Raw genomic sequence first — 144,179 nt, forward strand, 5'->3', positions numbered from 1 at the left:
AAAATGAAAGTACAACATGCACAAACTTATTGGACACCATGAAAGCAGTGCTAAGAGGTAAATTCATAGCTTTAAATGCCCACATAAAGAAGTTGGAGAAATCTCACACTAGTGACTTAACAGTACACCTGAAAGATCTAGAACAAGATGAAGTAAACTCACCCAGGAGAAACAGACACCAGGATGTAATCAAATTGAGGGCTGAAATAAAAAAAATAGAAGCAAAGAGAACAATACAAAGAATCAATGAAACAAAGAGTTGGTTCTTTGAGAAAATCAACAAGATAGAAAAGCCCTTATCCAAATTAACCAAAAAGCAGAGAGACAGCATCCAAATTAACAAAATCAGAAATGAAAAGGAAGACACAACAACAGACAATGAGGAAATCCAGAGAATCATCAGGTCATACTTCAAAAACCTGTACTCCACAAGATTGAAAAATCTGAAAGAAATGGACAATTTTCTGGATAGGTACCCCATACCAAAGTTAAATCAATACCAGATTAAAAAATGTAAATAGACCAATAACCCCTAAGGAAATAGAAACAGTCATTAAAAGTCTCCCAAACAAAAAAGGCACAGGACCAGATGGTTTCAGCACAGAATTCTACCAGAATTTCAAAGAAGAGCTAATACCAATACTCTTCAAATTGTTCCACACTATAGAAATGGAAGGAATATTACCAAATTCTTTTTATAAGGCTACAATTACCCTGATACCCAAATCACACAAAGATGCAACAAAGAAAGAGAATTACAGACCAATCTCCCTCATGAACATTGATGCAAAAATACTCAATAAAATACTGGCTAACCGAATGCAGGAACACATCAAAAAAATTATCCACCATGACCAAGTAGGCTTCATCACAGGGATGCAAGGATGATTCCACATATAAAAATCTGTCGATGTAATACACCATATAAACAAACTGAAAGAAAAAAAACACATGATCATCTTACTGGATGCTGAAAAAGCCTTTGACAAAATCCAGCCCCTTCATGATAAGGGTTCTAGAGAGATCAGGATACAAAGAACATACCTAAACATAATAAAGGCAATTTACAGCAAGCAGACAGCCAACATCAAATTAAATGAAGAGAAACTGAAATTGATTCCACCAAAATCAGGAGTAAGACAAGGCTGTTCACTCTCCCCATATTTATTCAACATAGTACTTGAAGTTCTAACTAGAGCAATAAGACAACAAAAGAGATCAAGGGGATACAAATTGGAAAGGAAGAAATCAAACTTTCATTATTTGCAGATGATATGATAGTGTACATAAGTGATGTCAAAAATTCTACGAGGGAGCTTCTACAGCTGATAAATTCATTCAGTAAGGTAGCAGGATACAAGATTAACTCAAAAAATCAGTAGCCCTCCTATATACAAATGATAAAAAGGCTGAGAAAAAATCAGAGAAACAACACTCTTTACAATAGCCACAAATAATATAAAATACCTTGGGGTAGCTCTAACTAAGCCAGTGAAAGACATGTATAATAAGAACTTTAAGTCTCTGAAGAAAGAAATTGAAAAAGATGTCAGAAAATGGAAAGATCTCCCATGCTCATGGATAGGTAGAATCAACATAGTAAAAATGGCAATCTTACCAAAAGCAATCTACAGATTCAATACAATCCCCATCAAAAGCCCAACACAATTCTTTACAGACCTGGAAAGAACAATACTTAACTCTATGTGGAAAAACAAAAATCCTAGGATAGCTAAAAGAATCCTGTATAATAAAGCAACCTCCGGAGGCATAATGATCCATGACTTCAAGCTCTACTATAGAGCTATAGTAATAAAAACAGCTTGATACTGGTATAAAAACCATCATGTGGACCAATGGAATCAGATTAAAGACCCTTACATTAAACCACACACCTATGGACATAAGATTTTTGACAAAGAAGTCAAAACTGTACAATGGAAAAAAGAAAGCATCTTGAACAAATGGTACTGGCATAACTGGATGTCAACATGCAGAAGACTGCAAATAGATCCATATCTGTCACCATGCACAAAACTTAAATCCAAGTGGATGAAAGACATCAACATAAATCCACTTACTCTGAACCTGATAGAAGAGAAAGTAGGAAGTAGTCTTGAATGCATTGACACTGGTGATCACTTACTAAATATAATACTACTAGCATAGACACTGAGAGTGGCATTTAATCAATGGGACCTATTCAAACTGAGACGATTTTGTAGGGCAAAGGACATGGTCAACAAGACAAAGCAACAGCCTATACAGAATGGGAAAAGATCTTCACCAACCACACATCTGACAAAGGACTGATCTCCAAAATATATAAAGAACTCAAAAAGCTAGACTTCAAAATACTGAACAATCCAGTTAAAAAATGGGCTACAGAGCTTAACAGAGAATTATCAACAGAAGAATCTCAAATGGCTGAAAGACATTTAAGGAATTGCTCAAATTCCTTAGTCATCAGGGAAATGCAAATCAAAACAACTCTGAGATACCATCTTACACCAGTCAGAATGGCTAAGATCAAAAACACTGAAGACAACTTATGTTGGAAAGGATGTGGGGCAAGGGGAACACTCTTCCACTGTTGGTGGGAATGCAAACTTGCACAGCCACTCTGGAAATCAGTATGGCAGTTTCTCAGAAAATTGGGAATAAGTCTTCCTCAAGACTCAGCTATACCGCTTTTGGGCATATACCCAAGGAATGTTCAATCTTACCACAAGAACACATGCCAGCATTATTCGTAATAGCAGGAACCTGGAAACAACCTAGATGCCCTTCAACTGAAGAATAGATAAAGAAAATGTGTTACATATACACAGTGGAGTACTACTCAGCAGTAAAAGCAATGATATCATGAAATTTGCAGGCAAATGGATGGAACTAGAAAATATCATGCTGAATGAGGTAACCCAGAGTCAGAAGGACAAACATACTATGTACTCACTCATAAGTGGATACTAGATGTGAGGGAAGTGATGGCCAGACTGCAATCCACAGCTCCAGAGAGGCTAGCTAACAGAGAAAGACCCTAGGAGGGACACATGGATGACCCGGTGAAGGAGAAGTGGATGAGTTCTACATGAGAGGACTGGGTGTGGGGCAGTGGCAGAGGGCTAGGAGTGGGGTATGAGAACATAAGGAAATGGAAGGGTCAAGCTAGAATAGGGACAGAATGGGAGGGCAGGGAGGAAGATACCATGATAGATGAGGACTTCATGGGAATAGGAAGAGGCAGGGTGCCAGGGAGGCTCTCAGGAATCCACAAGGATGGCTCCACCTTGGTCTGCTGACAGTGGTCCAGAGGGTGCCTGGACTGGTCTACTCTGGTGACCGGTCTAATGAATAACCTAGCCATCATCATACAGCCTTTATCCAGGAACTGATGGAGGCAGATGCAGAGATCCATGGCCAGGCACCAGGCTGAGCTCCAGGAATCCAATTGATGAAAGGAGGAATTCTGCAGGCGAGTGATGTTGAGATCATGATGGGAGGACTTGCGAAGATGACTAGCCACATTACTAGAAGCCCATGAACTGCAGATTGGTGACTGTGGAGCCCACATGGGACTAGACTAGGCCCTCTGGATACAGAAGACAGTTGTTTGGCTCAAACTGTTTGGAGGACACCCAGGCAGGGGGATCGGGATCTGTCCATGGTGCATGGGCAGTCTTCTGGGAATCTGATGCCTGTGGTGTGATGCCTTGCACACCCTTGGTGCAGTGGGAAGGGGCTTGGACCTGCCTAGGCTCAGTGTGCCAGATTCTTCTGACTCCCCATGGGAGACCTTGATTTGGGGGATGTGGGGATGTGGGATGGCTTGGGAGAGAGGGATGAGGGCTGGGAGGAGGGAGGAGAGGGGAATCTGTGAGTGGTATGTGGAGTGAGTAGAAAATTTCTTAATAAAGAAAATGTGGTACGTATACACAGTGGAGTACTACTCAGCAGAGAAAAACAATGACATGATGAAATTTGCAGGCAAATGGATGGAACTAGAAAATATCATCTCCTGAGTGAGGTAACCCAGACTCAGAAGGACAAGCATGGTGTATACTCACTCATTAGTGGATACTAGATATAAAGCAAAGGATAACCAGACTGCAACTCACAGCTTCAGGGAGGCTAGCTAGTAAGGAGGACCCTAGGAAGGATGCATGGATTGCCCAGTGATGGAGAAATGGATGAAATCTACATGAGAAAACTAGGGGTTAAGGGGAGTAATGAAGGGCAAGGGACAGGGGATGAGAACTTAGGGCAGCAAGAGGTTCAAGCTAGAATGGGAACAGAGTGAGAGAGCAAGGAAAGAGATACCATGATAAATGAAGACACCATGAGAATAAGGAAAACAGAGTGCTGGGGGCTTCCCAGGATCTACAAGGATGACCCTACCATAGACTACTGGCAATGGTTGAGAGGGTGGCTGAGCTGGCATACTCTGGTGATTGGATGGCTGAATACCCTGACTGTCATCACGTAGCCCTCATCCAGGGACTGATGGAGACAGATGCAAAGATCCATGACTGGGTCCCAGTCAGAGCTCCGGAGTCCAGCTGATGGGGGAGAGGAGGAATTCTGTGAGCAAGGGTTATTGGGACCATGACTGGAAAAAGTACAGAGACAACTAGCCAAACTAATGGAAACGCATGAACTGAGGAGGTCCCATGGTACTGGACTGGGCCCTCTGGATAGGTGAGACAGTTGTTTGACTTGAACTGTATAGGGGCTCCCCAGGCAGTGGGATCGGAACCTGTCCATAGTGCCTGAGCTGGCTTTTTAGAACCTAGTGCCTATGGTGGGACACTTTGCACAGCCTTGGTGCAGAAAGGAGGGGCTTGGACCTGCCTCATCTGAATGTGCCAGGCTCTGCTGACCCCCCAATGGAGACCTTGCCTTGGAGGAGGTGGGAATGTGGGGTGGTTGGGGCAAAAGGCTGGGGGCGGGAGGAGGGAGGACAGGGAAATTTGTGGTTGGTATGTAAAATGAATAAAAAAATCTCTTAATAAAAACAATTTTTTTCAATTAAAATTAATAAAAATATTTTATTGAATTTCAGGAACTTGGTACTTTTTAAAAATTCCAAATCTTTGCACACAGATCACCACTCTGCTTACTCTAGTAACAGCAGATGCCTGGACTTCACGATTGTCACTTCTCTCCTTGTGTCACATAGTGTAGAAAACCCAAGTCCTGACACTCCCCAACCCCTTCTGAACTACTCCAGCTACTCTGTGACCAGCCCCTCACCCCCCAGCCGAGGACAAGGAAGTAAGGTGGGCTATTATGGAGACCTGCTGCTGTCTGTGAACATGTTCTGCGGTGTGGAGAATCCATCTATACAAAGTATGCCACACACTTTCTGGAATGCACTGTACCCAGGACACAGGTAAGATTCCCTTTGTGTTCTGTGTGGTTCAAGCCAAAGCTACTGAAGTTATCTAGTCCCTGAGGGAGCTCAGACGTTTGGTAAAGGTCAAAGAGAGACTACTTAAGCATTCAACACTGAGGTGCCACAGTGGACCTGGGAACTGTGGCAAGCTACTTGTGGTATCAGGGTCTTATGTCCCCACATCAATCATCTGTTGGGGGGTAAAGCACATGAGCCCAGCCCTGGTGTGTGGAGGGGCTTCTGGGAACTCAGATGAACATAAACTAAAGCAGTGCCTTCAACACTGGAAAGAAAACCTGGGTTCAGTACTCTGTTAATCTACAGCTTAGCTTCTGCCATCTCCTTGACAGCTTTACATTCCTATATACCAAAGCAGCAGCACGGCCGATACAGCAGCAAGGGTTAAAGATGAGTGCGTGCCTGCGGCTGCATAGGAACACTTCACTCACTTGAGACTGAGAATGTGGCCTTAAAGAAAGAAAAAAATCCTCCTTCCATCTTCAAAATTTTTCTATGATCCCCCAAAAGAAACCCCTGCAGACTCCTAAGGTCTGTTTGGAGCTCAGAGGTAATGAGTCTGCAGACTTCACTCACATAGGGAACATCTACCCAAGTCCTGGTCAAGCATGCTACACACAGATGTCTCCAGACACACAGTATGTTCAGTTGGTGATGCCTGAGCCCACCTCACTAGGGTGGCCTCCTGCTAGAGCACCACATTAACTGAGGCCCATTGTCTGGACCCACATGCTGGGCACAAAACAACCCGAAGTACTTTGCAAACTGCAAACCTTTAAGAAATACGCATTCCAAGGTTACCTGTGAAATGGTAGAGGAGGCAGACTGCCGCTTGGAGGGGCTCCAGTCCCCCAGGCTGCAGTCCAAAGGCAGACTGCTGTGGGAACACACATGTTCTCACTCACATGCCCACTCACATGATGACTCACCTTTATTGTTTAAGTGGCTGAGTTATATAAATCCAGCTTGTTAACTCCATTAACGTCAACACTCATCATCTGCAGTAACATTGTGACGGCTCCATACTGTGGGTGAAGCAATACTTAGAACAGACTAATCATATTTGGTCTTTATGTAAATAATGTTTTAAATTGCCTAAATATACCATTCTGAGACATTTCATTCTACCAGAAAAATACAGGGTTTCCCCCCTCTTAAAAAAATTAAATACCAAAATAACTACATTTAAATAAATAAAGTTATGATGATATTTTAAAAAAAAACTCACAATGAGACTAACACCCTCTGCCTGCTGCTCAGCTCTAAGTCCAGAATGCTCTGGAAAGATGAGCGGTGATCCTGAGTGTGGGCTAGGCTGCTGGCCTCCCACCTTTCCTCACCCTTCCCTCTTAAATTTTACTTATATGACGTAAGTCAGACTTAGTGTGGTACTTCATTCTGAAAAGCCAGAGAAACCTCTTAAGAATCAGAAAATGACCTGGAAGCTTGATACTTGGCCACTGGGTCTTACTTCTAAGACCCTCAAATTAACTGGCAACATCTCTCCAACAGCTCTTACCATGAGTGTGCCATGCAGATAACCAGTCAGATGCCAGAAGCCAGAGCTGACCCCTAAGACTCCCCAGGTTCTGGGAGAGATCTATGACCTGGGTCTAAAAAGGTGTGAAAAAAGCCTGGATCTGTTTCCCAAGAGAGGGAGGGAGGGGTCTGTTGTTTTAAGCATACACAATATGTAGGAGACTCATTGTACTAGAGTGGGAAATTACGCCACAGACAAAGTCAACATCAAGAAACAGACAACAAAACCCGCAAGAGTTACGTGCAGCCTGAAGGCTAGAAGGCTCCCGGGGTCCCTTGCCCCATGCCCCCTGGCCTCATGGGTCCATGCAGCCTCAGTCCACCCACCCTCTACAATGGCACAGGGTAGGTCAATTCATCAGGTAACTGCTCTGAACGGAAACGGGCAAGTAGGTATCCTAAGGGAGTGCCACCCAAACACAGGCAGGACAGACTAGAGCAAACCATCCCATGGGCTGAAAACAAACCACAGAAACAAACAGAATGACATTCTTTCCCCCAAATGAATCACAAATTTCCAGAGTAGAAATGGAGTGATATGAAATGTCAAAGACCCCATTATTTAGTAAAGAAAGGACATCTCCAAGTATTCTAATTCCACATGTAGACAACAAAATACTGTCTTGTCTCTCAGCCGCAGCCATCAGGTCCTATGAGGGCAGCCGATGGCTGTGGCTCTGCCCCCTAAAGGAAAGTCAGAGAGATCCACAGGCAGCATGTGCTGCATCCGCACAAGAGACTCAGTCCTTCATGACCTGGAGTTCTTGCTTGTAGTAAAAGCTGAGCCCACAGATGACAGCCCAGCGAGTGCTCTGTAGGAGACACCACCTCTGGAACCGGGGTTGCTGTTGTGGGTCTGTTCAAGTGTAACTTATCTTTAAATTAAGGAGTTTTAAGGCCACCTGGGTTCATGTTTTCAGTGCTAAGAGGTGAAGTCCAACCGCAGGGCCCTTTACCCACTGAGGATGCGCTCCCTGCTTCAGAAGAGGCAGCATCTCCTTTTGGCACCACAAAGTTGATGTCTGAAGAAAAGGTCTCCCAGCAGCTAGTTCTGGATCCCCTTTTCTCTCATAGCTGCTGGTGGCACATCCACATTCAGGGCAATGACAATGCTCTTGCCATCTTCTGCTTTAATTCGCTTGAGCTCTGGCTGTTCTGCCTGGTCACCATTCTGGCGCTTTGTGGGCAGGGATGCCGATGCTGATGCATGGGTTGCCAACATATGGAGAGGACTCGCCACTGCGTTGTTCACCTGGCTGTGCACTGCTGTAGGCATTGGTACCACATGAGTTCCATTCTGCATTACAGTTTTTATTGGAAGCTGGTGCTGACCTAAAGGCACCTGTTGTACTATGGACACTGTCTGCACAGGGGTACCCTGGAATGTCTGGATGATTGGCTAGCAGCGCCTAGTGTGGCTGGGCTAATTGCAGGGACAGGCTCTACTTTCACTTTGACTTCTCTGTGGTCGCCATTCCCTTGTGGTTCTGCCTTAGGAGGAGTCAGCACCGCAGCCTGAGTGACCACAGCTTGTCCGGCAACTATGTGTTTGCTGGGGCCAGTCCAGCCACACTGGTCACTGACACTGCTGGTATCTGGTGGACTTGATGGCCGGGGGGGGGGGGGGGGGGGGGGGGGGGGGGGGGGGGGGGGGTTGCTGCTCCTGGACGGTGATTAGGACAGGCTGACTGGAGAGAGGTGACCCTGGTGCACTCTTGGCAAACAGCACCTCCTGGATGGCGGCAAGTTTGGGCTGTGAGGCGCCAGGCTCAGGCTCCAAGAGGGCAGGGGAGCCCTCCCTCGACAGGCTCTCAGGGGTCTGGGCGCCACTGGAGTGAGCAGACAACACTCCCGCATGGTTGGGAGAAGCTGGGGCACTCCTAGAGGAGAGCAGTCCCAGGGGGGTTCTAAAGCAAGGCACGCCCCTAGACTGTCACTTCCTAAAAGCCTGCTCTACCAGCTTGCTCTCGGAGGCTGGATCTATCCTCCAGAAGGAGCCTTGGCCTGGTTCTGCCTGGGAACGTGGCACTTTAATGAAATAACGATTCAGAGAGAGATTGTGGCGAATTGAATTCTGCCAGCCCTTGTCTGCAGTCCTGTAGTATGGATAGTTTTTAGTGATGTGTGTATAAATTCCATTGAGGGTGAGCTGCTTCAACTGTGCATAGGAGTAAGGTGGCTTTGAGTCATCCTTTGGGCTGTCTCCACCTGAAGCTTTCTTTTCATTTTCTGGCTGTGAATTGTCAGCCATTAAATTGAGGTCAGATGGTATCACACGGCCCATTTTGTACCCTGAAGATCCTGCTCCCCGGGGATTGGATGGGCAGGAGTTTGCAACACTGATGGTTCCCGTGGGAGAGGGAAGGGGGCTGATGAGGTGGGCCATAGTGTCTGGAATGTTGATGGTCAGGGGTGAGATGTGGGGCTGCACAGGCTTCACGGGCGACTCTGGGGCTTCTTGCTTCTCTCTCTTCTCTCTGGACAGGGCTGTAAATGTGATCTTGATATTTGTGCTCGGGAACCTGAAAGTGCACCTGCAATCCCAGCACATCAGACATGGAGGCAAGAGGACCAGTCAAAGTCAGCCTTAGCCACACGAGCCACGCGCGGCAGCCGCAGCGGCGGCGCCCCGCGCCGCTGGAACACCCCGTCCACGAACACGCCGTTCTTGCCGAGACCGCGCAGGTAGAAATCGCCGCCCGCGTCCGGCTGGGGCTGCGCGGGTTCCGGGGCGGCAGCGCTATGGCCGCCGCCCGGGGGCGTGAAGATCTCCAGGTGGCGCCGCGAGATGAAACTCGAATGACCCATGCTCACATCTACCGAGCCCTGCGACGAGGTGCGCTTCTTCATGAGGTACTCGAACTCGCGGCCTTCGAGCCGCGCCACGGCCCAGCCGCCCAACGGGGATCCGCCGCCCCCGGCCCCGCCCCCCGCGGGAGGGACGCCCGCGCCCGAGAGCGCCGCCGCGGCCACCATCGCCTGTCGATCCGCGCGGGCGCCCTGGCGGGCCGAGGCCCGGGCGCGGTCGTGGGCCGTGCGAGCCGAGCACGGTCGCCGAGACCGCCGGCCGGCGAGGAGAGGTGCGAGGGCGGGAGCTCGCATGGCCGCGCGCCGGCACAAAATTTAAAAAAAAAAAAAAAAAGATCGAGAAAGAAGTTGTGCAAAAGAGATTCCTCCATCGATTGAGTATGAGTGGAAATTGGAGGGACCTGAGAAGGTAGAAAGAGATGTTATGAGAATCTGAGAGTAGCAATGGGACCATAGATATGGTACAGGGTTCCAGACTTACTTACAAGGATCTAAGAAATCTAGAGTGGAAAGCATATGGCAGACCAAAGTATAAATTTGATACCCAGTACTTTTTGTCAATTTGCCAGCAGGGAATTCTCAAGTAAACTTGAGCTGGGAATTTGAGGAATGTGGATTAGAGAAGATTGAAAGAAGGGGTTTGTGTTCCCAGAAGTGCAGTGAGCTGTGTTTTTAATGTATCTAGGAGAGTGGCGTGAGGATGTTTGGGAACCTAAGTGAGTTGGTATTTGGAGAGTACTAGGGCATGAGAGGCTAAGAGAAGATGGGGTATAGATGTATCAGGTGGGATTGAGCTCTACACTGCGTTTTGATTGGTCATGACTTTCTGTATTGGTCTGTATTTGTTGCAAAGAGAAGTTTCCTTGATGATGTGTGATGATTAGACTTCTCTGTGAGTATAAGCAAAAAAACTTGGAATGTTTAGGGACTATACTGATTCAGTAAAGCCATGGTTTTTGTAGATTCTCCTCCAAGTTTCAAGACTTCATTAGCCCTGGATATTTGACTAGGTTTCCAGTATTTGGCATGACTTCCCTTTTGCTGATCTGGTCTTAAATACTATGATAGAGCTAATAACACCATTTTTGAAAGCTCAAAGGCTGAGGTATAGAGATATAAATAGTGACAGTTACTAGGACAAAAGATATACACTAGTGAGCGTCTTACAATTTAATAAAAATTTGTTCTCACATAACCATGAAAAACTGAAAGAACTTGGTTTTTCTTAATAGATCCTCTATATTTTATAAAATGGTGATAAATTATCCATAAATGTATATGTATAGTATAAAATTGAAGGTTTTAATTAATGTATGATTTTAATTGGAAGAATATATATCAATCTAAAAAATGGAGAATTGATAGAAGTGACTAGAGAAAAATGTGTAACTGTATATATTAAATTTAAAATGTGTCTAGTCAGCTAGACTTCAAAGAGCCAGATGTGGCACACTATATTACATTTGAATAGGGACTACATGTAGCTAACTCTAAGATGGTTGTTCTGATTGACTGACATTTGACATTAGCTGTTAAAATATAGTCCTAAAAGTGCCTATGTACTAATAGCATGCAACACTATTGTGTAGAAGAATTTCTAAATGGTCTTATTAAATAAAAAACATGGAGCCAAATATAGGGGTGAAAGCCTTAGAGATCAGGGAAATAGGAATAGCCACCAGCCAACCTTACCTCACCAGCTGTAGCAGCTTCCAAATGCAAGCTACTTTCTTTCTACCCATGCCTTGCTTTTCTGCCTTCTCATTGGCTCTTAGCCAAGCTACCTCACTTCTTTGTCACTGCCTGTCTCTACAGACCTCCAGATCTCTATGATTGGTACTGGGATTAAAGGCATGTGTCACCATGCTTGGCTCTGTTCCCTAGTATGGTCTTGAACACACAGAGACGCAGCCTGCTAAGTGATAGGATTAAGGGCATGTGCTACCACTGCCTGACTTTTGTGTTTACTTAAAATGGCTTACTATTTCCTCTGATCTCCAGGCAAACTTTATTAATATACAAATAAAATATCACCATATTTTAGCACAAATAAAATATCACCACAACATTGTGCAATAGATTGGTACACTATTAACTTTTAAAAACATCATAAATTTTTCCTTTCATTTTTTTTAATTCTATATATTTTTTTCTTCACTCATATATTACATCCCAACCACTGTTTCTCCTCCCTCCTCTCTTCCCAATCATTCTGCCCCACCTCCCCTCTCCCCCAGATTTAATCCTCGTCCATTTACCTTCAGAAAAGAGCAGGCCTCCAAGGCATGTCAACCAAACAAGGTATAACAAGTTACAATAAGACTAGGTACATACACTGGATGAGGTATGAAGGCTTGATGAGGTATCCCAGTAGGAGGAAAGGGTCCCAAAAGCAGACAAAAGAGTCAGAGACGACCTCCATTCCACTGTTAGGAGTCCCACAAAAACACCATGCTACACCACCATAACATGTATGCTGAGGATCTAGGTTAGACTCATTAATTTTTATAATCTGGTTTTCTTCAATATAAATGCAGAAACCAAATGAAAACATTATGTACTGAAATATCTTAAGGGTTTCTGAAAAACATTCATATATAGATATATATTGTGTATTGAAAAGTAATAAAATTAAAATCTACATACAGATTTTTGAACTTTTATCACAAGTGATGAAAGCACATGTGACATTTTACTAAGATCCACTTTGTAAGTTGAAAAAAAATAGAAAGCAAGTGAAAGTGAGAATACATGTAGAGGCAAAAACAAATTAAATAAATAGCATGAAAATTAACAGCTGCCAGGCAGTGGTAGCACACGCCTTTAATCCCAGCACTCGGGAGGCAGAGCCAGGCAGATCTCTGTGAATTTGAGGCCAGCCTGGGCTACAAAGTGAGTTCTAGGAAAGGCGCAAAGCTACACAGAGAAACCCTGTCTCAAAAAACCAAAAAAAGAAAAAAGAAAAGAAAAGAAAATTGTAGTATGAATCTTAAAAGTTCTTATTAATAAAATCAAACCTCATGCCAGTCATTGGGGTGAATGCTGAAAGACCAGACGAGCAGAACAAGCCACAGCTACCTCACCTTGCCAGTTCCTCAGCTGATCCTGTGTCCTCAGACTGGAAGTCTCTGAGTCCTCATCCAGAATGGGTCTCAGCTGAACTGCTGCTCCAAAGCCTGAAAGCTTAACCAGCTAAAAAGCTAAAAGCTCTAGTTTCGGGCCCTCAAGCCTTATATATCTTTCTGCTTTCTGCCATCACTCCCTGGGATTAAAGGCTCACTTTCTGGAATTAAAGGCATGAGTTACCATGCCTGGTTGTTTCCAATGTGGCCTTGTACTCACAGAGATCCAGAGGGATTTTTGCCTCTGGAATGCTAGGATTAAAGGTGTGTGCTACCACTGCCTATCCCTTATGTTTAATATTGTGGCTGTTCTCTTCTCTGACCCCAGATTAAGTATATTAGTGTGCACAACATTTTGGGGAACACAATACCACCACAGAAAATTAACAGCCAATATTGTAGGAGCATACAAAACTGCAACATATATTGCACCTGGTACAACACACTGTTATTTGCAAAACCTTGATGCATAGAAATTATTTTGTTTATGCAATTATTTTATGGAATCCTGCTGATCAGCCAGGCTACATACTTAGATATTTACACACACAAACAGGCACACACACAAACACACACACACACACACACACACACACACACACACACACACACACACACACACATACACATGCATACCATGGATTTCAAATATGAAAAAAACACTGATAGTTTATGTAAAAAAAACTGTATTATGATTAGATGAAGAAATAGTAACCTAGGGAGTCAAACCCATATTGTAGTTGTGTATAAAAGATAGCCTCCTACTTTTCATACAGAGCAAATAATACAGCTAATTCTCTTGGTACTCTTGGTTTCTCATTGAGGTCCAGAATAACTCAGGATAAGAGGAACTTTGAAACCATATTCACATGAGTAGGCTTCCCTTATCTGTTTCGGGAAGAGACTACAGGATATGTTGATATAAAACTAAATTTAATACATTTATTCAACTTATTAACATAAAAAATGTGGTTTAATTTGAACTAATGATTAAGATGCTTATTTCTTCCAGAATGTTTTTTGTGCTTGATGAGATTAAGAGAGTTTCTATCTGGCCTTAACAAAATAATGTAGCACTTGGGGGCAAAGATCAAGCCAAGGAGAGCTGCACTGGAAGCCAAGATAGAGAAAACTTCCATTGCCACCATGTTCTTCCCCTTGGTGCTGTGGTAGACAGGTAGAAAGGTGACCCAGACACAGAAGAACACCTGCATGCTGAATGACAGGAACTTGGCTTCATTGAATGTGTCAGGCAGATTCCTGGACAAGAAGGCCATGGTGTAGCTCCCAAGTGCCAAGGAGCAGAGGTATGCAAGGACACAGTGGAAGGCAACTGCTGAACCCTTGTTGCATAAAATGATGATGTGTCCATGTTCAGCATAAGCATCTTGGTCAATGAAGGGAGGAGAGGTTGCCATCCATATTCCACAAAGAACCAGCTGAATCAGGGTACAGATGGGAATGATTAAATTTGGAGCTCTTGATATCATTAGCCACCTCACCATTCTCCCTGGAAAGGTGATCTTGAAGGCAATAACCACTGTAATCGCTTTAGCTAACACAGTGGAGAGAGCTACAGTGAATGCAACTCCAAATATGGTCTGCTGAAGGATGCAGGTGGTTGTATTTGGACGGCCAATGAAGAGCAAGGCACAGAGGAAACAGATGGTGAGTGTGATGAGCAAGGTGTAACTGAGAGCTCTGTTATTGGCTTTGACAATGGGAGTGTCTCTGTTCTTCACAAATACCCCAAGAACCATAGCTGTGAGTGCAGACAAACACAGTGCTGTGGTGGTGAGAGCCATTCCCAAGGGGTCTTCATAGGCTAGAAAACTCACAGATTTCTCTATGCAGTGTTTCTTCTCTGTGTTTGCATATTGACTTTCTGGACACTTCACACATTGATCTACATCTGGTCAGAGATGAAGATAATTGTGAGGCATTGCTGCTTAATTTCTTTTTTTACAAAGCCATGTCTCAGTGCCTGCTCATTGGGTTGCTAGCTAATTCATCTTCATCTGTATTCTTATAGTCAAAGAAATAAACACTCTATAGTGATTTCATTTAATGCCAAGGAGGAATTGTGACCACTTGTTGATGTTTAAACAGGTGACTATGAACTTCCTGAGCTATCTTTATTTATTCAATTTCAATGGCTTGCTTGAACAGTTTTACAAACTGTTTTTACTCCATAAGTTCCTAAAAGTTAACAATAATTACTGATTTTTCCCTGTCTGTTTTCCCTTCTGTCTCTCTATTCACCTATGTATACCCATGATATTTTGGATCTATATCTTCATGATCAGAAGTATAAGCAGTTTTGCAAACTACAAAGGAACTTTTCTAACTAGGCACATCTACAGGTAGAACAGTGTTCCAAGTGGGCAATAATGGGTTTCTGTGATTCTGCTACATTCCCTGTCCCTTGAATATCCCCATTAACTCTTGATACCATCTATTTGATAGCATTATTTTAAACCTCTTATGGTTAAAATAATTCCATAGAGAACAGCAATGCAAATATGTAATATTAAACTTCATGACATTGTGACTCATTAGGGCAGCAGTGTGGCTAGCATAGTGAAAACAAGAAGAGCACATAGCACACACAGTCCTTGAGTCATGCCCAGAATTATGCAGTGCACTGTATGTAAGTCCTTACCAAGTGGGTCACTGTCTCCAGAGGCCTTGCCCTAAGGAGAGCCACTCATGCTATCCTCAGTTGCTCCCCAATGCAGTCTCATGGCTCCCGCCTTTCTCCAATTTTGTTCAACTCTTTGTTGGAACTAGAGTGAATGAGCATTATCATATCCTTGAAACTTGAAAATCCTCTCTAGTGAAATTGTTTTCAGAACATTGGTGGATAGCACCTATTTTCATGTGGATGCAGAAATACTATGACATTTTCACAAAACTGTTTTCAAGCTCTGTAATGAAAGTTTTTATTTAATCTTGAAATTAAAATATATACATACTGAGGATGTCTTTCTCTATGCTGTGAATGTGTTGCTCTGATTGATAAATAAAACACTGATTGGCCAGTAGCCAGGCAGGAAGTATAGTATAGGTAGGATAAGCAGAGGGGAGAATGCTGAAAAGTGGAAGGCTAAGTCAGGAGATGCTGCCAGCCGTCACTGCCATGAGAAGTAAGATGTAAAGTACTGGTAAGCCACAAGCCACATGGCAACTTATAGTTTAATAGAAATGGTTTAATTTAAGATATAAGAACTAGAGAATAAGAAGCCTATCATAGCCATACAGTTTATAAGTAATATAAGTCTGTGTGTTTACTTGGGTCTAAGTGGCCGTGGGCCCTGGCAGGACTGGAGAAATCTCCAGTTACATATATACATTGATTTATTTATGCCACAATTCCATTATGTTTAAATTATTGGTATTTTTGAAAAGCTGAACTCATTCTCAGACTTTCTCTGTTTTATTGTGTATATGTTTTTAAGACATCAAATCTGACTTTAGTAGAATTTTATTTATTTTAGTACATCTCACTTTCTTGTTTCCTTAAGCTCTATTAAAACACTTTAATCATCATGCTCTTAAGACATTCTTTCACGATAACCTCTTACTCTCGGGCTATTTCATCTCTTCTATTTTGAGGTATTTCTTTTTCTGTTGGTTTTCTATACTATGTTAAATGCTTCCGATGTAGAACTCCATTTCCTTCTTATTAAATGCACATGGTACAGAATCTATAAAAGTACTTTATATAGTATTATAACTTGTCTTATAATATAGCACTAAATTTTTTAGAGAATTCAATCAGTAAAATTTTTAATTCTAAAGTGTTTAACCAACCCTTATGTGTGTGTCTGTTCTATTACCTACACATTCTTGTTGCATAGTAATCATGCAAGATTTGCAGTGTGTGTTGAAGTGCTCCTAATATGTACAAATGGCGTTTTTTAATTAACCTACCATATGCCAAAGGTTCAAAAAAAAACACAAGTACTAAAGGGAGATCCAACAAAAGGAATTATAAACACACACAAATGTTCTTGGTGGAGAAGATCATAAGAAGGACCTAGGGAGTAAGCTTAATCCTGTTATTTAAATTAACATAAAATTGAACCAGCCTCTAAATATTTTGGTTTATACCCAAAAGCAGTTATGACTCTCAGCCTTAACCAGAGACATTACTGAACCAACTTGTCTGCTCCTTAAGATCAGTAGCCATTTTGTAACAAGGTCAAAATAAGTTTATTTCTGTTTATTGTAAACTTGAGTTTAACTATGCCTTGACACATTTTTTGAATTATACATGTTCCATATCCTATAGCCTGATCTCCTCCCTCATAAGATAAGATGTTCTGCCAAATAATATTGAGATGTTCTGCCAAGTTTCTATGTAGCCAAAATTCCCCCTGGAAACCCCCAAATGTTTGGAAACCACTAGCCTTTAAGTTTGGGGACTATAAAAATCTGACTTCTCCTATATTTGGGGATGACAATTAAGTCTCACATTCAGAAAGAGGAAGTTGCTAGATGGGCTATACCATGTGCATATAATAAATCTTCTTTAATTCAACCCAAAATAGGTGGTGCTAATATCATTTAGGGAGATTAACAAAACCTCTTATCATGGTGAGCTACAGCGTAGGCAGAGATTTATGGCTATCAAATATTTAATAAGTGATGGGTGAGTGTCATCCATAAACAAGACATTTGTACCAGCTTCTCAAAGCATCATTGATCACTGAAGAAGAGGGGGGCACATTGTAAGAGTGGAAAGATGGAGATAAGCGATTCAAACTTTCCTTTACTATGAAATATATAGCCATTGCAATTAGGAACTCTCAAGAGTTGTGAATGAGTGCACTGTGTCTTCACACATATAAACTGATCAACATCCAGGAAAGGATTGAGGAACTCAGGGCATTCTATCCTTCAGTGCTAAAATTTTCTATTAATACATTCAGGGAAAGGGAGAGTCAATGTCTTCAATTCTATTCCCATTTGGTAAACCCAGCAATCCAATCTCCAGAGGATAGTCTCAACCTAAGGTTCATACAAATGGCTGTGATTAAACCAGGTGGGTCACAGAAAGAGAGAGAGAGGTAGGGGTAGAAGGTCGAGATAGAAAGACAGAGAGTCATGAATCAGTAAAAGAACAGGTAAGGAGAAGAGGCATTCATATGTGTTGAAGCTAGATAAGAAAGAATGGATAAAAGAGCAAGTAGGGTGCATTCTGTCCATTAAAAAAGCATTGCAGAACTTACTTAACCAAAAAATAAAAGTTTAGTGTTGGTATTACTAAATGACAAACGCTTCTTAAGCATCACATTATTTCAGACTTCTCTTGAATATGAAAATATGTACAGTAAAATTTTAATTGTTGAAACTTATATAGAATCATCATGTCTATAAACATTCCTTTAACATAAATAAATAAAATAAATTCCCTTTCCTAAAGTAATTTTATTCAAAATATTAGTGTTGTCAAGGTGATAAGTTTTAACACAAAATATGCAATGAGTAATTATATAATTTAGTCACAGATGCCAGTTATTGAGAATTCTTTAATTTCCTACCCAGTACCATGTGTTAATGTTCATTCTCATATTCTCTGGTTTAAGTTACCTTATGCCTAATTTATGTTCCTGAAATGTATTTTGACCAAGATTTTCAATATTTTGCTAATCCCTGAAAGGAGTCTAGGTTTTCTCCACTTTATAATCTTGAGTTTTTCACAGCTCATATTCATATAGATATGCTTGCCTTGTTAGTTCTGTCATTCAAAAAAGTCATAATGATTTCCCTCTTTCAATTACATATTACAAGGTGTTATTCCATACTTCATCTGTTTTATATGTAGTCCTTATTTTAGTAATAATATTCATAAGCTATAATCATATGGATACATGTTAATGAGTACTTTAATATTTGTTCAGTATTTGCAAAACTTTGCCTATGTTGCTGAGGTTTGTGGTAACAATAAACAAAGGGATAATTTATTCACTTTGGTAGGAGTGTAAAATGATAATGACATAATGGAAATTAGTGTTAATGTTTTGCAAAAAGCTGGAAATGGGTTTATCCTATGATTCAGTTATGCCACTCTTGAGCACATAGTTGAGGGAATCTACATTCCACTACAGAGACATTTGCTCACTCACATTCACTGATGTTCTATTCAAAACAACCAGGAAATTGAAACAGCCTAGATGTCCATCAACCAGGTGAACAGATAATAAAAAGAGTGACATTTATATAATGGATGTTATTCAGATTTTAAGAAAAAAAACTAATTATGCAGTTCTCACCAGAATTTGATTTTTAGAGAAGTAACCCAGATCCAGAAAGAAAAATATTGCATGTTTGTTCACATTTGTGCATTTTAGCATGAATCTTTACATATTTGTATTTTATTTGTATATTCATAGAGTTTAAGAAATTAGACTAAAGGAGCCATAGGGGATAATGAGTCTATAAGTGAAGTATGATGGAATACAATGGTTTACAGGGAGATAGGAGAATAATAGAAAATGAAAGAAAAAGAGGTATAAGGAATGGGAGGGCAGTATGGAGGAGAAAGTATAAAGAGGAACAAACTTCCCTAATAAAAGAGGCTCACTGATGAAATAATAGTACCAATGTTATGGAAATAATTAATTACTCTAGTAAAGCCCACCACAATGGATGGAACTTGTACCTGAACACATATTGGGACCAAGAACCTATAACTAAATTGACCATAGCTTCCAAGGAAAACCTACTATTATTATTCTATTAAACAAATATAGTATTAAAATGTCACTGAATTACTTATGGGGAAAATACAGTGAGAGATAAATGCTACCAATGGCTTTTGGAAAAAGCTGTGTGGAGACCTACTACTGTAGAATCATCCTAAGACATACAAATATACATTAAAAAGATTTTAAGTGTAGTTAACTTATAAGGGGAGAAAATACTTCAAATAGACCCTACTTAGTACTAGAAAATGAAATACCAATACCAAGAATGGGATACCTCTATTTAAGTCAATGTCCAGAGGGGTCCCATAGAATGAAAACATTACAAGCTATTGCCCTTATTCTTGGTTGTTCTCTAGAACTTAACAGAAAACCACTATTGTTGAAGAAAGGACATATTTGTATCACAAAACTCAATCATCTATTCACCCAGAATGTGCATTCCTACTGGCTAGCTTTCATAGTGCTGGGAAATGCACAGCATATTACTGGATGTGAAAAGTATTTATGAAACTAATATAGTTATAGGAGCTACAGTAATGACTGTCCTGGGAAGATAGGTTCATTGATTAAATAGTGGCACCAATGTTATGGAAGTTATTAATGACTCTGTGATTAAATTTAAGGCCAACTACACCTAGGCTGATACTGGGACCAGATAGCTATGACTAGATAGATTTTAACCCCATAGGAAAAACTACTACTATTATACTGATAAACATATATATATAGTGTTAAAAGTATCACTGAGTGATTTATTGATATACACACGGTTGGAATAGTAAAAAGGGGATGAGGAGCTGAGGAAACAGGGTGAAAATGATCAATATACCATGTTTTTAATTCTCAAAGAACTAATACATGTGTTATTTTCAAGATTTTTCAGAACTGATACAACTATAGATTCAATGTAATTGACACCTATTCAAATAGTGACCAGCAATTTTTCTTTACAATAGAAGACAACATGAATATGTGTATGATTTATTCTTCTTAATAGAGATTCTGTAATCTAATCTACCCTTAGGTCTTTGCACATCCTTGTACTACAGGATGTTCACATTGTCTGAAGATCATTCACTAATATAATGTTTCTTTTGTGCTCTTGGAGCAGGGAGGTAGGAAAAAAATTCAACTCACTATGCATAAGGTAACATTTAGTTATTCAGGACAGCAAAAATATATAAACTGGGGAAATCAAGCAAAGCTTTCCCGTAACCTACCCTGTAGTAAATACTGTATTGAGGAGAATCATTATGAATATAAAAGAAATTCAAACATGGAGTGAGAACTAAATGTGATTTTAATGAGGTTTGAACAGCAAAGAGCTAGAAGTTAAATAACTTGTGTTAAGTTACATGGTGAAAGGACACCTGAAATCTCTGTTATAGGAAGAAGTTTGTGACAACAATGTTTGCAAGATATATGGGAGGTAATAGAGGGAGCTAAAATTGAGGGTCTTTTTGAGGAGTATCATGTTATAATACAATAGAAACTTTCTACAATACATACATATATGAAGGTGATCTAAACCAAGTTGCTCAATAATGAAGAAGACAGAGTGCAAACTGGCCATCTCTTGTCACCAAATGAAGCTTCCAGTACCAGGTGTAAGTTAAAGCTAATTGAGTTGTTGGATACTGGGACACCATAGGTATCCCCAGGCGCATCAGGCTACTGCCAAGACAAATTGACAGCAAGGTCCCATTGAAGAAGACAACACCCATACAACTCATTGAACATGGAGATGCTGGCTGGTGCATATAGAGCCTTCACCGCTATGCTCCAGCATCTTTGGTACAGTAAGGTACTCTGCATGTTATCAATAGAAAAACTCAAAACCAAGCCAGCCACAAACCATTTATCTTGAATGATGTAGTGCCTGCAAAATATGTTAGAGCAATGGTGGCACAAAGTTTGTGGGAATAATCGCCCAATGACTGATTAGAAATAAGGCCCACTCCAGAAGGTAGAACCAAAACCCACAACTGTTTGGGTGACCAAGGACCTGAGACTAGATAGCCCAGGGTCCTAGGATAAAACCAAATAATAGTCATATAAGACATGAAAAAAATGTGGTGATAAAATAACACAAAAAAATCCACAAAAAAGAATGCATAAAATGCACAAGAACCAGAGGGGACAGAGAACACCAAGAAAAGGAGCCCTTCCAAATCAACATGATTAATGCTCAGATGAGCTCACAGGGACTAAAGGAGCATGCACGGGGCCTGTATGTATCGGTACTACATCCTCTGTGTATATATTGTGGCTTCCAGTTTAGTGTCTTTAAGGGATTCTTCAGTGTGCAAAGAGCAGGTCTCAGATTCTTTTTTTTTTCCCTTCGTTTTTTTGAGACAGGGTTTCTCTGTGTAGCTTTGCGCCTTTCCTGGAACTCACTTGGCAGCCCAGGCTGGCCTCGAACTCACAGAGATCCACCTGGCTCTGCCTTCCGAGTGCTGGGATTAAAGGCCTGCACCATCACCACCCAGCCAGGTCTCTGATTCTTTTGCCGTCTCTTCATCTCTTTTCCCTCTGTTGGTTTGTCTTGTCCAACTTTGTTGTAACAATTTTTGTTTTTGTTCTTGTTATATCTTATTTTGTTATATTAAAAATGGATAAAATAATGAATTAATACCAACTTAGACACTAGGGTGAAGGTTAATGACTGAATTGTCATGTACACCTGCTGAGAGAAGTAAAATCACTTTTTTCCTATACAGTGACACTGGTATATCAACCACTCCAGGGCAGATCTCATGTTTAGAAGTAATGGATCAACACATAATGGACTCCACAGTTTTTGGTGTGCTATGCTGTTATTTGGTTACTACTTGGTGGGTTTGGGGATGTGTCTTGTTTATTTTGTTTTCTTGGTTTGGGGGTATTATTGTGTTGGGTTTTTGTTTTCCTTTGAGAAAGAACTTAATGTTGGGTGGGGAGAGAGATGAGAGAATCAGAGAAAATTTGGGGAGGGGGAGAATATGATCAAAATATATTTAAATTTAAAATTATTTTAAATAATAAAAACAATGTGAAGAAGAACAATTTAAGAGAATACATTTTAGAAAATAGAAAATAAAAAGTTATTTGGCTTGTAGACTGATTATTCTGCTTCAGTTAATGAACTCAAGCTCCGACCACAGCTAAGCATACAGACGAACACAAGTAGGCCAGGGCAAGAATATAAAAACAGTGATAGAATATGCCTCTGTGTAACGTATTTGAATCATTACTTTTAAAGCTATACTTCTAAAGTCAGCACCTCATACAAAGTTTGTAATCTTTGATTTGCATTAGGTAAGAGTTTTTTCCTAGATTCATTAGGTTTTTCCCTAATTATTTTGGTCAATTTACATTCCTCTTCAGCTGCTGCATTCCCCTTTGATTCTGGGGCTTGTACTCAGAGCTTTACAGTTGCTAGACAAGTGTTCCACCATTAAGCTGTACCCCACTCTGACTTTTCATTCCTCTCTGAGGCTTTAAAATTCATTGTTGAAATCTGTAGTTCATTATAAAGACTTATTGAAGGGAAAAATTAGAATATTTGTGAATATCAAGGGTTAGAGTGTATTGCTCCAAGACAAAATGGAAGTGTAGCATTCAAATTCCTAAATAAAGGAAAGAAATATTTTCTCTCTGAATCTCTCCAGAGCATCTCAATTGCTTTGTTATTACAGAATCTTGTATGAGCTCGGCAAGTTGTTTGTAAGACTTACACGTTTACCTGTCTCATTAGAAATTTCATTGTCTGGACAAGGAATGCAATCATAACAGCAGACAACCCTGTTTTCCAGGACAACTTTTCTGAACCCAGGCCCACAGCTCTTATGGCACACAGAATGAGGAATCTAAAAAAAATGAAAGCTGTTATCAAATGTGCACAGTTTTATGGAAAGCCAAAATGGAATTTTTAATGTTAAACAATTAGTTTTCAAATACAGTGCCTACAAAAGCAGAAAATGATTTAGATAGACCTTAAACTTCACTGGCCCATGCATTCCAGGCTTATTCTAGACTATAAGAGTGCTGCAGAGTTTGGAAATGCTTTTTGAAACTTGAAGAGATTAGGACAAGTATGAGAAAGTAGGTTACTGGGGACCTATCCCAGAAAATCTAGTGTTCCTTCCAGATTCATCCTGTCTTGCTACTAGGTGATTACTGGCTTAGTAGCTTTTACTTCCAGCAGAATTGTGAATTTTGATTACTGTGTAGAAAAAATTTAGACTTATCAGGGAAACAATTCTTTAGACGTTTCTGTGGGAGTGTTATACAGGAATTTACTGGAGGTTGAAAGGGCTACTCTAAAGGTAGCTATCAGAATTTCATTGGCTGTTGTCTCAGAGAGAGGGAAAAAGAGAAAGGAGGTGAGCAGCTGCATTCATTGCTCTCTGATACCTGCCTGGGGATGGGATGTCATCACTACTTCTTGTCCTCAGAATCAAGCTTCTCCCACCATTAATCACTGCTGGCTCACACTATCAGCCAAAAGAAACATTTCTTCCCTTCTTTTTCTTTTTTTTTGTATGTTTAGTTGTGGTAGAAGACAATTCACACATACACACATACATACACACACACACACACACACACACAAACATGATCATACTATTCTCCCTAGTTATAATCTGATAGCAAAATGCTAACTGATCAAGGACAATGATACAAATCTTGCTAAAATAGAAATATTGCTTGAATGAAAAATGTCCTCCATAGATTTGGATACCTGAATACTTAGGGCTGAGTGTGAGACACTCTTTGGTGGTACTATGAAAGTTTTAGAATATGGCATTTTGGAGTGAGAATGATATCATTAGGGTTGTGGTGAGAGTGTTTATAAGCATAATTCACATTGTGTTTACTCTCTCTGATTCTCATGTGTGGATAGACATGTGATCTCTCAGGTTCCTGCTCCTACCACCAAACCTACAAGTTTCTGCCATGTTTCTCAAGAGTGATAAATTGTTATCCTCCTGGAACAATTAGAACAAAAATAAAATGAAACAAATCTTTTCTAAAAGTCATTTTTACTTATAATATTTTATCAAAGTCAGCATCTGATACCTCTGACTGTGTTTATTAGAAGAATCTCAACTGAGGAACTGTCTCAACCAGGTTGGTCTGTGTGTCATTTCTGGGATTGAGATTCCCCGTTTCCAGGTGTCTCTAGCTTGTGTCAAGTTGACAAAAACTTAGCACAAGAGTGAACATTTGGAAGCATATTGAAACGTTAATGGTAAATCTCTGGATATTTCCAGGCTACTCTGACAAAGAAAGCAGTCTTGAAATGGCAGCTCTTGACGTCTCCCACCTGTCTTCTAAATACAGTCCCCTCAGTTCTGGAGCAGACCATCTGCTGTGGCCTACTCTCCCTTGGATCCACTTCAAATGTATCATACAGACCTTCCCCTTCAATTTTATTCCCTCAGTGTCATTTCTATAGTCTAATCCCCAACTCCAGCAGGCATTCCCTGGAAAATTTCCCTCCAGCCAGGAAAGCAATAGTCTAACTGTGGGTTTTCACCTCTCCCTTCTATCCTTTAAATAAAATCTTCCAGTCACACTCCAAAATCTTCAGCAGAAACCTTCTGGGGCCTACACCTCCTCTTTTCCCCCATGTCCACTGCAGAATACACATTAGCTGCTCCAACATTCTTTTCCACCTATCCTGACACGCCAGCCCCCTACTTAAAGAGGCACTTCCTGGAAATCCACAAGACAAGCCTTTCTGAGAAGTAAGTAGGACACAGAACCAATTAGACAAGCTTCACATCTTCTCTCTCCCTCCTCTGCTTTTAGCATAACATCCCCACACTGTGTCTTCTCCAGCTTTATAGCAGTCTGGTGTAGCCGCTCCATACTCTGCCCTGATTCCGCAGGAATAAGCAGATCCTTATGGAAAAGCCTGCTATCCTCCAACTGTGTACCTTCTTTCCCATCCTCATCCTAAACATCAGCTACCAATACCAAGGAACACATTTTACCTGGAAGCCTCAGTACGCACATCTAGCAGGATTCCAAAGCAAATATTTAGCAGGAAATGCAAAGCTGCCATCACACCCTGCTAAGAACCAGAGAAGGCAATAAAAATCAAGGAATCACCTAGCCAATAAAGACAAGATAAGATATCAGCACCTAGAATTACAAGCATCCCAAACACAGATGCCCATTTTTCAGTGTAAAAATACACTCAATAATAGTCAAGACAATATGTCTCTACTAGAGCCATGCACCTTTATCACAATAGGCCCTGAGAATTTCAACATGGGTGAGGCACAAGACAAAGACCTTATATATTCTTTATTGATATGATAGAGATCTTTAAAGAAAAAATAATAAATTCCATAAAGAAATAAAGACACAAAAATTAAAAGAGATTGGAAGATAATGAAGAAAACATTTCAAGACCTCAAAGTGGAAATAGAATCAATAAAGAAAACCCACACAAAGGCAAATCTGAAAAGAAAAACTAGGAACCCAAACAGAAACATCAAAGGCAAGCCTCAACAATAGAATTCAAGATATGGAAGAAAGACTCTCTGGGATTAAGGACATAATAGGAAAAAAAATGGATACATTGAAGAAAATGTTAAATCTAAAAATCTCCCAGTACAAAATGTCCAGAAAATCTTGGACACTATGGAAAGACCAAATTTAAGAATATTATAGATAGAGGAATAAGTAAAAGCCCAGGCAAATGACAGAGAAATTATTTTCAACAAAACCATAGAAAAAAGTCCCTAATCTAATGAAAGAGATCAATGAAGATACAAGGAGCATAGAGAAAATCAAATAGACTGGACCAGAAAAGAAAGTTCACTTGGTATAAAATAATCAAAACATTTAACATATAGAATGTAGAAAGAATACTAAATACTGCAAGAGTAAAAGACTAAGTAACATAAAATGTCAGGCCTACTAGAATTTCACCTGACTCCTCAATGGAAAAACTAAAAACCAGAAAGTCCTGGAAAGGTGTTCTACAAAGACATCATATATGCCAATCCAGAATATATATCCAGCAAGTATTTCAATCACAATAGATTCAAAAATTGTAACATTCCATGATAAAAAACCAAAGTTAAGAAATATTTACTTCTAAATCCAAACCTAGAGAAGGTACTAGAAGCAGAACTACAACCTAAAGAATTTAGCCCCAAGAAAACACAAATATAAATAATCTTAGAGCAGAAAATCAAAACAGAGAAACATGCACACACACACAAAAACACAAACACACATGCGCGCACACGCGCACACGCGCGCACACACACACACACACACACACACACACACACACACACACACGCACGCACACACATGCACACGCACACATAGGCACATCCCAAAACTAAGCAAAACTAACAGGAATCACCAAACACTGTTCATTGATAACTCTTAGCATCAATGGTCCCAATTCCCTAATAATGAGACACAGATTAAAAGAATGGTTGCAAAAATAGGATCCATCCCTCAGCTGCACCTAAGAAACACAACTTAACATCAAGGATAGACATCACCTCAGGGAAAAAATGATGAGAAAAGGTATTCTAAGATAATGGAACTAAAAAGTAACCTGGTATGTCCCTTTTAATATATGACAAAATAGACTTCAAACCAAAACAGGTCAAACAAGATATAGAAGGACACGGATTACTCATGAAAGGGAGAACCACCGAGAGTACACTACAATTCTTAACATCTATGTCCCAGATACAAGGGCACTCAAATTTATAAAAGAAACATGTCATAAGCTTAAATCACATACTTACCTTCACACACTGAGAGTGGGAGACTTCAATAACCCTCTTTTACCAATAGACAAATGACCTAGGCAAAACCTGACAGAGAAATTCTGGAGCTCTCTTCTATGACGAACTAAATGTAACTAGCAGATATTTTCAGAACATTTCACTCAAACAAAAAAGAATATAACTTCTCAGCACCTCATGGAAGTTTTTCCAAATATGAACAATCATTCCAACACAAAGCAAGTATCAACAGACACAAGAAAACTGAAATAAAACTCTGCATCATTTTTGACCAACACAGATTAAAGTGAAGTGTGAACAACATTATAACAATAAAAAATAACAGAAAGTGGCCTCTTCTCTCACCCCCTCACCAAAAAAAAAAAATCACTTGCATCACCAATGAACACCAGTTATAAACCCAACCTACACCAATTAGGAACAGTGAACACTGGAGCCATAAGCCTACCCTGCACCAATTGAGAACAAGTAAAACCCCATCTCCAGACTTGGCAGACTGAGTCCCTAGCCCCTAGGACCTGGGGATACATTTTGTGCCACTCCCCACAGCCATTAGAGCTCCAGGGATCAGGCAGTTGCCTCTTCTCCCACTCCCCTCACCAAGAAAACAACCTCCTGTGATACCAGTGACCACCAGAGTCATAAACCCACCCTGCACTGACTGGGAACAGATATGGCCCCATCTCCAGACTGAACAGATCAGTTCCCTAGCCCCTAAGCCACACTGGAACATTTCATAGCCCTCACCCAAGCCATTGGAGCCCCAGGGACAGGACAGCTGTCTCTTCCCCCACCCCCTCACCAGAAAACCATATCTGTGACACCAGTGACCACTGGAGTCATAACCCTACCCTACACCGATTGGGAACAGTGATCACCAGAGTCATAAGCCCACTGTGCACTGATTGGGAATAGCTGCTCCCTGAAACAGAGACCAATAGTGTCCATTGAACTAAGAGCTGCTCCCTGAGACACAAAATCCATCAGCACTGATTGGAGCAAGAGCCCGGATTAGACCAAGAGCTCCCATTAGACCAAGAGTATCAATTGGAGTAAGTGAAGCTCCCTCAGACAGACACAACTTGAACTGAGTAGAAGAAGAGATGGCTAGACACCAGTGCAAAAATACACACAACAACATAAAGACCAATACAGCATCACCAGAACCTAGTGGTTCTACATCAGAAAGACATGAACATCCTAATGCAGAGAAGCAGAAGAAATTGACCTTAAAAATGAGCTTAAGAAGATGATAGAGGCCTTTAAAGAGGAAATGAAAAATTCCCTTAAAGAAATCAAAGAAAAGAAAAACAAAAAAATTGAAAGATATCAATAAATTCCTTAAAGAAAGCCAAGTAAAATCAATTAAGCACATGAAAGAAATAGTCCAAGATTTGAAAACTGAAATAGAGGCAATAAAGAAGACACAAGCTGAGGGAATGCTAGAAATGGAAAATCTAAGTAAACAAACAGGAACTACAGATGCAAGCAAAATCAACAGATTGCAAGAGATGGAAGAAAGAATATCTGCCTTTGAAGATATAATACAGAAAATAGATTTGTCAGTCAAAGAAAACACTAAAGCCAATAAAATCATGACCCAAAATGTCCAGGAAATTTGGGACACCATGAAAAGACCAAACCTAAGAATAATAGGGATAGAAGAAGGAGGAGAACTCCAGCTCAATGGCACAGAAAATATAGTCAACAAAACCACAGGAAAAAAACTTTATAAACCTAAAGAAGGAAATGCCTATGAAGACAAAAGAAGCTTACAGAACACCAAGTAGACTGGATCCAAAAAAAGTCCCCTCGCCATATAATAATCAAACCACTAAACATACAGAATAAAGAGAAGATATTAAGAGATGCGAAGGAAAAAGGCCAAGTAACATATAAAGGCAGAACCAACAGAATAACACCTGACTTCTCAATGAAGACTCTGAAAGCCAGAAGGTCCAGGACAGATGTTAGGCAGACACTAAGAGACTATGGATGCCAAGCCCGAGTATTATGTGCAACAAAGATTTCAATCACCATAGATAGAATAAACAAAATATTCCATGATAAAACAGGTTTAAACAATACTGATCCATAAATCCAGCCTTACAAAAAGCACTAGAAGAAAAAATCCAACCTAAGGAAATTAGACACACCCATGAAAACACAGGAAATAGATAATCTCACACCAACAAATACCAAAGAAGAGAAACACACAACACTACCAACAAAAAATAACAGGAATTAACAATCATCCATCATTAATATCAGTGGTCTCAATTCGTCTATAAAAAGGCACAGGCTAACAGAATGGATACTGTAGATGTAACCAACCATCTTGTTAAATAAGAAACACAGAACCAATGCAAAGAAGAAAGCCAAGAGGTCAGAGCTAAGAGCTAAAACCTTACCCTTCCTTCTGCAGTGGTCCCACCTCTCTGAAAGAGAGCTACTTCCTGTGTTAAAGTCTTTATATAGACTTTCTGTTCTACTTTCTCATTGGTTGTAAACCCAACCACATGACCACCTCATCACTGCCTGTCTGTATAGACCTCCAGGTCTTCTATGGTTGGTATTGAGATTAAAGGTGTGTGTATTCAATGCTGGCTGTATCCCTGAACACACAGAGACTTACCTAGCTCTGCCTACCAAATGCTGGGATTACAAGCATACGCCACCACCGTCCGGCTTTCCTATGGCTTGCTAATAGCTCAGACCCCTGGGCAACTTTATTTATTAACATACAAATAACATTTTAATACAAATAAAGTATCACCATATTTTAAACAGGATTTTAAAACAGGATCCATCCTTCTGCTACATACAAGAAACACATCTCAACTTCAAAGATAGACACTATCTCAGAGTAAAAGGCTGGTAAAAGACTTTCCTATCAAATGGATGTAAGAAGCAAACTGGTGTAGCTATCCTAATATCTAATAAAATAGACTTTAAACTAAAATCAATAGAAAGAGATTGGGAAGGACACTACATATTTATCACAGGGAAAATCCAACAAGATAAAGTCTCAATTCTGAACATTTATGCCCCAAATTCAAGGGCACCCACATTTGTAAAAAAAAAACATTACTAAAGTTTAAATTGCACATCAAACTCCACACACTAATAGAGGGAGATTTCAACAACCCACTGTCACCACTGGATAAATCTGTCAGAATGAAACTTAACAGAGAAATAAGGAACCTAACAGACGTTATGACTCAAATGAACCTAATAGATATCTACAGAACATTCCACTCTAACACAAAAGAATATACCTTCTTCTCAGCATCCCACGGAACCCCCTCTAAAATTGACCACATGCTCAGTCACAAAGCAAATCTCAACAGATACAAAAAATTGGAATAAACTGCTGTATTTTATCTGACCACCATGGCTTAAAGTCAGATTTCAACAACAACACAAATTACAGAAAGCCTACAAACTCATTGAAACTGAATAATGCCCAAATGAATCACCATGGGTCAGGGAAGAAATAAAGAAAGAAATTAAATATTTCTTAGAATTCAATGAAAAGGAGAGTACAACATACCCAAACTTATGGGACACTATGAAAGCAGTGCTAAGAGGAAAATTTATAGCACTAAATGTCCACATAAAGAAGTTGGAGAAATCTCACACTAGTGACTTAACAGAACACCTGAATGCTCTAGAAGAAAAAGAATCAAACTCACCCAGGAGAAATAGACATCAGGAAAAAATCAAATTGAGGGCTGAAATCAATGAAATGGAAACAAATGGAACAATAAAAAGAATCAATGAAACAATGTAGGATGACTCATCCCTAACAGGCTTGAGGGTCAGCCAGCCCAAACCAGTAAAAAAGATACTTTCTGAGAGCCAACCTGGGTCTGCCTAAGGGCCTTAGCAACAGCAGCTGAGACATGATCTGGAGATGACCTGGACCAATGAGAGGAAGCCATGTCACACCAGCAGATGTGTATTCATCAGACCTTCCCCCAGGGTGGGGTAGGGGGTATATAAGGCTTTCCTGTTTCTGAATAAACTGAGCTTATGTTTTTGACATTCTCCCGGAGTCTGTGTGGTTTGACTCTGTGCCTATGTGACCCCCTCCCCCAAAAGAAACAACAGCACAGGACCATGCCACAGAACAAAGAGTTCTTTGAAAAAATCAACAAGATAGACAAGCCTTTATCCAAATTAACCAAAAGGCAGAGAGAGAGAGAGAGCATCCAAATTATCATAATCAGTAATGAAAAGGGAGACATAACAAGAGACAATAAGGAAATTCAGACTTCAAAAACATGTACTCCAGGCAGTGGGACCAGAGCTTGTGCTCATTGCATGAGTTGGCTGTTTGAAATCAGGGGCCTATGCAGGATTGTTTGGCTCAGCCTGGGAGGAGGGGACTAGACATACCTGGACTGAGTCTACCAGGTTGACCTCAGTCTGAGGGGGAAGGCTTTGCCCTGGAGGAGATGGGAATGGGGGGGGGGGGGTTGGGGGATCGTGAGGGGGACGGGAGGGGGGGAGAACAAGGGAATCCGTGGCTGATATGTAGAACTGAATTGTATTGCAAAATAAATAAAAAAAAAAAAACATGTACTCCACAACATTGGAAAATCTGAAAGAAATGAACAAATTTCTGGATAGGTACCACATAACAAAGTTAAATCAAGACCAGATAAACTATTTAAATAGACCAATAACCCCTAAGGAAACAGAAACAGTCATTCAAAGTCTCCCAAGCAAAAAAAGCACAGGACCAGATGGTTTCAGCATAGAATTCTACAAGATTTTCAAAGAATACCTAACTCCAATACTCTTCAAATTTTTCCAAACAATACAAATAGAAGGAACATTACTAAACTATTTTTATAAGGCTACAGTTACCCTGATACACAAACTACACAAAGATGCAACAAAGGAAGAGAATTACAGACTAATCTTCCTTATGAACATTGATGCAAAAGCACTCAATAAAATATTGGCAAACTGAATCTAAAAGCTCATCAAAAAATTATCCACCATGACCAAGTAGGGTTCTTCCTAGGGATGAAAGGATGGTTCAACATACAAAAAATGGTCAATGTAATACACCATATAAACAAACTAAAAACAAAAAACAAAAAAAAACCATGATCACCTCATTAGATGCTGAAAAAGCCTTTCATAAATCCAACACTCATTCATGATAAAGGTCTTGGAGAGATCAGGAATACAAGGAACATACCGAAACATAATAAAGGCAATTTACAGCAAACCAACAGTCAACATCAAATTAAATGGAGAGAAACTCAAAGTGATTCAACTAAAGTCAGGAACAAGACAAGGCTGTCTACTCTCTCCATATTTATTCAATATGGTACTTGAAGTTATAGCTAGTGATATAACACAACAAAGGGGCATCAAAAGAATAGAAATTGGAAAGGAAGATGTCAAAATTTCAATATTTGCAGATGATATGATAGTATACATCAGTGACCCCAAAAATTATACCAGGGAACTCCTACATCTGATAAATTCCTTCAATAATGTGGCAGAATACAAGATTAACTCAAAAAAATCAGTAGCCCTCTTATATACAAATGATAAATGGGCTGAGAGAGAAATCAAAGAAACATCACCCTTTATAATAGCCATAAATAATATAAAATACCTTGAAGTAACTCTAACTAAGCAAATGAAGACCTTTAAGTCTCTAAAGAAAGAAATAGAAGAAGATATCAGAAAATGGAAAGATGTCCCATACTCACGGACAGTAGGGTTAACATAGTAAAAAATAGCAATCTTACCAAAAGCAATCTAGAGATTCAATGAAATTCAAATCAAAATCCCAACACAGTTCTTCACACACTTGAAAAGAACAATACTCAACTTCATATGGAAAAACAAAAAACTCAGAAGCTAAAAGAATCCTGTACGATAAAGCATCCTCTGGAGGCATCACAATCAATGACCTCAAGCTCTACAATAGAGCTATAATAATAAAAACAGTCTGGTACTGGCATAAAAACCAACATGTGGACCGATGTAATCGAATTGAAGATTTGGACATTAATCTGCACACATAGGAACACCTGATTTTTGACAAAGAAGTCAAAACTGAACAATGGAAAAAAGAAAGCATCCTGAACAAATAGTGCTGGCATAACTGAATGTCATCATGTAGAAAACTGCAAATAGATATGTATCTGTTATCATGCGAAAAACTTAAATCCAAGTGGATCAAAGACCTCAACATAAATCCAGTTACACTGAACTTGATAAAAAAGAAAGTAGGAAGTAGTCTTGAACACATTGGCACAGGAGACCACTTTCTAGATATAACACCAGTAGCACAGACACTGAGAGCAACTATTAGTAAATGGGACCATCTGAAACTGAGAAGCTTTTGTAGGGCAAAGAACATGGTCAATAAGACAAAGCAACAGCCTACAGAAGAGGAAAAGATCTTCATCAACCTCACATCTGACAGAGGGCTGATCTCTAAAATATATAAAGAATTTAAGAAACTAGACATCGAAATACCTAACAGTCTAATTTAAAAAATTGGCTACAGAGCTAAACAGAGAATTCTCAACAGGAGAATCTCAAATGGCCAAAAGACACTTAAGGAATTGCTTAACATCTTTGGTCATCAGGGAAATGCAAATCAAAACGACTCTGAGATACCATCTTACACCTGTCAGAATGACTAAGATCAAAAACACTGAAGGCAGCTTATGTTGGAGAGGATATTGAGCAAGGGGAACACTCCTCCACTGTTGGTGGGAGTGAAAAGTTATACAGCCACTTTGGAAATTAGTATGGTGGTTTCTCAGAAATGTGGGGATCAATTTTCCTAAAGACCCAGCTATACCACTCTTGGGCATATACCAAAGGAATGCTCAGTCATACCACAAGGACACATGCTCAACTATGTTCATAGCACCATTATTTGTAATGGCAAGAACCTAGATGCCCCTCAACTAAAGAATGGATTAAGAAAATGTGGTACATATACACAATGGAGTACTAATCAGAGAAAAACAATGACATGATGAACTTTGCAGGCAAATGGATGGAACTAGAAAGCATCATCCTGAGTGAGGTAACCCAGACTCAGAAGGACAAACATAGCATGTACTTACTCACAAGTGGATTCTATATATAAAACAAGGGATAACCACACTGCAACCCACAGCTTCAGGGAGGCTAGCTAGTAAGGAGGACCCTAGGAAGTACACATGGATTTTCAGTGGTGGAGAGATGGATGAGAGCTACATGAGCAAACTGGGGGTAGGGGGTGTTAATGGAGAACAAGGGATGGGGATGAGAACATAAGGGAATGGGAGGGTCGAGCTGGAACAGGGACAGAGTGGAAGAGCAAAGAAAGAGAGATTCCATGATAAATGAAAACATCATGGGAATAGAAAGAAGCAGAGTACTAGTGAAGTTTCCAGGAATCCACAAGGATGACCCCACCTTAGACTACTGGCAATAGTCGAGAGGGTGCCTGAAGTGGCCTACTCAGGTGATCAGATGCCTGAATACCCTGTCATCATAGAGCCCTCATCCAGTGACTGATGAAAGAAGATGCAGAGATCCATGGCCAGGGGCCAGACTAAGCTCCAGGAGTCCAAGAGAGACAGGAGGGATTCGATGAGCAAGAGACATGGAGATCATAATGGGAAAATGTACAGAGATGGCCAGCCAAACTAGTGGAAATGCATGAACTGTGGACCAATAGCTAAGGAGCCCCAATGGTACTGGACTAGGCCCTATGGATAGGCAAGACAGTTGTTTAGCTTGAACTGTTTAGTGGGTCTCCAGGCAGTGGAATCAGCACCTGTTCTTAGTGCATGAGCCGGCTTTTTGGAGCCCAGTGCCTATGGTGGGACACTTTGCGCAGCCTTGGTGAAGGAAGGAGGGGCTTGGACCTGCTTCAACTGAATGTACCAGACTCTGCTGACTCCCCATGGGAGACCTTGCTGTGGAGGAGGTGGGAATGGGGAGATGGGTTGAGGGGAAAGGCTGGGGGGTGAGAGGAGGGAGGAGAGTGGAGTCTGTGGTTAGTATATAAAATGAATAGAAAATCTCTTAATAATAATAAAAAATAAAATAATAAAAAATAACAGAAAGCTTAAGAACTTTTGGAAACTGAACAACTTACAATGGAATGAATAATAGGTCAAGAAATAAATAACAAACAACTTACAGAACTGAATAAAAACAAACATACAACACACCCAATCTCATAGGACACAATGAAAGCAATTCTAAGATGCAAGTGCAAAGCACTAAGTATCTACAGAAAAAAATTGAGAGATCTCATACTGGTAACTTAACAGCATACTTGAAAGCTCTAAAACAAAAAGAAGAAACCACATCCAAAAGGAGTAAATGGCATAATAATAATAATAATAACAATAACAACAACAACAACAATAATAATAATAAACCCATTGCTGAAATCAAAACATAGAAAACATATTTTTTAAAAAAATCAATGAAACAAAGGGCTATTTCTTAGAACATATCATTAAAATTGACAAATATGTTTACATATTAACTCACAGGCAGAGAGTGAATATCCAAGTCAACAATATTAAAAATCAAAAGGGAGACATTACAACAGACACTAAGGAAATACAAATAAACATAAGGACATACTTTAAAAACCTCCACTCCACTATATTGGAAATCAGAAAGGAGTTAATCATTTTTGATACTCCCAACTTATCACAGCAAAATCAAAAGGAGATAAGTCATTTACATAGTCCTATAAATAGTAGTAAAATTGAAGCAGTCATCAAAAGTATCCCAACATGAAAAAGCCCAGAACCAGATAGATTTACTGTAGAGTTCTACAAAACTTTTACAGAAGAGTTAATGCCAATACTGTGCAAATTATTCCACAAAATAGAAACAGAGGGAACTTTGCCCAATTCAATTTAGGAGGCTACATTTACCCCACTATTCAAGTCGTATACGGATCCAACAAAGAAAGGGAATTACAAACCAATTTCCCTTATAAGTGCTGGTGCATTAATTTTTAATAAAATATTTGCAAAAAGAATCCAAGAACATATCAAAAAGACTTTCTACCATGGTCAAGAAGGCTTCATCCAAGAAAAGCATATATATGTAAATGATACAACATGAATAAACCAATAAATGTAATCCATCATATAAGCAGACTGAAAGAAAAAAACTGTATGATCATCTCATTAGATGCAGAAAAGTTCTTTCACAAAATTCAACTCTTCATGATAAAAGTCTTGGCAAGATTAGGAGTACAAGAAACCTTCCTCAACATAATAATTGCAGTTTACAGCAAGCCTGTAGCCAACATTAACTTAAATGGAGAGAACTATGTAGCAACTCCACTAAAACCAAGAACAAGAAAAGGTTGTCCACACTTTCCATACCTATTCAATATAGTACTTGAAGTCTTAGCTAGAGCAATAAAACACAGGAAGTTTACCAAGAAGATACAAAAATAAGAAAGGAAGAGGTCAAAAAATCTGTATTTGCATATGATATGATAGTATACTGAAAGGGGTAATTTTTCAGGGGAAAATTCCACTTTCATATTTTTCTGTAGCTGATAAATTCTTTAAGCAAAATAACTTGATATAAACTTTACTACCAAAAATCAGTAGCCCTGTATATACAAATGACAGAGACTGAGAAAGAAACCAGGAACCAATACCTTTCACAATAGCCTCAAATAAATAAAATATCTTGAGGTAAATCTATTCAAGCAATGGAAAGGCTTACATGATTAAAAACTTTAAGGTGGCCGGGCAGTGGTGGCGCACGCCTTTAATCCCAGCACTCGGGAGGCAGAGCCAGGCGGATCTCTGTGAGTTCGAGGCCAGCCTGGGCTACCAAGTGAGTTCCAGGAAAGGCGCAAAGCTACACAGAGAAACCCTGTCTTGAAAAACCAAAAAAAAAAAGAAAAACTTTAAGGTATTGAAAAGGAAATTGAAAATATCAGAAGTTGGAAAGATATTCTATGCTCAAGAATCACTAGGATTAATAGAGTAAAAATGGCCATCATGCCAAAAGCAATCTACAGTTTCAAGCAATTACCATCAAAATCCCAACACAATTCTTCAAAGGTCTTGAAAGGACAATTTTCAGCTTCACATGGAAATACAAAAAAATGCACTATACCTAAAACAATTCTGAATAATAAAAGAACTGCTGAAGCATCACAATCACCAATGACAAATTGCACTACAGAGCAACAGTAATAATAATAGCATGGTATTAACACAAAAGAGACACGTTCATCAATGGATTTGAACTTAAGACCCAGACTTAAATTCACACACCTATGGACACCTGATTTTTTACGAAGAGTCCTCATATAAACATTGGAAACAAAACAGCATCTACAACAAATGGTTGTGGACAAACTGGATGGCTGCATAAAAAGATACAAAGAAATCCATACTTATCCCCTTGCCAAAAATAAAAAACTGAACTCCAAATGGATCTAAGACCTCAACATAATACCAGATACATAGAAATTGAAATAATAAGGGAGAAAATGGTCTGGAACTCATTGGCACAGGAAAAGACTTTCTGAGCCAAACACCATTATCACAGGCATTAAAGCCAACGATTAATAAACCTGAAAATTTTCTGCACAGCAAAGGACATCATCATTCAGACAAAACAGCAGTATACAGAATGGAAAAATATTTTTGTGGCCTACATATCAGATAAAGGGCTAATATCCAAAATATAAATAACTCAAAAGACTGGATAGCTACAAAACTAATAACTCAATTTTTAAAAACAAGTACAGATCTAAACAGAATTTTCAGTACAGGAAACTCAAATGGCTGAAAAGGGTTTAAAGAAATGTTCAACATCCTTAGACATCAAGAATATGCAAATTAAAACTATTCTAAGATTTCATCTTATACTAGTCACAATGGATCATGCTGCCAAGGATATGGAAAAATAATAGCACTCATCCATTGCTAGAGGGACTTCAAACTTGTACAACTACTAAGGAAATCAGCGAGGCAGTTCCTAGGTGAGATGGAAAGTGATCTACCTCAAGATACAGCTATACAACCCTTGGGCAAAACCCACAGGATGTTTCATCCCACCACAAAACACTTGCTCAGCCATGTTCACTGAATCTCTATTCATAATAATCAGAATTTAGAAACAACCAGGATGTCTCTCAACAGTTGAATTTTTAAAGAAATATGGTGCAATTACACTATGTAATATAACTTACCCATCTAAAAAATAAAATCATGAAAATCATAAGTAAATGATGGCACTAGTGAAATCATCCTGAATGAGGAACTATGCCCAGAAAGCAAATATTGTCTATATTCACTTATATATAAATATTAGCTGTTAAGTCAATACATCCAAGATACAATCCATAGAACCACAAAGCTTAAGTGTAGAGTAAGGGACTAGGGGGAATAGATCTACTTAGGGAAGGGAAACAGAATAGATAGTTCTGTAGTGATGAAAGAGGCTAGAACAGTAATCAAGTAAGAATGGGGAGGGAACAGGGAAATAAGAACAGGAAGACAGGAAGAAACAGATAAAATTAAGTGAAGGGTAGTGTGGAAACCTAACACAACAGAAGCTTTCTAAAATATATACATATATGAAGAGGATCTAAATAAAATCTTCAAATAATGGAGGAGAAAGAACCCCCACTGGATATCTCTTGTCAGCAAATGAAGCTACCAATACTGGGATTGGGTTACTTCAAATTGAGGTATTGACCAAGGGGTTCCAATGAGAAACAACCCCCCTCAAAAAAAAACTAGACTTTTGCCAAGACTACTCGTTGCTCTCCATAAACTGACAGCAAGTTTCTTTTGCTCCAGACAATACCTCCACAACTCTTCAAATACGGAAAAACTAAGGAGTACCTATATTACAGCCTTTATCCCTGGGTGCTAGTCTTTGGTATATAAAGGTACTCAGTATGCTACTAAAGGAGAAAATAAGCATCAAACCAGCCACCAACACTTTTGATTTATAATGTTGTCATGTCTACAAGGTCTGCTATTACAATGGTGCCATAAAACTGTGAGAGTAGCCAACCAGTATCTGACTTGACTTAATTGCCACACCCTGAGATGGAAGTCATACCCAATACTTCTTTACCAGCTAAGAATATAAGACTAGATTGGATAATGCCCTAAGGTAAAATCAAATACTACTGTTCTAAAATAACCTAGCCATTAAATGATAGCTAATGTCTTTCTGCAATATCATAAATTAGTGCTTTACTCAATTATCTTGAGAAGTTTCTTCCTGAAGCTGATGGAAACTGAAAAACCCAGACACAATTCCCCCAGAAACACAAAAGAGCTAAGGGAAGAGATATCTTAAAAGTGAGTCAGTTCCCCCTTCCTAGAGAAGGTGAAGTCAGGTGTTTTCAAAAGAACCAAGTCAGGATGTCTGGTGGTAACCGATTAACCATGAGATGCCCCTCTCCAGAGATAACATGACCAGACCCCAGAGATGAGTTGTGAAACTCCTGACAGGGCAAACAGGTAAGCTAAAATAAGACAAAGTCCAGGCCCGGGAAAAACTGGACCAATCAAGGATGGACCCATACTAACTCCCTCCCCTCTAAGAAATTCTATGGGTTTTGCCTATAAAAACTAACTTCCCCAAGAAAGAGCAACTCCTCCCTGCCTCACTGCGCTGAGGCCAGTGAATGCTAGAGATAAGTTCCCTGTGGCACAACTTGTAACAAAGATAAACCTTGCTTTTGCATTCTGGTATGCTCGTCCTTGGTGGTCTCTCTGGAGGTCACGATCTGGGCACAACAGAGACAAATACAGAGAGCTACAACCTGAAAGTATTCAGAGAGAGACCTTGCAACACTCAAGTCTGGATAGAATGTTTCCATCAAATTCCTCCCATTAGGACTCAGAAAATCATGTGGAGGAGAATGTGTAAAGAGTGTAAGAGCTAAAGGAGTTGGGAGACACCAAGGAAACAAGGCCCACTACATCAAGATGATCAAAACGCATCTGGAATCACAGTGCTTCAGGTAGCATGCTCAGGCTATTGGAAATATTTCTGTACCAGATGAGATCCTAGAGCTGAAAAGAGAAGTGGACACATAACCCCATCCCTAACCCAAAAACTATATGATATTGATAACCACTTGCAAATGAAAACTTAGCTTTCTCTATCGGAATTTCACTGGGGGAAAACCCCACTCTTAATTGTTGAATGCATTCCCAGCAGTATATGAACAATAGGAAATGAAATCAAGCATTTTTTGGAGGTTCCTTGTCACATAATATCACGTCAGGGCTTGTCCCTTCTTTTAATCTTTTTTTTCTATTTTTAATTTTTGACCTTTTTTTTATTTTTCCTTTTATATTCTGAAGTCCTTTGCCCAAACATATAATAGTTCTCAGTTTAATGGTTTTATGGGATGCCTGAGAGTCTGAATGAATGTGGTCTGTTTTTATTTCTGTTTCTTTTGCCTTTTCTTGGTCTCTTCTCCTTGTTTGTTTTGTCGTATCATAATCTGTTAGTTTTTTTGTTTTATAATTTTTTTATTTTATTTCATTATTGTATCTTAGAATCCTATTTCTTTCTAATAACAGACTGAAAGTGGGTGAATCCACATGGGTTGGGAGGTGTGAAGGAACTGGGAGAAGTAGAAGAGGAAATCAAAATCAAGATAACATATATAAGAAAAAATTCTGTTTCTCATAAAAGAAAAAAGAATAAAAATTAATGGGTCCATTGAACAGAATTAGGAAGAAAGAAAATTCTGTATATTACTAGTGGTTCTGTGGCATTCCTTATTTTCCTTTCTTTTGTGTAGTGATACATATGAGCTACCATCTAAGAGTATTTACCTCCAGAAAAGTAATATTCTTAGTAAGGTAAGTTCAAAGAATTAAGATATTGTACAACCCACCTTAGTAAACCTTATAGGCCATCTTATCATCTGCTCAGTTAAAGATAACTGTTGTCCCAGGGGAGCATTAGAAGAAAAGGTTCCTACTTTCATCTTTACTCCAAGGCCCTTTGGAAAATTCCAAAAATTGAGAATATCATAGTCTGAACTTAATTTCTTTTTCCCATCTGAATCCTTCTGTCTTCGCATATGATTGTTTGTATGAATATTCCTCAAGAAAGGGTGCAGCTGGAAGAGATGCAGCAACCTACGTTAAAGTTAAATTGAAAGAGATGCATGAACCTATGTTGAAGTTAAACTGAAAGAGATGCGTGAACCAATGGTAAATTGGACCTAGGGGTAGACAAACATGTTTTATTAAATGTCTTTCATGGTTTTAAATCTTTGATTTAATCACATATGGTACTGTGGTGGTTTGAATAGAAATGGCCCCCACATCCTCATGTGTTTGAATGTTTGGCTCATAGGGAATGGCACTATTAGGAGGTGTGGTCTTCTTTAAGTAGGTTTGGCCTTGTAGGATCAAGTGTTACTGTGGAAGTGAGCTTTGAGGTCTCATTTGCTCAAACCAGGCCTAGTCTGGCAGTCTCTTGCTGCCGCCTGAGGATCAAGATGTAGAAATCTCAGCTCCTTCTCCAACACTATGTTTACCTGAATGCCACCATGCTTCTCACCATGATGATAATGGACTAAGTCTCTGAAATTGCAAGCCAGCCTCAATTAAGTAGTTTCCTTAATTGGAGTTGTCATGGCCATAATGTCTCTTTATAACAATAGAAACCCTAACTAAGATAAATACCAATCTAGGTGTTAGTGAGGTTGAATCAATGAACACCTGGGTGAGTCAGATACTAATCTGCATAATAGGTAAGTCAGATTCAAAAGAAAGTGCTGAATTAAGCTCAGGAAAGTGATCCATATGTGTTTATTGAGGCAATTATTACTTACTTCAAAACTAGTCACACCCATTTACTTCTGAAGTGTATTCATAACTCCAGTGTGGAAATTCAGGATATGCATATCTAATGATTAAGTAAATGTGGTCATTAGATACAAAATCATTGTGGTAGATATCATTGGAACTAAACCACTAAGAATCTATCATTTTCTCTACTTCATTCTGAGAACTGCTTTTCTCATTCTTTCTCATTGAATCTCTTGCCATGAAGATGGCCAGGCTCTTTGTGATACAAACTTAATATTGACTAAGCTCATTACCTCCTTGCAACTTGCACCAAATTCATCAGGGACACTATTTTATCAGTCAGCATTCACATGTAGGCAGGCAAACTATCCTATGGTTATTGACATTATATCTGAAAATCTCAAACACAATGGAAGTAATGTTACCTGCCAGGAGAAGAATGCCATTTGTTTTTTCCCATTTGTATATGGTTGCATTTGTAACTGCTGAAGACTCATCTCATGGAGACTGTGGGCCACAGTATACACAGCATTGTATATATTGTAGCTCTCTTCACTCATTACAATGTCAAAAATGTGTCTAGGCAATAAATCCAAGGAAGCATTGGGATGGCAGTTCTCCAAAAGATGACAATCAATCTCAGAAAATGAGCATTTGAAGAACAAAAACCATAGCTTAGGGAGGTAATTGTCTTTTGGGTATTTGTAAGGATTAACTGTTCTGATAAAATTTGTAAACTCAAAACTCTCCTCAAGGTGGTGTGAAAAAATAAGACTTCCATGGAATGAGTCCAAAAGAAAATAATCAGCATGGTTGGTATAATCCCATTGAGCATTCAAGATCCAGACTTTCCCTGTCATTAACAGTTGCCCAATGTTTCTCATTAAACCTTGTAGAGAATAAGTATCTCCATAAATGATTATCACATTTGCTGATGAATTTTGGATCTTCCCCAGATTTTTCCAGAATTTATTGGAAAATGAAGTCCAGGTGCCTAGAATCATTTCCACAAAAGCTATGCAGACTTTATTACTCTCCAATTCTCCTCTCAATTCTGACACAATATGAATCCCTTTATGGTCATCTGGGAGAATCAGACCAACCCATGACCACTTGAAATGAAGCATCAAAGCAAGAACAGCAAGTGATATAGATGTGTCCTTTGGGGCCATCTGGTAGAGAGAGGAAAATTGTCTTCGGTCACCCAAGATAGGATCAAATGGTCCAAAAGTAAGCTGAAGAGAAAACAGAATTGAACACAATAGGGAGAAGGCTGGAATAAACACTATCTCAGTCCTGAGGCAACAGATGGGGATGATGAGTGTGAAGATGGATGCATTCTGCTTTAGTGGCATATCTCTGAGTAAGGTTTCCAGAAAATTACTGACAAGTCAACCAGCTTTGATAAGCCTCCTTGTCTGGACCACACTTTCCTTTCTATTCTGAGCAATAAAAATATGGATATATCCCTGGGTTCCTTGGTAGCTGAGTACTGTAAGTGTTTCTCCTTTACCTTTGAGATTCCTGAAATGTCCACAAGGCATACCAAGATCCCTGTTCCACACAACACCCTTCCTCACCTGTGGTGTTTTGTAGAGTTGCAACAGTGTCCCAACTTGTGCAGATGCTGCCAATGTTGTTCCTGTAAGTACAGCAGCTGATTTGCTCTTCTTTCTACAGTTGTAATTAGGAATGTGGTAGTGTTTATGACCTGTTATCCAATAGATGGCATTCACAAGTATGCCCCTTTCAACATATTGTACATTACGAAAATCAAATCCTAGAGATGTGTTGGGTAAAATATGGGGGTTCCTGTTGATCTCCTCAATGGCAAAAACCAGGGCCACAACAAACTGGTAGTTCTTAAAATTATACCTGCATAGATAGCATAAAAATACACAGGAGGAATACATATATCACACATGTGCAGATTTAATGCAATTATCTCTCTAGTTTAAATGTCTGTGTTTCTAGGATGTAGTCACTTATATATGGATATTATTTGTGAAGTAAAGGATAATTAGGCAACAAACCACAAATCTGGAGAGGCTAAATAACAAGGAGTGCTCAGGGGGGTATCCATGAATCTCTATGGGAAGGGGAAATAGAATAGATACCATAGGTGGCCTGGGTGTTGGTGGTAATAGAAATAGGAGGGATTAGTTGAGGGGAAGATGGATGGAGAGAGTACTGGGAGAAACAACTGGAATTGGGAGGCATTTGGAGGGCAAAGTAGAAAGCTAGTGCAGTGGAAACTCCCAGGAATCTATGAGGGTGACCCTAGCTAAAACTCCTAGTTAGAGGAGATACAGAGACTGAGCTGGTAGGTCCAATAACCAGACAAAACTTTCAGTGGAGGAATTAAGGCATCAACCGAGCCACAAAACCTTCAAACTACAATTTATCCTGTCTACAAGATAGATGTGTTGTGGTAAAGATGGCACAGAAATTGTGGGAATGGCCAACCAATAACTGGTCCAGCTTGAGGCCCATACCATAAGAAGGTACATACACTGCCTGGAGTGCCATGAACTAAAGGCTGGATTGTCCAGAATACCTAGGATAAAACCAAACACGACTGTCAAAAAAAATTCTATCCAAGGATGCCAAAGATATCCTGCTACACTCATAGACAACTAGCCCAGTTGTCATCAGAGAGGCTTCATCCAGCAACTGGTGGAAACAAATGCAGAAACCAACAGCCAAACATGAGGCAGAACTTGAGGAATTCTGCAGAAGAAGGGGGAGAAGGATTGAAGGAGCCAAAGGGTTCAAGGACACCATAAGAAAGCCCAAAATCAACTAAACTGGCCTTACAATCATGGATCCTGCATGACTCTGACCTAGGTCCTCTTTGTATATATTTTGGTTTCATAGGTTAGTCTTCTTGTCAGACTCCTAAAAGTGGGAGCAGGGGCTGACTCTGACTCTTTTGCCTGCTTTGGAGGCCCTTTTCTGTTGTTCAAATCTTAGAGGTCTTATTAGTAAAAAACCCAGAGCCAGATATCAGGGTGAACCCTGAAAGATCAGAGAAGCAGAACAGCCGACCACTAGTTCTTACCTCTATGGAATCCTCAGTCTAAAGAGCAAGTTCTTCATGCCTTAAATACCTTTCTTTGTCCTGCCACATTACCTCCTGGGATTAAAGGTGTGTGTCACCACTGCCTGGTTCTGTTTCTCTCATGTAACCCAGTGTGACCTCGAACTCATAGAGATTCAGATGGATCTCTGTCTCCCAAGTGATGGGATTAAAGGTATGTGCCACCACTGCCTAACCTCTGTGTCTAATTTAGTGACTGGCTCTGTCCTCTGATCCCTAGGTAAGCTTTATTGGGGTACAAAATATATCACCACATTTTTCCACTAACTGGGTTGCCTTATCCAGCCTTATTAAGAGCGACATGCCTAGTCCTATTGCAACCTGATAGGCCATGTTTGTTTGATATCCCCAGGAGGCCTGACCTTTTCTGAAAGAAAACAGAGGAGGAGTAGATGGAGGGAGAGTGGGCATGGAATAGGATGGGCCTGGAAAAGAGGAGGTGAGGAAAGTGCAGTCACAATGTAGTATATGAGAGAAGGATAACTTTTAAGGAACAAAGAATAAAGACAAATCTATGTTTCTAAATCCATGTCTTAATATATTCCCATGAATACCTGGAATTAGAATGGGCATGCCATGTAATGTAGATTAAATAAGAGCTTTTAGTATAATACCCATTAGTCTTTTATTTTTATGAATCTATTTTTGTCATATATATATATGGGAGTTTTGTCTGTGTGCATGCCTCTATAACATGTGCATGTCTGCTAGCAGGAGAGAAAAAGAAGGTATCATATTCCTTGTAACTGGAGCTAGAAATTGTTGTAAACTGTCTCATGGATGCTGAGAATTGAATCTGGGTTTTCTGGAAGATCAGTCAGAGCTCTTAACCACAGAGCCATCTCTCTAGCACCAACACTTATAATAAAATACTTCAATGACCTTACTTTATCTGTCTTTCATGTGTTAATGGAACTAATATAATTCTACTCTAAATCAGGAAACAGGCCCTTACAGTTATCAAATCTCCTGATGGTTGGATATTACTCTTCCAACTTCTTCAATTTTGAAAAGCCTGTATTTCTTTTCTTTAAGATTTATGGCTTATTTATTATGTCAAATTGTTTTGCCTGCATGAGTGCTGTGCACCACATGCATGCTATGTTAGTGAAAGACAGAAGAGGGTGCTGGGCTCCTAGAAATGGATGTACAGATGGTTGTGAGCTGATTTATGGAAAAAAAGAATTTAGATCCAATGTTCTGACGACAGAAAGTGTTTTATACCACATCATCATGTCTCTAGCCCCAAAGCAAGTAGTCTTGTTTCAGACATCTAGTTTTCTAAGATAATATCTTATAGACTAGCACCAAGTATATTCAAATCATCCCTGTCAACAGTTGTCTTTTCTAAACTATTTTTTCAATCTTTCTGGCTATATAGGATATTTGTGTGTATCATGTGTCCTTGTATGTGTTGTGTGCCTTTGTGTATGTGTCTTTGTGTGTGTGTCTTTGTGTGTGTGTGTGTGTGTGTGTGTGTGTGTGTGTGTGTGTGTGTGTGTTGTGTGCAAGTGCATAGATATCATGGACATGAGCACAAGAGAGAGGACAACCTGAAAGGAAAGTCCCATCTTTCAATATATTTTTATACAAGGTTCCTTCAGATGTTCCAGTATGTAGGCTCAGTTATCTGACCAGGAGACTTCAACTAAGTCTTGAATCTTTATCTCCCCTCTTCCATTTGATTACTGGATTGCAGGCATGTACTTAAATGGCATCTGGTGATCTTAATCCAGATCATCACTTTTGCACCTGAAATATTTTAACCACAGACATTTCTTCTTCCTTATAGCCATAATTTATATGGAACATAATAGGTCCAGCCTATATTGTTTGCTCCCAGGGTCCATGGAAGAGTCTAACAACCAACTGAGGATTCTAATCTGTGAGATATCAAATTAATCTAAGCACACTGAGTTCTTTAGTCCATTTACTTTATTCTTCTAAGTCAATTCTATCTACACAGTTTATTTTTTGTTCTCATACTTAGCTCTTCTCAGTCCTTCCTGCTCTCAGTCCCTTCTGCTGTTCTCTCATGTCTATCTAGTTCTTTTATCTCTGTCCTCATCTTAGTCCTTCTCAATCAATTCTCTTCTTGCTGTTCTCTCTTATCTATCTAGGTCTTTTCCATCTTCTTCTCTTCTTTGTTCCCCCAAGCATATATGTATATATAGGCATTCATTAACAACTTTTTATCAAAAACTACAAAGTAAACTCTCAGGGACGAGTATTCTGATAAAAGTCACACTTGGCAAAGACTTGATCAGCTTAATTGGTGATTGACAACAGCTATAAGTTGTAAAAGGTTCTGGCTATCTCTTCAAGGGATAGCTACAAAGGTTACAAGGAAAGAAATTAAACCAATGAAAGATTTAAGGAAAAGGCCAGGAATCTGTGTATAATTTTATGTGATTAATAATATCTAAGACATGGTTAGTTAATAGCCTTTTTCTGTTAGTCACCTGAATCTCAGAACCTATATATAATTAGTCTACTAAGCCTAAAATCTTGCATTAAAAACTTGTGCAGAAACAAATGCAAAGTGTTGATTGTTATTTGAATCACATGGGGAGGTGCTGGCGAAGGAAGCTTAGGGCAACATAGATGCTATTGATCTCTTGAAGGACTAAGATACACCAAGGCCAGACACATGCACTATCACTTCTGGTTCACTATAATTCTTCTGAAGAGTTCTGATCTAACAAGGCCAGGCACCTGCAATTCCACTCTGTAAAAGTTCTATAAAGACACTTTGTCTGGCCAATATTTACCTTGTCAGTGGCTAAGGATGGAGAGTAAGACCTCTAAGTGTCTATGGTCCACTTGGAACAATAGATATAGTATGAAACATATTTTAGTATGCTTCTATTCATAAAAATTGTACAGTTAAGCCGGGCGGTGGTGGCGCACGCCTTTAATCCCAGCACTCGGGAGGCAGAGCCAGGTGGATCTCTGTGAGTTCGAGGCCAGCCTGGTCTACAAAGTGAGTTCCAGGAAAGGCGCAAAGCTACACAGAGAAACCCTGTCTCGAAAAACCAAAAAAAAAAAAATTGTACAGTTAAATAAGAAACCATATTCTAGACTATTCACAATTATGTGTGCCCATAAGATTGAGATGCAACCATGAGATTATACATACACATAACATGGAAATGCACGGTAAATGGGGAGAATCATAGCTCTTATTGCACAAGAAGTTTACAAGAGACAGCCAATTCATTCAAAAGGTGGTAATTCCACAGTGCCTTGCATGATGGCTTCTACTAACAGAACCCTTAGTTCTGATAGGTTGATCTTCTGAACTCTAGTTGTCACTGCTGTATACTCCATGAACTTTTGCTACCAGTGGCTCTCAATAAGAAGAAAATAGCTTATACTCTGAAAGGCCACAAATTCCTCTCATGGAGAAATACCATTTCATTTTAAGGTAAAAGTGCAGTGTTCAAGAAGGCATATTTCATTAATGTTGTATTTTTAATATGCTCTTTGTTTTGATACAAATAAACTGCACATTTTATGATTTCATATAAAAGTAATTGTAGAAGTAACCGTCTTATTCAATAAGAAACACAGAACCAATGCAAAGAAGAAAGCCAAGAGGTCAGAGCTAAGAGCTAAAAACCTTACCCTTCCTCTCACGGTGGTCCTACCTCTCCGAAAGAGAGCTACTTCCTGTGTGTCTGTCTTTATAAAGACTTTCTGTTCTGCCTTCTCATTGGTTGTAAACCCAACCACATGACCGCCTCATTACTGCCTGTCTGTACAGACCTCCAGGTCTTCTATGGTTGGTATTGAGATTAAAGGCGTGTGTCTCCAATGCTGGATGTATCCTTGAACACACAGAGATCCACCTGGCTCTGTCTACCAAGTGCTGGGATTAAAGTCGTGCACCACCACTGCCCAGGCATGCACCACCACTGCCCAGCTTTGCTATGGCTTGCTAATAGCTCTGACCCCTAGGCAACTTTTTTTATTAACATACAAATAACATTTTAATACAAATAAAATATCACCATAAGCAATTGCTCTGTGGTGCAGGGAAATATAAGGAAGTTTGATTTTACTTCAAACATACATGGAAAGGCCAGGCAGTGGTAGCCTAATACTTTATTTCCAGTACTTGGGAGGCAGAGGCAGGTGGATCTCTGTGAGTTTCAGGCCAACCTGGTCTACAAAACAAATTCCAGAACAGCCAACACTGTTACACAGAGAAACCATGTCTCAAAAAACAAGACAGACAAAACAATACATGAAAAGAACAGAGAGAGATGGCTCCTCTGAGTATGTGGTTTGCTGCAGAATCCTGGCCATTTAGTTACATATATTTTCCATGCATCAACAGTTTTTTTATCTGATAGTTTTGGCTTCCTTACTTTTTTCATAATTGTCCCTACCCACACTGTGTCTGCTTGTCTGTCCTGTGTCTGACCTCCATTCTAGCACTTTTCTTCAAGCTTATCCTCCTTAGTGTAGCTGCTGTAAGTCACAGCTTGCCTACCTTAGAGGTGTGCTTCTTGTAAATCCTAATACAATTAGGCTCAAGCTTTGAAAGAGAACATTGTATCTAACACCATCCAAAACCAAACCAAAAACTAAGAACTCCATAATATTAAAAGGAATTGAATCATGATAACTTTGTTTTGAGGATAAGCATAAAAAAGTATAAAGGCTAAAATAGAAATTCACAAGAGTATCAATGGAAACATTTTTATCTGTCTTTTCACTCAAAAGTTTAGAACGCACTAAGGAAACTTTAATGAACTACTTGCCATGCACACATGAGGACCTGGATTTAATCCACAACATCCAGTAACACCCAGACAAGGAGGTACACACTTTAAAATCCATATGATGGTGATACAGAGACAAGCAGATCCCTGGGGCTTAGAGGACAGCCAGCCTACTTTACTTCATAAAATTCAGGTTGATTAGACACCTTCCACTCAGTTACTTCCCCAAATTAGGAAAGATGTTTGTTCATGTGTTTTCTAGTGATTTAAAGTTGAGATGGGATTCTAGATCATAATCACTATCACATATTTCACTACAAAGTCAGCAGAGAATCTCAAAACCTTCTAACACAAAGCCACAATAATGATCCAGAAACTTTTTGGGGGGGTGCCTGTCCTGGAACTCACTCTGTAGACCAGGCTGGCCTTGAACTCATAGAGATCCACCTGGCTCTGCCTCCTGAGTGCTGGGATTAAAGGCATGCACCACCACCGCCCTGCAGGATCCAAAAATTTTAAACATAAAGACTTGATAATTATACATTGGAAACATGATTTTGACAACACATGCCAAATCATAATCCTGTGTAGTTAGTAAATGATAATGAAAACTTCCTTTGCAGAGTTTTCTTGAACACAATTTTATTAATGTTTAACAAGCTAAGAGCCAACATCAGGCAATCTACAGCTCTGAGTAGCTATCTGGAGAGGACAATGCATAAGAGAAAAAAAAAGATACCCCCTTTGATCTAAGCAGAAGAGGTAAAACACATGGTGGTCAAGCATTATAATAGCAGGATATGTGGACATAGAAAAAGAGTAAAAGAAATCAAAGTATCACACAAAAAGAACATTCAGGCTCTGGGCAGTATCTGAAAGAAAAACTCAGGACAAAGTTTCACTTTCTGGGTCAAGATGCAAAATGGTGAACAGAGAAGCAAGGAAGACCAGGGCACCTTCAAGGACATGGATGCTGCAATGTGATCATGGCAAAGTAACTTAAGTTTTGTACCACATACAATTTCAAAATTCATTTTGATTAATAAGTTTGAAGTACTGTCTTAGTTCATGTTTCCACTGCTGTAAAGAAACACAATGACCGTGATAACACTTATAAAGGAAAATATTTAACTTAGGTGGAGTTTCAGAGGTTTAATCCATTATCACCATGGTGGGATATGGCAGCATGAAGGCCAACATGGTGCTAGAAAAGGAGTGAGAGTTCTACATCTTGATCCACAGGCAACAGCAAGTGAAATATGGCACTGGGTATAGCTTGGCTATAAAAGACCTCTAAGCCCCACAATGATACACTACCGCCAACAAGACCACATCTACTCAAACAAAGCAATGCCTCCTAGTAGTTCCATTCCCTGTGGGATTATGGGGGCCAATTACATTCAAATCAGTACAAGTACCTAGGTCATTTTTGGACATGTATAATTACTTAGAATTTTGATTGTGCTAAAATAGTAGAAGGTGAAAATTTAAGGTTGTATCTGCTCAGAAAAGATCATCTTAACAACTGATTATGTATAATTTTTTCAGTAGGATGATAATGGTGCTACAATGTAACTATGAGAGGTTAGACATTTTAGAAATTCCTGTGGTAATTTCTACACATATCTTGCATCATACAATTTCCACTGGAATTGAAGGAGATATCATTAATTAATTACTCAGTTATAGTACACATAATTGAAACATTGAAAAATTTAGTTAATATTTTCTTTATCCATGGATTTCAGAAAAACTCAATGCACAAATGTCTGAATTGTTTCTAAAGAAAAATGCAGGAGTAGGATGAACACAATTATCTCTGTACATGACAGTTTGAAAGAATGATAAAAAAAAAAGTTCCCCAGTTTGTTGACAATGATAGCCTTCAACATTCAACACAGGAAGAGCCTGAACAAACAGCCTTACAGCATAGAGAAGGGTGAGTAACAAAGACTGCTCTTGTCTTTCTGTCTGTGATGAAATATTCCTCTGTGGATTACAACTTTTCTGTGAAACACACTGAAAAGGAGGAGGTAAAAAAACATACCCAAGTGCCAATGAAAATGATGAACTGAATTATATAAAAGGGGGAAAGAAAATATCCAAATTAAAAAAATTATAAATGAAATGGAAGGCAAAACAGTCACCAAAAAAATCCACAGAATAATTAAGCCATACTTTAAAAACCTATAATCCAACAAGTTAGAAAACCTAAAAGAAATGAATAATTTTCTTAAAACATACCACTTAATATAGTTAAGTGTAGAACAGATAAGCAATTTAAACAGACTTATGAACACTACTGAAATTGAAGTAGTCATTAAAATTTTCCCAGAAAAAGAAAACCTCAGGGCCAATGGTTTTAGCAAAAAATTCTACAAGACTTTAACAGAAGAGTTAATGGGAATACTCCTCAATTTGTCCCGTAAAATAGGGGACATTTCCCACTTCATTTTATGAGGCTATAGTTATTCTAATACCCAAGCCATACTGTGAGAGCCTTGATTACATTTTAAGTTTTAGTTACTATGCCTTCCAGCACCATGAAACAAAAATGCCTCTAATCTGCAAGCCCCTTGCCCAAGGACAGATAGTATCTGAAATACTGGAGGCTATTGTTTATGGGAAATAACAAGCTATGTAGTTTTCACTCCCCTAAATAAGTTTGTTTGACCCATCAACACTGGATGTGCTTGATCACATGTGGATGGGAGGTACATAGGCAAAAAAACAGTCAGAAGATGTGCTTACCCCTAATGGGGCCTGATGGGAAATGCAATGAATTATGAGTTTTCCTTCTGAAGCCCTTGCCATACTTGATTCTGTGCCATTTTTCAGGAATCCGATTATGGACCTGGCCAGAGCCCAACCACCTGGCAGTATTAATTGAAAGTCTGCATCTAATTTGGTGTAAGTAGTGTTCTTATTCTTGATCAGTGGGGTTAACATTTTCTGGAGGCCCCCAGCAAGATTCAGACCATCCACCCAAATTTTGAAGCTGGACATTCACTACAGAACTCCAAGGTTGAGGGGCTGCTTCAGAGGGCACATAACTTTGAGACATTCCGAGGCTCCAAGGCTGCCTTCAGTTTGCAGAGTATCAATTTGAACTGACATGCTGAGACATTTGCAGCAAGTGCCTATGGAGGCATCCTGGTGAGTCACAGTCATGTTCTGTTTTGTAGGAACCATATCTGGAACATGGAAGGGATTCAATGGGACCCCAATATTCTCCCATCCAGGGTGTATATCTAGATGTCACCCGGCCATCTGGTTCTGGCTGGGAAGTTTTGTTTGTCTTGTTTGAAAGTTTTGTCTCTCTGTTTTCTGGTGTGCCTGTAAGTTTTGTTGCATTGTTTGTCTTGTTGGAAAGTTTTAGCTGTCTGTTTCTCTCAAGAGTTGTGTCTCCCTGTGTTATTGGAAAGTTTTGTCTGTGTTTTCTCGTGTGTCTGTAAGTTTTTGTTGCCAGCATGGAGCTGAGATAGAAATGGGCTGTCTGTGTTGCTGACAGCAACCAGTCACCACTGCTGCCATGGCTGCATTTATGGCTGGGGCTCAGAATTTGTCTCTGGGCTCTCTGGTCACCGGATTCAGGTTAATAGGAGTTTGAATGTCTTTTTGGTGTAGATAATATTAAAATTGTTTTATGCTACTCTATTTTATTTGAAAGCTGGTTCTAGAGTTGGTTTTATGGCTCTCCCTTTGCTTAGACCCATATATGCAGGCAAGACCACACATGCTAGGGCTTTCTACACCAAAGCCATTGCTGAAAGGAAAGAATTCCCACAACACTGATGCCATGTGATATTCACCAGAAGCACCAGTCACAATGAAATGAAGCAGGCTAAGATCTAGATGGCAGGCTATGCATATGCTGCTGAGGGTGAGGCCAATGAGGTGATTCAAGACCATTGAGAAAGCCCAAAGGATTTTGAGTGAATCTCAGATATTGAGCTTTGGATGTTTGCATTACTGGACTATGGTTTGGCCTTATGCAGATTGTGGTTATGCCCTGTTTTCTCCCTCTTCATGTAAAAAAAAAGTTTTTTATTTTTTATGCTGGGGATTGAGAGATTTTAAACATTCTTTAAGAAGAAGTTTTGGAGTTTAACAAAAAATTATTTAACCTTAAAAATAAATATAATGGTAAAAAAAAAAATTTAAGGCCACAGCTATTAGTACAAAATGCTTAACACCAGAAACTAGGATATTCTCATCTTATGATGTAGCAAGACAATGACCTAAACAATCTGGCAAAGGATTGGGGGAAGCTTCTCAACCAATGAGTCTCAACCATGGGATTGGGGGTCACTGAAAGACATTTTTACAGGAGTAGTCTGGAACCACCTGCATGTTGGTTGTTTGCATTGAGAAGACACCAGCAAAACTCAAGTTGTGAAATAGCAATAGGAAGGATTTTGTAGTTGAGGAGTCCTCACAACATGGGGAACTGTATTGACTGGTCAAAACATTGGGAAATCTGAACCACTGGCTCAGAGAATGTCTTTCCTTACCTAAAGTGTATTCATGCTTAAGAATGTATGCCTAGCCCCCTCGTCTTTTCTAACTTTGTTAAGCTTAGTCTATTTTGATAAACTGAATCATAAAATAAACTGTTATATTCTGTAATGGTGTATTATAAAAGGAAATTTCTCACTCTCTCTGGACTCTGTCTATGAGTTAAGAGGGGTTTTTTTGATATTAAAAGGAGCTTCAATTCAGAAATTGTAGTTTTTAAAGCTCAAACTTAATATAAATAAAGCTATAAAATTATTTTCCCAAGGTCAGGCATGCTGTGGGATGTTCTGTATGGCAAATGTGTTGCTAATTAGTCAATAAATAAAACACTGATTGGCCATTGGCTAGGCAGGAAGTGTAGGCAGGACAAGGAGGAGAATAAAGCTGGGAAGTGGAAGGCTGAGTAGGAGAGACACTGCCAGCCGCCATGATGAGAAACAGCATATGAAGATGCCTGGTAAGCCACGAGCCATGTGGCAAGGTATAGATGAATGGAAATGGATTAATTTAAGCTGTAAGAACAGTTAGCAAGAAGCCTGCCATGGCCATACAGTTTGTAAGTAATATAAGTCTCTGTGTTTACTTGGTCGGGTCTGAGTGGCTGTGGGACTGGCAGGTGAGAGAGATTTGTTCTGACTGTGGGCCAGGCAGGAAAACTTAAGCTACACAGGCATTTAGACAAAAGCCCTCATTTTGTCTAAAGAAGAAATTTCCTGCTTTCTAAAAAGGGAGTCATTCTCATTTCTGGCAAAAGAAACTTATGGTCCTTTCACTAACATATGGCTGTGGTGCTTATTAAGTTGTCAAGGGCAATGCTAGCCTCTAGGGTCCCTCATTTTCTGCTCACAAGCCCTACCCCAGCAAGTACTAGTCTTACGAAAGCTAATAAGTTATTGTAAACTGTTAAAGATAATTAAGAAAAATATGGCTATATTTGGTATGTACCTTGCAGGCTACTTAGTCCTCATAATAGTTTGGTTATGACTAGCTCTCTCAGGACTTGATCGTTATTCCAAATTTCTAAGGGTCACCTAGAGGTGCTGTCACCCCCAGACAACAGAAGGCATGAAACCCACATTCCCAAGGGGTGAGGTGAGTGGTTTTGGTATTTCAGTGGATGTTTGTCATTGTTTAGGAGAGTTGGTGGCAAGTTGTTATTGGTCAAGGTCATGGAGGAAACTAAGCAAAGGAGGTTAAATTCAGGGATATTTTCCACAAAAAGTGTGTGAGGGGGGAGATATAGGAAACCTTGGATTATTGAATCTACTTTTAAACTAAGAGAACAACTCTTAGTCTCAAATATTTCACACTGGTATGGAATTTTGTATGTTGATACAAATTTAGGGTTAGTTTTGTTATACTGTATATGTGATTCTACTCGTGTTTAAGATATTATACCTACACAGCTAATTTAAAAATGCAATGTATAATTAATAAATACAGATTAGTAGTTAGTCACCTATAATAATCAAACTTATAGTCATGTTAGTTATGTTTTCAAGGTTAAGCCTGGTTTAGTTTAGCTCAGATATATTTAATAGATAATGGTCCTCAAACTTGTCAGAGATCTGATAAATATGGCATTTAAAATGTTTTTTATTAAATTTTATCATTTATTTTACATACAAACGAGTTTCACCTCTCTCAGTCTCTTCCTATTTCCTCCCCCACCTCCTGTCTACCCCACCCCATCCATTCCTTCATTCAAAAAGGCACAGGCCTCCAACAGGAGTCAATAAATCATGGCATATCAAGTTGAGCCAGGAAAAGCTCCTCCCCCTGAATCAAGGCTGGGCAAGGTATCCCAGCATGGGGAATAGGTTTCAAATAGCCAACTCAAGTGCAAGGGACAGGTTCTGATCCCAGCACTCGGGGCCCCACAAACAGACCAAGCCAAACAACTGTCAGCCACATTGAGGGGACCTAGGTTGGTCCCAAGCAGGGTCCCTAGCTGTTAGTTCAGAGTCCGTGAGCTCTTACTAGCTCAGGTCAGATGTGGGTTTCCCCATCATGATCTTGTTCCCTTTACTCACAAAATCCATCCTCCCTTTCTTCAACTGGACTCCCAGAGCCCAGTCCAATGTTTGGCTGTGGATCTCTACATATGCTTCCATCAGTTACTGGATGAAGGTTTCCTGATGAAAATTAGGATGGTTTGATGGAAAAAGCTTATTATGACAGAGACTCCCAGATCCTAGCAGTGACCCAGAGGTCTCTAAAGAAGATCACACAGCACCACAATGTCTCCACCTGGATTGTGGCAATGCTTATCACTGGGCAAGACTGCACCAATGCAGCACTTGTTGCCATGGCCCAGCCAAACTGTGGACAAACAGGACACTAAAGAGTTGATTGTTCTGCCGGACATCAGTGGTGCATGCCTTTAATCTCAGGACTTGCAAGGTAGAGCCAGGCAGATCTCTGTGAGTTCAAGGCCAACCTGGTCTATGGAGCAAGGTCCAAGACAGGCACCAAAACTACACAGAGGAACCCTGTCTCAAAAAAGAAAGAGTTGATTATCCCACTTTGCCTGGACAAATTAATCAGTATCCTTCATGTTTCTCTTCCACAGGAAAGCCTCTCACCTTCTAGACCTCAGCCAAAGACTGATGCTGATCTAGTACCTCTGCTTCAAATGCCATGGAGACCACAGTAGCCTGAGATGGCCATCTATTTAATGGAATAGTCTCTGTCATTTTAATGGATACACATATACAATTCAGATTATACTTTCTGCTATAACTTATCCTTCTCAGGTCTCTGATGATATTGCCAGCTAGGCTAACTATAGTTTTGTCATCTTAGCAGCAGCAGGCAAGCACATTCTTCCCCAAGGCTTCAGCCACCTTGTTAGTTCATTTCACATGAGAAAATCAAGCCTTGCTTTTTTCTAGAGCTACTAGTTCTCCTGAAGAGAAAAGACTAACAGGCTTCATATAAAAAGATAAACAGGTTTTAGATGGAACTTTCCACTAAAGGAATGTGATTTGCAATGACTGTTCTAAGTAATAACTACTTGTGTCTCTGATAAATGATTATATGAAAAGAAAAATGTTCAAGTCTATGCAAGGTTTGATGGTCTAAGAAAATGTTCTAAGGTATGTAATGGTCTGAGGATATGAAAGTCTATGCAAGTTCTAAAGGTCTAAGATATATAAAGGTCTGAGGATGTGAAAGTTTAAATAAATTCTGAGGGTTACAGAAAGTGATTTGAGATGTAAATACAAGATGTAAAGGTATAAGTACATGATTTAAGGTATGTGAAAATGCAAAAGTTTCAGATTTCTTTCTCCTTCTTTGCTTTTGTTAGACTAAGATTTTAAAAGTTCAGAGTTTTAACATTGAGCAATGGAGTTTTGATGAACTGAAAGAGCACTGGCTACATACTGTTCAGTCACAAGTTCAAGATTTTAGATTTCTTTTGTTTGTCTTCTAAGATAAACTTAAAGGTGCTTCTCATTGAACTAAAGACATTTTTTCTAATATATATATGGCTCTCTGGACAGAGCAAAACTGTCTGTGTTTTTTATTCAAATCTATACCTTTTTCTAGAACTCAAATGTGGGAGTCTACTCCAGCTGTTTTACAGACACCAGTTACCTGCTTTTTCCACATTGTGGATTGTTGTAGAATAGTCCTCTTGTACATTGTAAAGATTTGTCATTCGAATTGGTTTAATAAAATACTGATTAGCCAATAGCCAGGCAGGAAGTATAAGTGGGGTGGCCAAACTGAGAATGCTAGGAAGGAGAAGGGCAGACTTAGAAGTCACCAGCTAGTCTCAGAGGAAGCAAGATGAGAATGCCATACTGAGAAAATGTACCAAGCCATGTGGCTAAACCTAGATAAGAATTATGAGTTCAGTTAAATGTAAGAACTAGTTAGTAAAAGCTTGAGCTACAAACTGATCATTTATAAGTAATATTAAACCTCTGAGTGGTTAGCTGAAAACTGGTGGGCAGGAGAGATCTGTCTGCCTATAGTGGACTTCAGTACAGATTGGTATACCAGCTTTTTCTACAGTGTGCATTTCAGTACAGATTGCTAATGCTAACATATCTGAAACTTTTATGTCTTTTTGTAAACTAAGAAAAATCATGTAAGCTTCAGAGAACCTGGTGAGTCATAAGACTTGGATCCACCTTTCATAGTTCAAAACAATTCCAGATAAATACAACCTAACTTTTCCCACTTGTCTATTCCTGAGGATGGAATATTTCTCTCTTTCTCTCTCTTCTGGTCTTGGGGTGCCTCCCCTTCCCCAACTACTAAGATTAATGGGTCAGAAAGTTCCAAATGTAATATTTATCTTTAATTTCCTAAATTTTAATTTTTTGTCCCTGGTCTATATCTGTTTCAGCAGATTTCCACTTGTGTGACAAATATAACCTGCTATGGGTTATGCCCATTGTTAAAAATAAAGCTGTTTGGATGATAGCTGGGCAGGAAGAGATTGAGTGCAAGAACCAGACTAAGAGAATTCTGAAAAGAGGGGAGATGGAGTCAAAAGACACCAGCCAGTCACCGAGGAAGCAAGACATGTAAAAAATTAGATAAAAAACCATGAGCTTTGTGGCAAAATATAGATAAAAAAATATAGGTTAATTTAAATGTCAGAGCTAGCTAGTAATAAGCCTGAGTCATTGGCCAATCATTTATAATTAATATAAGCCTTTGAATGATTATTTGGAAGTGGATGCTGTATGGGACAGGACAGAGACAAGTTTCCAATTCTGTATGTCACCCAGTGGGAACACTGATCGACATAAAAACTGAGAAACTTAAAAAACGTTCTGAGTTTTCTAGTCTCAGAGTCTCATGTCAGAAGTATCTCTCCCCAGAGACATGTCTCCCAAGAGCTGCCTATGAGATGGAGCTGACTGATAGCCACCATGAGCTAAGCAGTATGGTGGGTTTTTGCAGTCACTCATGTGGACTGTAGTACAGAGAGACTTCTCTCAGCCTCTGCCTGCAGACTTAAAGTATCATCACAAACTGCCAGCATGCTGCATGGCAGTTTATGGTTTTGCTCATGCTAACCAAAAGGGTAAAAAAAAAAATACACAGTAAGGAGAGATTTGGACCAAAAAAAAAACTCTAAACAGGGTACAGTCTGTTTAAAAATATATGTAAGGTTGAAAGAAAAAAGACAAAATCCTTAAAAAGAGAAATAGAGTAATAGTAAAAATATATAATAAACTACTTAAAGATGGAAATTATGCAGAAAGTCTGGATAGTGTACATTATTGTGTTGTCTTTAATTTTTTGATGACTAATGAACAAATAATAACTGCTGAGAGACATTTGATTATAAAAGATTCTAGATTAGACCAACCTATATATTTTGAAAATATATTGACTTTAAAATTTAAGTTAGGGAGGTGGTAGTGCATGTTTTTAATCCAAGCACTCAGGAGGCAAAGGTGGGCAGATCTCTGTGAGTTTGAGGCCAGCCTGGTCTACAGAGTGAGTTTCAGGACAGCCAAGGCCACATGTTTCAAGAGAAACCTTGTCTCAAAAAATGAAAAAAAAAAGAAAGAATGTTTTGGCTGGGTGGTGGTAATGCATGCCTTTAATCCCAGCACTCAGGAGGCAGAGGCAGGCAGATCTCTGTAAATTTGAGGCTAACCTAGTCTACAGAGCAAATTCCAGGACATGCTCCAAAGCTACACAGAGAAAACCTGTCTCAAAAAAATAAATAAATAAAAAGATATGTTACTTTGAGAAAGGAGGTCTGCTTTTATTTCCACAGGAAATGAAAGGCTCTGTATTCATTCTGGGTTAAAGAAAATCAGGTCTAATAGAGGAAGACCTTCTGAAAAACCTCTGATGGGAACAGATGGCCCAAATGATCCAATGTTTCAGAGTGTCCCTGTTGCAGTTTTCTCTGAGTTCTGCATCCAGAACAGCTTCAAGGCTGCTGGCTGAGATGAGCCAGCCTCACAGAATATTCCAGTCACGACTTGATCATAACTGTTTTGTTGTATATAATTTTACTACATTAAGGTTAAAACCTTCCTTTTTAATTGGACAAAAATAGGGAAATGCTGTGGATTATGCTCATTGTTAATAATAAAACTGATTTGCCAATAGCAGGGCAAGAAGAAACTGAGCAAAAGAGCCAGAGTAGGAGAATTCTGGGAAGGGGAAAGGTGAAGTCAGCAGATGCCAGCCAGCTGCCAAGGAAGCAAAGCATATAAAAATTGAGGTGACAAGCTATGAACTGTGTGGCAAGGCATAGATAAGAAATATAGGTTAATTTAAATGTAAGAGCTACCTAGTAATAAGCTTGAGCCATTCGGCAAGCATTTGTAATTAATATAAACCTCTATGTGGTAATTTGGGAAGCAGTTGCTGGGTATTTGGAAGTTGCTGGTGGGACAGAAACCTCCAGTTACAACATCTAAGGACCAGCTGCTGACTGCAACTTGTTCCAAATGACTGCAAGCCCTGGATGCGCTGAAAGCTGATGTAGACCAGTCCAGCCAATGTGAATGCTGCCTGTTTCCAGCTGGGTCAGAGAACCAGATGTTTCTGATGAATGCCCCATTGGCTGATTTCCCCTTTTGCCTTTGAGTAACTTTTCAGCATTCCTAGGCCCTGACAACAATGTCCTAGGTTCAGCAGGCAGTAGTTACAGAAGAGAGAAAATCACCCCTTGTTCCACAGCAGGCTGGAATGTTAGATCAAAAGGAAACTCCCTTGCATAAGGGACAAAATAGTTAACTATAGTGTCCATTGGCATACCAGAAAATGTAGCTGTTAAAATGAAGTAGATGCAGATATATCAACATGTGGATCCACTAGCTTAAATAGTTCTATAAGGACACTTAACCTGCTCTATTTAAGACAAAGGGGTTATTCTATAGATTTAAGAGAAAATTTATATTATTATACAAACTATTCAGAAATCATTAGAAATAATCTGGCTGTACTGAAAAAAAATCATTGCAAAAAAGAGTACCTGAGATGAAGTAAATAACTGGTTCCTATTCTCTTTCTGCCATCACAAGGCCCTTTTGCCATTCTGCTTCTGCTAATTGCCATTTGCTCTTGCATTATTGATATTTTAACTAAATGATAATTCCTGTCTGAGTACCATTAAGCTGATAGTTATTAGATCACAATATAGACAGGTACCTATCACAAAATCAAGGATTTGACTCAGGACACAACTTGAGGGGGAAATGTGAGAGTCAAAGTTACATTTTAAGTTTTGACTACTATACCTTAGAGATCTATGGAACAAAAATGCCTCTGATCTGCAAACCCCTTATGCAAGGAAAAATAGTTCCTGAAATGCTGGCGGCTATTGTTTGTGAAAGATAATAGCTGCATGTTTTCATTCCCCTAAATAAGTTTGTTTTACCCAACTACACTGGATGTCTTGATGACATGTGGGTGGGAGGTATGAAGGCAGGAAATATGTCAGTATATATGGTTGTCCCTGATTAGACATGATGGGAAATGAAATGAATTATGTGTTTTCCTTCTTAAGCCCTTGCTATACATAAATCTGGACCATTTTCCATGTACCTGCATATAGACTTGGCCAGACCCATCCACCTGGCCAGGATTTAATTAAATATTTCTTCAAATTTGGCTTTTAACAATGGTAGTGGTCTTATTTTCAATCAGTGAGATTAATAATAAAAGGACCCAACAAAAAAAGAGAATTATAGAACAATTTTTCTTATGAACATTGATGCATATATTCTCAATAAAATATTTGCAAAGAATCCAGGAATATTTCAAAAAGATCATTCACCACGATCAAGTAGGCTTTATCCCAGAGAGGCAGGGATGGTTCAACAAACATTACCTGATAAGATAATGCACCATATAAACAGACAGAAAAAAAACCATGATCATTGGCATGGACCACATGGAAAATATTGCTGCTTGACAAAGTTCCAGTATTTCATCATTGCAGACCATACTTCTTCAGACCTTTTAACTTTTATTTTATTGGTTATCATTACTAATTACTTTCCCTTTCAGAAAATTTTTTGTGGACTTTGATAAATAATGAAAATTTGGACAATGGTAGCTCTCTAAACAAAATAACTCTTTGGAAAAAATCCCCACCACCTCCAAACCAGGAATCCCATTGTGCCCTCCTAATTACACCAAGAACAGGAAAGTTAGAGTTTTGTTAGACCCTCCTGATCCAAAGGATGAAATGTCTACAATTCAGTTTCAGAGACTGAGGCCATTAGGGGCAAGATTTCAACATTCCATTAGGAAAATCAGAATAGTACAGTATATTAGAAAAAGAGTAATAGACCAGGACATTCCCTTATGGGAGAATTGTGAGGGTAGAAGACCCACCAGCTCTGATTGTACAAAGAGGTAAGTCTTTGTTCTAGCCAATCACCCCAGCCTCTAAACTTTAAGGAACAACCAATGTCACCATACCCCTAACCATTGCAGCCCCAGTTACAGGCCAGCAGGAAGAAGTCCTGAAGGCAGATCTGACTACCACCATCCTCCTCCAGATGCTATAACCTAAAAGGACCACTCCACCCCCCAAATCCACACATCCTCCAAGACTGAAACTGCTCCCTGAGCCACAGACTCAACCATCTCCAATTAGACCAAGAAGTGAGTCTTTTTTCTCCTAGCAGATCACCCCAGTCTCTAGGCTTTAGGCCCAAAAGCACAGTGAATTCATACCCCACCCATTGCAGCCCCAGTTGTAGACCAGTAATCAGGACTCTTGCAGGCAGGCCTAACAACCACCACCTCCCACCAGAATCTGTAACCACAAGCACCATGCCACCACCTTAACCCACCCAACCTCTGACACCTCAGCTGCTCCATAAGACACAGACTCTGCCAGCTCAGATTGAGTCAAGAGCTCTGATTCAACCAAGAGCTCTGGTTGGACAAAGAGCTCCAATAAGACTGAAAGTGTTAAATGACCCGAGAATGGCCCCCTGAGACAGACACTGTTTGCACTGACTGAAGGATAACATGGGAAGATGCCAGTGCAAGAATAAATTCAACACCTTAAAGAGCTATATGGCACCACAAGACCATAGTGGTTCTACATTAGCAAGACTGAGCATCCCAACATAGAAGAAGCAGAAGAAAATGGCCTTAAAAATGACTTCAAGAAGATGATAGAGGCCTTTAAGGAAGAAATGAAAAATTCCTTTAAAGAAATCAAGGGAAAAGCAAACAAAAATTATAAGAAATCAATAAATCCCTTAAAGAAAGCCAAGAGAACCAAGAAAAAGCAATCAAACACATGGAATAAAGAAAAATTAAGAGCTGCAAAGGAAAAAGGCAAAGTAACATATAAAGGCAGACCTATCAGAATAATATCTGACTTCTCAATAAAGACTCTGAAAGTCAGAAGGTCCTGGACAGACATTATGTAGACAGACACTAAGAGACCATGGATGGTGGCCCAGACTGCTATACCCAGCTAAACTCTCAATCACCATAGACAGAGTAAACAAAATATTCCATGATGCAACTAGATTTAAACAATACCTATCCACAAATCCAGCCCTTCAGAAAGCACTAGAAGGAAAAATTCAACTCAAGGAATTTAGATGCACTCATGAAAACACAGACAATAGATAATCCCACACCAACAAATCCCAAAGAAAGGAAACAAAAACAACACTACCACAAAAAAAATAACAGAATTTAACAATCACTGGTCATTAATATGCCTTAATATCAATGGACTCTATTTGCCTGTAAAAAGACACAGGGAGACAAAATGGATACAAAAAAAAGAATCCATCCTTCTGCTGCATACAAGAAACACACCTCAACTTTAAAGACAGACTATCTCAGAGGAAAGGGCTGAAGAAAGTCTTTCAAATCAAATGGACTTAAACAAACTGGTGTAGTTATCCTAATATCCAACAAAATAGAATTCAAACTAAAATTAATCAAAAGAAATTGAAAAAGACATTACATATTCATCATAGGACAAGTCCATCAAGATGAAGTCTCAATTCTGAACAATTATGTTCCAAATAAAAAGGCACCCACATATGTAAAAGAAACATTACTAAAGCTTAAATTATACATCAAACCCCACACACTAGTAGTAGGAGACTTGAACTCTCCACTCTCACCAATAAACAGGTCTGCCAGACATAAACTTAACAGAAATAAGGGAATTAACATATGTTATGACTTAAATGGACTTAATAGACATCTATGTAACATTCCACACAAACACAAGAGAATATACCTTCTCTAAAATTGACCATATTCTTGGTCACAAAGGAAATTTCAACACATGCAAAAGAATTGGAAGAGCCACCTGTATTTTATCAGACCACCATGCCTTAAAATTAGAATTCAACAACAACACAAATTACAGAAAGCCTACAAACCCATTGAAACTGAATAATGCCCAGCTGAATCACCACTGGGTCAAGGAAAAAATAAAGAAAGAAATTAAGGACTTCCTTGAATTCAATGAAAATGAATGCACAACATACCCACATGTATGGAACATGATGGAAGCAGTACTAAGAGGAAAGTTCATAGCTCTAAATGCCTACATAAAGAAGTCAGAGGAATCTCACAGTAGTGACTTAACAGAATACCCAAAAGCTCTAGAAGAAAAAGAAGCAAACTCACCCAGGTGGAGTAGACACCAAGAAAAAATCAAATTGAGGGCTGAAATCAATAAAATTTTTAAAAAGAGAACATTACTAAGAATCAAAGAAACAAAGAATTGACTCTTTGAGAAAACCAACAAAATAGACAAACCCTTATCCATACTAACCAAAAGGCAGAGACTATCCAATTTAACAGAGTCAGAAACAAAAAGGTGCAGTGATATTTGTTCCACCCATGACTTTGGGTTATATGACCCAAAGGAAGTGGTGCTTCCTGCTGTTATACATGACCTCTTATAAGGAGTTGGAGAAGGGTCACATGCCCATTTTCCCTGCTTCTGCCTGCAAGGTGAATTCACTCCCAGTCAGATCAGAGGACAACTTCTGCTATCTACTCCATTCTGTAATCCTGAGTGTATTTCCTTAAGTTATATCTTAATAAATTCTGTTACCCATTTAATAGACTCACATGGATTGATCATAAGTGACACTCATGTGAAAAAAAAGACTCCACACTCCCTGTAGCTTCTGCCTATAGACTCTGCAGCAGTGGCAGCAGATTGACTCAGAGGGTTGTGTGCAGGTCAGCCTCACTAGCACCCCATAGCCACTCAGTCCCAACCATGTGGAGCAGAACTCCACACATTCTCACTGGGGCTACTTGCATGACTAAACCCTAATACACTCAGGTAGCTGCTGGTGAGTTTATCCACCCTGCAGAGCCTACACAGCCCAAACCCCCCAGGAAGGGCCTGACCTCTGCTCAGGTAACCAGCTACATACAACAGCCCTGTGGGGAGTCCGTAGACCAGGCAGCTCATGCAGCAGAGGTTGACTGACTAAGTGCTTAATTTACAGGAGCCATTCAAGGACCTGAGTCAGTTTTCACCAGACCTGTTTTGGTGCTGCACCTGTGACACCTACTAATCAAGCAATGATACTACACCCACCCATCCCCCCCAAAAAATCACAAGAACTGAAATACCAGCAATCAAGGATTTCATCCAAGGTAAGAGTACTTGATAATTTTATACCTTAAAACTGTTTTATAAATAAACAAATTAATGAAATTTTCCTTGCAATTTTTGAATATTTCTCAAAACATGGAAGAAAATATTATATCACAAGAATTTAAAAACCTTTTTGCTTGTATAATGGATGAATTTTTTTCAAGATTTATACAACCTTCCTGGGACATATATGATATAAAACATTTTAGCATTTAGCATAATAATTCACAAAGCACTGAAAAACTGGTTTAACAATAATAACAAAGATGAGTAATTATTGGAAACGATATAGATTTTACAAGGTAGTAATGAAGATTTAAGTAAAAAGATACTTTCTCTGGAATCTGCTACCCAGGATATACAAGGTAGTAAGAAAGACTTAAATAAAATGATCCTTTGTTTCAAATGAGCTAACTTGCTACAAAAATTTCAGTCCATTAATAAATGTACAACCAGATTTGATTCTATTGGTAATAAATATGAATATTTAAAGAATAAAACAATAACTCTCCAGAGTGATAGTGCCAGTATTCAGATACTTTATAAGGAAGAAAGATTATCATTAATGATAAACCAAAGGATATGGAATCATGTGTTTCAGAATGACATAAAAATTTGCATGATTCCATGAAATCTCTGGAATCTCTTAGAACAGAGGAGGTTCACTCACTGCAAGTGACCCTAGGTGCTTGGTTGCAAGCTCTGAAAGAAACTGTCAGTAAAGATGACAAGGGACCTAATAGGCAGAAAGGCAAGGCCATACAATTCATCCAAATGGCTCTCATACAATGAATTATCTTGTTAGAGGGCAGCAGATGATAGACATCCTTAGCCATGTGTAGAATATATGTTGCAACCTATTCCTATCAGAGATTTAAAAAACATTGAGGAAGTGGTGGTCCCATATGGCATACACTCAGCATATGTAAAACATATGTTAATTACATGGTCTTCCACAAATAAAATCAAACCAGATGATTGGAATCAGTTAATCTCAGCTTTTCCAGAATATAGCCAGCAGTTACAATGGAAAAGCTGCTTGAGAGAGGAATTTAGAAATCTGGAATAGCAGGATAAGATCAGAGGTTTTGAGATCTCCCAATATCAAATTCTTGTTGAGAGATGTTTCACTGATAGAAATGTACAAGCTACTTATGATAAGCATATAATTTCCCTATGATGTACAGCAGTTTTAAATACTTGGGAAAAATTCCAGAACCAGGAAAAGAAACTGAGATATACGCAAAAATTTTCCAAGGGGCACAAGAACTGTTTACTGTTTTTTACAAAGGCTGACCATAGTTATAAAAAAAAAAAGCAGTGTCAGACAAAGAACTAAGACCAGTATTAACTGAGTCCTTGGCATTTAACAATGTTAATGAAGAATGCAAAAGAATACTTACACCATTAAAGGTCATGTCAGTACCTTTTGAAGAGTGAATTCAATATACTAATGTTGAGTCTCTTTACTATGGTAATGAGGCTTGGATAGGAGAGGCAATTTCCAGAGGTGGAAGGAGGCCTCAAGGTACCAAATGTCTTAACTGTGGCCACCAGGTGATATAAGTAGAAACTGTACACAGGGTGCTTGTAGAAGCAATACTCCTTCTGGAAATAACACAAACAGGAGACCTTACCCTTCTGGATTATGTAGAAGATGCAGCAAAGGCCAACATTGGACCAATGAGTGCAGGTCAACAATAGATATATTAGGCAACACTTTACGAGTGGGAAATGCCTCAGCAGGCCTCTTGTAGGCCCCCAAACTGAACATGGTCCAAATATTTCCAGCCACTGTGGAGGAAATTTCTTTCCAGGACAATTAAATGACCCAGTGTCTACTGTGAAATAACAATACTGCACTTGATAGAACAACTCTGATAGATGAATCAAAAGTTCCTAAGAACACAATAAAATGAATATTTTGGCAGACTTTCATAAATGAGCAAAGACCAAAGCTTAGACTTTGAATTAATAGCATTGTTTTAGAGGGCCTGGTAGACATGGGTGTGTTGTGACTATAATTACACCAAAATCATGGTACCCAAATAGGCCTCTTCAAGAGGTAGATGTCCAATTTCTAGAGAATGGAACCTTATCTCAAGTAAAACAAAGTTTCAGATGGGTTGAATGCATAGGGCAAGAAGGACAGGGTGGAAGACTGAGGCTATATGTGGCAAATGTAGTGATGAAACTTAGGGGCTGAGATCTATTACAGCAGTGGAATACTCAGATTAAAATTCTTACAGTCTCAGAAAGGCAATACAGACCAATGCATGTTGCTAGGAATAATATTATAACATACTATAAAAAACAGCCACCAACCATTCAGGCTGTACATATACAAAGCACAACTGTTGTTGAACTCTCAGAAGTACCAACAGTCCTACCTTTAAAATGGCTAACTGATAAACCTGTCTGAGTTGGACAATGGCCTTTGACAAAAGAGAAGCTACAAGCTTTAGAACAGTTGGTTCAAGAGCAGTTAAATGCTCCACACATTGAAGAATCTACCAGCCCTTGGAATTCTCCTGAATTTGTTATTAGAAAAAAGTCTGGAAATTGGAGAATGCTAACAGATCTGAGAGCTATTAATAAAGTAATTCAGCCTATGGGATCCCTACAGAATGGGATGCCCTTGCCCTCTCTGCTGCACAAAGAATGGCCTATAATATTGACTTAAAAGACTGTTTCTTTATCATTTTTTTCTATTTTCTTTTTTTAGTTTTTTCAAGACAGGGTTTCTCTGTGTAGCTTTGGAGCCTGTCCTGGAACTCACTCTGTAGACCAAACTGGCCTTGAACTCACAGAGATCCACCTGCCTCTGCCTCCTGAGTGCTGGGATTAAAGGCATATGCCACCACTGCCTGGCCTGTTTCTTTACCATAACTGTACAAGAAAAGGATAGAGAAAAATTTGCCTTCACAGTACTTAATTATAATAACCCCAGCCAGTTACAAGATATAATTGGAAGACCCTCCCACAGGGAATGTTAAATAGCCCTACCCTGTGTGTGGGAGTCTGTTTTCAGGTTCCTTGTGGCTTTTCCCAGCAGGTCCGTATAGAGAGGATGATTGGACCATGGGCTTGAGTGCAAGTGTCTGAGATGGTCTGCATTTGGCTGTTCTGGGGGGAGGTCTTTTGCTCCACCCCTTGGTGTCTCTATAAATACCCTGGGGAAGAGACAGTCAGGGCCCATTGGAATAGGTTCCAGGCCCTCTCGAGGCTATCCTTTATTTTCTATCTGTTTATCTCCACAATCTAAATCCTTCTATCTAATATTTCCTGCTGCTCGCACTCAAGAAAACTCTGGGGAGCTGTGAAGTTGGTGGGTAAATGCCCCGCAGAATGGCGCCATAGCCCCGCAGAATGGCGCCATAAACAGGGACTAAAGACAAAGTAATAGGGACTAAAGATAAAGGAAAATAAGAGTTTTATTACAGAGTTTTGGAGAAAGGGTGAGTCAGCTCTGCCAGTGAAAAGGGGGCATGCCCAGTGTTATGAAATATATATATTATTAAGAAGCAGGGGTTTTATCCTCGAGAGAAAAGGAAAATGGACTGGAAGGATGTCCAATGCTTCAGCGCAAAATTCTCTTCTGTCAAAATTTTCTATCTTCTATCCCTTTCTCAATTTCTATCTGTAAAAAATAAGTATATGGTATAGTGTAGTAATATAGTGTAGGAAAAACTTAGAAGTGTAAGATTGTGTAGAAAAGTAAGGCAACTAAACAGAAAAACTCTTCAATTTTCTAACTTTGGGGGCTATAAACGCAAACTGGGGAAAAAATCTTTCTTTGAGCTTTATGGTAGTAAAAAAGCTCTTCTTTGAGCTTATGGGGAAGAAAAAGTTTCCTATGGAAGCTTTTGACCTGGGGACAGCTGAAATGCTAAGTCCAAGCAGCAGGAGAAAGTTTTTTCTCCCTGAGGCAAAAATGGGGGTGTAAAAAGCCAAAAAGTTTAAAATTTAGAAGTTTTGGAGAAAGTTGGTCTTTCTCTCTTAGGAAAAAGAAAATCTTTCTCTTAAACTAAAAGCTTTTCTTGGAAAATTTGGAGGGAAAATCTCTCTAAGAGGCCTTAATCTTTCTCTCTCAAACTAAAAGCTCTTAAAAAACTTAAAAACTAAAGCCTTTAACTTTCTCTCAGAAGGACAAAAATTAGAATCACCTGAAGATATTAGTATGGAGACCACTTGTGATTAGTTCTAAGGGAAAACAATGAACCTCTTAAGACAACAAAACCTCTCTAAGTTCACTTTCAAGCGTAAAAATCCTCCCTGCAATGCAGGAGGCAGGGACAAATTCCTAAAAATCTCTTCTAAGCTCTGTCTCTTCAAGCTAGTAAAAGACAGTGGGTCAGAGTACCCTGAAAGAAATGATTGGAATGGTATGGGTGAACAGCCACAAAGAGTACAATAGGGCAGGAAACTGTTTAGTAGGAAAGCAATAAAGCCAAACTGCATCTTCAGTTGGTCTGCCGAGTCAAGAATGCTGTCTGGGGAAAGAGCCCAGCCAGGGCAGAACAGAACTATCCAGGAGTAAAGCTTTCTTTTCTATCAGAGAAAGCATCTTTTTGAGAAAAGCTTTGTTTCAACTGATTCCCAGTGAGATGAGGGAGTGTAGCCCTAAGGGGTGATTGCCTCTGGCATAAACTCTGTCCTTAAGCACCTGGACAAGCAAATGCAACCCACTGGGGGACTGGGTCAGGTGAAATACCTGTCCTAATGTGAGCTTAGACATGGCAAAAACCTCCCTTGCCAAACTTGATTTATGAACACAAACCTCACAGACCCTAAAAACAGAAACGGACTAAAGCCCCTACCTTCAGAAGCAAAAGAAACCTGTCACTGTGGCATTGGGAAATGTTTCTGGGGCACAGGGGATAAATTGAGACCAAACTGGGAACTGTCTTGGGGAAAGACTCTGAAGAAACAGAAAAGGGACATAATCCTCCCCAGAAAATGCATGACCTGAAAAAGCTGCTAGAATTTGAGGCAGATTTGGGGGGAGAAAAAAAAAGCCCCTATCTCCAAAGGCATCTAGTAGAGGAACAGAGCAGCTGAGATATCTGAAGCTCTGCACCTGCGGGGAGGAACAAGCAAAATGAGATAAAGATATGTGGGAGAAAATCTCTGAAGGAGCTATGGAAAAGCTCTGTTGTAAAGATTTTTGTTTTTCACTTACTGGCTAAGGCAAACACAAGCCCCAAGGAAAGTTGCTATCAGGAATGCCAGCCTCAATGCACACTAATGAGGCAGGTGCCGTTCGGATATGGGGCCAGTGTCAAATGAAGCAAAGACACCTGTTAAGTCAGCTGAGAAGAGAACAAAAATCTCCCAGTGTCCCATAATTGAAAACTTAAAATGCTTCTTCAAATCTCCCATTGCAAAAGCAAAAAACTTGGTTCAAACTTTCTGGGAAAAAACTTCGTAAGTGACTTTTAGACCCGAAAAGAACTATGGGAAGTGGAGTCCATAAGCTAGCTTGCAATAAAGGACTGATATAATAGAAATGCATTCTGGGAAAGGTATTTTTTTCCACTAAAGATGGCAAAATTGCCCTGAAAGACTTTTGTCAGCTCAAAAAGACGTCCATAGTAAACTTAAAATGTAGCTTTTTTTTTTAATTTTTTTTTCTTTTGGTTTTTCGAGACAGGGTTTCTCTGTGTAGCTTTGGAGCCTGTCCTGGAACTCATGCTGTAGCCCAGACTGGCCTCGAACTCACAGAGATCCACCTGCCTCTGCCTCCCGAGTGCTGGGATTAAAGGCGTGTGCCACCAAAAGAATAAGGAGGAAAATCATCTTAGAGTTTGTTGAATGTCAGTTCCAATGAAAAATTGAAAGGATACGGAACTAGGAACTTTTCAGTTTGGGGCTCTGTTGGTAAAATGCCTTATCTACCCTAATAGCTGTGCAAAGTTTTTACAGTAGTTGGATGACAAAAAGCTACCTTTAAGAGCAAACAAGCCACTTTAAAATCCTTGAGAAAGCAGTCCATAAACTGAACATTGTTTTAGATATGAAGAAACCTATGGGAAAATAAAGTTCTTTACCTTTTGAACAAACTGCTGGCAATGAATGATTACTTTGCAAATCTAGTAAGGAAACAAGGAAACAGACATTTGAAAAGAAATGACTGCTTTATAGATAGGAAACAAATGTCAGAAAAATCTGTCTTAAAAAAATAGTTGCTTCACCTGAAAGTTCCTTATAAGAAATCAATGCTAAATATCACAGCTGCTAATAATGATAACATCAAGAGTTAAAGCTAATGAAATGAAAATACTAAATCCTGAAAATGCTTTTTGTCAGAGTAAGCTAATGAAGGATATGTTTCATGAAAGAACATTTATGCTCTTGACTCCTTTGAATAGTAACAGTTTTGGTGAATATATTAGAACTAACAACAATCAAGTCAAAATGTTGTGTCAACAAATGTGCCATATTAGAGCTCACTCCAGTCTTCCTGGTCCTTTAGCTGAGGGTAATGCAATGGCTGATAAGCTAACGAAGATAGTAGCATTATCCCAAGTGGAAATGGCTCAACAGTCACACGCTCTTCATCATCAAAATAGGAAAAGCTTAAGAAAACATTTCAATCTTACCAAAGAAGCAGCTCATCAAATAGTTAAACGATGTGGGGTATGTCCAAAATACTTTCCTGTCCCTCACTTAGGGGTAAACCCTCAAGGTCTTCTTCCTAATCATCTATGGCAAATGGATGTTACTCATATTGCAGAATTTGGCAAATTAAAATATGTACATGTGACCATTGACACTTATTCAGGATTTTTAATGGCTAGTGCACAACCTGGTGAAGCTACAAAATGTGTAATTATGCACTGCTTGAAGTGTTTTTCATATATGGGTACAACAAAAATTATTAAAACTGATAATGATTTTGGATATACTAGTAAGGCATTTCAACAATTTTGTACCCAATGGGAAATCGTACATAAAACAGGTATTCCCTATAATCCTCAGGGACAAGGTATTGTAGAAAGGGCTCATAGCAGTCTTAAAATACAACTTCAAAAAAATAAAAATAAAAAAGAAAGAAATTTACCCTCAATCACCACATAATGCATTAAATCATGCTCTTTTTGTTCTGAACTTTTTGAATATGGATGTCCATGAGCAGTATACCACAGATAGATTTTTGGCACAGTGGAACCAAAGCAACTTTTGCTCAATTGAAATGGAAAGATCCCTGCTCGGGATTATGGAAGGGTCCCGATCCTGTGTTAATATGGGGTCGAGGACATGTTTGTGTTTTTTCACAAGAGGAGAATGAAGCTCGGTGGTTACCGGAGCATCTGGTAAGGAGTGTGGAACTAAGGAAGGGTCAGCTCCAATGACGTTCCTATAAAGGAACCAGAATGAAAGAGGCCCAATTAGTGTTTCTGAGGTTTTGTCACTGGTTAATGCAAACAGTGAGGAAATAGAGTTCAGAGCTGTGCTGCTTTGGGCTTTACTAGTTCCTTTAGAAAAATACTTTATATCACCTAATAGCTGTGCAGTATTTGGGCAAAGAGCTTTACAGCAGGTAAATATGGTAATTTCACCCTCAGCGTGAAGTTTTTTGGTAGAACAAACCAAAAGTACTCCTGTAATAGAAATGTTTTTCTGAATTGAAGCACTTAGGGGAGCTATTATGAATTTGGGTGAAGGGACAGCCTCTAGTTAAAAAACGTTTACCACTGACAATGCATCTCTGCTGGTTCCGGAATGGCTGAGAGAACTCAGCAACTTTGGGGTGTGGCTTCATCCCGAGAATGTTACAGTCCCCTAGCAACAAGTATCACAACTCTATAATGACAACACTCACTAAATCCCAGTGTTGTATAGCAAAGCTGACTATAAACTCTAAACTTTAGAAATGATGTATGTACTTCCTGTCTAGTTAAGAGAGTCTTTCTTACAGAGATAGTGGTGATAATTAAGAGTAAGAAGTAGAAGATGATGAAAATAAAATATGTGAGTTTGTAGAAATTATTCTGTCTTGTTAGATCTGTGTTAAGAAATGTTTAGGTGTTTGCTTAGTTAAATATATGCTAATGGTAGCCCTATATAAGTTTGTAAAATACATCTATAGAGTTCCTTTAAGAATACAAACTTGCAAGAAGTATCTAAGGTAATCTTAAGACATGTAGTAATAAGCTTGTAATAAGTCAGGATGCAGTCCTTGCACCTGGAATCCTGTTGCTGGGCAGACTGTGCATGCAAATGCGGACATGTCTTCAAACGACTATACCCAACAAGCAACTCAAAGCTATGGGGCCTATCCTACCCAGTCTGGGCAGGGATACTCCCAGCAGAGCAAACAACTCTATGACCAGCAGAGTTACAGTGGTTATGACCAGTCAGCTGACACTTCAGGATATGGCCAGAGCAGCTATGGGTCTTCTTATGGACAGACCCAAAACACAGGCTATGGCACTCAGTCAGCTCCCCAGGGATATGGTTCCACTGGAGGCTATGGCAGCAGCCAAAGTTCCCAATCTTCTTATGGGCAGCAGTCCTCCTACCCTGGCTATGGCCAACAGCCAGCTTCTAGCAGCACCTTGGGAAGTTATGGTAGCAGTTCTCAGAGCAGCAGCTATGGGCAGCCCCAGAATGGAGGCTATGGCCAACAGTCTGGCTATGGTTGAGAACAACAAAGCTATGGACAACAACAAAGCTCCTATAACCCACCTCAGGGTTATGGACAACAGAACCAATACAACAGCAGCAGTGGAGGTCTTGGAGGGGTTGGTGGAGGCAACTATGGCCAAGATCAGTCTTCCATGAGTGGTGGCAGTGGCGGCAGTGGTTACAGCAATCAGGACCAGAGTGGTGGCGGTGGTGGTGGCTATGGAGGAGGCCAAGAGGACCATGGGGGCCCGAGGTAGGGGCGGTGGTGGTAGTTAAAACCAAAGCAGTGGTGGCTATGAACCCAGAGGCCATGGAGGTGGCCGAGGAGGCAGAGGAGGCATGGATGGATGTGACCGAGGTGGCTTCAATAAATTTGGTGGCCCTCGGGATCAAGGATCACATCATGATTCTGAACAGGATAATTCAGACAACAACACCATCTTTGTGCAAGGCCTGGGCGAGAATGTTACAATTGAATCAGTGGCTGATTACTTCAAGCAGATTGGAATTATTAAGACAAATAAGAAAACTAGACAGCCTATGATTAATTTGTATACAGACAGGGAAACTGTCAAGCTGAAAGATGAGGCAACAATCTCATTTGAGGACCCACCTTCTCCTAAAGCAGCTATCGACTGGTTTGATGGTAAAGAATTCTCTGGGAATCCCATTAAGGTTTCATTTGCTACCCGCCGAGCTGACTTCAATCGGGGTGGTGGAAATGGTCGTGGAGGCCGAGGGCGAGGAGGACCCATGGGCCATGGAGGATCTGGAGGAGGTGGCAGTGGTGGCGGTGGCCGGGGAGGATTCCCCAGTGGCGGTGGTAGAGGTGGCAGACAGCAACGGGCTGGGAACTGGAAGTGTCCTAATTCTACATGTGAGAACATGAACTTCTCTTGGAGAAATGAATGCAACCAGTATAAGGCCCTGAAGCCAGATGACCCGGGAGGAGGACCTGGAGGTTCTCACATGGCGAGTAACTATGGAGATGATCGTCGTGGCAGAGGAGGCTATGATCGGGGCAGCTACCGGGGCTGAGGCGGGGACCGTAGAGGCTTCCGAGGGAGCCGGGGTGGTGGGGACAGAGGCTGTTTTGGCCCTGGCAAGATAGACTCCAGGGGTGAGCACAGACAGGATCGCAGGGAGAGGCCATATTAGCCTGGTTTCTGAAGTTCTGGAACAGCTTTTCTTCCTGTACCCAGTGTTACCCTTGTTATTTTGTAAACTTTCAATTCAGGATTGCCCATGATTTTGTGTGTGTGTGTGTGTGTGTGTGTGTGTGTGTGTGTGTGTGTGTGTGTGTGTGACTACAACAATTGTAACCATATCTCTGGTTCCCATTAAAAACCATCATTTTAGTTAAAAAAAAATAAGAAGTAAAGATACTAATTGTAAATGTAAGTTTAAATAAGAATTTGTAAATGTAAGTTTAAGTAAAAATATAAGAAATAAGTGAAGATTCTAATTGTAAAAGATGAAAATAAGAAATATATTTGCTAAAGTAGTTCTACAGTTTCCTTAAGAAGTATAGATAAGTAGATGTTAATATGTTATATGTGAGTTTGTAAAAAGTATAAATATTGAGTGTGAATCTATGCTTAATGTATATGGTGAAAGAACCTGAGACACAGAAGGTAGTGTCCTAGTAGACTGCAAAGTAGGCAGTCTGAATGGTTTCAAAAGCTCCAGAAGCCGCTAAGAAGCTAAAAATGGCAGACGCCAGAACCAGCACAAGGCATCAGCAGCTGAGATCCATGGAAAATCAATGCAACACAGAAAAACCTGAGCTAACACCAAAAACAGTGCAGTTTAAAATATTACTGTACCTAAAAGGTCTCTGGCTTGAGAATAAAAGTTGCAGACACTTGTTTAAACTAAATTGTTAACTGCAAAAAGTTTTGGTTGTAAAACATCTCTTCATATTTGGAAGTGAAAGCCTGATACCAGAATTTATTTTTTTTTTAACTTTTTGAGCTTAAAATAATGAGATAAAACTACAAAAAAATTTGGTTATGGATTTCTTCATATTTGGAAGGCTAGTACCAGAATGTATTTGAATTTGGGGACTTAAGAAATGAAATGAACAATAGTGATTTCATTAAATGGGATAATCTTGAATTTACTTATAGTAATGACCTGGGAACTGTTTTCTGTAATTATTTGTGCTAAAAATGGAACTGTTTAAATGAAGAAATGTATTGTTTCTATCTAGAGTCAAGATTCAATTTGTGTATGCATATATACTTTATTAGCTGGTGATTCATGAATTGTTTTATGGAACTGTATATGTAAAAATGGAATTACTTATGGAACTGGTTTTGTGTTACAAAACAGAAAAGTGTGGGTTTTATAACTAGGCTTGAGAGTTTGCTTAAAAAATTATAAGGAAAAAATTTTAAAAAAAAATTATAAAGAAAAGGGAGAGTGAATATTCCTTAGTCTATTTAATTTAAAAAATTGTTTGAGTGGATTAATGTCATGTTTTGTTAGTAAGAAATGCAAATTGGGTATACTAAGAGACTACTTTTAAAGTGTGAAGAGTTTTATTAAGAAACTGCTTTTGGATGTTTTGCTAAAATTTTTCAAAGTGTTAATGGTTAGATTGAGAATATTGCTTTTCAATATGTGTTTGTAGGAATTATATGTTTGGTTTTTTTTCTAACTAGGTTTGAGGTTTTGTTTTAAAAATTTATAAAGAAAAAGAGGAATTATGAGTGAATTAAGGTTAAATGTATGTTTGCAGAAATTATGTTTAACCTATTGATATTAATGCACCCTGGTTTGAAGTTAAGGAAATATTTAAGTTTGATGAAAAAAAAATCAGAAGTTTTTCCTATGTTCTGTTAGCAAGAAATTCAAACAATTCTATTAAGAGTTAAAGTTGTAAGACTGAGAAAATTGTTAACTATATATAGCAACACATATGTTAATTCAAATGGTTCTGTTAAGAGTTTACTTTGAGTTGTAAGGTTGGGAGAATTGTGAATATGTATAGCAATATTTATGTTAACCTGTTAATGGTAATGATGAAAACTAAGGGATTCTTTAAGTTTGCAATTACATTAAGAGTTTTTGTTTAGAAAGAGGGCTTGATGCAGCTAAGACTGCTGTAGTCACCTTGGACCTAATCCAAAAAAGAAATTCGATCTTCATCATCCTCTACTGCCATACTGGGAGGTATAACAGCTATGGAGATTGCTGTATGCCATTAATAATGAGTTATTTTTTATGTACTAAGAAAGGGGTACCTGTGGGAGCCCATTTTCAGCCCAATATTTTAAACAAAACCTCGAACCTAGTTAGAAAAACCCATTTTGTGGCTTTTCCCAGCAGTTCTGCATAGAGAGGATGATTGGACCATGGGCCTGAGTGCAGATGTCTGAGATGGTCTGCACTTGGCTGTGCCGGGGGGAGGTCTTTTGCTCCACCCTGCAGCAGAGACAGTCAGGGCCCGTCCAGGCCCTCTCAAGGGTATCCTTTATTTTCTATCTGTTTATCTCCATAATCTAAATCCTTCTTGTAGCTAGAGTTTTCCTGCCTGACCCACAATCAGGACAAATCTCTCTCATCCGCCAGTCCCACAGCACCTTCTATCTAATATTTCCTGCTGCTCACACTCAAGAAAACTCTGGGGAGCTGTGGGGTTGATGGGTAAATGCCCCGCACCTGTGCTGATATTTTCTGCAAAAAACATTGGAAATAAATCATGTGAAATTTCCACAATCTATAATTTACTATTATATGGAGGATATCTTATTAGCTGATCCAAAGTTAGGTACCTGGAAAACATGTTTGAAGACAGAAATTTCTACCTTGTTGGGGACTACAAATTGCTTGTGAAAAAATACAATAAGGAGATTTTATTAATTACTTAGGATATAAGATAGAGCTATAAAAAAATAGACCCCAAATGGTACAACTCAGGAGAAATTGACTGCAGACTCTTAATGATTTCAAAAATTGTTAGGAAGCATTTCCAACTTACAAGCTATCATTGGAATAACTAAAGATTGACTAGTAAATTTGGCTAATACCCTAAAAGGGGACAAGGACTTAAATAGTCCAAGAGAATTATCAGCTGAAGCTGAGAAGGAATTGGCTCTAGTAGAAAAGAAAATATGAGGAGTGCATGTGGATTGTGTGAATACAGAACTTAAGTGCATTCTGGTCATACTCCCCTCCAGACACTCCCCCACAGGGATTTTGATGCAGAAGGAAGATTTTATATTGGAATGGATATTTCTACTATGGAAACCAAGTAAGAAGTTAAAGACTTATATGGAAAAGATCTCTGATTTGATTTTAAAAGGAAAGTTAAGACTTCACTAGTTGACAGAAATGGGCCTAGCAGAAACTGCAGTACTTTTAACTAATGAGGAAATTTCCTCATTATACAAAGATAATGAATACTGACAAAGATTCTCCAATAACTTTTGGAAGAGATTAACAACTGTTATCCCAAAAGTGTGAGAATAGAATTCATAAAGAAGACTGAATGGGTCCTTCCTCACATTGTACAGCAAAAGTCAATTTCTGGAGTCACCAGTTTCTATACTGATGTAAATAACTCAGGGAAAGCAGGATACAAATCAGGAGACTTAAGTAAAGTCACTCAAAGTCCATACAATTCTGTATAAAAGGCAGAACTATATGCCATTCTTATGGTACTAATGGACTTCATGGAACCCTCAATATTGTCACTGACTCAATATGCAGAGAGAGTTGTTTTACATATTGAAACTGATTATTTATTCCTGATAATACAGAATTAACTTCACTATTCATACAATTACAGGAAGTTATCAGAAATCCTATAACACATACCAGATCCCATGCAGGTCTGCCAGGACCTCTAGCACAATGGGATTGTTCAGTTATTAATAGATAATGTGCAAGAAGCCTCAGAATTTCATAAGAAAGACCATGTAAATAGCAAGGGTTCAAAGAAGGATTTCTCCATCCTTCCAATTTACAAGGAAATTATAGAAAAAATGTCCTACTTGTTCCTTCTATAACCAACCTCCATTACTTACAGTTATCAACCCAAAAGGTATACAAAGAAATGAAATTTGACAGATGGATGTGTTTCATTTTGCAGAATTTGGAAGATAAAAATATGTATACCATACCATTGACACCTACTCAGGATTTTAATGGTCAACTCCTATGAGTTCTGAAAAGGCTGATATTGTGATTACACACCTATTAGAAGTTATGGCCATCTTGGAAATACCTGTACAAATTAAGACTAACAATGCTCCAGCATATGTCTTAAATAAAATGAGACAAGTTTTGCTTATTACAATATAAAGCATGTTACAGGTATACCACACAATCCCACAGGCCAAGCAATCATATAATGATCCAATCGAACTTTAAAGGATATACTAAATTAACAGCAACAGGTAACAATGACTCCTAGAAATGGATTGCATAATGCTTTGTTAACCTTGAATTTTCTCAATGCTGATGAGGAAGGGACAACAGCGGCAGAGACACATTGGGTGACAGACAAAACTTCTGAGCTAAACCAACTGGTTTATTTCAAAGATGTGTTGACCTCAGAATGGAAACCAGGATATGTCCTACATTGGGGAAGGGGTTTTGCTTTTGTTTTCTGTAGGAGAAAAAAAAGCTATAGATACCAACCAATTTAATAATAATTCGATTTGAACAGGAGAAACCCCTTGATGAGGAGAAGTTAAAGCTCATCAACCGATGTGACATCTCTACAAGTTGTAAGAAAAAATTAGCAAACACAGGTTTGGGCAGGGTTCTGTTTTCTGTCTTTATAGGATATCTTTAAGAAATCATAAGGCCTTGGACACCCAGAAGTCTACAGCAGAAGGGAAGAATGCTGTGGGATGGTCTGTATGTCAAGTGTGTTGCTGATTGGTCAATAAATAAATCACTGATTGGCCAGTGGCCAGGCAGGAAGTATGGGCAAGACAAGGAGGAGAATAAAGCTGGGAAGTGGAAGGCTGAGTCAGAGAGACACTGCCAGCCACCATGATGAGAAACAGCATGTGAAGATGCCAGTAAGCCACAAGCCATGTGGCAAGGTATAGATTAATGGAAATGGATTAATTTAAGCTGTAAGAACAGTTAGCAAGAAGCCTGCCATGGCCATACAGTTTGTAACCAATATAGGTCTCTGTGTTTCCTTGGTCGGGTCTGAGTGGCTGTGGGACTGGCAGGTGAGAGAGATTTGTCCTGACTGTGGGCCAGGCAGGAAAACTCTAGCTACAGAAGAACCTATTGGTACACATATACTCTACAGGATAATATCTCACTGTCTAAATTGATATCTCTTTAACTCTAGAATAGTTGTGGTCCTGATTCAATTATAAATCAAGCTGGCTTTGGAGTTGGAATGTGGCTCTCTCCTTCTCTAAACCCAAGTATATTGTTAAAAGAATAAATTAAGAGATTCTGTCTCATATCAGAAGAGATAACTGGTATGAGACAGAAGAAAACAAATAATCTAAGGACCATTATTATCAAGATTCATTTCTCTCCATGCTTATTCTTGATTTCTTGGAATCCTTTCTTACATGTCATCTGTAAATCCAAACTCCATTTTGATATTAATAATGTTCAAGTTTTCCACAGTGAAAATAAGTCTTCCCAATATCAATCTCTGAAGTATCCAGAATGAAGATGGGCCCCACATCAGTGACTCTACTCTGTCCAGAAAGATGCCATTTCACCTAAGAACATTACTCAATGATCAGCTTTGGACTGAAAACTCTTCAGGATGGTTCTAAGATGAGATGGTCCATCATACTACACTTCTAGCCAGAATCTCAGACAATCTTATATATTACTGAGACTAGCTGCAGACACTATGGCTAGCCCTATTGAGACCTAATTATCTAAGTTTTCTTACAGGAACCCACAGAGATACCTTCGCCCCCTAAACAACAAGAAGTAATTCTAAGAAAATGACACCCCTCTCCCAAATGGTTCATTTTTCTCAGGGTTATGGATGGATGGTTATAGGGTTGGCAGTGAAACAGTAAAATTTGAACTCAGTTTTCTCCTTTAGAAAAAAAAAGGGAAATTGATAGGTATAGGCTATTAAGGTAGATTATTGTATTCACTAATAAACTAATTCAGTAAAATATCAGCTTTAGATAATTTCACTGATATGGATTCTTGTATATTGATACCAATGTAAACTATTCTTATATTCCTATTTAAGATAATTTGTATATTGATACAAATACAAAACTATATTTGTTGTATTGTACACATAGTCCTACTCCTGTTTGAAATATTTTGTATAGTGATACAAATGTAATATTGTATTTGTCATACTATATGTATTTTCTAACTCTGTTTAGGATATTTTGTATATTGATACATATTTAGGCTCATTGTCATATTACATATTGCACTATACATTCCTACCTCTGTTTAAGCTATTTTGTGTATTGTCACAATTTTGAGGTCATTGTCCTTATACAGTACATCTGCTTACAGACTGTTTATCTTGTTAATGTGAAGCCTGAGTCCTTAAGTTATTTAAGTAAAGAAGACTTACTGAGCTATAGTCACTCATGCTTGTCATTTCTTTTTTTTTTAATTTTTAAGATTTATTTATTATATGTACAGTATTCTGCCTGCATGTATGTCTGCAGGCCAGAAGAGGGCACCAGATCTCATTACAGATGGTTGTAAGCCACCATGTGGTTGCTGGGAATTCAACTCAGGAACTCTGGAAGAACAGTTAGTGCTCTTAACCACTGAGCCATCTCTCCAGCCCCATGCTTGTCATTTCTATAGTTAGTTAGGTTATCCAGATTTACAGAAACATATTTCAGATGGATAGGTAATCTTCAAATACTTCATAGACCTAGAGAATATGGCATATAAATGTTTTGATAATTTAGAATTCTGTTGACATGAGACATGATTGCTACTGGCAGCACCAATCTGATCCTGAGAGAATGTTGGGCTTCTAAGACATTTCTGTTTTGAAGTTTGTCTTCTTCTTGACACAAAATGGCCTAATGGGCAAAGAACTACCCTTGCATTGACTGCTGACAGTATGAATGCTGTCCTTTCTGGATGAGGAAGACACAGGGAAAAGCAACCTCTGAACTCTGCCAAGACAAGATAAGATGGTCATTCAAAATTCCTGCTTCTGAAAATGGTCTGTCAGATGCTCTAGTCCTATAGCCAATGTGAATGCAAGAATGATGCTGAGAAATTGTAGATGACTGTCCAGGCAGCCAGCTGTCTCTGTCTACTCTCACAAGATTCCCGAAAGTTGCTTGTATCCATCTCCTGTTTCCTCAGGTATTATTATATTCCTTCTCAGGTCTTTGATGGAGCTGAAGACTTGATAGTTACAGTTACAATCTTCTCCACAGGAGTCAGAATGCACACACAAACTCAGGCATAAAACTCGCATACTGTGCTATACTTCTCACACATTCACACATTCATATAGGCAGGACATTCGTATATGAATATAAGAAAGGCAAAATTTTTCCCAGGGAAACAGTGTCAGCTGACCACAAACAGATGTGGGGGCCTCCACCCCAATACAGATCTGAGGCCCCTGTCATCAATCAAACAAATGTGAGGGGTCTGTGCCCCACTACCAGGATCTGAAACATCCTTCAGTCCATTGTGATCATGGTCCTTGGATGTGTCTGCCCCTTAACCATTCCTGATCATAATCATTGACTTAGGCATGCCACAGAAATGAAACTGAACACAGACAAACAGGACAAAAAGACACTTAGAGACACACTTATCAGCCAGTCAGAGACCCTCTGGTCTGGAGTCCATGCGGTCATGGGTTTTCCTGGCCCATGCACCAAATGTTGTACCTGTGTTGTGAAACTCCCAGAGACTAAGGAAAAGCCAGTTTCCAATGCAAGCACACAAGGTTCTTTTTATTGTCAAGTTTGAACTTGGGCTGCCACCCGGCAGATGAAAAATGCAGTGTCCCCAGGCTTTGGGGTTGGAGGGATTTTAAAGGAAAAAAAACACATGCTGGGAATTACATACTTTGGCAGTTTGAAGGATTGGGTAGAAGGAATACGGGTCAAGGTGATTTTAGTGTCCCCAGGCTTTGGGATTGGAGGGATTTTAAAGGAAAAAAAAACACATGCTGAGAATTACATACCTTGGCAGTTTGAGGGATTGGGTAGAAGGAATATGGGGCAAGGTGATTTTTTTAAAACTATTGGTCTAGACTTTCAGAAAAAAACACATTTGAAACTATTGGGTTAGACTTTTGGCTCAAAAGCACAACCTGCTGACAGGATTATCTGGATATCTGCAATGATCATAAACTGCTGACAGGATGTCTGCAGGAGCATCTGGATCTTGTTAAACTTCACTGCCCTATTTCTTGATTGGCTGTGTCTAGTCTATCTGTTCAAGTGGTTATGGCACATTCCTGAGGTTATACCTGGAACTGAATATAGCCTGTGGTCACCAGGTGGTTAAAGGTGGTGGCCTTTCCCTAAGATGGTGTCTGTAAAGTCAAGTCTAGGCCTTCATATTGCCTTCACACTATGTTCATAGCAGCATTAGTCATAATAGCCAGAACCTGGAAGCAGCCTAAATGCCCCTCAACCAAAGAATGGATAAAGAAAATGTGGTACATATGCAATGGAGTACTACTCAACAGTAAAAAAACAATGACATCATGAAAATGGAAGACAAATGCATGGAACTAGAAAATATCATCTCGAGTGAGGTACCCCATACTCAGAAAGACAAACATGGTATGTACTCACCCATAAGTAGATACAAGAGGTAAAGCAAAAGATAATCAGACTACAACCCACAGCTCCAGAGAAGCTAGAAAACAAGGAGAACCCTAAGTAAGATGTACAGGTCACTTTGTGAAGGGGAAACAGAGGAGATCCCCATGAGTAACCTGGGGATGAGGGATGAGAACATAAGGGAACAGAATAGTTGAACTGGGTGAGGGACACAGTAGAAGAGCAATGAAAGAGATATCTTGAGAGAGGGAGATATTATGGGGTAAGGGAGAAACCTGGTGCTAGGGAAATTCCCAGGAATCCACAAGGACAACCCCAGATTAGACTACTCACAATAGTGATGAGGGTTCCTGAAACTAGCCTACCCCGGTATTCAGATCAGTGAATACCTTAGCTGTCACCATAGAGCCTTCATCCAGTAACTGACGGAAGCAGATGCAGAGATCCATGGCCAAACACCATACCAAGCTCCAAGAGTCCAGTCAAAGAGAGAGAAGAGGGATTACATGAGCAAGGGGGGCTCAAGATCAGGATGGGTAAATCCACAGAGACAACTGAACCAAGCTCAAAGGAACTCACAAACTTTAGACTGACAGCTGTGGAACCTGCATGGGATTGAACTAGACCTTCTGCATACGGGAGACAGTTTTATAGCTGGATCTGTTCGAGGGGCCCCTGGCAGTGTGATCAGGATCTATTCTTGGTGCATGAGCTGGTTTTCTGGATTCCATTACCAATGATCTGACAATTTGCTCATGCTTAATGCAGCGAGGAGGGCCTTGGTCCTGCATCAACTGAATGTACCAGGTTTAGCTGTCTCCCGATGGGAGAACTTGTTGGAGGAGGGGATGAGGGCTGGGTTGGGGGCAGGGGAAGGTGGGGATGGGAGGAGTGGGTGGAGGGATGAGAGGGGGATCTGTGGTTGGTATGTAAAATGAATTTTAAAATGTAAAATAAAATAAGACTAAGAAATTGTTGTGTAGTGTCTTCTCCCCAGCTGAGGTCTTTTTCCCAAGATTAGGAGTTGAGATAAAGGTTTCTATTCCTTTTGGGGCCTGAGGAAAGTTCCTACTTGCTAAAGCAGTCATTCTCCTATCTCTGGTAAGAGGAACTTGTGGCCCTTTCATTAACCTATGACTGGTGCCTATTGTCAAAGTCAATGTTAGATTCCTCAACCCCTGATTTCAAGCCACACCCCAGCTCACATGCACTTTTCTCTCATTTCATACTATGTGCAAATACAGAATATAAATCTGTATTCATTTTTCAATTAAAAGCTGCTGGCAGCTATTCTGATTCATCCTCAGATCATGCTTATCTCTGCCTTCCCTCCCACCCCACCCCCAACTCCACAAATCCTCTTTGGAACCCAAACACCCCCCTATGAAGGTCTTCAGCAGATCATCTCACATCTCAGATACAAAGCACTCCTGTTACAAAGTGCAACATCCCTTCATGATAAAAGTCCCAGAGAGATTAGTAATAAAAGGGACATACGTAAACATAATAAAGGCATTTTACAGCAAGCACATAGCCAACATCAACTTAAATGGAGTGAAACTCAAATCAACTCCACTAAAATGAGAAACAGTACATGGTTGTCCACTTTCTCCAAAACTACTTCATATAGTACTGAAGTCTTAGCTAGACCAATAAGACAACTGAAGTACATTAAGGGGGTATAAATGGGAAGGGAAGAAGTCAAATTATCTTACTTGCAGACAATATGATAGTACACTAAAGGTGATGGTTATGATAAACAGCGCTGGTGGCAGTGCTGGTTACCAGCAGAAAAGTCACAGGCCACGGCCACAAAAGAGCTTTATTAAAAAGAAGGAGAGGATAGGAGGGAGGAGAGCCAGGCCTGGAGAAAAAGAAAGATGGTGGGAGCAGAGCAGAGAGCAGGGAGCATAGAGGAAACAGAGAGGGAGCAGAGAGAGCGAGTGGATGTCTGTATCTCACATTTTGAGGTGGGTATGTAGTTGCCCACACCGCTGGTGATGTAAGATGCAAGACCCCACACTGTACATGTGTTGGAGTAAGGGCACGATCCTAACAAAAAGGAACTCTAAAAATTCCACTGGAAATTTTTCCTACAGCTGGCAAACACTTCCAACAAAGCAAATGGATACAAAATTAACTAAAAAATGCAGTAGCTCTCCTATATACAAATGACAAGTATTATAAGAAAGAAATCATAGAAATATCACCTTTCACAATAGCCTCTAATTATATAAAACATCTTGGGGTAGCTACAACCAAGCAAGGGAAAGACTTGTAATAAAAACTAAAATACATTTGAAGAAAGAAAATGAAGAAGATATTAGAAGATGGAAAGATATTTCATGCTTAGAGATCAGTAGGACTAACATAGTATCAAAACAATCTACAGATTTAATGCAATCTCCAATAGAATTCCAAAATAATTCTTCAAAGAACTTGAATGGAGGACTCTAAGATTCATGTGGAAAAACAAACAAATAAAAAAGCAGAATAGCTCAAACAATCCTGAATAATAAAAGAACTGTGGGCTCTGTCAGTGCCCCAATTTCAAAGTACCCTTCAAAACTATAGTTAAAAAAATGGCATTGGCACAAAAGTGAAACACTGATAACAAAATAAAATTGAGGATTCTACATACCTATGGACATCTGATTTTGATAAAGAAGACAGACATACACACAGGAAAAAAATACCACAATGACATGGGTAAAACTAGATGACTTCATGTTGAAGAATCCAAATAAACCTGTATTTACTACCATTTACAAAACTCAACTCCAAAAAGATCAAGGACCTCAATCTAAAATCAGATACACTGATCTGATCCCAATAGAAGAGAAAGTGGAGAATAGGTTTTACCTCTTTGGGACAGGAGAAAAATCTTCTGAGAAGAATACCATTAGCATAGGCACTCAGATCAAAGATCAATAAATGGTATGTCATGGGACTGAAAAACCTCTGCAAGACAAAGGAAACCATCATTTGGACAAAGCAGCACCCTACACAATGTGAAGATATTTGTACCAACTACATCTGAGGTAGAAGACTAATCATCAAAATATATAAAGAACTAAAAAAATCTGGATATCAAGAATACAATTAAATAAAAAATTGTGATATGAATCTTCATAGATAATTCTCTCTCATTTTGGATTTTTTTTGGTTTTTTGTTTGTTTTGATTTATTGAAAATAGATCATTTTCTCATACATCCTATATCTTGATTATAGGATCCCTTCTTTCTACTCCCCCCAGCCCCTCTACACATCCCTTCCACTCAGGATTCACTCCTTTTCTTTCTATCATTAAAAAAACACAGGCTTCTAGGAGATAACAACTAAAAAGAAAAAATAAAATATAATATTAAACAAAAATCATCACATTGAGACAGACAAGGTAACCAAACAGAAGGAAAAGAGCCACAGGGGCAGTCACAAGAATCAAACACATACTCATTCACACATTCAGGAGTCCCATAAGAAATATTAAGCTGGTCAGGCATATACCTAAGGAATGCTCAATCTTACCACAAGGACACATGCTCAACTATGTTCATACCAGCATTATTTGTAATAGCAAGAACCTGGAAACCTGATTAGATCAGATGCCCCTCAACTGAAGAATGGATAAAGAAAATGTGGCACATATACACAATGGAATACTACTCAGAAATAAAAAACAATATCAAGAAATTTGCAGTCAAATGGATGGAACTAGGAAATATCATCCTAAGTGAGGTAACCCAGACTCAGAAGGACAAACATAGTATGTACTCACTCATAAGTGGATACTAGATGTGAGGGAGGGATGGCCAGACTGCAACCCACAGCTCCAGAGAGGCTAGCTAACAGGGAAAGACCCTAGGAGGGACACATGGATGACCCTGTGAAGGAGAAGTGGATGAGATCTACATGAAAGGACTGGGTGTGGGTGGATGGCAGAGGGTGAGGAATGGGGAATGAGAACATAGGGAAATGGGTGGGTCAAGCTGGAACATGGACAGAGTGGGAGGGCAGGGAGGGAGATACCATTATAGATGAGGGCATCATGGGAAAAGGAAGAGGTAGGGTGCTGGGGAGGCTCTCAGGAACCCATAAGGATGACACCACCTTGTTCTGCTGGCAGTGGTCCAGAGGGTGCCTGGACTGGTCTACTCTGGTGACCAGTCTAGTGAACTACCATAACTATCATCATAGAGCCTTTGTCCAGTGACTGATGGAGGCAGATGCAAAGATCCACGGCCAGGCACCAGGATGAGCTCTGGGAATACAATCAACGAGAGAGAAGAGGGATTCTGCATGCAGAGAATGTGGAGATCATGACGGGAAGAAGTGCAGAGATGACTGGCCATACTATTGGAGGCCCTTGAACGGTAGACTAGTGGCTGTGAAACCCCCACGGGACTGGACTAGACACTCTGGATATGGAAGATGGTTGTTTGGCTCGAACTATTTGGGGAACATCCAAGAGGGGGATCGGGATCCATCCCTGGTGCATAGGCAGGCTTTTGGGAATCTGGTACTTGTGGTGTGGTGCCTTGTGCAGCCTTGGTACAGTGGGAAGGGGCTTGGACCTGCCTAGGCTCAGTGTGCTGGGCTCTGCTGACTCCTCTTGGGAGACCTTGATTTTGGGGATGTGGGGTGGCTTGGGAGGGAGGGCTGGGAGATGGGAGGAGGGAGGAGGTGGGATCTATGGGTGGTATGTAGAAAAAATAATTTTAAAAAATTTAAAAAATACTAAGCTGGAAAACATACTATTTACACAGAAGACCTTGTTCAGACCCATATGGCCTCAGTTCTTGCTGCTGCAGTATTTGTGAGTTCATATGAGCCTTGCTCAGTTGATTCAGAGGGCCTTGTTCTGTTGGTGTCCTCCATCCCCTCTGGCTCTTACACTCTTTCTGCTTCCTTTTTCCTGGGGTTCCCTGAGCTCCAAGGGGAGGGATTTGGTAGAGACACCCCACTTAGAACTGTGTGTTCCAAGGTCTCACTCGCTCTGTGCAAAATGTCTGGATATGGGTCTAAACAGAATATTCTAAGTAGAGGAAACTCAAAATGCTGAGAAATATTTTATATTTTCAACATTCTTAGCCATCAGAAATGCAAATCAAAACTACTTTGAGATTTTGTCTTACACTTGTCCGAATGGTTAAGACCAAAAAGCAAGTGACGGCTCATGCTGTCCAGGATATAGAATAAGAGGACCACTCCTCCATTGCTGGTGGAAGTAAAAATGGTACAACCATTATGAAAGGCAGTATAGCAGTTCCTCGGGAAGACAAAAATCAATGTGCCTCAAGATGCTGCTATACCAGTCTTAAACATATACCAAAAAGACACTGCATGCTACCACCAAGACGCTTGCTCAATGTTGTTCATTGTGGTTTTGTTCATAATAACTAGAAACTGGAAACAGCCTAGATGTCACTCAACAGAAGAATGAATAAAGCAAATGTAGTACATTTATACAATGGAGTATTACTCAGCAGTTTAAAATAAATGACAATATGAAATTTGCAGGTAAATGGATGGAACTAGAAAAAAAAACATCCTGAGTGAGGTAACCCAGATCCAGAAACACAAATATGGTATGTACTCACATGTTGATATGAGAAGTTAAGTCAATGGTAACCAAACTGTAATCTGTAGAACTACAGAGGGTAGGTATAGAGTAAGGGTTTAGAGAAAACAGATAGATAGAATTAGGGAGGGGAAATAGAATCGATAATTATGGATGTATGGGGGCATTAGAATCAGGGAATCAAGCGGGAAAGGAGAGGGGACAGGAGTGTGAGGGAGAAAATAAAGGAATAACAGCAAAATACTAAAGAGAAGAATGAAAGCCTAATACAATGAAAGTCCCTGAAGTGTGTGTGTGTGTGTGTGTGTGTGTGTGTGTGTGTGTGTGTGTGGTCTACATGAAATCACCAAATATTGGGGGAGACAGTATCACAACTGGCTATCTCTTGTCACCAAATGAAACTCCATGACTGGGATTAAGTTGCATCTGAGTTATTAGCCCAAAGGGGTCCCATGGGAGTTGCAAAGCCACCCAGGCTATTGCCCAGACAATAGGGTGCTTTCCACAAACTGACAACAAGGCCCCATTGCTGAAGGTAACATTTATATATCATTGAAAACATAGAAGTTGATATAGTATCCACATAGAGCCTTCATCCATATGTTCTAGCATTTTGGTACAGGAAGGTACTATGCATGCTACCAAAAGAAAAATGTAGACAAGCAAGACAGACACAAACCCTTTATCTAAAATGGTATACTGCTTGCAAGATATGCTAAGGGCAATGGTGGCACAAAGCCTGTGGGCATAATTGAATAATAACTTATTTGACATTAGGTCCACTCCATGAGGTAGAACCTATACCTTGCACTCTTTGGGTCACCAGGAATCAGGAAAAAATACCCCAGAAATCTGGGGTACAATCAAATTATGCATGTCTAAAAAAAGGGAAAAAGTGATAAAAAAAAAAATGACACCTGAGGATATTCTGCTATACTCATGGATCAGTGCTGTGTTCAGTCATTATTAAAGAAGCTTCCCTCTTCAGTAAATTGGAACAAATACTGAGATCCACAGACAGACATTACAGAGAGAGAGAGAGAGAGAGAGAGAGAGAGAGAGAGAGAGAGAGAGAGACCTTGAACACTCTTGAACACTCAGCCCTTAAATGGGATGTCACCATAAAATTCCTCCCCTCAAAGGTCATGGAATCCAGTGGAGGAGGAGGCAGAAAGAATGTAAGATACAGAGTAGGTGGATGATACCAAGTAAATGGGCCCTCTAAGTCAACATGACCAAAGGTCCTCTTCATATATATTATGGCTTCCAGTTAACTATGTTTATGGGATGCCTGAGGTGCAAATAAGAGGATATCCAATTTGCCTACCATCACTTGAGCTCCTTGTTCTGTTGTATTGACCTAACCATCTCTTATGTGATAGTTTTTGTTTTATCTTATTATATTTTATTTTGTCATATTTCAATACCATCTCTTAGAAGCCTGTTCTTTTATAATGAGAACCAGAAAGGGAGTGGGTCCAGATGGGAGGGGAGGTAGATTGGTACTATAAGGAATAGAGGAAGGGGAAACTGTAATCAGGATATATTAAGTGAGAAAATCTATTTTCAATAAAGAAAAAACGGCCATGTAATTATGTCAGCAAGCCGAGCTATAGGACTTGAAAAGATACAATTTGAGAAAAATGTTATTTTTGGAAATATGTATAATTTAAATCCTAATGCTGTTGCTCATTCTGATGCTTCATTACACATTCTCTATGGCAGTTTGTTTGCTTCGACAATGGGGATGATCTTTAGTGTATAAACACATGTGACTCTCTGAGCAGAAAATATTATCTTGGCATCTACAAATACATTTCAAGAACGTTTTGTATACCACAATATGCAACTTTCTGAGCCATAGAAAGGAAAGCTTTATCAGAAAAAGAAAGAAAGAAAAGAAAAAAACAAACTGGACATGAATAAAATTCAGTAGCTAAAGGCAGACACCAAAGGAAAATTTTTCAAACACCTAAAAATGAAAAAAGGGGCCAGATATCCCTCCATAAAAAGATTTACAGCACATTCAAGGACCATACTGTCTATTTTCAGAGAAAAAAACACAGGCCTACAATTCACAGAAAGAGGGAGAACAATTATGATATCATGGCCAATAGTGAAGGGTAGGGCTCAGAACCAACATAATTTAGGGGTGGAGACATTTTCACTCTAATACACTCAAAAGGAGGCATGGAGAAAGGAATCCAAGATGTCTTTATCTACATGAGAAATGTTCTGGCAAATTGGCAACTGCTTCATTTTGGTTTTTTTTTAATTCCTGAAAAAAATATAACGTATATTTAAGAGAATACAATTTTGTACTAAACCATTTACACTTCTCAAACTAATAAAGTTTCACCTCTATAAAAACAACAACAAAAAATGATGAATTTTGATCTATGGGCAAGATGCTGTTTTTCCAGCTTAAATATAAAATATCAAGCATTCATGAAAAAAAGAGGCCATGAATTTGAAAGAAAGCAAGGAAAGTATATGGGAGGGCTTGAAGGAAGGAATGAGAAGCAATAAATTGTAATTGCATTGCAATCTCAGACACTATAATATATATATATATATATATATATATATATATAATTGTATTGCATTGTAAAACATTTAAGAATGACCTGAAAGTACATACATACATTCTTTAATGAATAAAATGTTCATAAATGGGGTATATCTAAAGAAAAATATGTAAAATATTAAAACATCAATTGTCAAAGATAATATTCTTATGATACATAACTTGTTAATCAATCAACTCAAGAGCTGCATATACAGTTGATGAGATCCACTTTGAAATATCAAATTAAACACATTTTTTTCTGTAAATTTGAAAGAAAAACATTCCCATCAATGCCTAAAGAAGATACTGTTTAGTTTTGTTTTACAAAGATGTGAGCCACCATACATAAATTGGACCATATAAAAACTAGTGCAGTGGAGCATAATGCTAAGCTTCAGCTTATATCTTTTTGAAGTTATGATGATCATGATGAACATACTTATGCATGTAGAAAAATACGACAGAAACAACTGATGAAAGAACATACTTATGTGTGAGAGAAAATATCATAAAAAAGCAAAAGGAAGGAGTGGGGAGGAAGAGTGGGAAGGAGGGGAGAACAATACCTCTTTAAAAGTATATGAATTTTTGATACACCTAAATAATGCATTTAATTAGAAGCATGACAGAAGTGTTTTAACTTTGTAGTATATATATCTTCATGAGTCTCATTTTGTATAAAACATACATTTAGCAAGTGTGTAATCAAAAACACATGTTAATCTTTTGTAGGAAAAAAGTTTTTCTTCCATAAACAGTTTGATTATATCTCTGATTTCATAAGAAGTTAAGTCATTTGACACACCACTGTATGTGATGAATAAGACAACCACTCAAAACTCACATAACTGAAATTATTCCTTTTGCAGTCATATGCTCCATGATGCACAATCAAGAAAGCAATCAATACTGATGCATATTGGTGACTGAACTGGTGCCATTAGAGAGTAGAGAAAAAGAGGAGCCATGGGCAACTTGGCAAACTACAAAGCAGAAGACACCAATTCTGGATTTTTGCTATGTCAATTAGAATATCCTGTGACTGTTCACATCTGAACATTTCCTCTCCTAAACTTTCTGTGATCTAATGAATTAGCATCCTACCAAGGTTCTAGCAAATACCCAGTAGTGTCACACTGACCACAATCCATCCTACCACTTATTTCTTCTTGTAATTTTTCATCCACTGATTCTCAGCATGGCTTTGATTATGTGTTTCTATGTTTCCATGCTGTGTTCACAATTAATTGTGGATGCCTTTATTTCACATCCAATTGAATGGAACCCTACCACTGTGGAAACATATCCATGGAATAAAGAATGCATTGTTGTTTTTTTAAAAGAAACATGCATGATTATTACTTGTTAACTAGACCAAGGAATATGACAAGACTTGGATGACACTCACCTTCATTTTGCATATTTAAGACAAGTTAATAAATAGCCTAATGTGTTGACAATGCAATATGTCTTTTTTTTCTTTTTGGTTTTTCGAGACAATGTTTCTCTATGTAGCTTCTGTATCTTTCCTGGAACTCATTCTGTAGCCCAGGCTGGTCTCACAGAGATCCACCTGCCTCTGTCTCCCAAGTGCTAGTATTAAAGGCATGTACCACCACAGCCCGGCCAATACAATATGTCTTATGACTAAACTTATAACAATGAGGAAGGACATGTTAGAACACATGGAGCAAGCAGATAAAATGAAAGCCTGCCTGAGAATGAAAGAATATCAGACAAACATTTAGATGCAAACTCAAACACAGGTGAAGTGTTTTTGCACAAGAGAAGTATTCCCAAATTCTAATTCTAACACTTGAGATTTGGTATTAGGTGCATAGAAAACATACAAATTTTGTCTTTATAGCATCATATCAGGCATTCAGAAGTCACTGCCTTTAGTGGCATCACCTTGTTTTACAGAAGCCCTATTCCAATTCAAATGCCCTGAAGTACTTGTCAACCTTTAATTAAATTATCTTCCTCTAAGGACCTAAAACATAAAGCATGAGGTACAATATGCATGACAAAGTAAGCCTATAAGATTACAATTGCAACATGGGAAAGAAAGGATTCTTAATTTAAAAAAATTCTCACTTACTCTTTAAGAGAGGAAAAGAAATCAACAGTAATATATAATTAAATAGGCATATCAGAATTGAAGTAGGATAGTCATGATGAAAAATATAATGAGTATGGGAGTTTGAATCCAAACATACCATAGGATATGGGAATTTTGATATAGAAATTAATAAAAAAAAAATGACACTTACTGTAGGTGGAAGTCTGTGTAAAAATATGGCTTAGTGGCATGAGGAAGTTTGTTGCCTGTATAAATCGTATGAAGAGGGAAAAATGCACCAATTACCACATCTCCTTCACGATGAAATTCTTCTGTTATTCTCCAATAGCACTCAGAACTATTATAGGCCCACAAAAGATAAGGAATCTGCAGAAGACAGGAAATAAAAATTGAGGAGAACATTCTACTAATACATGTGTCTACACAGCCATAAGTCAGATAGATGCAGACCTCAGTGTCCAGCATATTTGTACTCACCTAGTACATTTGTGGGCATGTGTGCTTCTAACTATGTTGATGAGTGAGGCTATCACAATTATCAATCCAAGATCTTTCCACTTCCATTGGGAGGTTTGAAACTTTCTCTTCCCCTTGGCTCTGCATCTGTGGCTCTGTGTTCATTTGAAAAACAAGCTGCAAGATGTTTGTGGATCTTGGTCTATAGCCACAGGCATCATGATTTCAGCCAAGATAACAGACAGCAAGAGCTCAGGGATGTCATCCTCTTGGGCCAATTTGGTTGCAAATGTGAAGAAAGAAATTTGTCAAATGTAAGCAAAACAGGATAATGCCAACAGGTTACATCACAGCATGCCTTTTAGGGGAAAGAGCCAGAAAAGGTCCATGCTTGGCTTATACAGTCAAAAATAAGTGGGTCATCAGGCTTTCCAGGACCAAAGGCAACCTACATCATTCTTCCTTGACTATTGTCTGTATGAGTCTCAGAATTTCTTTCTATGATACATGTGCATCTGCAGACCAATATGATGTCCACATTCAACACACTCAGTTTCTTTCTCCCTTTGGGAATAAGAATTACCCTATTTCTTGTATTCCTTAATTTCAAATAAACCCCTTACTTTCTTAGCAGAAATCAAGTTTCTTGTTTATAATCTGTGCTCTGAACTTGTGCACCACACCTGTTTTCTTTCATTCTTGAAAATTGTCCAATGAAGGCCATGTTCTCATAACCTATCCATGCATCTAGAACTCTGGGTTCAACTACCATTTACCATTTCCTTAGAACGTGAAATGTGTGAGAAATTCCTCTCTTTCCTCCATCAAAGATAATAGCTAAAAAGCATCTAAATGCATTCTACCCCCCAATATATTGAATGAAACTATCTTGAGCAGGGATCTACTCTGTAGTCCACAGAAGAAGGTTAAGGCAGTGAAACTATTGTGCGTTATACTGTGGCAATGTATGGTGGTCCACTCAATAAAGAAATTCCTCTAAGAGAGGAAGGAAGAGTGGAGTAAAAGAAAGTCCAACTGTAGCAACAATAAGAAACACTATATTAAGAAATGCTAAATGGCCAAACTGTATCTTGTTGGATTTTTTTGTTTCCAATTGACAGCATATAATGAGTATATGTACAATAGACAGGATCATGATGAGAATGTGTGCCAAAAAAGTTGCTTAGTACTTAGTAACACACAGTTCAGGACCATCCTGGATCACACAGTAAGCAATTTTACTCCTAGACACATGGTGCTGAGTCTGTGGAGTAAGAACTTTTACAAACTCATCAAATAAGACTTTTTAACACAGGATACCCATTAGACTTAAACATGTGTGTTTTGGGGGAGTGTCCTAGTGATGTGGCAGGACACATTATTAAATAATTTTCTCTTAGTGTTTTTCTGACACACCTCTTTTTCAATGTGTGAAATGAGCAGTCTGGCAGATTCAGGCAAAATTGTACAAGAGAAAAATAGGACACAGCAACTGTCACTCACAAGTGTTTTAGGATAAGTTGGAAGAAATGTAAGTGTTTAGACAAATGAGATTAACTTGTCAGACAGGTTCTAGTACTGACTGTTCATGTGTAACCATACAACACTGATCTCCCTTTCATCATCTCTTCAGTAAGGGAAAGACCAAGTCAGCTCTGTGCTTTCCTACATGTCTTTCAATTCTTGATTTTTTAAAAAAAAAAAGGTACACTTAAAAGTTTTACATTTAGGGCAGGGCAGTGGTGGCACATGTCTTTAATCCCAGAACTCCTGAGACAGAGACAGGCAGACTTCAAGAGTAGCCTGGCATGCAGAGTGTGTGTGTGTGTGTGTGTGTGTGTGTGTGTGTGTGTGTGTGTGTGTGTGTGTGTATGTGTAGCATGTATGGATGGATGGATGGATTGTGACTCAGAGTGAAGAGACCTAGCTTAAGATGTTTCAGGGAGCAATATTCAAAACCTTGCAAGCCTCTTATATACAAAGGATAAATCTGAAGAGAAGGAAATTATAGAAACAATACCCTTCACAAGAGCCACAAACCACATAAAATATATTGTGGTAACTCTAACCAAGAAAGTGAAAGACTTATATGATAAAAACTTCTAGTCTTTGAAGAGAGAAATTGGAGAAGATATCAGAAGATGGAAAAATCTCCCATGGTCATGTACTGGTAGGATTAACATAGTAAAAATGACCATTTTACCAAAAGCAATCTATAGGTTCAATGCAATCCTCATGAAAATTCTCACATAATTCTTTAAAGACTTAGAAAGAACAAAACTTAACTTCATATGGAAAAACAAAAAACCAGGAAAGCTAAAATAATCCAGTACAATAAATGAACTGGGAGAGGCATCACCATCCCTAATATCAATCTCTACTACTGAACTAAAGTAATAAAAACAGCATGATATTGGTATAAAAATAGATACATTGATCAATGGGATCAAATCAAAGTCACAGACATAAATCCACAGACCTATGGACATTCAATTTTTTTTCATAGAAGTCAAAATTATGCAATGGAAAAAAGAAAGCTTCCTTAACAAATAGTGCTGGTCTAACTGGAAGTCCACATGTAGAAAAATGCAAATAAATCCATATCTATTTATGGTGATATTTTATTTGTGCTGAAATGTGATTTTATTTGTATGTTAATAAATAAAAGTGTCTGTGGGTCAGAGCTAGTAGCAAGCCATAGCAGAAGTCTGGCAGTGGTAGCACATGTCCTTAATCCCATCACATGACAGGCAGATCTCTGTGTGTTCAAGGACACCACCAGCATGGAGACACACACCTTTAATCTCAATACCAACCATAGAAGACGTGGAGGTCTGTATAGACAGACAGTGATGAGGAGGTCATATGGTTGGGTTTACAACCAATGAGAAGACAGAATGGAAAATCAATAAAAAGACAGACACACAGGAAGTAGGTCTCTTTCTCAGGGGAAGGACAGCAGCGGCAGCGAGGGGTAAGAAGGAGGTTTTGCATAGGCCCCAGGTTTCAAACAGCCAACTCATGCAATGAGCACAGGACCCGGTCCCACTGCCTGGATGCCTCCCAAACAGATCAAGCCAATCAACTGTCTCACCCATTCGGAGGGCCTGATCCAGTGAGGACCCCTCAGCCATTTGTTCATAGTTCATGTGTTTCCATTCATTTGGCTATTTGTCCCTGTGCTTTATCCAACCTTGGTCTCAACAATTCTCGCTCATATAAACCCTCCTCATTCTCGCTAATTGGACTCCCAGAGATCCACCCGGGCCTAGTCATGGATCTCTGCATCCAGATCCCTCAGTAGTTGGATGAGGTTTCTAGCACGACAATTAGGGTGTTTGGCCATCCCATCACCAGAGTAGGTCAGTTCGGGCTGTCTCTCGACCATTGCCAGCAGTCTGTTGTGTGGGTATCTTTGTGGATTTCTGTGGGCCTCTCTAGCACTTTGCTTCTTCCTATTCTCATGTGGTCTTCATTTACCATGGTCTCCTATTCCTTGTTCTCCCTCTCTGTTGTTAATCCAGCTGGGATCTCCCACTCCCCCAAGCTCTCTTTCCCTCAACCCTCGCCTTTCACTACCCCCACTCATGTAGGCTGTTCATTTAGATCTCATTCCATTTCTCTGTCATTGGGTGATCCCTGTGTCTTTCTTGGGGTCCTGTTTTCCAGGTAGACTCCCTGGTGATGTGAGTAGCAGACAAGTCATCCTTGTTTCATGTCTAGTATCCTGCTATGAGTGAGTACATACCATGTTTGTCTTTCTGAGTCTGGGTTACCTCACTCAGGATGATTTTTTCTAGATCCATCCATTTGTCTGCAAACCTCATGATGTCATTGTTTTTCTCTGCTGAGTAGTATTCCATTGTGTATATGTACCACATTTTGTTTATCCATTCTTCAGTTGAAGGGCATCTAGGTTGTTTCCATGTTCTGGCTATTACAAACAATGCTGATGTTTGGCTCGGCCTGGGAGGAGGGGACTAGACCTACCTGGACTGAGTCTACCAGGTTGACCTCAGTCTGTGGGGAAGGCTTTGCCCTGGAGGAGATGGGAATGGGGGGGTTGGGGGAAAGGTGAGGGGGACGGGAGGGGGGAGAACAAGGGAATCCGTGGCTGATATGTAGAACTGAATTGTATTGCAAAATAAATTAAAATAAATAAATAAATAAATAGATAGATAGATAGATAGATAGATAGATAGATAGATAGATAGATAGATAGATAAATAAAAGAAGGAGGTTTTAGTCTCAGCTCTTAGCTACTGCTCTTATCTCTTGAGCTTTTAACTCTGCATTTGACTCTGTGTTTTTTATTTAATAAGACCGTTATATCTACATCTATTACCCATGCTTAAAACTCAAGTCCCAGTAGATCAAGGAACTCAACATAAATCCACTGAACCTTCTAGAAGAGAAAGTGGGTAAGAGCCTTGATCATGTTGGAACAGGAGACAAAATTCCTGAATAGAACACCAGTAATTGACACAAGTATTGACTTATACCTCCTGATCTCTGCTCCTTTCTTCTTAGAACTCCTCATTACTGTCTACCACCAGGAAGAGAATCTGCACTGTGTTTGGGGGCACTATTTGTGTGGTCATCTCCAGAGTCTCACTGCATTACAGTGATCCTGACACTGACCATAATTACTCAGCTGTTAAAAATCATGAGATCAGGAAATTTGAAGGCAAATGGATGGAACGAGAAAAAATCATCCTGAGTGAGATAACTCAGACCCAGATAGACAAACATGGTATGTTCTCTCTCATAAGTAGATATTAACTATAAAGTAAAGGATAACCATGCTACAATCCACAGACCCAGAGAGGCTAGGTAACAAGGAGGCCCCAAAGGTGGATGCCTGGATCTCCCTTGGAAGGGAAAATAGAAGAGATCTCATGGGTAGACTTGGGGTGGTTGGGGATGTAAACCTGAGGGATTAAATTGGGGGTTGATGTTTGAGTAGAGTACTTAAAAAGATTACATTTAAGATTCAAGTAGAAACCTCATGCAAGGAAAACTCCCATGAATCTTCAAGGATGACCCCAGCTAAGACTCCTAGAAACAATGGATATCTCCTGTGATCAGATTGATGGTTACACCAATTGTCATCGGAGAGCCTTCATCCAGTAACTGAGGGAAGCAGATGAGATCCACAGCCAAATATTAAGCCAAGTTTGGGGAATCCTGCTGAAGAGAGGGAAGAAAGATTGTAGGAGCTAGGGGGGTCAAAGTCATCACAAGAAAACCCACAGAAAGAACTAACCTGGCTCATATGAACTCACAGAGAACTCACAGAGTCTGATTAACAACCAGGGAGCCTGCAGGGAACTGTCCTAAGTCCTCTACATATGTGTGACAGTTGTGTAGCTTGGTCTACGTGTGGGACTCCTAACAATGGGAGTGAGGGCTATCTCTAATGTTTTGGCTGGCTCTTGGGAACCTATTCCTTACAATGGATTGCCTTGCCCAGCTTTAATTCCAGGGGAGGAGATTAGTCTTACTGCCACCTGATTTGTCACGCTTTGTTGATACCCAGAACAGAAACAGAGGAGTGGATGATGGAGGAGAAGAGGGGAGGTAGGGGTGGGCAGAAATGGAAGGAGAGGAGGGGGAGAAAAAATTGTGGTCAGAATGTAAAATAAATAAATGAATAAATAACACTTTTGTCTTAGGGTTTCTATTGCTGTGAAGAGGCACCATAACCACAGCAAATCTTATAAAGGAAAACATTTAATTGGAACTGGCTTATAGTTCAGTGGTTTTGTCCATCATTATCATGAGGGAAGCATGGTGGCATGCAGGCAGACATGGTGCTGAAAAGGTAGCTGAGATTTCTACTTCTGGATACTCAGGGAATATGAAGAGACAATGAGCCACTAGACCAGGTTTAAGTTTCTGAAACCTCAAACCCCACTCCGACACCTACTCAAGGCCACACCTACTCAAACAAGACCACACTTCCAAATAGTGCCACTCCCTTTACACCTGTGGGAGAATTTTTATTCTAGCCTCCACATTAAGGATGTTCTACACTCTGAAGTATCAAATATTTACCCAAAATTTAGTTTTATATAAATAAACATATCTGCTTCATGGTTATGTAAATTTACTTGTACTCTTAAACCTTAATATAATTATATACAAACTTAATAATTGCATACTTAATTGTAAATTTCATATTTATATATATATATATATATACTAAATAATTGAATTTAAAACAGAGTTAAGTTATGTAAGACAAACATTGAACAAATTCTGCCAGATGCTAGCTGCAGGAAATCATGGAGTTGGCCTGCTCTAGCTGGCTTAAGAATGAATCCTACCCTTCCTCTCTCTCTCTTCCACTTTTTCTTCTCACAAGGTGTGCACACTCAACTTCTCTCTCTTTTCTCTTTCTCTCTGTCTCTTTCTTTCCTATCTTTCTCTTCATCTCTCTGTTATAATAAATTGTCCACAAGGATGCAGCATCTGGGTTGTTAACTACTGTCTGCCGCTGACACTGACACCATGCCCACATGGCATCTGCATCTGCAACTGCATCTACCCAACATGTTTCTCTACATGCATGAGATACTCTCAGGGGTCCCCCCATGCAATAATTCATATCAGATACAGGATAGACAGAGTAGGAGGGACAACATTTGTTTGCATTTTGTTCACAACATTTGTGAACTTTGTTGCTGGTGGAAGGAGTAAAAGCAGAACCCCACAAGTTGATGAAATGATGAACTTCATCCTTCTTTCCCTGAAGAGGGATCTTTCAGCCCCAGAACTTGGTCCTGATTAGGAAGAACAATTCAGGGAGAATTAGATGCAATGGGACCAGAAAAAATTCCTAGTGATGCTTTTTAGCTTTGAAAGGAAATAAAATCCATAATAGATAAAAGAGTATAGTGATATTTTGTTTGTGCTCTAACAAATAAAGTTTGCCTAGAGACCAGAGAGAAGAGCTAGCCACTAGAGGCCAGGCAGTGGTGGCACACACCTTTAATCCTAGCACTTGGTATCTCATGCCTTTTATCCCGTACTTGGGAGGAAAAAAATAGGAAGTAATATGGCTGGACAGAGAGAGGAAGTGATAAGGCAGGGTGGAGACAGGAGCTTGGCCCTTTTGTCTGAGGATTTGGGGGAAGTAAGAAGTCTCTCTAGTGTATGGCTCCTTTACTTCTCTGATCTTTCAGCAGTTACCCGATATCTGACTCTGAGTTTGAATTAAGACCAACTATAATTTTCACTACAAAAGAGACACAGTTAAAATTAAAAGTGAAAGTGATCAGGACAAAGCAGAATTAATACTGGGAACAGGAGAAAAATTAGAACCTGAATATATATTATCTAGTGTCTCTATGATGAAATTGACTATCTTCCTCTTTGTGCTAATCTTGCCCCTGCACTTCAAGCTCCAATTTCTTCAACTCCTAACCCCTATCTACCAAGTACAGTTCCTGATAACATGGGGACACTTTTTTGCTGCTTCACTTTATCTCTTACTAAGGTTATTAAGGAGGTTTCTCACTCCTGGATAAAAGAATCAACTCCTTTTAAGTCACAGTACAGATCTCTAATGCAAGAGGCTCTGTATTGAGCCCAGACAATGAGAGAAGACATAGAAGTATTTTCCCTTTCCCTGGTTTGTGAAATGGTCAACCCTCATAACCTGTGGAAGCAAGTTAAAAATTATATATTCATTTCATTTAAGACTCTTAAGGATCTTATGCATGCTTGTGCTCAATATGAGACACTTTTATATTGTATCTCCTTGATTCTATCTCTGGAGATGCTTTTGATGCCTCTAATTGGAAAAATCTTCATAATGAAAGACCCTAACCCTTCAGGCTTACACCCCCCCAAGCCCCAGGAAATATGAAACTAAAAATCTAGTTCCAAGGGCAACCTGATTCAGCCATTATTCAACCTGTAACAATGTAACAATGTAAAAAGATTTCTGTTAAGAGATGTGCTCAACTGTGACTGGGATAGTTGCAAGTGTTCCAGGAAGGACCACTGTAACCTTTGTGTAAACTCCACTCCTGCCCTGATACCCCACTTGAGGTTTGCATAACTGTACCCCCTCTGTGATCAGACCATGATCATGTGAAATGAAATTGTATGGGAATTGTAATCTTATGGCTTTTGTGGGTTTTTCCTTTAAAAGCCCCCATGGGGCTGCAGTAAGATGTAACTCTTGCTCTTAGGAGCAGAGTTTGCCCATCTGCCCAGTCGCTTCTTCAATAAAAACCTCATGCTGTTGCATCAACTGGACTGGAGTCTGGGTTCTTGGGGCACCCACTTGAGACCCTACATTTTGGGGTCTAACAATACAAGCTGGTCTTACTGGGGGTAAATATTTACTGTAGAAGGCTGACTATTCAGAAAGATGTCAGGACCAAGCTAATAGACATAAGCAAAATAATGCATCCTTAACTTTTGAAATGTTCACATGAGGAGGCATGTACAATGATGCTCAACAGGAGATAAAATACCCTCCTGAGGCTTATGTACAAATAAAAGCTTTAGCACTGCAAGCATGTTGTAAATTCCCAGATTCTTGAAGAACAACAAAGGAACTTTCTAAAATTAAGTACAGGCCTGATGAAACATATCAAGATTTTATTTCTCTTATTTTGCAGGACAATAGTTACCTGACAATTGATAGAGAGGCAGAAATGACTATTATCAAGCAGCTGGCATATGAGAATGCTAATGCTTCATGCCGGACTGTTATCGGTCCCTTTGGAAAGAAAGGAGATGCTAATAATTACATTCACTTCTTAACTAATGTTGGGCCTTCATATATTGAAGAGTTATCTTTGACTGCAGCCCTCTAAGAACATACAGTGCATCAATTATTGGCAGTCATGCAACAAGAAAAAAAATAAGAGTAATGATAGTGGATTCATTTCCTGAAACTACCAAGCTTTCTCTGATACCCTCTGTATAAGTATTTGTACATATCACTAAAGATGGTAAGAGTACCCTAGTTTCTAGAAATGCTTCACAGATCTAGACTCACTCACATGCTTCTGTAAAACAAGTGGAATTACCCTAAGCCTCTAAACTGATATTCTGACACAAAATATGCAGTGCTGGCAGCGCAGCATCTAAAAACAGGTGGATCACTTCATCAGACACCTCTATTCATGATTTATTACAATGAATTCAGTGAGAATTAGAGACATAGGAAAATCCGGTTTGTTTTGCATATACTAAGTCACATTCTAATTTTCCAGTCCATTTGTCTGAGGTAAATGTTAACACTGTCTCTTTTCCTAGGAACTAACAACCTAAATAAAACATGAGAACCATGTGAAAGCTTTCATCAAAGCATTGAAAATTTTCATTGAAAAAAAATGTTTTTCACTAACTAAAGAACAGGTTCACTTTGAGAGTTAAAGAATACCCTTTCCTGTGTAAGAGTTAATATCAAGTCTCTAGCCTCTTATGCTATAAGTCCTGGAGTATTGCTGCCAAATCACATTTGGCACATAGATGTTACTCATGTCTCCAGTTTGGGGAAGTTAAAATATGTTCATGAGATTGTACAGACTTATTTGTTCACTTTTTCCTCTTCTCTGATCATGAGAAGCACTTAAGGATATGATCAACTTTTTACTCAGAGCTTTTGCTGGTTTAGTTCCCTGTAAAATATTAAAAACTGGCAATGCTCATGCATATACTGCTGAGCCTTTTCAGGAATTTGGCCAACAATATGCTATTATTCACATAACAGGCATTTCATATAACCCTCAGCACCAATCTTTTCTGGAAAGAGGTAATAGACAACTTAAACATTATTTAAAAATAAAGGAGGGGGATAAGGGTATTGTGGCTAATCATAATATTTTTTCTTCTATGTTTTATAATTTAATTTTTTAAAAATTGGGCAAAGACAGCCATACTACTTTAAAATATTGTGTGGCCCCTCCAAAAGCAACTCGGGGGCATAGTCCTTTGAAGACATGCAATGTCAGGTCATTGGAATGGCCTGGGTCTAATAACTCACTGGAGGTAAGGCTATCTCTGTGTTTTTCCTCAGAGTGCTAAAAAAACTATGTGGATACCTAAAGACTGACTTTGACCTATGGAAGAGGAATGAAGAAAATTGAAAATGTTTACAGAGGCTACCCCTAAAGCAAAGAAAGGAAATGGGGCAATGGAACCATCAAACCATGAAAAACAGAGTCTCTCTATCAACAATGACTGAGATAAAAACCTGAGGGAAAAGAATTGATGAAACCTAAGGGGAAGGTTGTCACTGCAGAACTGCTATTCCTTGCTCTGCTGTCTCTGTTGAAGGTATCTGTTACTGCTGTTCATATAGTTCCCTAGGCAAAGATGGTTGTAGAGAAAAGGGGCTGGCTAGAGAAACACACCCTGACCCTGGAGCCCAGAATTAGGGAAGGATGGCTCAGATAAAGCCCGTGAGAGAAACACAGTTTAGCTCAGATCAGAGCCATCTCTGCCCCTGTCCAACTGACTTGTGAAATCAACCAATCACAGAGCAGGACAGTAGAATCCTGGCCCTAGGGCCCAGGACCAGGGAAAGAAACACAGCCTGTGTTTGGGTCCTGAGCCAGAGAAGTGAACACTTTATCCCCAAACCCAGAACCCAGGAAATATGCCCTGACTCTGGGACTAGTACCAAAATAACACTCTTGGCCCCTAGAATCAGAGTCAGTGAAAGAAATGTGATCTGGCTTTGAGGTAGTGTCAAAAAGCCAAGAAAGGCCAGTGAAAGAAACACAGTTTGGCCCTGAAATCAGGGCCATCTCTGCCCCTTGCTCACAAAACTAGCCAATCCCTGGGCAGAAAATAAACTAACCAATCATAGTTGACTCCACCCCCTAGACATCCTGTATAAACCGCCCTGCCCGGTCAGTTGTGAGCTGTTCTCTCCACCCTGGTAGAGGCAGTTACTCTCCTGGACTACTCCTTCCCAAATAAACCTCTTTCCCAAAAGAGTATTGGGTGAAGACCTTCATTGACTGCTGAACAGAAGAACCTTGCTGGAACATCCCATAGTGGACTGAGCAAGGGGGAGCTGAACAGAAGAACCTTGCTTCGACGTCCCATAGTGGACTAAGCAAGGGGGAGCTGAACAGAAGAACCTTGCTTCGATGTCCCATAGTGGACTGAGCAAGGGGGAGCTGAACAGAAGAACCTTGCTGCGACATCCCATAGTGGACTGAGCGAGAAAGAGCTGGTAACACTAAGCCAGAGATTGTGGCTCTCCAGGAGAGGAGCAGGATTGCTGTGTCCTGCGGGGAAACCATCCCCCATCATACCATCATACCAGGTATATCCTGACCTTCCCGAAGAGTCAGGATACCCTGACTTTCCCAAAGAGTCAGGATACCCTTCCTTGCTGAAGCAGTTCCAGGCCTGACTCTCCCAAGAAATCAGAAAACCTTCCTTTCCAAGGTTGGGTTGTTTCTTCACAGTCTCAGCCATCAGAGCTGTGCTAAGTAGCTCCAGGTGTCTGGGACACCTTCAGGGCAGAGCTCTTGTCCTAAGTAGCTCTGAGGTGTCCAGGACACCTCACCTTCTAGGGCTGAACTGTCTCCAGTTCTGCCACCACTGCTGTGCTAAACAGCTTCAGGTGTCCGGGACACCTTCAGGGCAGAGCTCTTGTCCTAAGTAGCTCTGAGGTGTCCGGGATACCTCGCCCTCTAAGGCTGAACTGTCTCCTCGCAGTTTCAGCTATCAATTTACTTATATTTGGTGCCAAAACCTGGGACACCAAACCCAGAGCTTTTGCAGTTTACTAACAATGGTCATATGTTAATTTAAGCAATAATGTTCCGACATTGCATGATGAAATAAATAATTAACTATTCAGCATTCAAAGTTAGATAAATTACCCTCTTTCAATACTGTGAAAAACCCAGCAAAGACTTTTGGTCATTGTTTTTGGTATATTGTAATTTTAATTGGACTTGTAAATTGTAGTCTAGAGGCATGTTTCTGGGGATTTTTTTTGTTGGTTATTCTGGGAAGCATTTGAGCCTTAAGATAGATTTGCTACACATGTCTGCTTTGAAGATTGACTTGTATACTCTGAAATTAAAAAATAAAAAGGGGATCTATGGGGAATCATGGAGTTCGCTTGGTCTAGCTGACTTGAGAGACATGTGTCATAGGTTTCTCAGTTTAGAGTCCATGGCTCCTGGAGCACTATATGCCCTTCAGTTCCTGAGAAACTGAAGCACTCCTTCAGACAGTGGAGCATAGGTGGTCCTTCAGGCCACCTATGTATCTCTGCATTACCTAGAAGTTAGAGAAGCATATGGAAGCTTGCCAGAAAAATTGGTCTTAGACATTAACCTTGTGTACCCTATATAGCTTGCAAATATTACTGTATGCTGGCAACTACAATTGTGTTCTTCCTGGTAATTGCCATTATAGTCTGTTTCTGATAAGGATATAAAATTCTGATTGTTTGCAACAAAGTTGTCACAGCCTCGGTGTTACATGAATTGCTAAACAGTCTTATAAAATAAAAATCACGGAGCCAGAAATTGAGGTTGAAGCTGAGAGAGCAAAGGAATAGGACAAACAACAAGCCAACCTTACCCGACTGACTTTCAGTCTCCAAAGAGACCTACTTCCTGCATACCCATGCCTATATTCCTTTCTGTTCTGCTAACTCATTTCCTCTCTCTGCCCAGCTACATCACTTCCTCTTGTTGCCCAGCTCTGTTACTTCCTGTCTGTCTGTACAGACCTTCAGATCTTTATGGTTAGCTAGTGTTGGAATTTAAGTCATGTGCCCCCAAGCCAGTGTGGCCTTGAACTCACAGAGACTCAGACAGATCCCTGCCTCCTGAGTGATAGGATTAAAGATGTGTGTTACCATTGCCTGACTTCTATGACTAATATGGTGGCTGGCTTTTTCCTCTGATCCTCAGATAAACTTTGTTGGGGAACATAGATAGAATATCACCAAATTTCCCCTCTTTTTGTCTAAAAAAATGTTATAACTAATATACTGTATAAAATAAGTACAATAACTATACAATGTATACAAGCAATAATACATCAACAATGTCTAGTCCATTTGCATTTGACAAATTCAGTGAGAACACTTCATTATCTACCCTATTTTGGTAAGTCCACAATGTACCTAATTCACTTTCTATCCTATCTTGTATTACCAACAGAAAACTATCTTATGATGTCTTTCAAATTTTTTAATAGCTTAAGTATTTTATTAGTTTGCAACTGAGCTTGTTAACACTATATAATGAAAATGTACAAAGAATAATGTTGCAGTTTTTTGTTAGATTTAAGTCAAAGACATTCATTAATAAGGAATCTTCAAATGTGAATACCCCAGAACTGTCCGTAAGCCATCAATCTCAAAAACTATCTCTGAATATCACCTTACTTAGGAAGGTATTGGCAAACATTTGAATTAAAACTCATGAGTTTTCCAAAATAAAGCCATAATTAATAAGACTATATTCTCAAACTAAAACAATTTTAATAAACTTTCCTTTCCAAAACAATAGTAAAGGAAACAAGGCATTTTGTGAAATGTTGTCCTGAACAAGTCACAGTAAAAATAAATGTGTACTTAACTTCCACCTCAACAGAGGCTGTTCTCTGCTCACAGCCTTGGGACCAAAGCAAACAACAGCCAATAAGCAACTTCAGGCAGGGAGCTGCCAAACCAAGCTCTAACAGTTGAACATGGAGACCTTAGGGGAGTTTGGGGGAGCCTGGACAAAAGATCCAGATGTAACAGGAATCTTAGAAGGTCTTATTAATAAAATCAAATCTGAGCCAGGTATTGGGGTGAACACTGGAAGATCAGAGAGACAGAACAAGCCACAGCTAACCTCACCTGGCCAACTTCTCAGCTGGTCTTGCTTCCTCAGATTGGAAGCTTCTGTGTCCTCATCCCAATGGCTCTCAGCTGAACTGCTGCTCGAAAGCCTGAAGCTTAACCAGCTAAAATGCTTCTAGTTCCTGGTACTCATGCCTTATATATCTTTCTGCCTTCTACCATCACTCCCTGGGATTAAAGGCATATGTCACCATGCCTGGCTGTTTCCAATGTGGCATTGAACTCACAGAGATCCAGGGGGATTTCTACCTCTGGAGTGCTAGGATTAAAGGTGTGAGTGCCACCATTTTCTAGCCTTTGTATCTAGTGGCTGTTCTGTCTCTGACCCCAGATAAGTTTATTAGGATACACAATATTTTGGGGAACACAATATCACCACATCCAGATCCTTGCTGAAACTGATGAGGTGAAGTAGCTCCTCCCAAGTAGCCTGGCTCAGTCCTTCACTCCTCTTTAGTGAGTTTCTTTTCTAAATTGTAAACAAGGAAAACTATCACTGTAACTATCTAATCTTAAACTCCCTCAGAGACCCAAAGAAGAAATAATATTACCTAGTAAAACAGGAATTGCAAACAACTTCCCAAAAAATGTGAGTTATGACAAAAACAGCCAGCTGCCTGGACAGTCACCCAAAGTTTCTCGGTGATGTTGAGACATCATCTTTGGCCTACAGGCTTAGCATATCTGACAGACTCATTTATGAAGCAGGATGTATGCAAGGCCTACAGCTCAACCGCACATTTGATAAAAGAATTCCATGTACCAGATAAACTTGAATTCCACCATTGTCCTGTTATAATTCATGATTTTAAATTCTGTAAAATGCTGGTATTTTTGGAATTCAGCTTCCCATTCTTCTCAGCTTGTAGGTGGCCTCATAAATACCAGTCTACCATTGGGAGGCCAGACTCCATCAGCCTTGTTACTCCTCCAAGAATAACTGATCCAGCTACTGTTCCACTGCACACCAGGAGACATCAGCCCACTGCTTGTTCAGCTGCATTTGAAGGAAGAGGCACTGTACTTTTTCCAGATTGCAAAGTCATTTCAGCAATGGTATCATATTGCCCAGGCCTCTGACGATGCCTGATGCCAAGCTGCAACCACACTTGTCTTGGCAAGGATTGGCAGTCCTTTGTTTTGTGTCTTGCTTGTCCATTTTGGACAGCATACTGTCAGCAGTCAATCCAAGGGCACTTTCTTGCACAGTGGCTAACTTTTGCCACAGTGAAAGTTAATTCCATGTGGAGGTTCTTCAATGCCCATGCCTTCTCTGAAAAAGATTAGTGCTGCCAGAAGCAGACATGTCTCATATTCATAAAAAAGAAAAAAATCTATGTTATTAAAATATCTTAAGCCGGGCGGTGGTGGCGCACGCCTTTAATCCCAGCACTCGGGAGGCAGAGCCAGGCGGATCTCTGTGAGTTCGAGGCCAGCCTGGTCTCCAAAGCGAGTTCCAGGAAAGGCGCAAAGCTACACAGAGAAACCCTGTCTCGAAAAACCAAAAAAAAAAAAAAAATCTTAAAAGCCATACTATGTAGATCTCTGAAGGGTTTGAAGATGACATGTCTATCTAAAGCATATCTCTGCTTGACCTTGAAAACATACCTAATATGACTACAAGTTCAATTGTAATGACTAACTACTAACTTTCATTTCTTTATATCCTAGTAGTTGATACTTATAACTTTCAAGATTAGCAAATTGCCTTATATTGTGAAATGAATTGTATAGGTACAATATCTTGACCAAGATTAGAAATATATGCACAATATTTTCTAACAAAGTCAATCTCAAATTTGTATCAATATACATAATTTGTATACAATATGCAAAAATCCAATCCAATGCAAAATATTTAAAACTAATAGTTGCCTTTTAAAAGCAGATTCAATAATATACCATTTTATCTATATCATATCTATAGCATTTTATCTATATCATATCTATAGCCCCTCTTTTTTTTCAGAGTAGATTCAATAATCTACCCTTTATGCTATCATTTCTATATCTTTTTTTAACAAGAACCTTAAATCTAATCTCCTTTATTTAGCCTTTTTCCTGACCATTAACAAAAACGACTTGTTACCAACCATTCTAAACAATGACTATTATCCAAAACCTGTAGAAAGACCAAAAACCACCCCACCTCTTGGGAATGTGGGTGTCATGTTCTTAAGATTACTTCCTGCTGTTTGGGTGTGAAGGCATCTTTAGGGGATCCTGAAAAGAAAAAAGTTTAATTAATTGTCAAGTCCTGGGAAAGGTAGCTGTATCATTTGTTGTCCAGTCTCTGCATATTGGTTATTTCAAGTCCTTCCTTGGGTAGTCTGTGAGGCTGGATCATCTCAGCTAGCTATCTCAAAATTGCCCTGAGCAGTTTGTCACCCAAAGCTGATCTTTGGGTGATGTTTGTCAGCTTAGTGGTATTATTATTGTCCATGTGGAATCATTGTAGGGCCCCATTATCTTTCTGGAGACTTCAAATTTGCTGTTAGGCATGGTCATGATTCCTTGCAGAAAACCGGTAAGAAACTAAAACACAAAAACATGTGCAGGCAGCTAGATAAACCCTTTTTTCTATATGACCATTAATATCATAACAAAAGATTAATATGTATATATTAATCTTATATATTTTGATATAAAATTCATACCTTAAGAAATTTTTTAAAGAATCAAAATAGCAACAAGGAATTAAGAGATTAGTGGCAATAAATAGTCCCTTACTTTTGTTTTTCTTATGTCCCATATCAGATGGCTCTTCTGACATGATACAGAGATTTTGCATTTTCCTTTTAACAAACATGCTTGGGTTTAGAGAAGAAAACAGCCATTCTCCAACTCCAAAGCTAGCTTGAATTTTTAATTGAACTGGAACTACATAAAGACTATTTGTGTTAAGTGTCTGTAGAGAACAGCAGAAACAAACATTTAGGAAGACTTATGAAATTTTATATGTGGTATACCAATAGGCCAATTTACTCTTTTTCTTGGGACATTTATTCTGGTGATTTGTCCCTTTTCTTCAGATGTCTCATTTGTCCAGTGTTTTTCAGATTCCTTAACCTTCATTCTCCTAAAAGACAAAAACAAAAACCTTTCCCCAAGCCTAACTTTGGGGAGGTTCCCTTTTGGCAAGTTATATCTGATTAAATGAAAAGCATATGTTAGTGGTATAAGTTAATTTAAATTGGATGGTCATTCTGGTTGGTGAATTATCACCTCTTCTAATTAAGAGGTCTCTCTTGTTCAAATCAAACCTTTATCAATTTTGACAGTATCTATAGCTTTTCTTCTTCTGTAGAAACAAAAGCAAAACCTCATCCCCAACTTAATATAAATCTTCATTTCCATTCTGAGGTCAGCACATCCTTAAAGTATATAAGCTGATTTAATTCTGTAGTTTTTTTCTATTGTCCAATGTCTCTCCACAACTGTTGTTCCATTCTCATTACCACTGAGAAAATTCAAATGGAGCATTATGTAATCTATTGCTGGGGGTTTTGTTACCCCTTTCTGTTTATTTAGCATATCCTTTAGAGTTTGATTTGATTTTTCTATAACTGCTTGGCCTATAGTATTATGTGGTATACCTGTAATATGCTTTATATTGTAATAAGCAAAAAACTGTATCATTTTAACAGAGACATATGCTGGAGCATTGTCAGTTTAAATTTGTGCAGGTATACCCAAGATGCCCATAATTTCTAGAAAATGTGTGATTACAGAATCAGTTTTTTCAGAACTCAGAGCAGTTGCCCATTGAAATCCTGAATATGTATCAATGGTGTGATGCACAAATTTCAATTTTCCAAGTTCTGCAAATTAAAACACATCCATCTGTCAGATTTTATTCCTCTGAGTACCCTTTGGGTTACATCCTGCTGATAGTGGAGTCTGATTCTAAAAAGAACAAATAGTACATTTCCTTACAATTTCCTTGGATTGTTGCCAGGTTATGGAAAAATACTTTTCTAAACCCTTCTATTGACATGATGTTTTTTATGAAATTCCAAGGCCTCCAGCACATTTCCTATCAATAGTTTATCAAACTCATCATTACCTTGTGCTCGAAGTCCTGGCAGACCTGTATGGGCTCCAATGTGAGTTATATATAAGGGATGCCTCCTAATCATGATTATATCTTATAACTTAATAAATAACAAAGTTAATTCTGACTCATTTGGAATAAATTTTGCAGTCTCAATATGTAAGACCACTCTTTAAGCATGCTGAGAGTCAGTAACAATTTTGAAAGGTTCCAAAAAATCCATTAATACAATCAGAATAGCATACAATTCTGATTTTTGAACTGAATTATCAGGACGTTGACTACTTTACTTAAATTTTATGATTTGTAACCTGCATTTTCTTGTTTGCTTGCATATGTATAGAATGTAAGGGCTCCAGATATTGGGGTTTCCCATAGAATGTGAGGCAGGATCCAATTAGCTCTCTTTATAAGTTGAATTCTATCACTTTTAGGATATTTGCTGTTAATCTCTCCCAAAAACTTACTGCAAGCTCTTTGCCAAGGTTCACTTTCTACCCATAATTTTTCAGTGCCATCCTTAGTTAAAGGTACTACAATTTCTGCTGGGTCTATTTCTGCTAGTAGATGAAGTCTCAGTTTTCCTTTTAAAATCAACTCAGAGATCTTTTCCATATAAGTTTTTTAACTCTGAGTTTTTTTGGTATAAATAGCCATTCCAATATAATATCTTCCTTCTTCATTAAAATCCCTGTAGGAGAATGCTTAGAGGGTAAAATAACCAAAATGCAATCAAGCATTGGATCCTCATGATCCACATGTCTTTCCTGTATTTTCTTTTCCACCAAGGTCAATTCTCTCTCAGCTTCAGCTGATAATTTTCTTGGACTATTTAAGTCCTTGTCACCTTCTAAGGTTATGAACAATTTACTCAGCTCTTCATTTTTTTATCCCAACAACAGTCCTTAGATAGGAAATGTCTCTGAGTAATTTTTGAAAGTCATTAAGAGTCCGTAATTGATCTCTCCTAACTTACACCTTTTGGGGTTTAATTTTTTGTAGACCTATTTTATATCCTGAATAATTAATAAAATCTCCTCTTTGCATTTTTTCAGGAACAATTTGTAATCCTCAACAAGGCAAAATTTTCTTTACTTCTTCAAACATTCTTTCTAAGGTATCTGCATTTGAATCAGCTAGTAAAATATCATACATGTAATAGTAAATTATAGATTTAGGAAATTGTTTATGTGTTACTCCCAATGGCTGTCTTACAAAATATTGGCATATGGTTGGGCTATTTAATATTCCCTGTGGGAGAATACTCCATTGACATCTCTTAACTAGCTGAGAATTATTATAAGTAGGCACCTTGAAGGCAAATCTTTCTCTGTCTTTCTCTTGTAAATGTAGTGAGAAGAAACAGTCTTTTAAATCAATAACTATAAGAAGACATCTTTTAGGTAACAGAGTAGGCAAAGGAATTCCAGATTGTAGAGAGACCATTGACTGAATTACTTTGTTAATTGCTCTAAGGTCTGTTACCATTCTCCATTTACCAGATTTCTTTTTAATAACAAATACAGGAGAATTCCAAGAGCTGGTTGATTCCTCAATATGCTGAGCATTTAACTTCACTTGTACCAGCTCTTCCAAAGGCTGCAGTTTCCTGTTGTTAAAGGCCATTGCTGAACCCATACAGGCTTGTCTGATAACCATTTTAAAGGTAGAGCTGTTGGTGTCTTTGGAAGATCATCAGTTGTTGTGCCCTGTTCTTGTATAATCTGGATGGCTGCTGACTGCTCCTTATAATACCACCTAATATTTCTCCCAGAAACATGTGTTAGTTTATGATTTGTTTCTTAGGTTGGAGAAATGTTAATCTGGCTATTCCATCATTGTAATATATCATGGCTCCATAAATTCATATCTACATTTGCCCCATATGGTTTAATTTTCCTCTCCGTCCTTCTGGTCCTATACATTTGACCCATCTTGTGCTGTTTCATTTGAGATAATGTTCCAATCCCTAACAGCTGAACATTTACCTCCTGAAGAGGTCAATGCAGATGCCAAAATTCTGGTGCAATTATTGTGATGTCTGCATCTGTGTCTACAAGACCTTCCAAAAGAACATCATTTATTTGTTTTTTAATTTTGGTCTTTATTCATTTATAGAAGTTTGCCAAAAAATTCACCTTATGGTTTCTCCTGAATTTCGTGTTCTCTCTGCTATAGCTGTTCTATCACCCCAAGTAATATGGTTCATTACAATAGGCATTTGGTTATTTAAGGTTATTTAAGAAGGGGCTTCTTCTACGATGGCAGGAAAGGATAAACTGGATTTGCTGTGGGGGCCTGCAAGAAGCCCCTCAGGAAGTTTCCCATCAGCAAAGGCAAGGGATTACCTTGTCTGTCCCTTGTTGATCTACATTCATTTGGTTCAGTGTTTATCTTTACCACACCTTCTGCAAAATCCAGAAGGGAGGGGCATTTTGTTGCCATTGTTCCTTGAAGAAACATTGTTTTTAGGAATGCTGTTTACATTCCCTTTTTAGGTGACCTTGTTTACCACAATTAAAGCATCTGATATTATTATTTTTCTTCAAAGCTCTTAAAATCACCTCTTCTATCCACATATCACCATGATCATGAGACTCAATATTAATTGTGTCCCTGATCCAGTGCTCCAAGGGTGCTGATCTGACCTTTAGCAGCCTTATTATCCTTTTGCATGCTGCATTAGTGTTCTCAAAAGCCAAGGATTCAATTATTATCTGTCTAGCTTCTAAATTTGGTATCATTCTATTTACTGCTGAAGACAGCCTTTGTAAGATATCTGTGAAGGTTTCTTTTTGGCCTTGTATAACTTTTGTAAATGACTCATTTCTTTTTCCTGCTTCCTCAATTCTGTTCCCCACACTCATGGTTGCCATGCAGCATAGAATTAGGGTTTGGTTGTTATATAATCATTGTCTTTATATATCAGCATAATCACCTTCGCCAAGAAGTTGTTCCTGGGAAATTTCCAAACCTCTAGTCCTACATCATTGTTCTATAGTTTTAGCCTCTTTCCAACACATTTGCCACTGTAATTGAGGACCAACCTCTAGGACAGCTGTAACCAATTCTTTCCAGCCCTAAGGGATAATTCCTTTACAAGTTGTCCACGAGTTGAACATCTGCTTTACCAATGGAGAATGCTTTCCATATAATACTACTTCTTTAAATCTCCTCAAATCTAGCTTTTCCACTGGAGTCCACTTAGCTTGTACATACCCTTGAGCATTTGGCCATTCCTGTAAGGTTACTGGCTAGATTTATATTTGCTGTCTGGTAACCTGAGGCTCTTTCTCTGTAACCATATCATTCAATCCTGAGATAGGTTCATCTTTAAAATCTTCTGTCTGGGTCTGAATTTCTCTATAATTCATTTTAACAGTTTTTTCTAAAGCTTTTATCTTGGCACTTAAATCGAACAACCTTTTTAATGCTAAAATAAAAATGATCAAACAAATAATATTCATAATTGATGTCATGAACATTCCATCAACATTAATTATCCCCTCATTTAATCATTCCATTTTCAGACTGCCTGAAATATTATCAAACAGAGACCAAATTCCTTCCATTGTAAAAATGTTTCCCATTTTTTAATGTGGGAAAAAAATCTCTTTTAACTAATTTCTCCCTTTAAGATATCTTAATTGACTTACCAAGTCTGTTGACTGTATAGAACAGTAGAAGTCCAAGAGAATTTCAAATCAGCTACCTAGTGTGGTAGCAGTCTGAGATGGGAATCTGGAGAGAGCCTATCACCCACCAGGAGAGAAAAAGCCAAAGAGACTCTGGCCCACATGGAGTGGAGATCTGGCCATGTACAGCTCCAGCCTGAGCTATGCAGCTCGGGCCTGAGCCAGGGGAGTTTTAAGGCCACAAGTGGCTGTTTAGTGAATTCTTGCCACAAAGCATTGGTCACCAATTGTAACTTGAATTGTTAAATGGTCTTATAAAATAAAAATCATGGAGCCAGAAATTGGGGTTAAAGCTGAGAGATCAGAGGAATAGGACAAGCAACAAGCCAACCTCACCTCACTAACCTTCAGTCTCCAAAAGACCTACTTCCTGTATACCCATGCCTATATTCCTTTCTGTTTTGCTTACTCATTTCCTCTCTCTGCCCAACTACATCACTTCCTCTTGCTGCCCAGCTCTGTCACCTCCTATCTGTCTTTACACACCTCCAGAACTTTATGGTTAACTAGTGTTGGAATTTAAGGTGTGTACCACCACACCTGGCTGGCTCTGTTCCCAGTATGGCCTTTAACTCAAAAGATCCAGACAGAGCCCTGCCTCCTGAGTGATAGGATTAAAGGCATGTGCTACCATTGCCTGACTTCTATGTCTAATATAGTGGCTGGCTTTTTCCTCTGATCCTCAGATAAACTTTATTTGGGGACACAGATAAAATATCATTGCACCTTGGTTTTCCTGTAGCCCCTCTGATATGTGCCTGATAGATGACATTCACTCTGACCATAATCAGGTAACCCTGGCTCAGTACGTAAGTGTTTATGTTTACACCAAGCCAAGGAACTTTTGATTTTCCTAAGGTTTGCTGACTCTATGCTGAAACCCCAGCCCCTTCTCATGCACTGCCCTAGCCTAAATCAGACACCAGTTATATCTATCACATGTATCATGATATTCAGAACATGACAATTTCTAAAGATAAAATAGTGTCATGTGAAGAAATGACCCAGAAAGTAGAGAGTAGCTTATACACACCTGATTCTGCATTTATATTCTGATATTTTCCAAAAACCCCTACATAAATTCTATGTGTTCCCTTCCCTTTTTCAAAAGGGGAAAATATTCCTCTTTCCCACTGGAAAATGTCTTCCCCTGTTGTTTGAAAGAAACACCCAGGCAACAAAGACAAATTCACAAACCAGCACCTAGACATATAATTATCTAAAATCCGAATGCCTAGATGCCAGTGTAAAATGACAATCAATAAGACCCAGGGCAGCATGTCTCCAATACAACCCAGCTATCCTACTACAGTAGGCCCTGAATATTCCAACATAGATGAAGCACAAGAAAAAAGTATTAAAACAAATTATAGGAAGATGGTAGAGGTCCTTAAGAAGAAAGTGAATAAATCCCTTAAAGAAATCAAGGAAAACACAAGTAAAAAAGTGGAGGAAATGAATAAATATCTTAAAGAAATGCAAGAGAACACAAACAATTGAAAGAAACAAGTAAATTGTTCAGGATCTGAAAATGTACATTGAATCCAGAAAGAAAATACAAACTGAGGGAATTCTGGAAATAGAAAATTTAGGAATTCAAAAAGGAACCACAGAGGCAAACTACACCAACAGAAACATGTAAGATAGAATCTTAAGCAATGGAGATATGTTAGAAGAAATGGATGCATTTGTCAAAAAAAATGTTTAATCAAAAATCATAAAGCAAAAGAAGGAAAGAAATATGGGACACTGAAAAGACTAAACATCAGAATAATAAGTACAGAGGAAGGAGAAGAAATCCATCTTAAATGATAAGAATGTGGTTTTTTTTCTTTCTTTTCTTTTTTTTTTTTAAAGATTTATTTCTTATGTATACAGTGTTCTGCCTGCATATGTCCCTGCAGGCCAGAAGAGGGCACCATATCTCATTACAGATGGTTGTGAGCCACCATGTGGTTGCTGGGAATTGAACTCTGGACCTCTGGAAGAGCAGCCAGTGCTCTTAACCTCTGAGCCATCTCTCCAGCCCCAAGAATGTGTTTTTAAGAAAATTGTAGAAGAAAAATTTCCTGAGCTAAAGAAGTAGATGCCTATAGAGATACAAGAGCTTAGAAAATGTCAAATAGATTGGACCAGTAGAGTAAGTCCATCCACAACTTAAAATAAAAACACTAAATATAGAGGGTCAGAAAGAATATTAAAAGCTACAAGAGTAAAATACCAAGCTGAATATAAAGGCAAACATACTCCTATTATACCTGTCATCTCAGTAGAGTGTGTTTGTCTGCGGGTGCTGAACAGATGTACTTCAGACTCTAAGAGATCACTGATGCCTAACCAGAATACAATACTCAACAAAATCTTCAATCAACTTACATGGAAAAAGTAAGATATCCCATATAAAGTAAAATTTAAACAATAATTACTTATAAATCCAGCCATACAGTAGGTGTGAGAAGGGAATCTTCAACCTAGGGAGGTTAACTACACCCATGAAAACACAGAAAATTAGAAAAACTTTCACAGCAAAACCAAAAGAAGGTAAACAAACTCATACATACATTCACAAACACAAACACCACCAGCAGCAGTAGCAACAACAGTAACAAAATAAAAGGAATCAACAATCATCGGTTATTGACATCTCTCAATATCAATGGACCCAATTGCCTAATAAAGAGATAAAAACAGAGTGGATGTGAAAAGAGGAACTGTCCTTCTGCTGCATCCAAAAAGCACATCTCAATAAAAGTAAAGACATTACCTCAGGGTAAAGCATTGGAAAAACATATTCCAAGCATATGGACCTACAAAGCAAGCTGGTGTAGCCATTTTATTATTGTGACTGCATTCCTGCAGAGCTACTCTTGGCCTGGCTCAAGAGAATAGCACCTAGCCTTAATCCATCCTTTGTTTAACTGACACCTTTTCTTTCTCTTATCCATTTTGTTTCTCATATCACCCTATGTGAATCTTGTCTGACAGTCTCCCAAGGATCAAAGTCCTATGCAAAACTTAGTTCTAGAAACCCAGAAAACCATGGTATCTGAGAAATCAAGGAATTTGCACTTGGCATTTTATCTTGGAGAGCTCCTTTCAGGTTTCTTTGAAGGTACAGAAATTAACTGGCTAAACTGTAAATAGAAAATAAAAATGCCCTGGGTGAAGGGAAAGTGCTTCAGACCTCCCTGCAGCTGCCAAAGGCTAAATTCATTCTTAAGGTGCTTCTGAGACTTCTTTCCATAGATCTGCATGAACCCACACATCCATGCCACCACACACCATGACATATTGTCTAACAAAACAGACTTCAAACCTAAAAGAGATGGGGAAGGATACTACTTACTTATCAAAAGAAAAATCCACCAAGATAACCCTTCAATTCTTAACATCTATACCCCAAACACAAGAACATACAAGTTTGTAAAAGAAACATTACTACAACATAAAGCACATATTGACTCTCAAGTACTGATAGTCTGAGACCTCAGTATTGCACTTTCATCATCCAGACAAAAACCAAACAAGGAAATACTGGAGCCAGCAGACATTTTAAACCAAAATGACCTAATGTATTTACAGAACATTTTGCCCAAATACAAAAGAATCCTTCCTCTCTGCACTTATGGAACTTTCTCCAGAATTGGTCACATACTCAGACACAAACCAAGTCTCAAGAGATGTAAGAAAATTGAAATTAACCCTGCATCTTATCAGGCTAACACTGAGTAGAGAAGGATATTAATAACAAGAACAAGAGAAAGCTTTAAAACTCAGGGAACCTGAACAACTATTACAACTATCTACTGAATAAAAAAATAGGTCAAGGCAGGGAAAAAGGAATTAAAGACTTTCTAGAATTCTGTGGTATTATTTTGTTTGTGATCTAACAAATAAAGCTTGCCTGAAGATCAGAGTATGGAGCTAAGCCACTAGTTAGCCAATGTGGCCAGGCAGTGGTGGCACACACCTTTAATACCAGCACTTGGGAGGAATAAGCAGGAAGATCAGGAGTTCATTGTTACCCTGAGCAACACAAGATTGATACAGTCTAAAAGAGAAACAGAGCCAGGCAGTGGTGGTACACACCTGTGTTCCCAGCACTTTGGATCTCATGCGCTTAATCCCAGTACTAGGCAGGTGGAGAGAGGAAGTGATATGGCTTGGTGGAGAGAAGAATATAAGGTGGGAGGAGACGGGTGCTCATCTCTCTTTCAGGCTGAGGAGTTGGCGAGATAAGAGGTGGTGGCTGTGACTTGCTCCTTTGTCTCTCTTTTTCTGTTTGTCTCTCTTTCAGCATGTACCCCTATATCTGACTCTGGGTTTTCATTATTAAGACCTATTAGAATTTGTACTACAAATTCAGTGAAAATAAATACACAGCATACCAAACTCATGGGGCACAATGAAAGTGGCGCTAAAAGAAAAGTTCACAGCTCTTGGTGCATACATAAAAAAAATTGAGGAGATTTCATGCTAACACTTAACAGCACCACTGAAAGCTCTAGAATGAAAAAAGGTAATCATTCACAAGAGGAGTAGATGGCAAGAAATAATAACTCAGGGCTAAAAACAATAAAACAGAAATAAGGAGAACAATATGAAGAATCAATGAAACAAAGAGTTGTTTCTTTGAAAAATTCAATGAGATCAACAAATCTTTATCCAAATTAATGAAAAAAATGGAGAGAATATCCAAATTAACAAAATCAGAAATGAGAAGGGAGATATAACAAAAGACACTAAGGAAATCCAGAGAGTCATAGGTACATACTTTAAAATCCTGTCCTCCACCAAATTAGAAAATTTTAAAGTAATGCATAATTTGAAATTATGTACTATTTACCACTATTTTAAACACTTTCAATGAAGTGGCTGGATACAAGAATAACTCAAAAAAAATCAGTAGCCCTCCTATATACAAATTACAGATGGACTGAAGAAGAAATTATGGAAACAACACCTTTCACAATAACCTCAAATAATATAAAATATCTTGGTATAACTCTAAACAATAATGTGAAAGACTTAAAAACTTTAAGTCTTTGATGAAAGAAATTGGAGAAGATAGCAGAAGTTGGAAAGATATCTCTTGCTCATGGATCAGGCAGGACTGACCTAGTAAAAATGGCCATCCTACCAAAATCAATCTACAGATTCAATTCAATCCGCATCAATATTCCAGTACAATTCTTCACACACAGACCTTGAAAAGGCAATTCTTAATTTCATATGGAAAAAATAAAAAAGAACTCAGATTATCTAAAGCTAGCCTGAACAATAAAATAACTGCTGAGGGTATCACCATTTCTGATTATAAATTGTACTACAGAACTATAGTAATAAAAACCATATGATATTGGCATAAAACAGATATGTTGATCAAAGGAATCAAATTTAAGACCCAGACATAAATCCAAACACCTATGAACACCTAATATTTTTTATAAAGAAGCCAAAAATACACATTGGAAAAAAAGACAGCATCTTTATTAAATGGTGATGGTCAAACTGGATTTCTGCATGGAGAAAATTGCAAATAGCTCCATTCTTATCACCTTGCAGAAAACTCAACTGCAAAAAGATCAAAGAACTTAACATAAAAAGAAGAGACACAGAACCTAATAGAAGAAAAAGTGAGAAATATCCTTGAATGCATTAGCACAGTCAAAGACTTCTGAACACATTGATTGTGTGGGCACTAAAATCAAAAATTAATAAATGGAAACTCATTAAACTACAAAACTTCTGTAAGACAAAGGCACAGTCATTTATACAAAGCAGCAAGCAGTCTACAGAATGAAAAACTATTTTCACCACTTTCCAGAATATATAAAGAACTCAAGAACTTAGATATCAAAAACCAAAGAATCTAGGCCGGGCGGTGGTGGCGCACTCCTTTAATCCCAGCACTCGGGAGGCAGAGCCAGGCGGATCTCTGTGAGTTCGAGGCCAGCCTGGTCTACAAAGTGAGTTCCAGGAAAGGCGCAAAACTACAGTGAAACCCTGTCTCGAAAAAAAAAAAAAAAACAAGGAATCTAATTGAAAAACAGGATACATATTTAACCGGAGTATTTTCAGTGGAGGCATTTCAAATGACTGAAAAAAACTTAAAGAAATGTTCGACAGTTTTAGCCATTGGGGAAATCAAATCCAAATCAAACTCCTTTGAGATTCCATCTTACACTTGTCAGAATGGCTAAGATCAATTACATAAGTGACAGCTCATGCTGCTAAGGATATAGAGCCAGAAGAACACTTGTCCATTGTTGGTGGGAGTGCAAACTTATGTAGCCACTAAGGAAATGAATGTGACACTTCCTAAGCAAGTTGAGAATCCATCTACCAAGCCCCAGCTATGCAACTCTTAAGCATATACCCAAAGAATATATACCACAAAAACATTTGGTTAAATATGTTCATTGCAGAAATATTCATAATAGCCAGAAACTAGAAACAAGCTAGATGCCCATCAACAGAAGAATGGATAAAGAAATGTGGTTAATGTACACATTGAAGTAGTACTCGGCTATTACAAAAATGACATTATGAAATTTGAGGGCAAATGGATGAAACTGAAAAAAAAATCATCCTGAGTGAGGTAATCCAGATGCACAAAGACAAATGTGATATGTATCACTTACAAGTGGATATTAGCCCTTAAATAAATGATAACAACGCTATAATTCATAGACTCTAAGAGGTTAGGTCAGTGGTTCTCAACATTCCTAATGCTGTGTGTGACCCTTTAATACAATTCCTCATATTGTGGTGACCCTCAACCATAAGATTATTTTATTGCTACTTCATAACTATAATTTTGCTACTGTTATGAATCATAAAGTAAATATCTGTTTTCCAATGGTCTTAGTTCTCCCCTGTGAAAGAGCCTTTCTACCCCTAAAGGAGTCATGACTCACAGATTAAGAACCACTGAGTTAGGTAAAAGGCACCATTTAGTAGGAAGGAATGGATCTACATGGGAAAAAGGAAATAGAACAGATTTTACAGGTAGACTGGGGACACATGGAAACAGCAGTCAGAGGTATCAGGAGGAGGTAAAGATGGAATAGAGGGAGAGAGGGTTGGGAGAGATGGATGGAATTTGGGGACATTTGTAGAATGATGTGGAAACCTAGTCCAGTGGAAACTTTCAAAAAGTTTCTGTATATGAAAAGGGCCTAGTCAGTCCCATGCAGTCTCCCTGGAAGACAGTTTAGTGTCTGTGAGTTCCTTATGAACCCATGTTAGTTGATTCTGTAGGTTTTCTTATGATGTAATTCCCTGTAAAATCAAAATCAAAAAGCAGATCACACACTTCCAACATATAATGGCACAGGATATATATTACTGCTCCAAAATGTAGGGGAGCATAGTGAGGAAATTCTGAACCAAAGCAAGACTGAAAAAGCTCTGCATTTCCGTGTCTTATTTCAAAATGTTCTTCAGATCTCTGACTCCTTTCAACTCTGTTGACAGAAACACACTTCTCTCTCTTGAACTGTTTCCACTCCCTGTTAGCAATGGACTATCTTGGCCTACATTTAGGGACAACCCTGAAACATACCTGGCTTCAGCTGCTTTCCTTAGTCATTGAGGAAGATTCCATAACTCCTTTCTTCTACCTTTGACACTGACCACGTGGCCAAAGATCCCAAGTTCTGCTGTTTGCTGAGGCTGGAACATGGCTTCCTCAATAAATTACATCTTCACCAGCTTTCTGGTTTTGGTGGTTTACTTCACTGTCTAAGCTTGGCTGTCCTGGATCTTGCTTGTAGACCAAGATAGCCTTGAATATAGAGATCTGCTAGCCTCTGTCTTCTGAGTATTGGGATAAAGGCATGTACCATCATGCCTGAATTTAAGTTGTTCTTTAATTCCTTTTCACAAGTTGGAAGCTTTTGGAATGGGGTCCTGGCCTGAAGTCACCACTCCCCTCATTCTATTTTTAATCCATTCATGTCCTTGAACATGGGACTTGTCTTCATTCCACTCCTTGATGCTCCTTTTTTCCTTAATCTGTACATTTTTTTTTATTTTTACTTGCTCAGCTTGCTCCTTTTTATTATTCTTAGGGTCCGAGAGAAGTCTCACAAAAGACCACCTTTCACATATGCAGTGAGCAAGAGTGTTTATTATCTCAAGAGTAAAAATGCCAGCATGCTGGGGCCACATATCCAACACAAGGGTGAAATGGCAACCCCAAGAAAGGCTTATAGGCTCTTTTACACCTATTGGAATTCTAAAATCAGTGTGATCATCCTACCTAGGACTGGCTTACATAAGTGGTCATTACATTAGTACATTAGTACAATTGGTTAGGACCAGCAGGGGTGAACTAAGACTATAGCTTTTCCATTCTTGGACAAGTGTGGAGAAGTCCCAGGCTATGTCCTTATTTGGTTATTAGTTTGAAGTTCCTGGGGGGAAAGGCGGAAGGGAGTTGGCCCAGGCATACATGCAGTTCTCCTTGTCCACTGTCAGGGGTGTTGGTGATTGATTGCCTTTTGTTAACTGAGTCCTAGTTCTTAACTGGGCTTTAGGGACCTGTCATGATATTTACCTGGCCTCTCATTCCCCACCTGAGTAGTGAATCATCTCAAATCCTGAAGATATTGCTCCAGGTTTACAGGTTTGTATTGTTGCTTTGAAACAATCATTTGTACCATAGTGATACAGTTTTTAAAAAATTTGACTAAGGCTTTCACGATACACAGTCCACAAATCAAGACTAAAAGAAGAAAAATTAGGGGACCTGCTACAGCTGAGGAGAAGGTGATTAACCAGGGTGACCAATTAAATAAAGATTCATACCATCCTCATTTTGTGGGGATTTCAATTGTCTATCATATAGCCTTTTTCTAAGCAGGGCCATCAAGTCCCTGAAAACTCCAGAATGATTGGCATAGAAGCAGAATTGTTCTCCTAAGGTCATGCAATTGTTAATCTTTATAAGAATGAACACTAATAACTACATGACAGAATAATACTAGGCTGTTTTGAGATTTTTCTCTTCCACTGGAATTAATCCAAAACTTCTCATTTTAGTCTCAAGCAGACTTTTAGGACAAGGACAAAAATCATCCATATTTTTCACTAAAATAGAAGAATGATCTCTAGGCAACATACTAACATTCTTCTCTGAAACTTCCTGAGACAAGCCCCATAGTTCAAATCATCCTCAGCACCACTGTCATCCATGTTCTTACTAGTATGTCCCATTAAGCAGTACATAAAGCATTCAACTGCTTTCTTAACACAATGTTCTAAATCCAAATTTCTCTAAACAAAAATATGGTCAGGAGTATCACAGCAATATGCTAGTCCCCAGTAACAATTTCTATCTTAGCTAAGATTTTATTGTAATGAGGAGATACCATGACCATAGCAACTCTTACAAAGGAAAAATTTAATAGTGGTGCCTCCTTTACAGATCACAAGTTTAGTCCATTATCATCATAGCAAGAAGCATGGTGGTATGCAGCCAGATAGTTCTAGAGAAAGAGCAGAGAGTTCTACATCCACATTGGCAGGCAGCAGAAGGAGAATGAGACAGTAGGGCTAGCTTGAGGATATAAGACCTCAAAGCCTGCCTCCACAATGATACACTTCTTCCAACAAAGCTACACTTCCTAACAGTTCCTATGGGCCAAGCATTCAAACACATGAGTCTATAGGGGTCATTTCTATTTAAACAATTACAAGGTCCCAGTGCTGAGATGAGAAGTAGATAAAAGCTCCCATCTCTAACATAGAAGCTATCTATAAGTGATAACTGCTGGTAAATGAAAATTTCATTTTTTCAATGAATTCCACTGGGTAAACAAAACAAACTTAAGGGGCAGCCCCATACTCAACAGTAGATGGCCAATACAAAATTAACTCAATGGCATTTTTGGACATTTTATTGTCTCACAATGCTTTGTCTTGGCAATAATTGTTTAACTATATATATATAATGTTTATATGTATAAACTATATATATTTATATATAACTATATTTATATATATATATAATATTCTAGTTTTTTATTTTGTTTTTATGGAATTTCTAAGTATGAAAATGTTTGTATGTCAATGTTTGCATGTGTTTCTTGCAATTTTTCTTTCAGTCATTTTTTTGTTTGTTTGTGTTTTATCCTATTCTGGTTTGTTTGTTTTTATTTTATCATATTTTATATATTATTTTTAGATGTCTATTTGTATTCCAGTGAGAGAGAGAGAGAAAGAGTATGGATTTGGGTGGGTGAGAAAGTGGGGAGGTGTGGGATGACTCATTCCTAACAGGCTTGAAGGCCAGCTGGCCCAAACCAGTAAAAAGATACTTTCTGTGAGCCAACCTGGGTCTGCCTAAGGGCCTTAGCAACAGCAGCTGAGTCATGATCTGGAGATGACCAGGACCAATGAGAGACAGTCATGTCACACCAACAGATGCATATTCATCAGACCTTCCCCCAGAGTGTGGTGTAGGGTACATAAGGTTTGCTTCTTCCTGAATAAACCGAACTTGTTGTTTTGACATTCTCCCAGAGTCTGTGTTGTTGACTCTGTGCCTACTTGGCCCCCTCCCCCAAAGGTAACAACAGCACAGGACCCTACCACATCTGGTGCTGAAACCCGGGACATCTGGGGCTTGAACAGGGACTGTGTGGCACTGGTTGAGCAGCCCCTTGGGTGGTGTATTTCAGTGAGTAGGCCCCTTCATGTTGTGTGCTTTCAGTCTCTTCAGCAGGTAAACGCTGGGACCCCCCACTTTCTTCTTTTTTTGTCTTGTTTGTGAGTCTGTCTGTACAATAAGGTGGCACATGCTTTTGTTCAGGCTCTCCTGGTGTTTCCATATAAGGGCTGAACCCTCAGGAAACAGAGCCACAGTCTGATTATTTTTAGTTATATGAGTGTCTCTGTGTGTGTGTGTGTGTGTGTGTGTGTGTGTGTTTATGAATGCATGCATGTGGTTGCAGGTTATGATGCCTGGAGAGATGGCTCGGGAGTTAAGAATGCTTGCTGTTCCTCCAGAGAACATATGGAAAGCTGATCTTTGGATGAGAGTTGTGTTCCTGGCCATAAAAAGGAAAGTGGCCTCAGGAATAACCCTCCAATTGTTTTTTATGCCCTTTTTGTTGGCTGTAATCACTGGCTTCAAGTCCTCCTCTACTGAGGAGGTCATTAAGGCCCATAATAAACACTGCCAGGAACAATGTGACAACAACTTATCTATCTGCTGTGGGATGTTCTGTATGGCAAATGTGTTGCTGATTGGTCAATAAATAAAACACTGATTGGCCATTGGCTAGGCAGGAAGTATAGGCGGGACAAGGAGGAGAATAAAGCTGGGAAGTGGAAGGCTGAGTCAGAGAGACACTGCCAGCCGCCATGATGAGAAACAACATGTAAAGATGCCGGTAAGCCACGAGCCACGTGGCAGGGTATAGATTTATAAAAATGGATTAATTTAAACTGTAAGAACAGTTAGCAAGAAGCCTGCCACGGCCATACAGTTTGTAACCAATATAAGTCTCTGTATTTACTTGGTTGGGTCTGAGCAGCTGTGGGACTGGCAGGTGAGAGAGATTTGTCCTGACCGTGGACCAGACAGAAAAACTCCAGCTACATCTATCATCTTCATTCTGTCCATGACTGATATTTCCTCTGCCTCTGCTGACAAGGAGATGGATGAAAATAGACATAAAGTAAAGAAAATGGATGGAAAGAGAGAGGAAAAGATTTCAGCAGCACCCAAGCCTACATTGGCAGCTCCTCTCTCTGCTACCCCCATGCCTTGAGCAACTACCCCCCCACTACAGTATCCATGGAGTGATTTGCCTGGACGTCTGCCTGCCGAGACAGCTGCTCCACATACCTCCCAGTCTATTCCATTTATGGTGCTACACATGCCCACTATGACATTTCCAGTTAATGTGGGTCTCAATGGGGCCAACCAGCCATGGATATCTACCCCTCTTACAGACCTGTCTTTGGTCCATAAAGCCACTAATGAATTGGTTCCTGACTTGCCATATTTTGAGCAAGTCCTACAGCAATAGGCAATATGTTTACAGACTTATTATGACTGGAACCATTTGATGAAGGCTGTGTTAGAGCCTGCAGTCTTCCTTAACTGGTGAGCTGACTATGATGACCAGGCCAAGGCTTGGGCTCCTTTTAATATACAGTACAAAATTACTGTTTCTCTAGAGATATTCATGGGTCAAGAACCATATGCTAACCCTGTCATACAAGCCCAAATTGGACAACAGACTTATTTACCTGCCTCAAGAGACATCATGGCTTCTGGTGCATTGGGGGAATCCCATCACTCTTCAATGTCAACTCCCTGCTCCCCCTATTAAACTGGGAGTGAGGGTATGCTTGCATTTTCCCCAGAATACCACCACACTGATATGGATACCCTCCAGAGATGTGTGTCTAGCAACAGACTAAGAGACGTGGGCCAAAGAAGCTTCAGAGGGGTAATGTATGATTTGCCCCACTACTGTGGCATTAGTAAAGGTCATGTCATCACTGGCATGAGAGCCTAGATATCAAGCAATTGCCTCACTCCCTACAAGGTCACTAATGCATCATCAGAAAGACTTTGATTGGCACATTTCATATAAATATGGCTAGTGTCCCATCCAAGTCCTTGAGATTGAATTTTTGACTAATCCTTCTCTTGTTCAAATATCTCCTGCAACAGGTTCGCCAACAGAAGGCAACCACAAAGGCAACCCTACAGGTTTTATTGGCTCTCAGACACTTAGATCAAAGTCCTCCTAGAGAGATAATGCATACATGGCTCACTGAGACACAAAAGGCTACTGCCTAAAGCCCACCACCCAGACAGTTCTCCAGGATCGATGCTCTTCAAGGGCTGGTAGTCAATGACAGATACGAGCTTGTTTGGCAAGCCAACCTAAGGCAGGCACATTCCATTGGCTGAGCTCTCCTAAGGTGGGGTCAACAAGGTTAGGGCAATGCACCCTAGCTCCCACTGAGCATGTCCTATAAAATAATAAAAAGGCACAGATATGTGGGATGACTCAGCCTTAATAGGCTTGAGGGCCAGCTAGCCCAAACCAGTAAAAAGATACTTTCTGAGAGCCAACCTGGGTCTGCCTAAGGGCCTTAGCAACAGCAGCTGAGACATGATCTGGAGATGACCTGAGCCAATGAGAGACAGCCATGTCGCACCAACAGATGCATATTCATCAGACCTTCCACCAGGGTTGGGTGTAGGGTACATAAGGCTTTCCTCTTCCTGAATAAACTGAGCTTGTTGCTTTGACATTCTCCCAGAGACTGTATGGCTTGACTCTGTGCCTACTTGGCCCCCTCCCCCAAAGGGAACAATAGCACAGGAAGCTGACACATCAAGAGACTGAAAGGAGTTTCATGAAGTTAAACCATAATAATAATATATTTTATAAATCAAAACTACTTTGAGATTCCATCTTACACCTGTCAGAATGCTATAGAACAATAATACAAGTCACAGCTTATGTTTGCAAGGATATTAAGCAAAGGGAACACTCCTCCATTGCTGGTAGGAGTGCAAACTTCTACAGCCACTACAGAAATAAGTATGCCATTTACTCAGAAAGATGGGAATCAATCTACCTACAGATCCAACTTTACCATTCTTGAACATATACCCAAAGAATACTTCATTCTACCACAGGGACACTTGTTCACTGCTATTCTATTCACAATAGCTAGAAACTGGAAACAACCTAGATTTCCATCAGTGGAATAATGAATAAAGCAAGTATGATAATTTACATAATGGAATATTACTCGATTGTTAAAAAATAACATCATGAAATTTGCAGACAAATGAATTAAACTAGAAAAACATCTTCCTGAGTAAGGTGATCCAGACCTAGAAAAATAAATATGGAATGTATTTTCTTATATCTGTATATTAGGTGTTAAATAAATAATAAAAAAGCTACGCAGTAGACACAGACTGTTTAGGAATAGAGGAAGAGACTGGGAGAGGGTGACAGGGATCTCCCTGAAAGGAGGAAATAGAATAGATTTTATGGGTAGACTGAAATGTGGGAGGGGATGAGACTAGGAGGAGCACGAGGGAAGGAGAGATGAGATATAATTAAGGGAGAGAATGAGGGGAGGGACAGACAGAAATGAAGGGCATTTTAGGGGTGATATAGAAACCTAGTGCAGTGGAAACTTCCTATAATATATTAAGGTAATCCTAATGAAGTATGTAATTAATGAGGGAGACAGAAACCCAACTGGCCATCTTTTGTCATCAAATGAAGTTTCCAGTACTGGAACTGGTTTTCATACATTTGAATGGATGGTTAAAAAGGTCCCATCAAAATTCTCAAATAACCCAGACTACTGCCAAGACAGTAGGTTGCCCTGTACAAACTGACAGCAAGGCCCCACTGCTGAAGATAACATCCAGACAACTCATTGAATATGGAGAGATCAAATTGTTGCTACGTAGAACCTTCAGTCCCCAAGTTCCAGTATCTATGACACAGAAAGGCACACTACAGGCTACTAAAAGAGGAATATAAACACTAACCCAACCACCAAATTTTTTACCTATAATCAGTCTTGCTTGAAAAATATGCTAGGGTAATGGTGGTACAAATCTTGTGAGAGTAACTAACTGATGTGATTTGATTTAAAGTATACTCTATGATATGAAACCCATTCCTGACACTACTTCAGTGGACATGAACCAGAGACTAGATATCACAGAGATTTTAGGTAAAACCAATTACGATCAGTCTAAAAAATGACTTGTAATGACTTACTGATTTACTCATAGATCGGTGCATTTTTCAGCTTTCATCAGAAAGTTTTTCTCCTTTACTGCTGCAGCAGAAGGGAACAAATACAGAAACCCACATTCAGACATTATGCAGAGAAAGAGGGAGAGAGATCTTTCTCATACAATATAATCGGAATAAATTTTCCCCTCCCTAAGAGGGACACATGGATTATCCTGGGAAGGAGAAATAGATGAGATCCCCTGAGTAAACTGGTGGTGAGGGAAGGCAATAGATGGTAGGGATGGAAAATGAGAACATAAGGGAATGGGATGATCAAGCCAGAAAAGGCACAGAGTGGGAGAGCAATGAAAGAGATATCTTGATAGAGGGAGATATCATGGGGATAAGGAGAAACCTGGTGCTAGGGAAGTGCCCAGGAATCCACAAGGATGACCTAGATTAGACTACTAACAATAGTGGAGAAAGTGCCTGAGCTGGCCTACCCCAGTAATTAGATTGGTGAATATCCTAACTGTCATCATAGAGCCTTCATCCAGTAACTGATGGAAACAGATGCAGAGATCTACAGCCAAACACCAGGCAGAGCTCCAGAAGTCCAGTCAAAGAGAGGGAAGAGGTATTCTATGGGCAAGGGGCACCAATATCATTATAGGGAAACTTACAGATACAACCAAACCAAGCTAGTGGGAACTCATGAACTTTAGACCAACAGCTGTGGAGCCTGCATGGGACTAGCTTAGGCCCTCTGCATAAGCAAGACAGTTGTGTATCTTGGTCTGTTTAAGGGGCCCCTGGCAGTAGGAATAGCATCTATCCCTGGTGCATGAACTAGCTTTTTGGAGCCCATTACCTATGGTGGGATCCCTTGCACAGCCTTGATGCAGGGAGGAGGGGCTTGGACCTGCCTCAACTGAATGTACCAGGCTTTTCTGACTCCCCATGGCAGGCCTTACCTTTTCATAGGAGGGGATGAGGGATGGAATGAAGGAAAGGCTGGGGGGAGCAGGAAGAGGGATGAGAGGGAAATCTGTGGTTGGTATGTAAAATGAAATAAAAATTTCTTAATTAAAAAAAAAAAAAGAAATGCCATGGTCATGGTGTCTCTTCACAGCAATGAAAAACCCTAAAATAAAAAAAAAAAAAAAACCCTCACATACATACCCAAGCAACTTGTTATAGATTAAGAAAGTATAAGCAAGCAAGGCACTTTTCTCAGCCAATTCTTTTGCTGGCAGGCTGCATTCTGTGGTTACAAAGAAAGGATCAATCACTTTATTTCTCCTCTCAAAAGGTAATCTTACAAGGAATCTTAAAAAAAAATCATGCCCCAGTTGCCAGCCAGCTGGCAGGGCACCTGCAGGAAGGTTCCCTTTCTCCAAGACCCCCCAGCAGACCCTGCAATCTATACCTCTTGCCCCCCACAACATCCACCCAAGATCCCCGCCACTTCCTGCGGCTTGGAAACCAACTCCCAGCTCTAATCTGGCCCAGAGAGAAAGCTCTCATTGGACAAACAGCTGTCATTGGACCAAAAATAACCTCAGGAGACAGGGAATCTGACAGCCCTCATTAGACCAAGAGTGGTTTTCTGAGAAGTAGAATCTGCCACTTCTCATTGGACCAAGAGAGGCTCCATGAAACACAGACTCTGTCAACTCTGATTGGACCAAGAGCTCTGATAAGACCGAGAACAAATCCGTGAGTCACAGAATCAACTAGCTTGGGTTGAACCAAGAGCAGCTCCCTGAGACACAGAAGCTGCCTGATCCAATTAGACCAAGAGCTAAGATTAGACCCAGAAGGGCTCCCTGAGACACAGACACAATAAGCACAGAGTGGACCAACAGCAACTCGCTCAGACACAGGCACCTCTTATATCTATTAGACGAGGAGATGGGCAGACGTCAAGGCAGAAGTACATATAACAACATAATGAGCAATACAGCATCACCAGAACCTAGTCCTCCTCCAAGAGCAAGACATGAACATCACAAGGTAAAAGAAACAGAAGAAAGCAACCTTAAGAATAGCATCATGTACAGAGATCCACAACCAGGCACCAGGCTGAGCTCCAGGAATCCAATTGATGAGAGAGAGGAGAGATACTAAAGGAGAGGGATGTCAAGATCATGATGGGAGGATGTGCTGAGATGACCGGCCACATTAGTGGAAGCCCATGGCTGTGGAGCCCCCATCGGACTGGACTAGGCCCTCTGGATACGGAAGATGGTTGTTTGGCTCGAACTGTTTGGGGGGCAACTAGGCAGGGGAATTAGGATCTGTCCCTGGTCTATGGGTAGGCTTCTGGAATTTGTGCCTGTGGTGTGACACCTTGCACAGTCTTGGTGCAGTGGGAAGGAGCTTGGACCTTCCTAGGCTCAATGTGCTGGGCTTTGCTGACTCCCCATGGGAGACCTCGATTTGGGGGATGTGGGGATATTGGGTGGCTTGGGAAAGAGGGCTGGGGATGGGAGGAGGGAGGATGGGTGTTCTGTGAATAGTATGTGGAGTGAGTAGAAAAATTCTTAACATAGAAAAATGGAAAAAAAAGAATAGCATCATGAAGATGCTAGAGGCCTTTCAATAAAAAATCAAAAATGAAATTGAGGAAAAGATGAACAAAAAAGTGGAGGAAATCAATAAAGAAATTGAGAAAAAGTCAAACAAAAAATGGGAAGAAATCTATAAAGAAATAGAGGAAAAGACAAATAAAAAATTGGAAGAAAGCAATAAATCCCTTAAAGAAAACCATGAAAAAGCAATGAAACAGGTGAGGGAAACAGTTCAAGACCTGAAAAGGGAAATAGAAACAATGAAGAAGACACAAACAGAGGGAATGCTGGAAATAGAAAATCTGAGTAAATGAACAGGAAACACAGATGCAAGCATAACCAACAGAATACAAGAGATGGAAGAGAGAAACTCTGGTGTAGAGGATACATTAGAGGAAATGGATTCGTCAGTCAAAGAAAATACCAAAGCCAAAAATCTCATAACACAAAGTGTCCAAGAAATCTGAGACACCATGAAAAGACCAAAGATAAGAATAATAGGGATAGGGGAAGGAGAAGAATACCAACTCAAAGGCACAGAAAATATATTTAGCAAGATCATAGTAGAAAACTTTCCCAACTTAAAGAAGGAAATACCCATGAAGATACAAGAAGCCTATAGAACACCACACAGACTAGACCCCCCCAAAAAAAGTCCCCTTACCACATAATAATTAAACAACTAAACCTATAGAATAAAGAAAGAATACTAAGAGCAGTAAAGGAAAAAGGCCAAGTGACTTATAAAGGCAAAACGATTAGAATAACACCCGATTTCCCAAAGGAGACTATGAAAGCCAGAAGGACCTGGACAGATGTAATGCTGACACTAAGAGACCATGGATGCCAGCCTAGACTAATATACCCAGCAAAACTTTCAATCATCATAAACGGAGTAAACAAGACATTCCAAGACAAAACCAGATGTAACAATACCTATCCACAAATCCAGCCCTACAGAAAGCACTAGAAGGAAAATTCCAAACTAAGGAGTCATATACACCCATAAAAACACAGGCAATAGATAACCCCACAGCTGTAAACACCAAAGAAGAGAAGCACACACAAGCTACCACCAAAAGATAACAGGAACTAACAATCACTGGTCACTAATATCCTTTATTATCAATGGACTTAATTCACCTATAAAAAGACATAGGCTAACAGAATGGATACAAAAGCAGGACCCATCTTTCTGCTGCATACAAGAAACACACCTCAATTTCAAAGATAGACACTACCTAAGAATAAAAGACTGGGAAAAGTCTTTCCAATCAAACGGTCTTAAGAAGCAAGCTGGTGTAGCCATCCCAATATCCAGCAAAATAGGCTTCAAACCAAAATCAATCAAAAGAGATCAAGAAGGACATTACACACTCATTACAGGAAAGATCCACCAAGATGAAGTTTCAATTCTGAATATTTATGCCCCAAACACAAGGGCACCCACATATTTAAAAGAAACATTACTAAAGCTTAAATCATATCTAAAATCCCACACATTAATAGTGGGAGACATCAATACCCCACTCTCAACACTAGACAGATCTGCCAAGTCGAAACTTAACAGAGAAATAAAGGACTTAACTGATTTTATGTCTCCAATGGGCTTAATCAATATCTACAGAACATTCCATCCTAGCAAAAAAGAATATACCTTCTTCTCAGCACCCCATAGAACCTTCTCTAAAATTGACCACATACTTGGCCACAAAGCAAATCTCAACAGATACAAAAAAAATTGGAATAACCTCCTGTGTTCTATCAGACCACCATGGTTTAAAGTTAGATTTCAACAACAAAAATTACAGAAAGCCTACAATCTCATGGAAACTGAATAATGCTCAACTGAATCACCAATGGGTCAAGAACAAAATAAAGAAAGAAATTAAAGATATCCCAGAGATCAATGGAAATGAATATACCACATACCCAAACTTATGGGACTCTATGAAAGCAATGCTAAGAGGAAAATTCATAGCACTAAATGCTCACATAAAGAATGTGGAGAAATCTCACACTGGTGACTTAACAACACACCTGAAAGTTCTAGAACAAGAAGCAGCAAAGTCACCCAGGAAGAATAGACGCCAGAAAATAATCATCAAATTGAGAGCTGAAATCAATAAAATAGAAACAAATAGAACAATACAAAGAATCAATGAAACAAAGAGTTGGTTCTTTGAGAAAATCAACAAGATAGACAGCCCTTAGCCAAACTAACCAAAAGGCAGAGAGAGAGCATCCAAATTAGCAAAATCAGAAATGAAAAGGGAGACATAACAACTAACATTGAGGAAATCCAGAGAATCATCAGGTCATACTTCAAAACCCTGTACTCCACAAAACTGGAAAATCTAAAAGAAATGGATAATTTTCTGAATAGGTACCACATATCTAAGTTAAATCAAGACCATATAAACTATTTAAATAGTCCAATAACACCTAAGGAAATAGAAACAGTCATTAAAAGTCTCCCAACCAAAAAAACCCAGGACCAGATGGTTTCAGGGCAGAATTCTACCAGATCTTCAAAGAAGAGATAATACCAATACTCTTTAAATTGTTTCAAACAATAGAAACAGAAGGAATGTTACCAAACTCCTCCTATGAGGCTACAATTACCCTGATTCCCAAGCCAAACAAAGATGCAACAAAGAAAGAGAACTACAGACCAACCTCCCTCATGAACATTGATACAAAAATACTCAATAAAATACTGGCAAACAGACTCCAAGAACACATCAAAACAATTATCCACCATGATCAAGTAGGCTTCATCCCAGGGATACAAGGGTGGTTCAACATACGAAAGTCTGTCAATGTAATCCACCAAATAAACAAACTGAAAGAAAAAAACCACATGATCATCTCACTAGATGCAGAAAAGGCATTTGACAAAATCCAGCACCCCTTCATGTTAAAGGTCTTGGAGAGATCAAGAATACAGGAAACATACCTAATTTTCAGCAAGCCAACAGCCAACATCAAAGTAAATGGAGAGAAACTCAAAGCGATTCCACTAAAATCAGGAACAAGGCAAGGCTGTCCGCTCTCCCCATACTTATTCAATATAGTACTTGAAGTTCTAGCCAGAGCAATAAGACAACATAAGGAGATTAAGGGGATACAAATTGGAAAGGAAGAAGTCAAGCTTTCACTATTTGCATATGACATGATAGTATACATAAGTTACCCCAAAAATTTGACCAAGGAACTCATACAGCTTATAAACACCTTCAGCAATGTAGTAGGATACAAGATTAACTCAAAAAAATCAGTAGCCCTCCTATATACAAAAGAAAAACAGGCTGAGAAGGAAATCAGAGATATATCACCCTTTACAATAGCCACAAGTGATATAAAATACATTGCGGTAACTCTAACTAAGCAAGTGAAGGACCTGTATGACAAGAACTTTAAGTCCCTGAAAAAAGAAATTGAAGAAGATGTCAGAAAATGGAAAGATCTCCCATGCTCATGGATAGGCAGGATTAACATAGTAAAAATGGCAATCTCATCAAAAGCAATCTACAGATTCAATGCAATCCCCATCAAAATACCAACACAATTCTTCACAGACCTGGAAAGAACAATACTCAACTTCATATGGAAAAACAAAAAACCCAGTCTAGCCAAAAGAATCCTGTACAATAAAACAACATTTGGAGGCATCACAATACCTAATTTTAAGCTCTACTGTAGAGCTACAGTAATAAAAACAGCTCGGTACAGGCATAAAAACTGACATGTGGACCAATGGAACCAAACTGAAGACCATGACATTAATCCACACACCTATGAACATATGATTTTCAACAAAGAAGCCAAAACTGTACAATGGAAAAAAGAAAGCATCTTTAACAAGTGGTGCTGGCATAACTGGATGTCAACATGTAGAAGACTGCAAATAGATCCATACCTGTCACTGTGCACAAAACTTAAGTTCAAATGGATCAAAGACCTCAACATAAATCCAGTTACTCTGAACCTGCTAGAAAAGAAAGTATGAAGTAGTCTTGAATGCATTGGCACTGGTGATCACTTACTAAATATAACACCAGTAGCACAGACACTGAGAGCAACAATTAATCAATGGGACCTCCTGAAACTGAGAAGCTTTTGTAGGGCAAAGGACACAGTCAACAAGACAAAATAGCAGCCTACAGAATGAGAAAAGATTTTCACCAACCCCACATCTGATAGAGGGCTGATATTCAGAATATATAAAGAACTCAAGAAATTAGACATCAAAATAACCAACAGTCCAATTAAAAAATGGGCTATAGAGCTAAACAGAGAATTCTCAACAGAAGAAGCTCAAATGGCTGAAAGACATCCTTAATCATTAGGGAAATGCAAATCAAAACGACTCTGAGATACCATCTTACACCTGTCAGAATAGCTAAGATCAAAAACACTAAAGACAGCTTATGCTGGAGAGGATGTGAAGCAAGGGAAACATTCCTCCACTGTTGGTGGGAATGCAAACTTGTACAACCACTTTGGAAATTAATATGGCAATTTCTTAGAAAATTGGGAATCAACCTCCCTCAAGACCCAGCTATACCACTCTTGGGCGTATACACAAGGAATGCTCAATCATACCACAAGGACACATGTTCAATTATGTTCATAGCAGAATTATTTGTAATAGCCAGAACCTGGAAACAACCTAGACACCCTTCAACTGAAGAATGGATAAAGAAAATGTGGTGCATATACACAATGGAGTACTACTCAGCAGAGAAATGACATCATGAAGTTTGCAGGCAAATGGATGGAACTAGAAAAAATCATCCTGAGTGAGGTAACCCAGACTCAGAAAGACAAACATGGTATGTATTCACTCATAAGTGGATACTAGATGTAAAACAAAGGATAACCAAAGTGTACCAACTCCAGGGAGGCTACCTAGTAAAGAAGAACCTAAGAAAGACACAGGTATTGCCCAACAACAGAGAAATGGATGAGATCTACATGAGCAAACTGGACGTGTTGGGGGGGGGGGGTAATGGAGGGCAAGGGTCGGGAGAAAGAGATCTTAGGGGAGCAAGAGGGCCCAGCTGGATCAGGAACAGGGTGGGAGAACAAGGAAAGAGATACCATGATAAATGAAGACCCCATGGGAATAAGAAGAAGCAGAGTGCTAGAGAGGTCCTCAAAAATCCACAAAGATACCTCCACAATATACTGCTGGCAATGGTTGAGAGAAAGTCTGAGCTGACCTACCTACTCTGGTGATCGGATGGACAAACACCCTAACTGTCATGATAGAACTCTCATCCAGTGACTGATGGAAGCTGATGCAGTGATCTAGGGCCAAGCCCCAGGTGGAGTTCCAGGAGTCCAACTGGTGAGAGATAGGAAGGATTATATGAGCAAGAAATATTGAGACCATGACTGGAAAAAAACAGGGACAAATAGCCAAACTAGTGGAAACACGTGAACTGTGAACCAATAGCTGAGAAGCCCCCATGGAACTGGATCAGATCCTCTGGATAAGTGAGACAGTGGATTAGCTGGAACTATTTAGGAGGCCCCCTGGCAGTAAGACCAGGATCTGTCCTTAGTGCATGAGCTGGCTTTTTGGAGCCTGAGGCCTATGCTGAGACATCTTGCTCAGCCTTGGTGTAGGGAGGAGGGGACTGGACCTGCCTCAACTGAATCTACCAGGCTGGGCTGAATCCCCAGGGGAGACTTTGCCTTGTAGGAGGTGGGAATGGGGCATGGATTGGGGTGGAAGGCTGGTTAGTGGGAGGAGGGATGACAGGGGAATCCATGGCTGATATGTAAAATTAAGTTAATTATAAAATAAAATAATAATAATAAAAACCATAATCCTAAACATTTATATATGAAAAACAATCAGTCATCTCTACTTTAAATTGTCAGGGTGTATACTCACTTGGCAACAGTTTTTTACATCAAGAAACTGAGGGCAGAAATGGGTACAAGGAATTAATCATCATTTTTGGTCACCAACAAATCCTAGCAAGAAAGACACATCAGCTAATAATAATTGGGCTGTTTTGTTCTTGTTCCTTGACCTCAACAAGTCCCTCACTCAACTATGTGTCTTTCTAAAACTTTAGATTGTCTTTTTGGAAATCAGTATGGTGGTTTATCAAAAAATTGGGAATCAACCTACCTCAAGATCCAGCAATACCACTCTTGGGTATATACCCAAAAGATGCTCATTCACACCACAAGGACACTTGCTCAACCGTGTTCATAGCCACATTATCCATAATAGACAGAACGTGAAAACAACCTACATGCCTCTCAACCAAAGAATAGATAAGGAAAATGTGGTACATTTACAAAATGCAGTATTACTCAGCAGTTTAAAAAAAAACGTAATAATGACATCATGAAATTTGTAGGCAAATGGACGGAACTAGACAGAATCATCCTGAGTGAGGTAACCCAGACCCAGAAAGACAAACATGGTATCTATTCACTATTAAATGAATATTAGATGCAAAGCAAAGGATAACCAGGCTACAATCTACAATCCCAGAGAAGCTAGGAAAAAAGGACGACCCTAAGAGGGACACACATGGAGGGCCCCAGGAAGGGAAAATAGTTAAGATCTCCTGGGTAAACTGGGAGGAGGGTAGAAGAGAAGGGATGGGGAATGGGAACAGGAGGGACTGAGATGACTGAATGGAAGGAGGGACAGAGAGGGAGAGCAATGAAAGAGATAGCTTGGTAGAGGGAACCATTAGGGGGTTAGGGAGAAACCTGGTGCTAGAGAAATCCCCAGGAATTCACAAGAATGACACCAGCTAAGACTCCTAGCAATAATGGAGAGGGTACCTAAACTTACCTTCCTCTCTAATCAGATTAGTGACTACCCTAATTGTCATCATAGAACCTACATCCAGCAATTGATGGAAGCAGATGCAGAGACCCACAGCCAAGCACTTGTCCACACTCCTGGAGTTCAGTTAAAGAGAGGGAGGAGGGACTATAAGAGCAAGAAGGGACAAGATTATGACAGGAAAAATCACAGAGACAGTTGACCCAAGCTAGTGAGAGCCCACAGACTCTAGACTGGCAGCTGGAGAGACTTTATGGGACCACACTAGGTCCCTTAAATGAGAATGACAGATGTGTTGCTTGATCTGTTTATGAGTCTCCTGGCAATTTGACCAGGACTCATCCTGAGTACATGAACTGGCTTTTTTAGAGCCCATTCCCTATGGCACCATTCCTTACTCAGCCTTGATGCAGGGTGGAGGGCCTTGGGCCTGCCCCAACTTGGTAGGCCAGCCTATGTTGAATACTCAAGGGAGGCTTTATGAGGAGTGGGTGGGGGTGGGATGAGGAAAGATGGGGGGAAGTGAGTCAAGGGAAGGCAGGGGGAACAGTGGGCAGTATGTAAAATAAAAAAATATTTTAAATAAACAAGTAAACCTAAAATGAAAGTAAATAAATAAATGGACGGGTGAATAAATAAATAAAAGTAAATAAATATATGGATGAGTAAACAAACAAATAAACGTAATGACATTTTACAGAATAGTGTAGAGGGATGCTGAGTGGCCGTAGGGGAGAGCAGACTGCACCTGCCTTGCCCAAACTTTGTTCCTCTTCTTTACTAGCATAACTGGTTGACAAAATGTGCAGCTACAGTAACACATCCTCCGGGCATCCTTCCACCTTATACCAGTACATATTCAGCAATGAGATGCAAGGTAAATCTCCCATCAGCACTTGGGAAGCTGCTATTTTTTAGGAGACTTTATTTTTGAAGCAGCTCTTGAGGAGAGAGGGACAATATTAGAAAGAAGAAGGATGTGCCACTGACTTCTGGGAGACAGACAGGCATCTATTTTTCTACTTTCATGGGGCAAGGTTGGGGCTTTTGTTCAAAATATATTAAATTTTCATGTACATCTTTTACTATTTTGTGCAAGTGAATTATTATCCATATTTAAATATTTTTATTATCTAGCAAAGTACAAGTTACCTTGTACTATTCTCATAAATGGTTTTGATTGACTCTTCTCTCCCTCTTCTCCTTGCTTCCCATTCCCACTTAAACTTATGGCCCCATCATCTCCCCTTTCAATTCAACATGTGTTCTTTTCCTTAGAGGTTTCTTCTTCTCTTGGCCACCTTCCTAGTCTCCTTCTCCCCACAGACACTTCTCCACAAATCAACCTAAATAATAATTGGGAAGCAAGATACAGATTTGAGAGAGAACATGAGGTGTTTCTGTTTCTGAGCCAGTGTTATCTCTCTTAATATGTTTTCCAATCCTATCCATTTTCCTGCAAATTTCATAATCTCGGTTTTCTTTATGCCCAGATAAAATTCCATTATGTGTACCTACCACATCTTTGCTATCCATTCATCAATTTGGTGGAGTTCAAATTTGAATTCATCTACTTAATATTGTGAATACAGCAGCAATACACATGGATGAGCAGGTATCTGGACAAGGCTGTAGAGTCCTGTGTGTAGATGCCTACCAGTGGACTAACTATGTATAATTGTTTGTAAAAGATAAGTTAAATTCTAGTCCCTTTTCCTATATCTCATCTGGATTCGACGTGCTTTAATAAAGGGAAACCATTCTGCTAAAGTTCTCCAAACTTGAGTCTAGAAGGGAATGAGGGGTTAAAGACACAGACAAGTGCCCCCCACAGGGCTGCCTTTAGGGTCTTTCAATTTGTCTCACAGGCAGATGCAAGGCAACTTACTGGATATTGTGCGCCATCTTGTGGCTGTCCAGACACAAAGTGAAGAAACAGAAGTGACTCCACTCCATGATCTGAGACACCCCAAAACTGCTTCTTTCCTCTGAGTGATCCACACACAGACAATTCCTAAGTGCACCTGGACAATGAACTGTGAATATGGGAAAGCCAGGAACTTTCCTCCATTTCAGAATATGCTTTCCAGCTCTGACTAGAGACTCTGGGGATGACTTCTCACCTCATCCACACTCAGTGAGTCGGCCTGGTGATTCGTCAACATAGCCTGCTGCTGTGCTTATTAAACCGTCAGCTCTACTGCCTCTCCCCCAGCTCCACGTCTCATCTCAGAGACTGTTTCTTACAGGCTGATGTACAGCAGATTCTGTGGCAGTCATTGAAGAAGACTTCATTTTTTGTTGTTTGTTTGTTTGTTTTCTATTGTAAACTGGGGACGGGGTGGGGAGAATGGGGGGATGGGAATTTGAGGGAGTGGGTTGGGTGAGCTGGGTGTGGGAGGTAGGTTGGAGTTGGGATGGAGAGGGAGATTAACGAAAGAGACATTTTGATAGTGGGGGCCATTTGGGAGTTAGGGAGAAACCTAGTGCCAGGGAAACTCCCAGGAATCCACAAGGATGACCCCTGCTAAGACTCCGTACAATACTAGAGAGAGTGCCTGAACTGGCCATCTACTGTGATCAGATTGATTACTATCCTAATTATCAACAGAAAGCCTTTATCCAGTAACTTATAGGAGCAGATGCAGAGAGCCTCAGTCAAGCACTGGGCCAAACTCCAAGAGTCCTCCTGAAGAAAGTGAGGAGGAATTGTATGAGCCAGGGGGGTCAAGGTCATGACAGGAACCCACAGAGACCTGAACTCATGGGATCTCATAGACTATAGAACAACAGTTTGGAAGCCTGCATGAGACCGACCTAGGCCCTCTGCATGTTTGTGACTTGCTTGGTCTGTTTGTAAGACTCCTAGTAATGAGATCAGGACCTGTCCCTGACACTTAGCTGGTTTTGAGGAACCTCTTCCTCATGCTGGATTGCCTTGCCCAGCCTTGATGAAGGGGAAGGAGCTCAGTCCTACCTCAACTTGATGTGCCATGCTTTGTTCAAGCCCTTGGGAACCTGGCCCCTTTCTGAATGGAGATGGAGGAGGAGTGGATTTAAAGGGGAGTAGATGGGAGTTGTGGGGATGAGATGGGAGAAGAGGAGGAAGGGGAAACTGTGGTTGTCATGTAAAATGAATGAAAAATGTTAATCAAATTAAATTTAAAAAATGAAAAAAAGTTAATCAAATTAAGTAAAAAAATTA

General features: G+C 39.4%; 1 protein-coding gene and 2 pseudogenes across 1 annotated transcript; 1 reads left to right on the forward strand and 2 right to left on the reverse strand.

Moving 5' to 3' along the window:
• Window positions 1-7,114: 7,114 nt before the first annotated feature.
• LOC128125543 (forkhead box protein K2-like) lies at window positions 7,115-9,928 on the reverse strand (annotated as a pseudogene).
• Window positions 9,929-13,865: 3,937 nt separating this feature from the next.
• Window positions 13,866-95,170, reverse strand: LOC128124357 (vomeronasal type-2 receptor 116-like). The gene is made up of 7 exons (XM_052760494.1): window positions 94,959-95,170; window positions 43,782-44,076; window positions 42,627-43,436; window positions 41,277-41,504; window positions 23,320-23,443; window positions 22,279-22,281; window positions 13,866-14,794 (listed from the first exon to the last, which is right to left on the reverse strand). The coding sequence occupies exons 1-7, from the start codon at window positions 95,168-95,170 to the stop codon at window positions 13,866-13,868; spliced, it is 2,601 nt and encodes an 866-aa protein (XP_052616454.1).
• LOC128125220 (RNA-binding protein FUS-like) lies at window positions 74,386-76,032 on the forward strand (annotated as a pseudogene).
• Window positions 95,171-144,179: the final 49,009 nt, after the last annotated feature.

Source organism: Peromyscus californicus, unplaced genomic scaffold (genome assembly GCF_007827085.1).
Source record: "Peromyscus californicus insignis strain IS unplaced genomic scaffold, ASM782708v3 Scaffold_4__1_contigs__length_199733344, whole genome shotgun sequence".
NCBI lineage: Eukaryota > Metazoa > Chordata > Mammalia > Rodentia > Cricetidae > Peromyscus > Peromyscus californicus.

Excerpts from the sequence above, each read along its gene's own strand:
- LOC128124357 (XM_052760494.1), bottom strand. The coding sequence starts at position 95,170 with ATGTTCTCCTCAATTTTTATTTCCTGTCTTCTGCAGATTCCTTATCTT. Across the intron at positions 43,437-43,781 it reads AACTCTACAAAACACCACAG|CTTACTTTTGGACCATTTGA; the intron begins GTGAGGAAGGGT and ends TTTTCTCTTCAG. Across the intron at positions 41,505-42,626 it reads TGGCATTCTTCTCCTGGCAG|CTGCACCCTTTCTTGAGGAA; the intron begins GTAACATTACTT and ends CATCTCTTCCAG.